Below are 132,356 nucleotides of genomic sequence, written 5' to 3'. Positions count from 1 at the left end.
GGTCTTCCAGTAACTATTCAGGATCTCTCCTAGGCCTCCCTGACTATAGAACTTTCCCACCTGCCGACTCTATCTCCTTCCCAGCTGGGCTTTATCACCACTTTAGCCTGGCTCTCTCTGGGGAAGTGCCTGGTTCCCCTCAGGTGGGGCTCATTCTGTACGCAGGGTGGCTGAGCCCTAGGCTCTCCGGCCCATGGGGGAAAGCCACTCTGTTACAGAGCCATACGGAGACATTACAATCTGCCCTCTACACAGGGCAAGGTGTGGGCATATTGCCCTAGGAGCGGAGCAGAGAATAAAATGTGACTCAGAGAGTCACAATTAATTTCCCTGGTTCCTCCTGGCTCCAGGTGAAAAGCAATGTGCTATTGGTCTATACCAGTAGTAGGTTACATTCCCCACCCCCCACTCAGCTCAGCTGTGCTGGCCAGTGCAGTGAATGGGGGGGGAGGAAGGGTTGAAGAGCCAATGCCCCACCCGTTACCCTCCCATTCTGTGCTCTTCTTCATAGGGAGGTGAACTGGCACAGTCTCAGGGGCTGCTTCCCACTCCGTAGTCTTGTGTTCACAGCAAAGTTAACTTGAGTTATTACTTGAGTGTTGTCCTTAACTAGAGTCCTGTCCAACAAAAACCTTTAACTCAAGTGTGGCAGTGCTTTTCGCTCACGTTGGCTAGCCCATTAGGGGGGTCAAGGCTACAGCTTGAGTTAGTACAACTCCTCAGCTGCTAACACGGTCACTCTGCAGCAGGGACACAGGCTAACTCCATTTTCATGCTACTAGACCTCCAGTGCCTTCCCGCCTTTCCCTCCACGTCCCCAGAAAGGACAGGCAAGGTCTCCCACAATTCACTGGGAGAGAATTCATACACTCGCCCCGCTCAGCGCAGTGCAAAGAGCCGCAGGCTTGGCCGCCAGACATCTAAGTGTCAGACAGGAATGAGTGCGGTGTGGACACCGCAGCTTGAGTTCATTTCACAGCGTGGCTGCTCTCACTCGAGATAACCTGAGCTAACTCTACAGTGAAGATATACCCTGTTCTGTGACTCAGTGTTGCTATCCCACACAATGGAGGAAGGGAGCACCTCCGCGGTGCAGCGTTGTATGGCCAGGTCACAATCCTGACCCTAATAATAATATTTATAGATACAGATAAAGTTGTGTTTGTATCATTTCCTTATAGGCACTTCTCTGGCACTTGTGCAATAGTATCTCAGCACCTCTCTAGACCTCATCTCTATCAAATTCTTTAGACATCTACCCAGCTACAAACACCGCAAGCACAGAGCTCTGCAAAATGAATATGACCATAATGTGTTAGGCTTTGCTGAGGTCTCAGAGAAAATGAGAAAAAAACATTTCAATGCTGCGTTAAAAAGGAAAAGGATGAGATCATAATTCTAAGAGTCTTGCCAAAGGTGAAGTCAGCAACAATTGCTGAAGCCTTTACAGGAATGGAAACCAGCTATCAGAAGTCAATACAAAAACTTGAGTTATGCAACCATGGCCTAGGCTACACTAGCAGGGGGGGGAGGCAGGGGGTTCAAATTAAGATTCACAAATTCAGCTAAACTATTTGCATAGCTGAAGTCGAAGTATCTTAGTTCGACTTATCCTGGCCAACCTCACGGTGGCGAGTTGACTGGCGTGGCTCCCCCGTTGACTCCGCTTACTCCTCCTGCCGAGATGGAGTACGGGCGTCGATTAGCAGATCGATTGATCACATCCAGATGAGATGCGATAAAGCAATCCCCGCTACATTGAACACTACCCGCCGATCCGACTAATACCTCAGATGAAGTTTAAGAATAAAGCTGGGGGGGGGAGGGGATTAGTAGGGGTTCATGGGCACAATCACACCCACAGCAGCTAATGTTCTGTGGGGCCCAGCTCTCTGCCCCAGGCCCTGAGATCTGGTGCAAAGGATTGCAGTGCCACTCAGGTTTGGCCCGGTCACCCCTCTGTCATGGTAGAGGAGTGGCCGGGCCAAACCTGGGAGGTGCTGTGACCCAGCACATCAGGTCACAAAGCCTGGAGCTGAGCCCACACCTGTGGGACAGGAGCCGCCACTTCGGGGTGAGTATGTGGCAAGCTCGCTCTCCAGTCCACCCGCCGCTCCCCACTGGGGTGGCCTCCCCCTCCACAGGCTGGGATTAGGGTTTTGGTACTGGGGCACTGGGCGCTGCTGCAGGTGGGGTGGCAGCAGCCAAGTGCACCCATTGGATCAGGAAGCTACATCTGTCACTGGGTTAAAGACATGGCCTGCAGAGCCAACTCCAGCTGCCTGTCCCTGTGAAGGGCCTTCAGTCAGGAAGAGATGTTCCTGTGCCTGGGAGTTAGTCTGTTTATTAACAGTGTAAGTACCAAGGCCCTAATCTTGTCTTTTGGAGGGCACAAGGAAAAGATTTTGCAGTATCTCTGACCGTTGTTAGGGCGGGGGAGATTTATATATTGTATCCTGGTCTTTTCAGGACACGTTTCTGAATGAGGTGGCTGGGGGACAGCACATGCTGTATGTGCAGCTGTGGGAGGATTTTTCTGCAATCCAACCAGCACGACTAGTGTTCTCACCTTCTTTTGCCCTTATACAATGCCCCTGCCTCCTGTCAACCCCTCTCGGCTTGCCTTTATGTTTTTGATACAATATGCCTTGTACTTCTCCAATGTATTGACCTGGATTCACTCTTTCATCTGCCTCGGGTGCCAACTCTGCCCATCTCTCTGCAAGCTGCAATTCTGTTGTCTGAAGCACAGTTATAACTGTGATGAAAAAACAGGGCCTCCCTGGGATAATTTGATATATTCTCTGATGGATCATTCCAGATGTGTGTGAAAATGTCTCACGTCACAATAAAGCCAGTCAAGTGGCTTCTGTGCTGCACTCTGTCGACTCACACTTACTATCACCATAAGGTTAAATTTCAAAACAAAGCCATGAGGGCTGCAGCATTTTGTGGCATGTACCAGTGGCACTCATGTCAGCAAAATGAAAGACACACCACAGAATTCTGACCATCACAATGCACATTTTGTATGTGCAGTTACCATTTTGTTGAGTTCTCTTAGACGGTGTTCTAAAACCATTAAATAAAATCAAGGCTATTTTTAGCTCATATTAGTAATTTGAAATGAATCAGAATTGGATTAAATCACAAATGAAGATTATCTATATTAGACACCTCAGAGATTGATAAGCTATAGATAAATATATATTGCTGCTGTGTACACCAAAAAAGTCTCCAGGGCTTTTTAGTGTATAAGATTTTTACGTCCCTGAGTATGATTTCTTTTCTTTAGGTCTCTGAATGTTTTTCTAACCTTTTAGGCAAGCTTCTCTAATATTTAGCCTGAAAATGCTCATTGCTCTTCAATATATGATTCCTAATTGTCTGTGAACTATTCAACTTGAACCACAAAAGTATTCAAAATCATTTTAGGATTGAGTTTGAACTGAAACCAGGAACCAGAAGAGGTTTGCCCGCATTTTTGTCCATGGCTGATGCTTGCATTTTCTTGTTTCAGGAGTCCAAGGTGCACTGTATTTTGCATGCACAAAAACTTGCACACAGAAGAGTGTTCCCAAAACTTTTGGGATTGATCCAGAGCCCACCAAGGTGAATGGGAGTTTTTGCATTGACTTCTAGGGGCTTTGGATCAGGACCTTAGAGACCACTCTTGAATAAGTGACCCTTTGGGCATTTTATCACTCAACTGTTGCTTTATTTAAAAAAAAAAACATTTTCACACATGTAATAACTGAAAGCTGTGGAACCAATCTATCTGACTATATGGAGATCTTGGAGTCCTATTGGCGAATTTAAAACCATTCAGTCATCCCAAATAAATCTGAAAATGCAAAAGCATCGTAGGAGCTTCCAAATGGTGACTGCATTTCAATTTTTGTAGTTTTCTCTTTCCTCAAGATCTAAATGGGAGACAGTGTCAGAGAGGTGAAAAAAATGCCTGAGGAAACTATTTCGGTGCATCCCTCTTCTTTTTCAGAGCAGCAAGGTTTATACCATATCCTGGGCTTTTCTTTTCACATTTCATTTGCTGTGGATTTGAATGTGTGACACGTGGTTCCTTGTGTGCCATTAATAACAATACATTACATCTTAGAAGGCCAAACTACAGTACAAACTATTGGCACAGCATCACTGAAATGCAGCTACCTCTGGAATGGAGGGTGAAAATGAACTCTTGCACCGCCTACTGTGCAGTAGGGAAATTTTGGGCAAGAATATTGAGGCAAACACTCTCTGTTTTAGCGGATGGATGTTCCCTCTCAGTTACTGGTGCTTTGGATCTTGGGCCATATGGTCCATATATTAACATGTCACTGCTTGTGTTACAATGCATGTCTGTGTTATTAAATTACACAGCACAGAGCCATACATTGATATACTCCAGTGCTTGAATGCCAAAACCAGTCAGATTTGCCTGACCATATCACTTATTCTAGGTACTCTATCCATCTAGTACTAACATAGAGGTGGGGAAACTATGGCCCACAGGCCACATCCGGCCCGTGGGACTATCCTGCCCGGCCCTTGAGCTCCTGGCCGGGGAGGCTACCCTCCACCCCCATAGCCTCAGTGTGTCACGCCACCAGCGCTCTGGCCCGCCGCTCCTGCCAGGCAGCACGGGGGGCGTGACTGGCTCCAGCTGGGCGGTGAGCTCCTGGTGCTCCAAACAACATGGTAAGGGGGTGGCAGTGGGGGTTTGGATAAGGGGCAGGAGGTTCCGGGGGGCAGTCAGGGGACAGGGGGCATTGGATAGGTGTGGGAATCCCGGGGGGAGGAGGGGCTGTCAGGGGATGGGGGTGTGGATAGGGGTTGGGGCAGTCAGGGGACAGGGAGCAGGGGGAGTTGGATAGGGGGCGTGGTCCAGGGGGGCATTTAGGGCGGGGGTCCTGGGAGGGGGCGGTCAGGGGACAAGGAGCAGGGGGATTAGATAGGGGGTGGGGTCCCGGGAAGCGGTTAGGGGCAGGGGTGTGGATAGGGGTTGGGGCAGTCAAGGAACAGGGGGGTTGGATAGGGGGTGAGGTCCCAGGGGGCGGTTAGGGGCGGGGGGGGTCCCAGGAGGGGGCAGTCAGGGGACAAGGAGCGGGGGGGTTGGATGGGTCAGGGGTTCTGAGGGGGACAGTCAGGGGGTGGGAAGTGGGAGGGAGCGGATAGGGGGCGGGGGCCAGGCTGTTTGTGGAGGCACAGCCCTCCCTACCCATCCCTCCATACAGTTTCACAATGCCGATGTGGCCCTCGGGCCACAAAGTTTACCCATCCCTGTACTAACATGTCTACTTGCAGCAAAACTTATGGAACATCTGCTAAAAAAACATACAATTCATGCACTTTGGATCAAATCATTTGGCAAGATTTGATTACTGACTGATACAACTTTGTAGATTAAAAATTAAACAGCCTTACATGGACTTTAAATCTACATTAGAAAACCTTTTGGCTGTAATTGTATAAAAGTCAAATTACAGTTCTAGGACCCTAATTTATCAATTTATTCCAGCTCCTCTGCCTTTCAAACCACATCTTTATTACATGAAAAGAGTAGGCATCTCCAACTGCCTCTGACCATTTTACCAGGAGAAACACGACTGAGAAACAGCTAATTCTTTTCACATAGGACACTGAACAGACAATATATAGTAATGGCTTCTGGTGACTACCAATCTGGGCTGGATTAGAATGCGGGGAGTAATGACAAAAGATCGTGTAACATCCTCCCAAACCCAGGAGCCATCCTGTCCTCCTCTGAACACTAATTTGATGCCAGATTGTGACTGGCCCCTGCCTGGGTGCAAGGTAGGATGGATACAAGAAGTCTTTCCCATCTTGTTACCTCACACTAGGATCAGCCATGGTTGCAGTCTCTGGATTTGAGAGCACAGGAAGTACTGCCATCAGGCCCCCCAAAGAGAATATGTAGGGCCAAAGCTCTGCCCACCTGTATATCAGCCCTCCAGAGCCGACTGGGAACACAGGGAAGATGGTGCTGCATGCAACCCTCCTTCAGACTGAAGTGGCATAATCCCTCCCCAAACTCCCTGATGGGGCAGTGCAGCTTTACAGCAGACATCACTCATGGCTGTGCTTACCCGGCAAGTGTAGGCCCCTGGGTGTAAAATCCTAACATCTCGCTCAGCCACCACACAAGGCTAATACAATTTCAGATTGTGACATATCAGGGTATAATCCAGACGAATGAGCAGCAGTGTCACCCCTGACCTGCAGCCTTGGGTGCCTTACAATACTTGCTGCAGTAGCTCCCACCTGGCCCACTCGCAAACTACCTTCCAGCATGCAAGTCACACCCTGAGTATGTGTGTGTAACGGCAACCTGCCAGCCACACTTGGCTTACACTCTGGTTCTCACCAGCCTTGGTTATACTGCAGGGTGACCCCAGCACTCCTCCAGTCCCAGATTTCCCCCCAGAAATGTATGTCCTGTACTGCACAAAATATTTTCAGTCTGTTATTTCTTTAAAGGAATAATATGCCAGCTAAACATTTCAAATAGTTATTCAGATACTTCAATTTAAACACACTGGATTAGATAAAATAACAAAACAAGTTAATTAACTACAAAGAGAGAGATGTAATGAGGCATAAAATTCAGAAATGGTTACAGGAAAAATAAAGATAAGACGTTTGATAGCACCTAATTTAACAAACTATATCAGATTCAAGCCAAGTTTCTTACCACATGTTTTCAGCAGTGTTACTGACCAACCTTGTAGGTCAGGACCCCCCGTCCCAGAGTCCAATGCATGCTTCCTTTGTCACTTCAGGTGCAGTGAATGCAATGGGCAGCGAGAGAGAGAGAGAGTGGGGTGTTTGTCCCTCCTTTTTTATAGTTTCAGTCCCTCTCTTGGAAAACATTTCCAGCTGGGCACTAGGAGACAAAGAGTCTGTGTGGAAGGATGTTCCCTGCCGGCTTTTCTCACCTGTTTGAGTTTCCTTTGTTTCCCTTCCTGCTTGATGACTCTGTTTATGGCTTAAATGCAAATTAAGCAGAGCACACATTCCTTTGTTTGTCAACCTCAGTTTGGGCATGGCTGTGGTAGGGAAATGTTATGATGTTGCCACATATTTTATCAGGACGATACTGACCAACAAATTATGAGTTTTCAAAGGATAATTTACAAGACGTGCCTTATACAAAAATTATTACAACAGCCTCTAGGGTGTAAACACAGGTACATTCTGTCACACATATAAGTTCTTAGATGACAACATTGGACACGGGCTCTACAGTGAAGGTCTACCAATATTTCATTAAAAGGCGGGTCCAAAACAATCTGGAATGTTGAAGGAATCTGGAATCTATTCACTCTTTCCCATAATATATCCCAGGCTAGAAGCAGCACCACTTGGCAAAGAAACCACTATGAAGTGCACTTGCTGGAAATGTTGATGCTTGCTTTCTGAAAAACGCACTGTATACATTGACAGCGTGGTGTGGTGTGCAATTTGTGGTGTCTAACCTGGTGTGTGGGGAGAGGAGATTTTGCAGGGGATTATGCATATTTATCCTTCCCCAGGAAAATACTTTGGGAGGACGTGATACTTGGTGCGATCCGGCGCTTCCCAGAGGTCAAGCCATTTGCTCATTAGAAGTCTGTGTATGAGCTTCAGTGATGAAAGCTTGTCTCAGGCTGGATAATTTATCAGTATCTAGAGAGGGGGTGACTCCCTCAAAGGCTGGGAACTCACCCTAACCCTCTCTTCAGTCTGGTGGGGCAATTCTATGGCCTCCAGGAGCCCTCTCAAGCTCAGCACTGTGGTTAGAGAAGCGGGCCTGAAAGTTAAATCACAGAGCCCCAGAAGACCTCAGTATCAATTAGCTGGTGGTAGTAGTAGCTTAAATCCACACCAGAGGCAGTACTAGTGGCTGTAACTATTAGTGGCAGTATCAGAAACAGCACAACTGGCCCCTTCTCTTACTTATATAATTAATTTTGTTACATTAAAAGACAAGTTGTTTCCATATATACACACATGACTAATCTGAATGTCATCCCACACATAAATATCACATGACCATCTGAAGGGAATGACATGTCTAAGAGATTTAGGAGCACAAGTCCCTTTGAACAATGGAACTCATGCTCCTAAATCTTTTAGGCACTTTTGAAAATCTGTCCCTTAAGTTATGTTAACTTTTTCATTGTAGAGTTATATTAAATGCCCATTAAATTCAAGGGAAGTTGTTCCAATGATTGGACCTGGCGATCAGTTGCTAGGTAATTTTAAGTGAATCCACCACCTAAGATCATTATCATGCAATAATTAATCACGCAAGTGCCTCCACTGAAATTAATGAGATGAATAACATGAGTAATGATCACTTGTGTGAATGAGGATTGCAGGAGTGTTGCCAACTCTTGTGATTTCATTGTAAGTCTTGTGATATTTGGTGTTTTGCTTAATGCCCCAGCTCCTGGAGCCATGTGATTAGGAGGGCATCTCAGCTTTACTTAAAATATAATTAAATAAGTTTAAATTAAATTAAATGGTTCTGGAGAAAAGCTTGAAAATGCGACCTTAAAGGCTCAAACACCAGAAGGAAAATAAAAAAGACCTCAACTTATTGTATTTTTTCCAAGGCCTGGCTTGCAATGTTTGAATATTTGGGGTTAGTAATACTGTGGCTAACCATATATTTTGACCAAGAATGCTGAAAAAATTATTTAGTTAGTTAAAAATTTATTTCAGTTTCTAGATTAGTTTTTTAGGACTGGTGCCATTGCTTAATTCAGGGATTTCTTCTCTAATGTTTCATACAGTGTCTTATTATATTCCCAAAACAACCACTCCTCCCCCCCCAAAAAAGCCTGAGTCACCCATCAGGCGAAGTTTCTTAATAAACACATTTCCTAAAGTGCTTTTTTGGTTTCAAAACATCACTCTTTCACAAGAAAACACATTGCTAGAAAGGTCAGTTTTAACTCGTTTTCCATGAAGTGTCCTTGGTTAGGTTGCAATACAGCGATTAGAGAAATAAGGTTTCCTTTCCCAGTGTCTGGGATCATAGGCACAACCATGGTGGAGGGAATGGGGGGAGGGGGAATGTGTCATTCCCTGCTTCCCCTCCTCACACACAATAAGTTGCTTGCCTCGTGTCTGGGAAGGAAAAAATGTCTCTCTGTAAGCATAATGTCCTCCTACTGGAGATCTCCATTCTATGGCCCCATGCAACAAACAATTCTGTCTCCCACATTCACCTTAACCTGGATGCTGCCATGTGGGGAGGGGACACGGTGCTGGAGGGGTCCACTGGGGGACACAGAACATGGGTGGGGGGAGGGAGAGGGAGACAACAATGGGACATAGAGCATGCGGGAGAGGGGGAAGTATCCTGGGGCCCTCAACGGACATAGGCTGGAGTAGCCCCAGGGCTGGGCCTAGGGTGGAGCTGTGAAGAGAATCAGGGAACTGAACCCAGTTGCCTAATAGTTCCCCTATCTCTGCTGGGTGTAGAATAGAATTTGACACTCATTTGATGGATAGAGTTTGTAATGAATGAGAAGACCAGCTCTGGGGGCTAGACATGCAGGAAAGGAGCATGATCACCTGTGACCTGTTGCATCCCACGGCTATTTGAAAAGCTCAGGTGCTATGTTGTTCTGGCCATAGTAGATCCCCCTTGTGATTTCAGTGGCACGTTATATTCTGCCTCTCATTCTGTCCTACATGACTAGGAACGGTTAAAACAGTTGTCACATTGCACCTTAGAGATGGTTGCATTTCGATGATTCCTGACTTCAGTGAGAGCTTCAAATACACAGCAAGGACAGAATTTGTCCCACAGTTTGTAGTCTGCTTATGGTGAGGCCAATATATACACTGAAGGTCCCCTGAAGGAGTACTTAGCCTCAGTGATATGAATCTCAAAAGTGAACAGTGATTTCATTTACAGCTTCCTTCACACATGTTTTTAATGTCAATCAGTTGTAGCTTTAACTGGATATACTGTAATAAGTTTTATAGTTTTGTTCCATTGCTCTTGATCCAGGATACGTCTAATATCTTGGTTTGAGGGCTTCTTAGCTGCTAGGTATTTGGAGGTACTGGCTGATTAAATTTCCATCCATCTGCATCTCTTTCCTTTTTCCCCATGAAACATATTCAAGGAGTTTGGAAGCAATATATTGCCATCATGATTTAGGGCTTGTCTACATGGGGAAATATCCTGGAACAGCTATCCAGTACTTTGGAAGTGGATTAAGCTAAGCCACGCCAGGGCACTCAGTGTTGAATAAGAGTGCCCATACAGGGAGTTAGTGCAGAATAGCTATTGCGCTTGGAAACTGACACCCTGGCTCATTTCACAATATCTTCCCCATGTAGATAAACCCTTAGAGAAATCACATCCCCCAGCTCATCTGTTCAGAGGAGACTCCTGTTGGAAGAACGGATATAGCAATAGTTACGTCTTCTGAGATACCCGCATCAAATTTTAATTTTTGCTCAAAGTGAATTTGGTCATCATCTACATCTTTGATCTTTAACACAGATCAACATTTTCAAATTTGGGTGCCTTAACTCTGGCAGCTAAATCCAGACTGAGTACCTAAATCAGATTACTAATTAGAAACTCTGAAAGAGACCTGCTCTCATTGTTCACAGCTTTTGGGTCTTTCTGGACTCCTGCATGTTAGTGGATATCCCAAAAGTCCCACTACTATCTTTGAATGGCCAAGAATTTCCCCTCTCCCCACCTTTTGGAAACCAGATCTAGCTATAGCAATTCATATACTCACAGCCTCCAGCCTCGATCATTACAGCTCATTAGATCTAGGACAGAGGCCACACCCCCTGAAAGGGCTCCATTTACTACAACTTGCAGCAGCCCCTCCAAGGTCATCGCACACCTATCACCCTAGTGCTCAGATATATGTGCCCTGTTGAATCCAGAGTACAGTTCAAGGTCTCAGCCTTTACATTCAAAGACCTCCACGGAGCATGAAATAAAACAAGATGTCCCTTACACCTTGTATGCTCCGGTTACCTGCATGTTTTCTTGAGCTGTCAGACATTACACGGGTGAAATCCTGGCCCCATTGAAGTCACTGAGAGTTTTGCCAGTGTCTTCGATGTGGCCAGGATTTCAACCCAGAAATTCATTTACAGATGGAGAGAAAGGGTGTCTTTTACTCAAGTGCACCCTTTTGTATAGCCTCGTCCATTGCATAAGAACAGAACCTTTTGCTACCCGTGAGACTTATTCTTGTCATGTTGTGATAGCTACTGTGCTGTTAAAGTGGCATCTGTGGTTCCTAAGACCTATATGAGTCATTCCTACATAGAATCATAGAAGATTAGTGTAACCCCCAAGGAGATTCCTGGAGCTCTGTCTGCTGGCAGCTCAGGGAGGAGGAGCCAAGGCAACCTCAGAGTCTGCCCAGCAACCAATAGGGAGTGGAGATGCCCCTCCCAGGGAGTTGAGGAGAGGGAGAAGCCATTTTGAGGGGAGGCTGGAGCCAGCCAGGGAAAGGCCAAACAGGCTTTGAGGGGAGCTGGTGAGTCCCAGGCCTGCAAGCAGGGTTCCCCCTGAGAACTGGCCTCTAGGGACCTGACACCAGATTCCCCAGCTGGGTTTTCCTTCCTCACGGATGATTCCCAATTGTTATGTTCGCTGAGAAATTTCCCCAGCCAGGCTGGGTTCGCCTCCAGCTCCCCTGGTGAGACCAGTCCCCACATGGTCAGCACTGCTAGTCCAAGGCTGATTCCTGCCTGAGGAGGATCCCTGCCAGCGGACAGCAGCCCCTGGAATCGTCCAGCGTCATCCTCAACCCTGAAAATCATTTGGGGAGCTCGTGAGTGCCTTGTCTTTAGTTAGTTAGTCAGGGAATTTGTTTTGGGGACCCTCTACTCCCTGAACTGTGTCCTCAAGCCAGGGAGTGAGGGTTTGAGGATTTTATAATCTACCGCTTATTACACCTGTGGAGGGATTCACCACCTCCTCCCACTTGTGGGTCTTTTGGGCTGTACTGAACCCAGTCAGCCACACTGCTACACCTCTGCAGAGAATTGTTTCAGTCATCAAGGGCCCCAGCAAAGTACGCGTACCAACAGGACACTAGTTTTGCATTTGTTACATCCTGACACGGGTATTTTAAGTGTGGGCACCGGTGACCCTAAAAATAGTGTTTCCCCTGTTATGTTGTATTGTTGCCTGTTTAATATAATTGTTGTGTTGAATATATTTTTATGTGTTGTGTTATTTCTTGGAAGTCTCCAACTATCTGGCAAATAAGTGGGGATTCCTCTGTAGTTAGAATTTTCCGCCCAAGCTGCCCTGGTGACTCTGCCAGGAAGGAGTGAGGGGGGTGGAGGCACCGCCAACTAATTTCATAACCAAAAAAGATTCACCCTACTGAGTGGGTGGCGGGATCCAAAAGAACCCAGACCTGTCCATCAGAACCTGTAAGTAGATTGCCAGTAAAGGAGGTAATCAGGTGGAGAGGGGCGCTACATTGCCATTCCTGCATCACCTGATTTAGTTGATGCCTCCAAGTGTCATAGTCATCTTCCCCTACAGGCACTGGTTTAATACCTGAAAAGAACTTCAGCTTTCGGTAAGGGCCCGATTCATATGCTGTCTTTATGGACTCCCCTATTGCTTGTCCCATAGCAAAAATTATTTGGTCCGTAGAACTGGGGTGAGGTACAGGACTACTTCCTAAAAGAGTCCTTAATTCACTCATGGTCTTCCCTTCCTGCCTAAGAAAGTCTCTCAATTTGGACTGAAAATTGATAGTTTCAGATGGTGAGGCAGGTGGGGAGGGAAAACGTGATTGTGCTTGTATGGTCACCTTCCATCCATCCTTCTCTCCATCTGGCAGAATTACATGGGGAGTCACCACAGTAGACAGTATAATCTTGCTCTCTACAAGAAGGGATAAAGTAGCTTCCCCTTTTCCTTGCATCTGACTCCGAACCACACAAGTTCCCCATTCTTTAACATTAGCAATCTCCTCTTCAATTTTTCTAATGTCCCATTCAGTGGGTACATTCGTGAGCAGGAAGTGGCGTTCAGGGTCAGCCCCCTCCAGCTCACACCAAGTCACAAGCCTCCTCTGGTAATCCATACTGGGAATTTACGTGATTTCCCAGGAAGACAGCAGGGGTGTATATAAGGTCTGAGTTTAAAAGACGGGATCCCAGCGGTGCCTCCAATGTAGCGCCCCTCTCCACCTGATTACCTCCTTTACTGGCAATCTACTTACAGGTTCTGATGGACAGGTCTGGGTTCTTTTGGATCCCGCCACCCACTCAGTAGGGTGAATCTTTTTTGGTTATGAAATTAGTTGGCGGTGCCTCCACCCCCCTCACTCCTTCCTGGCAGAGTCACCAGGGCAGCTTGGGCGGAAAATTCTAACTACAGAGGAATCCCCACTTATTTGCCAGATAGTTGGAGACTTCCAAGAAATAACACAACACATAAAAATATATTCAACACAACAATTATATTAAACAGGCAACAATACAACATAACAGGGGAAACACTATTTTTAGGGTCACCGGTGCCCACACTTAAAATACCCGTGTCAGGATGTAACAAATGCAAAACTAGTGTCCTGTTGGTACGCGTACTTTGCTGGGGCCCTTGATGACTGAAACAATTCTCTGCAGAGGTGTAGCAGTGTGGCTGACTGGGTTCAGTACAGCCCAAAAGACCCACAAGTGGGAGGAGGTGGTGAATCCCTCCACAGGTGTAATAAGCGGTAGATTATAAAATCCTCAAACCCTCACTCCCTGGCTTGAGGACACAGTTCAGGGAGTAGAGGGTCCCCAAAACAAATTCCCTGACTAACTAACTAAAGACAAGGCACTCACGAGCTCCCCAAATGATTTTCAGGGTTGAGGATGACGCTGGACGATTCCAGGGGCTGCTGTCCGCTGGCAGGGATCCTCCTCAGGCAGGAATCAGCCTTGGACTAGCAGTGCTGACCATGTGGGGACTGGTCTCACCAGGGGAGCTGGAGGCGAACCCAGCCTGGCTGGGGAAATTTCTCAGCGAACATAACAATTGGGAATCATCCGTGAGGAAGGAAAACCCAGCTGGGGAATCTGGTGTCAGGTCCCTAGAGGCCAGTTCTCAGGGGGAACCCTGCTTGCAGGCCTGGGACTCACCAGCTCCCCTCAAAGCCTGTTTGGCCTTTCCCTGGCTGGCTCCAGCCTCCCCTCAAAATGGCTTCTCCCTCTCCTCAACTCCCTGGGAGGGGCATCTCCACTCCCTATTGGTTGCTGGGCAGACTCTGAGGTTGCCTTGGCTCCTCCTCCCTGAGCTGCCAGCAGACAGAGCTCCAGGAATCTCCTTGGGGGTTACATTAGGGTTAGAAGGGACTTCAGGAGGTCATCCAGTCCAACCCCCTACTCAAAGCAGGACCAATCCCTAGACAGATTTTTACCCCAGTTCCCTAAATGGCCCCCTCAAGGATTGAACTCACAACCCTGGGTTTAGAAGGCCAATGCTCAAATCACTGAGCTATCCCTCCCCCCATCCCAGAGCTTGCACCCCTCAGCCCCTCCTTCACCCCAAGCCCCTGCCCCAGGATCAGCCTGGAGCCCCCTCCCACACTCCAAACCCCTTGGCCCCAGCCCAGAGCCCACACCACCCTCTCAAACCGAGTGAGGGTGAGGGAGAGCGAGCGACGGAGAGAGGGGAGGATGGAGTGGGGTGGGGCGGGGCTTCAGGGAACGGGCAGGGTTGTATTTAAATTCAAAAAGTGATCATTGATGACTATTACCAACTGGTAGGATTCCTCAATGCTCATGCAGAAAATCTCACTGATCCCATCACTGTTCACCAAAATGTCATCATAGCTGACTTGGTCCTCGGTTGCACAGTCCCTGGAAGGGCCTCTCTGAGAGGCTGGGCTGCATGCTCACAGATAACAGATGTCCAGCAAGGGACACATGAGATTTCAGTTTGACAGAAGTGGCTTATGCGCCAGAGGACATATAAATTATCAATCTGCTACTAGGAAATCCCCCTCCTGCTACATACACACATGCATGCACCACGCTCACCAGCTGGAGCATATTAAAAGCTGGAGGGGGAAAAACTCAACCCTGGTGTAATTCCATTGGAGTCAATGGAGTTACACCAGGGATGAATTTGGGCCAATGCTTTTTTATATGCCAAGACACAGCAAAGCTGTCACAGAAGAGGCAAATATTATGATAAATTCTCAGCCGAAGGCTTGCAGCAGGAGACTCACTTAGCAGCACCATTTACTACGAGTTCATATTAAACTATTTTGGGAAATGAAGCCCAGCATTACTCACTCATCATGTGGCTGCTGGGACCAGGTGCTGCTGCCCTTGTCATCACAAAGAATGTGGGTTACACGGCTCCTCAAGAAGGTTCATTTTGCTTAAAGGTATTGGTATGTTTGATGGATCTTGGGGTACCTAGGACTGTGAGTCACCTTGTTACCCCATGAGGGAGTTTTGCTGGTGGTAACTAGATGTTAGCTCCAGGGCCAGCTCCAGGCACCAGCGAAGGAAGCAGGTGCCGGGGGCGGCCAATAGAAAGAGGCAGCACGTCTGGGTCTGCGGCGGCAATTCGGCGGTGGGTCCTTCAGTCCCCCTCTTCCTCTTCGGTGGCACTTCGGCAGCACCTCAATCGGGTTTTTCTTTTTTCTCTCTCTTTTTTTTTTCTCGCCGCTTGGGGCGGCAAAAAGGCTGGAACTGGCCCTGGTTAGCTCCTTAACACCACCAGTCTGTTAGCTACAACCACTCTCCTCTGGATTAACAATACGTGCGCCTCAGTCCCTGATGTCCTTTGAAGTGTTGCTACAGAAGAGTTGCTACAGAAGCGAGAAACATCTGTTAGCCCTAGTGGGTGAGTCTAGAAGTCTGCCGACCCTTACCACATTGTTCAGAAAGGACTCCTACAAAGAGAACTCTCCTTTTCAAGTAACAGCAATGCTTTCATATTTGTACTTCACTTTCTGTTATTAAGAGTGTGGTATTACTTCTCCATCTCCAAGAATAAACATAATCGAGACAAGAAAAACCTCTTGGCTACACACTGAAAAATACCATTATACACACTAACAGCAGAGCTGTGCAGATCCTGTGGTTTCCCTTTACAGGGGTCTGTGTCCATTTTTTTCTCTGGTTTTGTTCCTTGAGGATTCACGTTTGAGTTTGGATTAACTCAAAATCTCAAAGTGAAACTTAGTCAAAATTAAAGCATTTCACCTCGAGAAACTTGCAAATTTCACCAGATTTTGATGCACCCCCATAAATCAGCCCATGTTCTCTCAAAAGTGTGCACAAACTTCCTCCAAAGGGCCAGATTTTTAAGATACTTGGCTCATAAATATGCAGATAGATGCCTAAGGGAGTTTACAAAAAAGTGCTTAGTTGCTTAACTCTCATTGTGGGAGGTTGGCACTTTAGAAAATCCCACTACACCTATCTGCATCCTTAGGCATCAAAATACATTAAAAAAAAACTAGTCATGTGTGCGTCAGGTAACTTTTTGAAAAACCTGGTCTGGATTTACAGGTTGTAGCAAACCCTGAAACCTGTGACTTATATGAACTTTCATGCTCAGCTGTGAATATTTTGCACAGTTCTGGTTGCTGTCATTCACACTATCAAGATATCAAACAGGACAAACCTACAGGGCAAAACTCAGCCCATTCAAGTCAGTTGCATTTTCCTGTGCTGGAGCTAAATTTTACATGCAAAACAGTACAGTAAATACAAAAGGAGCTATGTTTTGCTTTTATTATACAGTTGACTAGGGCTAGTTGAAAATTTGACATCAAAACTGTAATTTAAGTTAAACTAAAATGTTTGTGAAAAGTGTCTGCTTTCAACAGAAAATTTAGATTTTTTTTGTCAAACCTCCCCACCCTCACAAACATCTGAAAACAGAAATATTTCAATTTGGACATGCAGTTGCAGTGTCTCATGGGAGTTGTAGTTCAGTTGCCTTGTGTCTCCATTGTTTTCCATGGAAAATGTACAGAAAATAATTTATTTCATTGTCAAAACTTTCCAAGAAAAAGCCTATTTTCCAACCAGCTCTGTTGGATACGTCACTTAAACATTCACAATACTTTTAAGGTCACCATCCTAGTTCCTCTGCAGCACCCCCTGGACGTGTGACAGGCTATGTACTCACTTGGTTTCTGGTCACTCAAACTGGGGCAGTTGGTCACCCAGGAACTGAATATGAGCCCCCTGGCTGAGTTTCTCTGGAGTTTACCTCTTCCAGGGTACGAGGAAAGAAAGAAAAGAGCAAAGACACTGGAAAGAAGAAAAGGAAACAAATAGCCAGTCACAGACAGACAAGCCACGGGCCTCTCTTCCTTCTGAGGGGCCCTGGGCAAGCCACAGTCCAGCTCGATGGCCACAAAGAGCCTGCCTTCATTTCAGGGAACTTGGACCATCCATAGGAAAGGAAGCAGGCTCTGCTGCCTTTCACCAGGCCTGCCCCCTAGGCATCGGGAAGCTAAACACTCTGTCCTGCTCTCACAGCTGCCTCCTACTGACTGCTCCTCTTTTGAACTCTTCCTCCACTCTTGACATAATGTGCAGGGGTGGCAGTAATCCCCTTCCTGGCTACTGTGGGGTTTGTACACCCACCACACTTAAAGGTCCGAAGCATGACACTCTCACAGGAGACAATGGACCTTGTAGGACCAGATCCACCACTGATGTAAAGAGGCTTAGCTGCATTAAAGTGAAGTTAGTTTACAATAGCCAAGCTACAAAGGCCTTATGCAAAACCCACTGACATTAATAGAAAGGCTCCTATTGACTTCACTGGCATTTAGACCAGGTCCTACATGCTGTACAGGTGTGTAGGAAACCTAATTGACAGCTACATGGAATGAAACTGTTGAAAATGAAGTCTCTTACCTGAGAATGAGCACCTTAAGGGAAAAAAAACAAGTAATGAATGGAAAAGCCAGGACAAAGTTTACGAATAAGGGACAGGAGTGCATAATGTTTTATTCACAGTGCAAAATCATACATTTGGGTCACTGTATTTTCCTTTGCATGGTTATTGCTGAAAAGACATGACAAAGAGGATTCTATAAAGCCTTGATGCAGGATCAGAGACAGTAGGCTCCAAATACAGGATATCATTAAAAAAAGATCTAGCACACTGTGACGTTATTGATATAAATGGGGACCATATAGAACATGGGTTGCAACCAAGGTCCTGTAGTGGCACCAAATCCTAAGTAAAGGGGGTCATATAAGGTGTCTAAGACCAGGTTCTGGGTTGCTGATTATAATTATGCTGTCTATATGTCTGTATCATTTTTAGTTGAAGTTATGAATGTTGGCTCTAGGCTGTCTGTATTTCAAGTTTGTGCTGTGCTTCTGGGGGAAGCCTCCCAGACAAGCTGGTGTTAGCTCTGCCTAGCCTGTTTGATGGCCCATTAAGGACCATTAAGGACACAATGGACCCATGGAGAGAAGGCAGACACGCCTTGTGACTCAGCAAAGTATGCAGGGACTGGCCCATGTGACTCCAGGCTCCATTTTGCTGTAAATTTCCACAGTGAAGACAAAGAGATTCTTACACCTGGAAAAGCCTATATAAGGCTGATGCTTCATCTCCATCTTGTTTTCAATCCTGCTTCTGACCTCTGGAAGGACTTTGCTACAAACTGAAGCTCTGCACAAAGGACTGTTGACCCATCCCAGCGGGGGATGTTCCAGAGACTTAATCTGAACCTGCAGTTTACTCCAGCACTGCTGCAAGCCTGAACTAAGAACTTTGCCATTACTGTATGTAATTGATTCCATTTAACCAATTCTACCTCTCATCTCTACCTTTTTCCCTTTGTAAATAAACCTTTAGATTTTAGATTCTAAAGGATTGGCAACAGCGTGATTTGTGGGTAAGATCTGATGTGTATATTGACCTGGGTCTGGGGCTTGGTCCTTTGGGATCGAGGGAACCGTTTTCTTTTATTGGGGTGTTGGTTTTCATAACCATTCATCCCCAGGACGAGTGCACTGGTGGTGATGCTGGGAGACTGGAGTGTCTAAGGAAATTGCTTGTGTGACTTGTGGTTAGCCAGTGGGGTGAGACCAAAGTCCTTTTTGTCTGGCTGGTTTGGTTGGCCTTAGAGGTGGAAAAACCCCAGCCTAGGGCTGTGACTGCCCTGTTTGAGCAATTGGTCCTGATTTGGCACTCTCAGTTGGGTCCCGCCAGAATCGCTCCGTCACACACACCTCACCCTAACTCACTGTTTTCCTGTCCTTGGGTGCCGTTCTTCCTTCACTTATGCACAGACTATCTCCATTTTTCAATATGAAAAGTGTTATTATACCAGGCTTCTCCAGTTGCGTGCCATTGGTGTTCAGCTGCCAGTGCTTCTGCACTCATACTGCTGCTTCCGAGGGACTGAAATTCACCCAGGATGCAGACCCAGTCCAGGGTTCTCCTCCCCACTTACTGCTCACCAGGGACTGTGCAGACAGAGTGGCTACGCATAAGCCCTCCTGTGCACTCTCTCTGTGATACAGAACATGACTGCTGTAGAAATTAAAGATGGAGCTAAACCAAAACCCCAGAGCCAAGAACCCCTACACTCAAGTGAAGGTCAGAGCTGGTTCTAAACTTTACAGCACAAGCCCCTCTCTAGTGGAAATGACTGGGATGTCACAAAGCATTCTGGCTTCAAATGAGAAACAGATGAATTATTAAGGAATAAAGATCATATTCTGCTCTCCGTTACGCTTGCTCAAGACCATTGATCTGAAGGGGTTGCAAAGGGGTAACTTAGAGCATCTGTTTTAATTCAAGTCTCCTTAGCTCTGCTGACATTTTTAAAAAATGCTGCGCATAGCCCAGAAGGACTGCACCGTTGCTCCTGTGCTGGGCTGCCTCAAGGCGTGCTTACCGTCACTAGCAGAATGCATTACAGGGTGTAGCATTGTGTGGCAATTTACATCCATATTGGTGACATGAAAATGGGAGGGGATACCCCTGATTTGGGTTTGAGATAGGTCACCTGCAACCAGACAGACGTAACATGGCAAAGGTGACAGCATGATAGCACAGGGCAGTCACAGTTCAGGTGCACCATTTCTTGTTCCATTTCCATTACCCTTCACCTGCAGCCAGACAGAGCAGGAAACTGCCATATTGGTGATGGGACTTTTCAAGCTATAGAGTTTCCTCACATGATGATAAAATGTTGCAACAGCTCCCAGGTCCCGTTTGATTCCACAGTGATATTACAATATTTCAGTGATGACACAACTGTGTTTCTGGGTTCTTTCCTGCTGAAAGGCGAATATGTTTCTGAATACTGGCTAGCGAGGAAACTAATTACTATTATTTTCATGTTGCAATAGTGCCTAAGGGCCACTATCATAGGCCAGGACCCTCTATGCTACGTGCTCTTTAAGCACATATGAAACTGAGGCACTTAATTGTTCACATAGTGCCTAGCGCTGTGGGGTCCCCAGGCACTACCACAATACGAATAAGGTCTATTAAAAATAGTAACTGAAACAGAGCAACATTTTAAACTTAATGCCTAATGTTAGACACATTAGAATCCATATTGAGGCACCTATGTAAGAGTGGAGGGAATTATCAGAGGTGCTGAGAGTAATTAAACTGTGACTCAGGAGTTCTGGGAAGAGACAATGGAACTTTATTTCCTGGCTCCTGTCTGTTGGTGTGGTATTCACTCAATAACATCTACCGTCATCATCTGGTCAAGTTCAGGTTTACTTTATTTCTCAATGCTACATGCTGCATGTATTTTGGCACCACACCGGGATCTCTCTCAACATGATGTATATCCTTAATGCATCCCAGTCCATTAAACACCTCATCATAGTCTTTATTACATTTTGCATAGATCACCCCCAATGACCATTGAAGTCTATGGAAGCTGCAAGCACTCAGCACATCTGAAAAATCAGGTCCCCTGTTTAAATAGCTAAAACTAGATTTGGGTATCCAACCTGAAGCACCCAAATTTGAGAAGTCTGGCCTAAGTCACAGGGGAAGTCTGTAGTGGAGCTGGGAATGGAATCTAGATGGTCTATCTTCCCATATGATGCTTTAGACACAAGAGCATTCTGCTTTACAATGACAGATTTTATGTGAATTTTCAATCTTCAAGCTTTAATAAGTGATTTTCTTTCTATGCCTTGGAATCACATGCATCAGATTCCATCTTCTAGTCTAAGATTACGTATAATAAAATGCACTCTACATCACTTTGTAAGGGGCCACCTAACTGTGCATTTCTGTATAAGGGCCAATTTTGCCAAATGGGAATGTACTGGGAAGTTCTCTATTCCCACCAAAAGTGAAAGTGGTAAGAACATAAGAACATAAGAAAGGCCGTACCGGGTCAGACCAAAGGTCCATCTAGCCCAGTATCTGTCTACCGACAGTGGCCAATGCCAGGTGCCCCAGAGGGAATGAACCTAACAGGCAATGATCAAGTGATCTCTCTCCTGACATCCATCTCCATCCTCTGACGAACAGAGGCTAGGGACACCATTCTTACCCATCTTGGCTAATAGCCATTTATGGACTTTGCCACCATGAATTTATCCAGTCCCCTTTTAAACATTGTTATAGTCCTAGCCTTCACAACCTCCTCAGGTAAGGAGTTCCACAAGTTGACTGTGCGCTGCATGAAGAAGAACTTCCTTTTATTTGTTTTAAACCTGCTGCCTATTAATTTCATTTGGTGACCCCTAGTTCTTGTATTAAGTGATTCTCTTACAGCAGAATTGCATTGTCTGAGACCAAGACTCACCATATACGTGTAAAGCCTAAGTTATTGGACTTTTGTGTAGGGAACCTTCCCCCTTCCCGCTAGCCACATGCAGGTACTTACCTGATTTTCATGCAGGCTCTGCTTAATGGTTCTAAATGTGTCTCTGATTTCTCACTCATTGAGCTGTTGCACCACGTGACAGAGTGAGGGTTTCATAAATCAATGGGCATAGTGGCCCAGGAGTTTACAGTCCTTTACTACATTTAGAGTCAGAAGGGCTGAAACTAGAGAACAGTGAACACCAAGACTTTATGCACCTGCTTGGGGTGTCACTCTGTAGAGAAATCAAAACCACCACCAGCTGGCTCAGAAACACAGCAACAGCTTTCTTGTGGCACTGTTGCTGAGGATAACAAGGCTGTAAGATTTTCAGCAGGGTGAGGTTAAGCACTGGCAAGCTGGTACTTCACTGAGAAGAAATGTGAGGTCTCCCAGTCGAGGGACGCCCATGTATAGTAAAGGATTAATCTGTAGTGATCTCCTAGGGAACAAAGCTAGCCACATGACTATCTTAGCTGTATTCTTTGTAGGAAAAGGGCACTGCTAGCAAAACTCAAATGTAATGTGTGAATCTTCTTCCCTCAGCTATCACTATGCAAACTCAGTTACATCCCGTAACTCCAGTGACCTGTGTAACAGGACGCAGTGCATGGCTTGGTGTCAGCTTGCATGTCTGTGTTACTGTAGAGGATGGAGAAAGTGTGAAAGTAAATGAAAGATGGATCTCTCCCAAATTATACCAATTAAGTGGAAATGTTTCAGGGTAAGGGGCTCTGTAGGGACTGAACTAACTTTAGCTTGGAAGTGATTCTCTTACAGCAGAATTGCATTCTCTGAGACCAAGACTCACCATATACGTGTAAAGCCTAAGTTATTGGACTTTTGTGTAGGGAACCTTCCCCCTCCCCGCTAGCCACATGCAGGCCATAGGGCTGAAATAGCTGCTCCTTTCTCTGTACTGCCACAATAGGAGGAAAGAGATTGGGCAGTTGTAGTTTGGGTGACTGATACCCCTATTTTCCCATATGGGCCAGTCTCTCTGGCTGGACTACAACTCCCATGATACATCCCCAATTGTGACTCCAATGAGCCACCACGTGCCACAGTCAGAGGGGAGACTGCATTGTAGCATGGGAGATGTAGTCTGGCCAGAGAGCCCAGGCCACAAGAGAGACTGGGGGCTTGAGGCACCTGAACGACAGTACCACCAAATATAATGAAATAATTCAAAGTCTGACATAATCTCGTCTCAAAATGAGAAGATTAAGAAGGACTTGACAGAATTATTCAGCATTATGAATAGCTGCCGCGGGGGGGGGGGGGGGGGGGGGGGGGAGGGGAACCTCAGGGTGGGAGCTCGGGGACAGCGCAAGGTGGAAGTTTCGCCTAGGGCGCGAAACATCCTTGCACCGGCCCTGCTTACAAGGGGTTTGCATATTTCATTAACATCTCAGGTAATGACCACGGTCAAACATAGGACCCGGGATTAGATTGGTCAATGACCACATCCACTATGGCAGATCCTGTAACTTAAAAAGCCCAGCACAATATATAGCAAGAGAGTGTTACAAGAATAATGGAAGTCTTAGATTCTTCCTCTAGGCTCCCGACAAAGTTGGTATTTGTCTAGCGTTATAATGTAAAAAGAGTTGAAATACTATGTGGAAATAAGAGTTTGAGCCAGGCTGCTGAGTTCAGACGCAAAGCCAATAATGTCCAGATTTGAGACATTATTTTGGTTTGGGCCCATTTTTCATTAACATATTTTAAAATATATATGTTTTTCTTTATTGATATGTCAAGGGAAAAAAAGGCAAAATACAGACTAACACTACCCACCCCCCGACACTACAAGCAAGATGTTTAAATTAAGACAGCACTTGTTATTCCTGATAGCAGGAATAACACCTTGCAGGCAATATGCACAAAGGGCATAGGGTGAGATTTTAATTGACCGCTTTCTGCTCCCATTGAAGTCTGTGATGCATCTACCACTGACGCCAATGGGAGCAGAGTTAGACACTGGTTGCTTTTGAAAATCCATCCTCAACTTTTTGTTATACCTGCTGACTTTGGAGGTTAAACGGTAAGTGGGAAGCTGCATTACATAGCTCATTGGAAGAAGAAGACTGGGAAGCGTTATGACGGAGTGTTAGAAATACATCCAATTCATTATCACTACACTTTTTCAAAAACAAATTTTTAAATAGACTTTACCGGACATCACAGCATCTCCATAAAGCAGATTTAGCTAAGCATAATAACAGCAGAAGAGGCCGCCAACCATCAGCTACGTTTTAGGAACAATCCAGAGTTTTGGCTGAAATACTTTTAAAGACCCAACATATTTCATGTGGCACTAAATCATAATTCTGTTACTTGAAATAAGAACATAAGAACGTACATACCCGGTCAGACCAAAGGTCCATTTAGCCCAGTATCCTGTCTTCCAACAGTGGCCAATGCCAGGTGCCCTAGAGGGAATGAACAGAACAGGTAATCATCAAGTGATCCATCCCCTGTTGCCCATTCCCAGCTTCTAGTAAACAGAAGCTAGGGACACCATCCCTGCCCATCCTGGCTAATAGCCTATCCTTCATGAATTTATCTAGTTCTTTTTTTAACCTGTTATAGTCTTGGCCTTCACAACACCCTTTGGCAAGGAGTTCCATAGGTTCACTGTGCATTGTATGAAGAAATACTTCCTTTTGTTTGTTAGAAACCTGCTGTCTATTAATTTCATTTGGTGGCCCCTACTTCTTGTGTTATGAGAAGGTGTAAATAACATTTCCTTATTTACTTTCTCTGCATCAGTCATGATTTTATGGACCTCAATCATATCCCCCCTTAGTATTCTCTTTTCCAAGCTGAAAAGTCCCAGTCTTATTAATCTCTCCTCATATGGCAGCCGTTCCATACCCCTAATAATTTTTGTTGCCCTTTTCTGAATCTTTTCCAATTCCAATAGATCTTTTTTGAGATGAGGCGACCACATCTGCACGCAGTATTCAAGATGTGGGCGTACTATGGATTTAAATAGAGGCATTATGATATTTTCTGTCTGATTATCTATCCCTTTCTTAATGATTCCCAACATTCTGTTCACTTGTTTGACTGCTGCTGCACATTGAGTGGATGTTTCAGAGAACTATCCACTGTGACTCCAAGATCTCTTTCTTGAGTGGTAACAGCTAATTTAAACCCCACCATTTTTTATGTATAGTTGGGATTACGTTTTCCAATGTGTGTTACTTTGCATTTATCAACATTGAATTTCATCTGCCATTTTGTTGCCAGTCATCAAGTTTTGAGAGATCTTTTTGTAGCTCTTCGCAGTCTGCCTGGAACTTAACTATCTTGAGTAGTTTTGTATCATCTGCAAATTTTGCCACCTCACTGTTTACCCATTTTTCCAGATCATTTATGAATCTGTTAAATGGGACTGGGCCCAGAACAGACCCCTGAGGGGACATCATTATTTACTTCTCTCCATTCTGAAAACTGACCATTTATTCCTACCCTTCATTTCCTATCTTTTAACCAGTTACCAATCCATGAGAGGACCTTCCCTCTTATCCCATAACTGCTTACTTTGCTTAAGAGTCTTTGGTGAGGGACCTTGTCAAAGGCTTTCTAAAAATCTAAATCTTTGCAGACATGATCAAAGAGAGAGCCAGTGAGAGGTAGAGAGACTGACAGACCTTCCAAGTATGGAAAAAATTCAGTTGTATGAGATTTAATCATTAATTTAATCACACCTTTCAATATTTCTCTCGCTTTTACTAATTATCAGTTATTTGCGTTGGAGAAAAGTCATGGCTCATCTTCTTTGTGGACTTGATCCTGCACTGAAGTTTTGCATCATATCCTCAAAGGGTGTAAACTGGCCTTAGGTCTATGGACTTTGCTCTCCACCAGCTGAGGGTCTGGCTATGATGAAAAATAATGTTAAAAAATCAAAAGGTTATTGATTGCACTGCAGGAGAAGCAAAAGGAGAAGCTAAGTCCACAATGGAGGAAGCTCGTATTCAGACAGAAATATCTATACATCTGTTTGATGTTTGGTATGCACCTATCACCCAATGTGGAAACATGACCTAAAATAAAAGCAAACATCACCTCTCAGGATTTATTCCCATGAACAGATTGGTTGAAATGCTTTTAAAACCCAAGGTTTCACACGGTTCACAGTTTACAACAAATACTTTAATTAATGTAAGTAGAAGAAAAGTAATTATTTATCTGTTCAGTTATTTAATTGTTTACTTGTGCTCACCCCAGTCTATCTGTTTGGAGCAAACCTGTTGTCTTGTCATACAACTGAGATTGTAAACTGTTTGGGGCAGGGACCATCTCTTCATTATACATGTGGACAGTGCTTAGCACAATAGGACCATAATCCCTGATTGGGGTCTCCTGTTGCTAAGGTAATACAAATATTAAATCATCATAATCAATATGCCTTACCCTGTGCTCTGTAAGACAGCAAACCTATTCTAAATGAAGTCAATGACAAAACTCCCATTAACTTAAATGGTGCAAAATCAGGCCTCAAAGTCAGTAAGTTTGGGCTCTAAGGATATGTCTACACAAGGATAAAAAACCCATAGCTAGCCTGGGTCAGCTGACTTGGGCTCACGGGGCTTGGGCTATAGGGCTGAAAGATTACTGTGTTGACGTATCCTAATAAACCATCAGAGGGAGTCTGCTCCATAGCTAGGGACCTTCCACTGAAAACACTCTGTGCCTCCAATCCCCTAGAACATACATCTAGGGACTCTCAGGAGATCTTAGGAGATCTCAAATGGTAGTGCATAGGGATAGAAGCACTGTGTAAAACAGCCAAGAATCAAACAACATGGCTTTAGAAATTAAAATGATCAGTCCCCTCAACAGCACCAGAAAGAGCATAAGAGAAAAGATGTCTACTATAATCAATCAAAGCAGATTTAAAAAACAAAAACAAGAACGGCTGAAGTCTTAGATGACCAATAACATCCCACAGGCTAAAAATTGTTCATCTAAACTATTAAGCAAAAACTCAAGAATACTGAATTTCTTTACAGAAATCAAGATCAGTTTGTAAATGATTCATGAACAGAAAAAAGGGGAAAATTATTATTGCCAATGCCTAATTCAGCATGCTCCAGTACTGATGAAGTATCCTCACCAACTCTTTCCGAATCTTGTCTTTATAGGCACTGATTCTGCAAAAGATTCTGCATATGCTTAACTTAGTGCACTGTAAGTACTCCAACTGACCAGGGACGGCTCTAGGTATTTTGCCGCCCCAAGCACGGCAGGCAGGCTGCCTTCGGAGGCTTGCCTGCGGGAGGTCCCCGGTCCCGCGGATTCGGCGGCAGCCTGCAGGAGGTCCGCCGAAGCCGCAGGACCAGCAGACCTTCTGCAGGCATGCCACCGAAGGCAACCTGCCTGCCGCCCTTGCGGCGACCAGCAGAGCGCCCCCCGCAGCTTGCTGCCCCAAGCACGCGCTTGGCATGCTGGTGCCTGGAGCCGCCCCTGCAACTGACTTCCAGGAAGTCTTTACTGGAACTGTAGAAGCAGCAAAGAATCCTGTGGCACCTTATAGACTAACAGACGTTTTGCAGCATGAGCTTTCGTGGGTGAATACCCACTTCTTCGGATGCAAGCGGTGGAAATTTCCATGGGCAGGTGTATATATAAGCAAGCAAGAAGCAAGCTAGAGATAATGAGGTTAGATCAATCAGGGAGGATGAGGCCCTGTTCTAGCAGTTGAGGTGTGAAAACCAAGGGAGGAGAAACTGGTTCTGTAGTTGGCAAGCCATTCACAGTCTTTGTTTAATCCTGAGTGGATGGTGTCAAATTTGCAGATGAACTGGAGCTCAGCAGTTTCTCTTTGAAGTCTGGTCCTAAAGTTTTTTTGCTGCAGGATGGCCACCTTAAGATCTGCTATTGTGTGGCCAGGGAGGTTGAAGTGTTCTCCTACAGGTTTTCTCCATTAGGCCATTCCTAATGTCTGATTTGTGTCCATTTATCCTTTTCCGTAGAGACTGTCCAGTTTGGCCGATGTACATAGCAGTTCCTCAGAACAGGAACTGTCTACTATGTTTGTGTATAATATCGAGTACAATGGGACCCCAATCTTGGTTGAGAACTCTAGGTACCATTGTAAAAAAATAATAGTAATCTGATGTGTATGTCTGGAAAAATCTGTAAAACCAGTAGTCTTTGGTTCACATGTGCATTATTTTGTATTCAGATTTAACAAATGTATTATCTCCTTTCATTTTAAGGAAATGTTAAAAGTCTTAATTAAAAAAAGAAGGGTCACATGAGAGGCTAGGAGTAATTTGGTCACTCTAAAAATATAAAAGATTTACCAAACAACACATTTCTGCTGCCTATGCCAGTGGACTTCAAGCCCCTATAAAAATCTTGGCTACAAAACCAAACTCAACTGATTGAGCAGGTCCTGAGGGTGAAATCTAGCCCTGGGTTAACATGAAGGTGCAACACTGAAGTCCTCAAACTAGAGCTGGAGTAGGATGTCAGTGATGTATATAGTGATGCTGACTCTCTGGGCATTTGTGTTTCTTTTTTTGTACATTCTGCCTTAACTCTGAATTTCTTAGTTCCCCATGGTTTGTTTTAGTTTTTTAAATAACTTTAATATTCAGTTCACTGATATGTACTTTCAACTTTAACCCCGACTTAAAAAAGTGCTTTATCTGAAGAATTTTACTCCTAAGTAATGTTGCAATGCCATACAAGTGCCAAAAACATTGTTGTACTACCACACACCATCTTGTATCTCTTTCTGTCTCTCACAAATGCACATATGAAGTTCTGGCCACTTTAACTCCACTTCCCTGTCAGGGGAAATTCCACCGAATTCCATATGTTTATTGCAAGAACTACTGTCAATGCATAACTGAAGTTGAGAAACCAAGTATGCAAAAGCCTGGAAATTCCAAAGATTGCCGCACAACATTAACTTAGACCCAATATTATTGCACATCCCTTGATTGCTCCCCGGCCTCCTAGTGATCTGTGAGGAAAAACTAACCAAACATTGTGGTGCTGCTATGACAGTCTACAGCAGAATCCATGGTGACTGAAAACTCCTGGAGTAAAGGCAGCAGTAAGTGTGTGGTGCTGTTGCCCTGTTTTACTGACTACGGACCACAAAACTCACATACAGAACAAACCCTCCCCACCGCCCTTATTTTTTTTAAATAAGAAAACATAATTATTGTCTCTCCTAAGGAATGCATGCTGGCCTGGAAAAGGAAGATTCCTCTCTTCTTCCTTTACTCATTTATCTTCCGGGGGCATCTTCCCCTTCTGAATCTAATTCTTCTGTGTCTTTGTCTCCCCCCAACACCTTTCTTCTCCTCACCAAGTTCCTGAGCCTCCCAGTTGTGTCTTTTGCTTTTTTGCAACAAAAACAATATGAAGAAACGACACAGACACATAGGGTTGCCAGTTTTGGATGGATGTATTCCTGGAAGTTTCATCACATGACATATTCTTTAATTAGAGATTAATCTTTAATTCCTGGAGACTCCAGGACAATCTTGGAGTTGCCAACCCTACTTGAGGCACAGTGGCTCCTAAATAACCATGTTGTTTTTCACACACACACACACACACACACACACACACACACACACACACACACACACACACACACACACACACACACACACACACACCTCTGCTCTGACTGGCTTCTGCTAGCTCCAGAACTAAAAAACACCATGAGCACCACTAGATGTCCCACAAACTATTTAAAGGGATACTACTCTATTTGTATACATTGCAACCCTGACTCCTCATAAAGACCTTTCTTGTCCTTTCCTGAGATCCTGCATCCTCCCCCAAATGTCCCCTTGTTTCTCTCTTCCTCCCCTTTATCTCTGCTTTCTCCTGTGCCTTAGGTTTCACCCTTACCCCCTACTGTCTACCTTTATAGTAAAATGCTATAGAACTAACAAGAAAACAGTGACCATTCTATAGGTTTTCAAACCATACTTAGAGTTTAAAAATATTTAATAGGATGGCTAAAACACCTGTAAAAAGGACCACATTCATTATTGAAATCTCAGAGGGGTAGCTGTGTTAGTCTGGATCTGTAAAAAGTGACACAGATAGTCTTATGGCACCTTATAGACTAACAGACGTATTGGAGCATAAGCTTTCGTGGGTGAATACCCACTTTTGTCAGACTCATTGAAATCTATAATTCTTAGAGCAATTTGTCTGGAACCCTAGTGCTCTGTTTCCCTCCCTTTCAGATTTTCCCCACTCTTTATTCTATATTATTGTTATTATTGCCACAGTAGCACCAAAGGAGCCCCAGTCATGGACCAGACCCCATTGGGCTAGGGGCAGTACAATCACAACAAAAAGGCAGCCCCCTGCTTTTGCTCAGGTTTTTCCAATATCTGTGCTCTGAATCCAAACCTCACGTATCCCCCTACTCCTCCATCTAGCCCCTTTGAGCTCTTCACTCTATAAGATGTTTCAGGATTGCTACTGCCCCTGCTAGTTCTCCGTGGATAGGTAGGACTTTCCTTCCTTCCTTGACCAGCGCTTTAGCATGTTCACGACAAGTGACTCCTTGTCTACAGCAGGCACACAAGGTGGGGGATGTGGGAAGAGCCCAGATATTCGGTAGTTGCAATTCAAATAGTTCTTTAGGCCTATACTTTCAAAAGTTTTCACTAATCTTGGGGTCCTCAATTTTTCAGGGCTCATCTTCAGGAAGTGAAGATACAATGAAGTAAATTAAAAAAAACGAGGCACCTAAAATTAGCGGCCACTTTTGAAAATTTTGAGACTAACTTTCTAATCTGTACTGCTGGCATGGTTGGGACACATGCAAATGCTGGGCATCTGCACACACAAATAAATTTACAATAAATAAAAATTGGGTGCATATGTAGGGGTTGTATTGCGGTCTCTTGAAAATGTGCTTGTTTTTCAATATAGATTTGGCTAATAATAAGATATCACTGAGATAGTCATGCCTAGATTTAACATGTATATTTCATAAAATGAATACAGCAACTGTTGCCTGAATTGACCACGCTGTTGCTGAGATTATAATGAAATACACTTGGTCCTCCAGAGCACAAATTGAGAAACTTCCCCTGATAGCTATTAATCTTTCACTTTCCCAAAGCTTGTATGGGTTCAAGAGTCTATTTGCAGGATATGACACTGCTTTCTCAGTTTGCTGCAACCAATCTGGAGAACTGACAGTCTCCTTGATAAACAAGACCAGCTTTCAGTTCACAGGTTCAAACATCTCGTGCTCTAGCAGATGTACATACTAAGCAAAAGAAAAGTGCTCTCTGAACAGGTGGTATATTTCAGCTACTCACCAGGGATTATGACAAAAGAGAGAGAGGAGAAAAAGAGAGGACCAAGTTGAAAGAAAATCCAGTGTCAATGACAAACATATGTATTACTAGTGTATTTACCTTGGGCTGGGGTAAAGGCTGGCAATTTGTGCTGTACTGGGTCAGGTTATTGTTTTGGAAAGGCATTCGGCCATTGTATTCCACTCTCTTTGCTCAAAAGGAATTCTAAAGGGATTTGCTTTCTCTTGTTTCATGAGCCCCACATTTTCATACTGACCTAAGTGGACGCACACCAGCTGGCCATGTCCATCACTGCAGCCACGTCTGAGAATTCCTGATTATAGTTAGATCCCATACACTCCGCAGCAGAGACAGTCATTAACTGAGGCACTTTGTAACAAACTATGGTTTAAAATGAAACTGGCAGGGAACTCAGTGCACTTTGCCTAAAGGAGCCTTGTATGATTCTGGATTAACCATGAAAGACTTAATGAACATTCCACTCGTACATATCTTCATCCTGGCGGCCTTCAGCTTAGCTGAAAAACTTCCAAAAGGTTTGTTTAAACAGCCTTCATCTTCTCTTAGCTTTTGTGACTGGTTAAGGAGTTTTTATAAGGACGGGTGAGGCTTGTAAATCGGGACCCTGGTGTCATTACTGAAAACTCTATACATGCACTGCTTTCAGTTTCACTAGTCTGGTCATTTCTTTATTGTCTTTAGAGGATAATGATGAAATAATCCTGCATTTCTACCTAAAGCTGAAGGGTGTTTATTTACAGATAGCACTTAGTGTCACTGTAAATGGCAAGGATGTTCTTTGGGTTCAGTTTGCATAGGATGGGTGTTTGTCATGTCAAAGGAAGCTACTAAGACTTAGCTGCTGATGGGTATACTATGTGTTAGGATCGAAAGATATATGATATTCTGGTGCGTCTATGTATGTATATGTATACATCATATTTGTATATATGATGCATATACGTGTGTATATATAAAATGCCTACAGCATGCGTGTATATACACACACACACACCACAATAAGTAGCCAATATGAGATTCTAAAAATTGGTTCAGAAAATTCTGTGAGATGCGAATGCAACTTTATTGTAATGGGACCTGAAGATTTACCATATGGGAACCCAACTGTCAGCTAGGTGAATGTAACTTTTTTATTTTTTCATATTGATTATTTGGACTGGATCAAAATATACCATAAACTACACTGTCTCTGGAAAAAGAAATTTAACCCAAGAGGAAGCTGCTAGTCACCTATTATGCCAATAGCTCTGCCCAAGTCAAGATGAATGCCTATAGCCAGTGATGAGACTGTTTTGCTTGCTTTCAAAAAGTGTTGACATGGAAATTGGCACCAAGGTTTTGTATTAAGGCAGCAACACTAGATAAGGCTTGGGAAGAGGATGGTAGATAGTAGCAGGACTGTGGAGACAAGAAAACAAAACGAGATAGAAATGATTTTTCTGATACCATCATGCAATGAAGAGACATCTGCCCTTTCATGAAACATTTGCACTGGATTTTCTTTTTAAGAAAGCTAAACATCATGTTCATGTCAATTGTCATGTTTCATGAGCGAGTCTGAACATGTGAATGCAACCAAGTGTGCTGAAAAGACTACAAAATAATATCTTTGATAGGATTTGCAGCAAAGCTGGACCAGCAATGGTCAGAAATGCACACAAGAGCAGTTCATAGTTAGAGAAGTTTCACTATTTCCAAGAGTCTACAATGCTGGAATGGGGGTAAATTTTATTTTTCTGTTTCATTTGTTCACTTAAAAAAGTTTAATTTAAAAATAAACAACCCAGTACTCACTGATGGACTGAACCTAGAACACGGTCCACTATCTTCTCACTGTAAGTAATGAACACTAGAAACTTTTAATATTGACTGTGAATCCTTTTACTACTTCCTAAACTTACCTTGATGCCTAGGAAAATGGCACCTGAATGGCCTTAAGGATGGAGAAGTTATATGTCTTATGATGCTATTTAAAGTAATGTTATCTAAAAATGTCAGAAGCATAGTCCTGACTGACCTGTGTGCTGCAGCACACAAAAGTGTTGGCCAGTTTCTCAAACCTAGGCATGAGGTACTGTGCATTTTTCTCAATTAATTTAAACATTGACAATGTGGACACCATTTGATTTGATGTGATTTTCTGGCTGGGAAAGCACTGGTTCTCATCAACACCAGGAGTTTTTTTATGTCAATCTCTAAATAAGCACCAGTCACTACCATTTTGGGGATCTCTCTCTGGACAGAAACAAAATGGTGGCACGGCCCACAAATTACGGTGTCACACAAACACACCAAGTACTTCTTGGACCTGTGTCCTTCTTTTCTCTCATCCTAGGAAAATAAAGCTTTCTCAATCTTCTCTATTATCCCAACATTAAATTTTAATATGGGAAAATAAAAAGATAGGAAGGTAAGTGCAGGATACCCCCAGTTATTAACATTATTGTTATAAAGACTTAGAAAGCAACAGACGGCACTGTTAACAAGCTTTCTTTTAACTGTTTTTCTGATAGGTAAAATATTCGTTGTTTGGAGGCTATTCCCTATACATATAGAGGTTAATCCTGCCCTGAGAGTTATGCCAGTAATTTGAATGGGAGCTGGATTAGACCCATAAAGCAGAATAGTGCTAGTGCCAATGGTAACTTATCCACCAGTAAAAATGTAAAATAAAACTCTTTAATTGTGCCCACTGTATCTGTTTACTACCTAATTCTTAGGGGATCTTGTTTTGCCTGATGAGCAAAGTACTATCAATAAAACATCCAGTAGATCAGCTGTTACTCCATTCTCCCTTAACATAGCTACATTTATCTCATGAATACAATCCGTATGCAGTATACAGTATGCATTTTAGTTAATTCATTAATTAAAGTAGCTTGAGATCAAAATGCACCTTTCCACAGCTCTAGGCATGGCAATATCATTTAAAATATCGCATACAAGAAAGCCATTGCAACCAACCCATCCCATAATAGGACCCAGCCATAAAATCTGATTCACAAAATAACGAAGACCTCTTTAAAATGAACAGACTTAGGGCAGAAAACGGACTAGCAACAGTAAATGACTTCAAAAAGTGCCTCTGGTGTGTGTTTTCTAACATTTCAATACAATCATTTTCTTAACGTCTTTTTCAATAGGACCTGGAGTGAAATCCTGGCTTCACTGAAATCAGTGATAAAACTCCCATTGACCTCAACGGGGCCAGGATTTTACCCCAGCTGTAACACTTGCGAACAATGAGGAAGAGACTTCTTACGCAGTAATAAACAAACATCCTGCATCCTTTAAAGCAGTGATAACCTGATGCAACTATCTTGTTTCTTTTAGCTGCAGAATTATGATTTGTTTTTCACATATATGTAATTACTGATCACTATGAGCAGTTTGCAGTCATACTGAAAAGAAATTTTATTAGCGTAAACATGTTTTAGTAGCAATTTTCAAAAATACTGTACAATAACAGGTTTCAGAGTAGCAGCCGTGTTAGTCTGTATCCGTAAAAAGAACAGGAGTACTTGCGGCACCTTAAAGACTAACAAATTTGTTAGTCTTTAAGGTGCCACAAGTACTCCTGTTCTTTGTACAATAACATGAACTTGAAAGGTATAGTTAGCATGAAGGGCCTGATTCTCCTCAATTTTATTCCAGTTGGACTCCATAACACCAATGGAGTCCTAAGTTACACCCAGGTAAGTGAGAAAAGAATCAGGCACAAATTCAATACTATACCATCTAAATGTCTCATTTGTGCCTCACATTGCCATATGTTTTTGGTGCATTTTAGTGCTCAGGAATATTTCAGATTGATTGTATTGGCTAGAGAGGAAGCAGACATAGTGCAGGCAAGATTTTTTCCACCAAGAGACATCAAAATGTACCAGACATCTCTGCAGTAAACACAGTATGTCTATTTAGTAAGTTATGTATGGGCAAGGTAATTTTCTTTGTACTGTTTAAAGGTCACTGGGATTTCTCTTGTTGCTCCTTCATGTTCACTGCAGTATTTCACAGAGAAGCAGATGGCTAGTTCAAATATATGCACAGCTGTCAATGAAATCCAGTGTACCAAGTACTGGATGTGTGTCTCTACCAGTCATACATTAAGAGTTACTGGTTGTGTATCTTTGGTTGCTGGGATCCCCACGGGAATGGAAAATAATTATGAGAGGTGCCTTTTGAGCTCTACCAACTATGCTTCAGCTTTTACCAAGGGGCTGGGAAAATACCTTTCCAAAGATAAAGCAGCATTTCAGTTGATGATGGGTGCCCGATAATAAATGTAAGATATAGTTATTTATTATCTGCATCACACTGGGCGCCAGCTGATTCAGGAAAAAGAAACAAGAGGTTGTGTGTCGGTCAGGCTGTAGTATTGCCGTACCTCAGGTGCATTTATAAATTATCCCTATGCCAGTAATAGTATTACACATTTTTTTTTAAAATAAAGAAATGCAATAGAACGGAAACAGTCTGCATTAACGACAAGGATCATTTTTGGCATCAGTGGCGCATCGCCTTACACACTCACACAGGGGTCTCAAGGAGCCCCCTTATTGCCACGTAGATCCAGCATTGCTGGTCCATGCAAAGATGAGCAGCTGCTGCTGGGGCCACTAGGTCCCCTTGTGTAGGCCGGTAGTGGGCAAAGCCCAGGATCTGCCCCCCGCTCCCCAACATGCCAACCACTGCTGCTGACTGGGCATGGAAGGGGAATCAGGGACTGAACTGTGACTCTTTGAATCACACCAGATTTGGGGTAACTTCATGGTCGATCCCTTAGAGAGTTTAAGAAAAAAACATGACAAAGAAACCAGGAAATAAATGCCTATGGGAACCTCAGTTCAACTGTGCTAGTGCAGGAGGCCCGGTGTGTATTGGAAGAGTGTGCAGACTTGCGAGTGCTGGAGGCGCAGAGAATTGCCAGCCCCACTGGCCGGTTATGGGTGGCCTAGTTCCATGTCAGAGAATTACTGAATTCCAGGGAAGGGGTCAGGAAGTGACCCCACTTACATCGGCCCTACACAGAAGCAGAGTCCCATTGGTTTGTGCCTGTGAAGTCAACAGGCGTTTGATGAATTAGCAGTCATTGCTCAGAAGAAACCCAGGATTGAAATCGCATGTTTTCGCCCCTTCTTTCTGTAGCTCCCCTTATCAACACTCCTCTGGAAACCGTGGACGCACTAGTAGAAGAGGTCGCTAAATTCATGTGTGTAGTGGACTCCTACCCCGAGCCAGAGATTACCTGGACACGTAACAACATTCCCATCAGGTAAGTATGAAATACTATGACAGCTCAAGGGGATGCAGATTAGTCTAGAATCAAACCCATTTACAGAACAGGGATGACATTTCTGTGATGAAAGTGAGTGTTGCAAGGCTTTATTTATTTGCGTTTTGCAAAGTACTTTGTGAAACCTTGCATGGAAAATGTCCTGTAATAGCAAAGCATTATTATTCTTGCCTTGTGAACAAAGTAATAGATTAAAACAAGGTTTCTTTGTATTGTTCACCATCACACATTATTCACTACCTGCCAAAGCATCATCTAAAGAAGTACTGATGTGCTGTGCTTTGGAAACTGTTCATTTCAGGATGGTAGGGAATATTACTGTTGTTGCTAGGGTTACATTTTGCAGACAATCTCTTGCAAAGGTAAAAGATAGTTCATCCACTTTTAACCTTGGATCAGGCAAATTCCTTTACATTCTCTGTTTCACATTCTTGATCCTCCCTTGCTTCTCTTTCAGCGATGGGAAATTTCGTTTTGTTCTGTATAACAAGGGAGACTTGTTTTAATTGTGTGATTTGTACATTACTCAGGGTCTGCTCCAGGATGACTTCTGAGAAACACTCACAAGACTCCAGACAGGTCATTACTGCAGGCAGATTTGACTACTAGTGCGACCATTTTAGAATATTAAATAAAAGCCCTATCAATTTGTTTAAAACTTCATATGTATATCCACACACAAGATTTTAGAATTCATGCTTCAGTGACTGTCGGAGAACTGTCCTCTTTAGCCCAAATCTCAATCCTGCAAGAACTGTACTAAAGTCCCAGACTCTGTGCTAAGCAGCATGCAGAACAAGGGCCTAAACCCTCATGGATGGAATCTCCAGATCAAACCACCTGTCTTCTAGTTCCTTCTCCATCAGTAAAACTAGCATTGAAGGAAGAAACAGCTTGTGGGATGCCATTTATACATAAGGACTGGGGTCACATCACCCCCAACCCCCAATCCTTACAGGTTCATGTACCTTCTCTGAGAGCATGCAGAAAAGCAGACCCATTTCAAGCCCACTAAGTGGTACACTATCTCCTTCTCCAATAACCCAAATCACCTTCCCAAAAGATGTATCACTTTGATATTAAATATTAGCTCCCCGTTAGACAGAGCATGCCTGTTTTACACCACGGCCAAAAAAACCTCTAAAAGCCTATTTTTGTAGGACCAAGCACATCGGTTGCTTTGTTCTTCTCATGGTGTTTCTGCAGCATAAAAACAAAATAGCTTTCCCCAGAGCAGTCCTGACATTCATGGTCAGGGCTTGTGGATACAAAGTTTTGGCATGAAGACGGCATTATATAAACTGAAACTATTTCAACTAGATTCCAAACACAGGGAGGGAGAAATATTTGCTAAATGGAAAAGAACCAAATCAATGGATTTTAAAAAAAATCAAATGTCACAGAGTCTAATTGTTACAGGCAATAAATATTATTTTATTTTTGAAATCTTCTTCCCTTGCCAGGGTTCAAGGACACTAGGGAGACAGATAACTTCAAAACAAAACAATATATAAACAATTGAATTCAACAGGAACAATGCTGGAATAAGGACTGATGAGATTAGATTGCATGCAGCTCCTTATGTATCCCTTGTTTTCTAGGGTCACCGAATGTATGATATATATATATAGTGGAGTTTTCTACCTTTAATTAGCTGCTGGCTGATTAACTCAAGGTAGCTAATACATTTGTAAAGCACAATATAAAGCCACAAATGTTTGCTTTAGGACCTGCAGTATCAGCTTCAACTATGCAGACACTACTTGGGGTCTCATCTCCAACAGAAAACTCTACAGACTAGGTTGTAGGTTGGAATCCTGAATAACAGGAATAACCCTGTGTGGTTGTTTACACCTGTGTGAGTGCAGAACGCTCCCATTCTGATTTTGTAATATTTTCCCGCTCCCCTTGCTCATGTGTAAATGATGATACAAGGTGAAAAGCAGTGGAGAGCTATGCCCTGTGCTTCTAGAGCACTTTCACTCCAAGAATCAGGATGTGCTTTACAAACTGCACTGAATTAAGTCTCTCAGCAATCCTGTGAGGTAAGGAAGTGTCATTATTTCCTTTCTATATGTAAGGAAGGTGAAGCACTGAGCAGGTAAGGTTAAGTTTTTGAAAGACATTGCCTTAATTATCAGAGGCTAGCTCTGCAACAACTGGGACCTGATTATCAGAGGTACTGCTGAGTACCCAGTGGCATTGTGGCTACTCAGCACCTCTGAAAATCATGTCCTTGAAAATTAGGGCCTAACGCCCACATCCTCAAAGGCATTTAGGTGCCTTCAATTGATTTCAAATGGGAGTTAGGTGCCTAAATATCTTTGAGGATCTAGGCCTACGTGACAGAGGAAGTCAGTAACAGGCATACAGAACCAGATCTCCTGACTCTTATTCCCGTGCTTTAGCCATAAAACCATCCTTCCTGAGCACCATTTCGGGTTTGTATCTTTCACCCTACTTTGTAAACTCCTACATTTTCCTAGGGAGAGCTAGGAAAGGCAACTAATCGACATCCTGAGACCATGTACTGGCAGTTATGACATGTCAGTGTGTGCTAGATGGGTTTATTTAAAATGTGGTTACACAGAACAACTGAGCATAAAAACTTTCCATTTGCTCACCTTCTGTTTCATTGTCCAACCTAAGCAGTAGTGTGGAAGCTTTCCTAGTACTCAGACAGCCAAGATAGTTTTATAACGCTGCCAGGTCAGTTCTGGTAACATGTCTAATTCTCAGTAAACCCACTGAAGTGTAGCTACTCACGACATGTGTCTGGCCAGCATACAGATCATACTGCAAAGCTTAGTTTGATGAAATTGCTATCCTTGAAAAATACTGCTTTAGCCTAATAACATCTTCCACTATGGCTGGCACAGTCTCCAAAACATATACACTAAATCACACGCCTCTTCTACAATGCATCTGTATTGACTGCATCACTCTGTTCTTTTTCTGCTTTGTACTGTATCATCCCATACGGGGGCAGCTTGGACCCACTGATTTTAAGCCCTCACGATAAGGTTTTGATTTAATTGCTCAACACAGCTCTCCGGCTGTACTGCATCATGTGAACTAATGGCACTCTGTGAGTGATTAATAAAAATAAGTACAAAAATCTGTGATGTACCATTGTTCTGTGACAGCCATAAGAGATGCAGTAAAAGGAAAAATTATCAAAAATAAATGATTCATATATTATTTATTCATATGATTATATTATATTTAGGGCTGTTGATTAATTGCAGTTAACTCATGCAATTGACTCAAAAAAATTAACTGTGATTAAAAAAATTAATCGTGATTAATCGCACTGTTAAACAATAGAACACCAATTGACATTTAATAAATATTTTTGGATGTTTTTCTACATTTTCAAATATATTGATTTCCATTACAACACAGACTACAAAGTGTACAGTGCTCACTTTATATTATTATTTTTATTACAAATATTTGCACTGTAAAAATGATAAAAGAAAGAGTATTTTTCAATTCACCTCATACAAGTACTGTAGTGCCATCTCTTTATCGGAAGTGTAACTTACAAATGTAGATTTTTTTTGTTACATAACTGCACTCAAAAACAAAACCATGTAAAACTTTAGAGCCTACAAGTCCACTCAGGCCTACTTCTTGTTCAGCCAATTGCTAAGACAAACAAATTTGTTTACATTTATGGGAGATACTGCTGACTGCTTACTTACAATGTCACCTGAAAGTGAGAACAGGCATTTGCCTGGCACTTTTGTAGCCGGCGTTGCAAGGTATTTACGTGCCAGATAAGCTAAACATTCATTTACCCCTTCATGCTTCGGCCACCATCCCAGAGGACATGCTTCTATGTTGATGATGCTCATTAAAAAAATAATGTGTTAATTCAATTTGTGACTGAACTCCTTGGGGGAGGATTGTGTGCCTCCTGTTCAGTTTTACCCAAATTCTGCCATATATTTCATGTTATAGCAGTCTCAGATGATGACCCAGCACATTCGTTTTAAGAACACTTTCACTGCAGATTTGATAAAACACAAAGAAGGTACTGTGATGGGGCAAGGCCAGATGGCTACAGTAAAGGAGTGAGGAACAGGTTTGTTAGCCCCAGGCTAAACAAATCCCTGGTACCATGGTAACAAATGGCAGTTGCTCCAGGTTAATCAAGATACCTGGGGCCAATTAAGATCCTTCTAGAAGGCAGTGGAGATAGCTAGGTTGATTGGGACACCTGAAGCCAATCAAGGGCTGGCTTGAATTAGTTAAAAGCCTCTCAGTTAGTCAGTGAGGCATGGGTGTCAGGAGCTATAGGAGGGAGCTGTGCTGTTGGAGGAATGAAGCAGTATAAATCCATATCAGGTGCAAGGAAGGAGGCCCTAAGGTAAGGGTGAAGGAGATATTGAGTGGGGGCTGCTGTGGGGAAGTGGCCCAGGGAATTGTACATGTCCTATTTCCAAAAAGTCAGCTACCATAGCTGCTAATTTTAGTCCCTGGGCTGGAGCCTGGAGTAGAGGGTGGGCCCGGGCTCTCCCCCCCACCCCCGTGATTAATCACTGAGATTGGGAGACATCAGAGACTGTGCAAGGGAAGGTTGCTTCTCCTCATCTCCCTTGTTGGCTTATGATGAAAACGGCTCAGTAAGCTGTGACCCTTGCCTTTAGAGAGAGAAGGGCTACGTGGAGGGTCACAGTGAGCCGCTGAGGCTAGCAAAATCCGCCAGGAAACGCAGGACCCACGGAGTCAAGGACAGTACTTTGTCACAGTACCAATATAGCTAAAGATAGCTATAACACTCGACTCAAGGTTTAAGAATCTGAAGTGCCTTCCAGAATCTGAGAGGGACAAGGTGTGGAGAATGCTTTCAAATGTCTTAAAAAAGCAACACTCTGATGCAGAAACTGCAGAATATGAACCACCAAAAAAGAAAATCAACCTTCTGCTGGTGGCATCTGACTCAGATGATGAAAATGAATATGCGTTGGTCCGCTCTGCTTTGGATCATTATCGAGCAGAACCCATCATCAGCACGGACGCATATATTTTGGAATGGTGATTGAAGGATAAAGTGACATGAATCTTTAGCACATCTGGCACGTAAATATCTTCTGACTCCGGCTACAACAGTGCCATGCGAACGCCTGTTCTCACTTTCAGGTGACATTGTAAACAAGACGTGGGCAGCATTATCTCCTGCAAATTGTAACCAAACTTGTTTGTCTGAGCAATTGGCTGAAGTAGGACTGAATGGACTTGTAGGTTCTAAAGTTTTACATTCTTATTTTAAATGCAAGGTTTTTTGTACATAATTCTACATTTGTAAGTTCAACTTTCATGATAAAGAGATTGCATTACAGTACTTGTATTAGGTGAATTGAAATATTCCATTTCTTTTGTTTTTTACAGTGCAAATATTTGTAATAAAAATAAATATACTGATCACTGCACACTTTGTATTCTGTGTTGTAATTGAAATCAATATATTTGAAAATGTAGAAAACATTCAAAAATATTTAAATAAAGGGTATTCTATTCTTGTTTAACAGTGCGATTAATGACGATTAATTTTTTTAATCGCACGACTAATAGTTTAATTTTTTTAGTCGCTTGACAGCCCTAATTAATTATAATTATATTATATTTGCAGTGACAACCATCTCAATTGTGTCTCCTTCATGCTACTGGTAATCTTGGTTTATATTTTGCTCCCATTTAGATTCTTATCCTGAACCTATTGCAATAAATGGCAACGCTTACAGTGACATCAGTAAGATCAGGCTCTTACACAGCTACAAACCGAGGATCAAATCTTGATCCCTTTGAAATCTATCATAAAACTCCCACTGCCTTCAGTGGGGTGCAAAGTTCACTCCTGGGCTTCATTCACTTCAGCAGAGTTAGTCTGGATTTACACAGGTGTAATTGAGAGCAGATATGGCTCCTTATGCTTAAAGGTGGGTTTAGAGCAGGGGTGGGCAAACTTTTTGGGCCGAGGGCCACATCTGGGAGGGGAAATTGTATGCAGGGTCAGGGCAGGGGGTTGGGGTGTGGAGGAAGGGGTTCAGGGCAAGGGATTGGGGCAGAGGAGGGGTGCAGGGTGTGGTGGGCGCTCAGGGAAGGGGGTTGGTGTGCAGGAGGGGTGCGGGCTGTACGAGGGGGCTCAGGGCGCAGGAGCAGTGCAGGGTGTATGAGGGGGCTCAGGGCAGGGGGTCGGGGTGCAGGAGGGGTGCGGGAAATCCCGCAGGCCAGATCCAAAGCCCTGAGGGGCTGGATCTGGTCTGCGGGCCGTAGTTTGCCCCCCCCTGGTTTAGAGGTATCTAACTTCACTTTGGAAAGCTGAGTCTATAGAATCTTACATGGTGAATTTAGACATGATGCAAAATGTTTTACCACTAAAAGAAAACAGGGCAAATAAGGCTTTGGGGGATTGAACCTGCTTGGCAGAAGAATCCCTGATTTCAGTAACATTTGTCAGAAGCAAAAGGCTATTTTCATGAACGCAGTTGTAAAAGGTCACAGATGTAAAACTCAAACTGATGGAAATAGGATATTGGATGCAAGCCGGAGAAAACTTGCACCATTAAAATGATTGCAAAGTTTGTTATATTTTCCAGTTTTGCAAGGAAAACCACAAAACAGCCCCTTCCTCTCCCCTAGGAATTTTTCATTGCTACACAGTACTTAGTCTAGCAGGCCACTTCATCCTTCCAAAACATGGAAATCTTCACAGCTGTGTGGTGTCCTTAGGAATTTTCTTTCCTTCTCTTAGGTCGGTGGGCCAGATCTTGCTGTCATTTAAGTTATAACCACATTCAGGTATTATAGTCTTTATTAGAGATGGACGGTAAAAAAAATGTCCCATGAAAAATTACCATATTTTTTTTTTCTGGTTCAAAACAAAATAAAAACGGTTTTGGATGCCAGAAACCGTTTGGTTGCTTGGCTTTTTCTTGCTCAAAACCTGAACATTTTTGACAAAACAAACAAATTGTTTCACAAAAATTTCCATTTAGTTGAAAAGACATTGTTTGTCCAAAAAAAGTTGTGATGAAAATTTTTCAACCAGGTGTGGGTTTTATACAGACAAATCCTCATCGAAGTCAAATGCACCTCAAAATATGTCTCCGTCTGGTGAAGACTACTGGAGATTCAGGTGGATGCAAGGTTCTGTGCTTGTATATCCCTTTTCAGGATAATAGTCCTAGATACTCAACACCTATATTTCACAGTGATTGACATTATATAAATACTGCAGATTAGACAGAAGAGTGTTCAGAACGGCCACTAAATTGGTACTGTATCATTACATTCAGATGTTTCACCATTTTAGGAACCGTGAGACAAAGTTTAGCTTTGTCTCACGGTGTTAGACCGTCTAAAGTGGGTTAGATGACTTAGAATGAGTTCAGATTTATACTGTACACCTTGCACTCTTACCAGCACGTCACTGTATCCTGCAGGCTGTTTGATACACGATACAGCATACAAGAGAATGGGCAGCTTCTGACCATTCGCAGCGTAGAGGACAGCGATGATGGAGTATACTGCTGCTCAGCTGACAATGGAGTTGGAGTGCCTGCAAGAAGCTGTGGGGCTTTACAGGTGAAAATGAGTAAGTGGGAGGAGCCCTTTCAAAGCAATTAAACTGAGTGGATGATAAAAGCTGATCTCTCCATTAATTAATTAATCTAACAGACACTTAAGACTCCATTCTGCTGCTATTTGAAAAAAACCACTTTTCTTTGCACAATACAGACAATTTACACATGATGCCCTTTCTATTTTTGCATATCTGTACGCACACCTCTGGGTTTGCATGGGTTTTCTACATCTGGCAAATGTAGATAATGTTTCTTGCATACAAGTGACCATGTTTGGGTCTTTGCTTATGCATATGCGTTGACCATGTTCTTTGTTCTGACCATCCAATCCCTAATGAGTTCCCCAGCTATTTCTTGACAGAAAATAAAAGAAGTCCTTAGAGTACCTGGACAGGAAATGTGAGAGAAAAACAATTAGCTGATCAAGCTTCAAGCATCAAAGGAAATTTCCATGTTATGTTCCCTGTGACTCTCAGAACCGTGAGGTAGGGTAGGTTTATCTTTCCTGACTGACAACCATGGAAGACTGTTCTAATGTTTCACAGATCAAAAAGGCTATCCCTCCCCCCAGGCTGACATTTTCACTGTGGAGCTCGTCTAGGAACTTGCAGAGGACTATTAGTCTTAAGATCCATCCCCAGTGGAGGGAATGATGCCCCTACCACTGTGGTGCATCTCCCCAACACAACAGCAATGTGATGACAGTCTTTCCACGCACTGTATAGGGACTGGAGTGCCCCTATTCCCCACTGAATGGCATAACCCACCATTCCCCAGCCCCCACGGCGGCAGGTTAGATTTTTTTTTAAAACTGACTTCAAAGAAATCCAAGCAGCTGCCCCCATTTCACCAACTTTTGTGTTAACCAGTAGGCTGGGACTTGTTTATCATTTCCCTTCCTACCAGCATGTGCATTCACATTTTGCCACATCCCACTGACAAAAAAATCTGAAGCAGCTTATTACAGTAAATACCTGAAATATATTGTACTCATGGAACGATTGTGCCTGCAATGTTCTAGTCTGAAGGGACGATATCAGATAAAAAAAAGTCATGGACCAAATCTTTAGCTAGGCGAGAAACCTGCAGCCTAGAGGAGAAAAGAGATTGGAAGGAAGAGTCTGTATGCATGAGGCAGTGTTTGCTGTGAATCATAGAGTCTTGCTACAGTTAGTCATGTTCACCACCAGGAACTACTCCAGTCCCCAAGTTAGATGAATTTGGTGACTTTTCTAAGCAGAATACGGCCAAACCGACCCAACAAGATTTAGAGGCCTTGAAATATGTATCGAATAGTGCCCAAAGGAGTTTCAGTCCAAGTCACTATCTTTTATTTTTGAAAAAAATATGTTGGTTAGATGCAAACCAGGCACCACGAGGTGAAATCCCAACTGGTTAATCACCTCGTAGGAAACCCACCCACTGCTATTAAAAATAATTACGTAAATGTGAGAATGAGACCCAGACATGACACCTAGTGAAGCCTCAGGAGAGGCTATACGACATACAGTCATATTCTTCAATTTCCTGTTCTTGCTTTATGTATAGGATCAGACACACCCTCACACCTAATAGGCCAAGAGTCCTTCCACTAAGTGTCCGCTACCCGATGCTTTAGAAGAGGAAGGTATAAAACCTTCATAATAAACCTAACTGTGCAGTGCTGTGAAAATGTCTTCCTGACCCCATTGGGAGATCAGTGTATGCCCTGAAGCACAAAGATTGATAGCCCTTGCAACAGACAGTGTGTCTAACTATTGTAACTGCGATGCTATTCTTATTCATACAGGGCCGCATATTGGCTCTTGCAGTGAGAAGCACACTTTGGCTAAAGCATTTTGCCCAAGCACAGCAGTACACAGAGAGGGAGAACTGGGAAGGAGCCCACTGAGCGGTGGTACTCACGGAGAAAGGCACAGCATGCATTCTCCCTGTCACTGCCTCTGTGTGCCACGGGGGCCTCAGAGCCCTTTAAGATGACAAACCTTTACTAGCCAAACACTCCAGCACTCAAGGGCACGCTGGGGATATAGTTTGGCTACCTCCGGTGTCGGCATGCTTGGAGGGAAGACAAAGTACTCCCATCTTTGCTGTCCCTCACAAGGGCATCCATGCAGGGGCAGCCAGCCACACTTCCATAAGCACATCCTCCTTTCTGAATTTACTATGGTCTCATTTGTCTTATTATTTAATGTTAGCATTAGCTTATTAATGCCATTGGTATACATGGGGCTGAATATCCTTCAGCCCTGAGTTCCACAAGATAATTATATGGCACTCCCAAGTATGTTCCGTTTGAGTACTATATGCTGTCTGAGCACAGCATAGCCCAGAATCTCACAGGGACTTAACTTCACTTGATTTCAATGGAATTTCGGAGATTAACTAAATAACCTTAAGGATCTGGCCCTGATTTATTCAGTGCGGCCTTATTCTCCCACCCTTGTTCACCTTGAGTGGCACTATGCCCGTGCTGCAATCTAAGTGGCTATTTGTGTAGTGAGGTACTACTCCACATGAGTAAGAGGAGCAGAACCTGCCTTTATGTGAGGGATAAAAAAAACCCTTTGTAAAGCAATAAAGTAGCCCCTCTTAGCAATGCCGTGCATCGGTCCTTCAAGTGCTGATCCTTTAAACATAATCTTCCCTTGTATTTTAGTAACCAGATTTATTTCAGAGCATCGTACTACGTGAGGACAGACTTTCTTATCCACAATCTCAAAAAGTCTTGAGCATTGCTCTATATAGGCAGTTGTCCCTTCTTCATAACCAGGGCCTGGTTCCTGCGAATACTTATACACCTGAATAGCCGTGTTGAACGTAGTGGGAATACTCAGATGCTTACAGTGAGTTACGTGTTTGCAAAATCAGAAGCTAGATTCGTAACTGCTAGTACATACACAAGTATGAATGGGCATGTGAGAGTTAATGGGCTGGATCCTGAAGACTCTCTGCATGCAGACAACACATTAACATTAACAGGAGTTTTAGGTGTGGGATAGTTGCAAAACTGGGCTTCAGGTTTGCTAACTGTTGGTCTAATCCAGGGCCTATTGACATCAATGGGAGAGTTTCCTTTGACGTCCATTGGCAGTGGATTATAGCCAGTATGAGAAAATAAATATCTTTGAAACCATGTTATTGCTTATTTAGAATTAAATAACCCCCCCCCCAGAGAACATGGAAGACAAAACCTTAAATGTTTTAGAAAAACTGACACTAAGATTTTTTTTCAAAACTTAACGTTTCCAAGGTTGAATTTACCTTCCAGGAACACAAATCTAAATTTACCCAAGTTCATCTTTCAGTTGCTCTGGGTTTTATCAGGCCCGCCGACAGCAATTCCGGGCCCCAGGGGAGAACAGTCAATGGGCCCCCACGCACACACAAGCCACGGCCTCACAGACGCAGTCCGCCTGACATTTGGGCAGTGCTGCGCCTGTGCTGACTGGTGCCCAGCAAGCTGCCGGCTGCGCTGCTGGGTGCACTTCCGGCACAGCCAGGGCTTCCACATGCCTGCCCAGTAGGGTTGCTAACTGTCTAACTGCGAAAACCCTTGCCCCACCCCTGCCCCGCCCCATCCTGCCCCTTCTCTGAGGCCCCACACCCTGATCACTCCATCCCCCCTCCCTCTGTTGCTCGCTGTCCCCCACCCTCACTTACTTTCACCAGGCTGGGGCAGGGGGTTGGAGTGTGGGCTCTGGGAGGGAGTTTGGGTGTGTGTTGGGTGAGGGGTTGGGCTCTGAGAGGGAGTTTGAGTGTGGGAGGGGGTGCGGGTGCTTACCTCAGGCGGTTCCCGAAAGTGACCGGTACACCCCTCTGACAGCGGCTCCTAGGCGGGGGGCCCAGGAGGTCTCCACACACTGCCCCCGCAAGCACTGCCCCCGCAGCTCCCATTAGCCGCAGTTCCTGGCCAATGTGAGCAGCGGAGTTGGCGCTTGGGGCGGGGGCAGTGCAACGGAGACCCCCTGCCCACTCCAGGGGCTGTAGGGCCGTTCCGGCTGCTTCCAGGATCAGCGCGGAGTGAGGGCGGGCAATTGCCCCCTTTGCCCCCCCCTCATCAGCGGGCCTGCTCAGATTATCCCAATGTTAATACTCCTGTCATACACCCTTCTTCTTGGATTATAGACGGACCTGATCTAAAAACTGAGGAAGTCTGAATCTAGATCCAAACTTTCACAGTAAAATGCTCTCTTTACAATGGACAAAGCAAAAACCCTGAAGATAAATATTCTTGAGCTTGGGAGAGATTGCTATCTGGATCTCTGCCCAAGATCTGACTAATTCAGATCAGTGTCAAATGTCACTCTTACTGAAAATGAATAATTTATATTAGGGTATCTGATTTGGTGTCATTTACCTGAATTTAACATTTTAGGGTGTAGATATCATTTATAATTATTTCTTTCAATGGAATTACATGGCCTATCAAGAACTCTCTTGGTTCTTCTGTCATTTAGGCCCAGATCTTCTAAGATTTTAAGCACCTAAATACCTTTGAGGGCTGGGCTGTGGTGACAGCAATACAGACTTTGTACAGAGATGCAAACAGAGGATTTTTGATCATAAAGAATAGTATTGAGTGTATCTGAACCGTGTCTCGTCTGCTGTTCAGATTTAATTTTGGCCTTTTTTGTTTTAGAACCTAAAATAACTCGTCCTCCTGTAAATGTAAAAATAATAGAAGGATTAAAGGCTGTTCTTCCTTGCACTACCATGGGGAATCCCAAACCTTCTGTCTCTTGGATCAAGGGAGAAACTGTTCTAAAGGTGAGTAGGGAATGAAATTAAAATATCACTTGCATGCTAAAAATATGATGACATAATCAGTCCAAGTATTTGTAAATTCTATCAGAGAAGCATTTAAAGAGACACAGATGTCATGTAGAAAATGTCAAAACAAGATTTTTGTTTAGGGGTAATTCTACCTGTATAGAATTTTTTTTCTGAATTTCTCTCTCTCATTTTTTAATTGATAGTAGATCTGAACTAATATAGCCCCAAAAGAGTTTGTGAATATAATTGTGAATAAAACATACTGATCTGCTTTGCAGATATTCATTCACAAGGCTTTTGAAGTTATTATTCACTTATTTGTAAAAAATTGGGTGCGTGAATGGCTTGAACAGTACGAACTGAACTTACTGGACTGGAGGCTCCAGCTCTAAATTCCTTAATTCATAGGACTGTACAAATAAGTCTTGTTCAAAGGTGAACATTTACTTCTAGCACCGTTAAAAGGTGTTTTGGAATTCACTTAACAAATCCTGTAGGAGGCTCTAGGTTTGTAAATAAAAGTTTCTAAATTGTTTGACGCAACAAGTCAAAGTACATTCATTTTTCCATTTCCCAACTCCCACCTTCCCATCTCTGGCAGGAAAATGCTCGGATTGCTGTTCTGGAATCAGGGAGTCTAAGGATCCATAATGTTCAAAGAGAAGATGCAGGACATTATCGCTGTCTAGCAAAGAACAGCCTGGGCACAGCCTATTCGAAACCCGTCACAATGGATGTGGAAGGTGAGTGACCCTCAGACCCAGACTATCAGCATTTAAAGATCTTTCCAGATATACACGATCCAATTTCCAGTTAAATAAACGGGACCTACATTTTGTGATTCAAAAGCATATGTTAAAGGGGGTGCAAAAGCCTAGAGAAGGGCAAGCAAAGTAAAACGCGGGTTGAGAGCATTGGCTCTGTGCCCATGAGTGAAGGAAAAGCAAAGGAAACACAAACGAGCTGTCATAGGTCTCACCCCCACTTAGAGCTGTTGGGTTCCAATATGGGGACCTGCATGAATCCTTCTTCTAAACTAAAATCCTAGTTTAGATCTGGTAAAGCTGCCACCACCCAATAAGGTACGTGTATTGGGACACAGTCCTTCCCCAAAATCCTTGGGGATCCCAAGAGCCCCAAATCCATGGAGTTCTTACACCCAGGAGAAATAAACCATTCCCCCCTGCTTCCTCCCCCCTCCCTTTTCCTAGGAGAGATACCGGGATCCAACTACAGAGGGATACCTCCCTCCTCTCCTTTCCCTGAGAATCCACCCAAGGAAAGACCAACCAAGTCCTTAATAGAAAAGAATTTATTAAAGAATAAAAAAGAAAGTCACTGTCTCTGTAACCAAGATGGAACAATACACAGGGTCTAAACTTATCAATCTCTGGAGAGAATTCCCCCTCCCTTCTTTCTCAGTAAAAGCAATAACAGTACCGAATTAAAGGAATTCTCTAGCAAAACACAGAATTGCAAATACAGAAATAAAAGTATAAGAATACTAGTTCCTTGCTAATACTCACTAGCTTGAATAGAAGAATTTATTGCAGAAACCTGGGAGGACTTGATTAAGATGTCTGGACTCTCTTAATTCCCAAGAGAGACTCTCTAAAACAAAGAACAGAAAAAAAAACTTCCCTCCACAGGGATTTGAAATTATCTTGTCCCTGATTGGTCCTCTGGTCAGGTGTCCACAGGTACTGCTTGTTAACCCTTTACAGGTAGAAAAAAAACCTTAACCCTTAACTATCTGTTTATGACACGAGCAAGTATGTTTTTCCATTGCTTGCTGATGGTGAAAGTGATGGTTTATGAGGGCCACCTCCTGCAGACCTTTTGACTTCAGTGGGAATTTTGGCTATGTAAAGACTACAGGCTTTGCCTTACAGAGAAATAGGTAATTGATGTATCTCCCTTTTCTTTGCTTAGCCATTCCCATGTGTTGGTTTGTAAAGCCTCACTGTGGTTCTACCCTATATCTTTCGAGCTTGGCCATTGGTGGGGAATGTGGGAGCTCCAGATTGATTCCAGAAAGCAGGCTGCTGGAAAGTGCTCACTCAGAGCTGTCAGTTCAAAATGTTGCAGCATTGCTTCTGAACTTACTATAGAGGATTGCAGCATGATTATTATTACTGCCATTTCCATCCTTTCCCCCTGTTTTTTATTTGAATTGGTCGAGTCTTCAGGAATACAGAACAGTTCTCTTCAAGGAACAGTTCTTTGTATATTTTCCTCCTGCTCAATTGGACACCGGATTGATTTTGTTTGTGGTGTTTAGTTACTCATATACAGGGTGTTTTCCCTCTGGTATAAATTATCACCAATTTCAGCGTGCTGAGAGCAAACATTCTGATTTCTTGGATATTATAACGAAAGTTATGTCGAGCAGTGCTTTATGGTAGTCAGCGGTGGAGGAAGGATTAATTCAATGGATGAGCCAATCTGCATTTCCCATTCTGAATGGAACCCCCGTGCTGCAAAGGGGCCGTCCATTTTCCCAGTAACTCTAGTTTTGGTGCTGCATGGTTTTGATCAGTGCAGGCTATATCATGGTTTTCATCAGGGCAGGCTATATTTAGCCTTATCATGACATTTTCCCATATATAGGGTGCAATCCTACTCCCAAACTCCCACTGACTTTATTTGGAGCAGGATGTGGTCCATTGCACTGAATTACAAGTTAATATAGGTTTGTTGTTTGCTTAGCAAACACATTTGTAATATCGTGATTTTTCAGTCCCTTTAATATTTCACTGGACCAGTTGCTTGTATATCAGAAGATCTTGCAGAACACTGAATCAGAGATAAACTTGTTTTGTTATAACTAGAGATCCAGACTGCTGCAGGGTTCATATCTGGGGGTTTGGTCTGAAACCATTACAGACATGTGGCCACCCAACATGTTTGGATCTAGGTCTAAATTTCTCTAGTGTTTGGGTCTGTTTGGTTTGGGCCCATTGTAGAGATGAAGTCCGTGAGGTCCTATGAAGAGTTAATTGATTCCAGGAACACAGTGAACTTCCCCTACAGAGCAGGACCAGACTGTTTTAAATTTTAAAGCTCCAGGACCATAGGATCCGACTGCAGAGTCTGAATCCGGGCTGGAACTGCATCAAAATTTGGGGTGCTTGGATTAGTATTTTGTTTTGTGCCTGTTAATTCAACCAGTGGAGAATTAATCAACAAAATCACATTGCAAAGAACTCTGCATGCATCCATTCTCTAAAACAAGAAAAATGAATGCTTATTTAATTAATGAAAGCTCAGTGCACATGCACAAACTATTCCTTCGTATTCCATTAATGTATGTTATACTAAACAAAGTAATGCTGTTCACTATTCTTGCTTTGGTTCTTCTGACTAGGTACCCATATAATATACCTCATTTCAGGCTAGGGTTGCCAGCTTACTACTTGGACAAAACCAAACACCCGTGCCCCACCCCTCCTCTGAGGTCCAGCCCTTGCCCCACCCCTTCCCCTAGACCACGCCCCTGCTCATTCCACCCCCCCAGTCACTCCCTCTCCCCACCCTCATTCATGCTCTCATTTTCACCGGGCTGTGGCAGGGATTTGGGGTGTGTGTGTGTGGGGGGGGGTGAGGGCTCTGGTTGGGGGTGTGTGACCTCTGGAGTGGGGCTGGGAATGAGGGATTTGGGGCGCAGGAGGGGCTGGGGCTGAGGGGTTCAGAATGCAGGAGGGGGATCAGGGCTGGGGCAGGGGGTTGGGGTGCAGATGGAGTGGAGGCTCCGGCTGGGGGTGTGGGCTCTAGGGTAGAGCTGGGGATGAGAGCTTTGGAGTGCAGGAGAGTGCTCTGGGCTGGGACTGAGGGGTTCAGGGTGTGGGAGGGGGATCAGGGCTGGGGAAGGGGGTTGGGGCACGGGAGGTGTGAGGGCTCTGGCTGTGGGTGCGGGCTCTGGGATGGGGTGGGGGATGAGGGGTTTTGTGTGCAGGAGGGGGCTCCGGTCTAGGGCTGAGGGATTCAGAGGGCAGGAGGGGGAAGAGGGCTGGAGAAGGGGGTTGGGGCACAGGAGGGGCTCAGAGGTGTAGGCTTCGGGCAGCACTTACCTCAAGCAGCTCCCGGAAGCAGCAGCATGTCCCTACTCTGGCTCCTAGGCAGAGGTGTGGTCCAGGCAGCTCTGTGCGCTGCCCTGTCTGCAGGTGCCACCCCCAAAGCTCCCAGTGGCCGTGTTTCCCACCCAATGGGAGCTGCAGAGCTGGCGCTTGGGGCAGGGGCAGCGCGCATAGCCCCCTGACTGCCCCTACGCATAGGAGCCAGAGGGCGGACGTGCCGCTGCTTCCGGGAGCTGCGTGGAGCCAAGGTAGGCAGGGAGCCTGCCTTAGCCCTGCTGTGCTGCCGACCAGACTTTTACTGGCCCAGTCAGCATCGGCCGCCAGGGTCCCTTTTCGACTAGGCATTCCGGTTGAAAACCGAGCACCTGGCAACCCTATTTCAGGCAAAATCTGAAAGTAAAAATCCTGCAGTGTATAAGAGTCTGTTTCTCCTTCCAGTGTTTGGGTGTAACTCCAGCAAACTTTAACAAGAGTTTGCGTGTGCCTAGACCACACCCCCTCAAGGATTCAGTAGACTGATTTATGGCCTGGCACACACACTAGTTGTCACTATTTTTAGTATTTTCCTCAGATGTCACAATTTTAAAATAGCTCCAGGTGAATAATAATCTAAAATGGCATGGTGCAGGCAATCAGTCCTCAACTAGGTCATTTGGGTGCATTCACTGCAGTCCATTGGAGCTTATGTAAGAAAACTGATGAAAATACTTCTTCTATATTACCTTTCCTTAACAGAAATAAAATAGTTTTTCTTAGCTGATATCTTGATACAACCATTCACTGAAATTACTGGACTGTATATTATTCATTAATATTAAAATGTAGTTACTGAGAATGATTGGAATACTATCAACATTTAATCCCAGAGCAAATGCACATTCCGAAGGTAATACAAATATGTTTAATACCATGCTAAATATAGCTCATGTAGGTCCTGATTTTGAAAAGAGGCTCCTCTTGAGCGTCTAATGTTATGGGTTCAGTCTTGGGCTTGCAATTAGTTTCAGGCACAGCTCGCAAATTATACATTTCTAATTGCTTGAGGGATTAATCTCATGCCCACTGAATTCAATGGGAATATTCATTGCTTAAAGGTAGGCACATCCTTAAGTACCCCACTGAATCAGCACCAAGGAACAACATCAGGTTCTCAAAGTTGCAGAAAACTTTTAGTGTGCGATGGCTAAAGAATTAAAGCTTACTTAAAACACTATGTTCTTTGCACTTCGGAGGCATGAGCTGATGTGAATTTAGAGCCTGATTCTGCCCCCTTTGGAATGAATGACAATGACAAAGTCTCATTGACTGCAATAGTCCAGGACAGAATTGGTCAAAATCATTTTTTTGCAAGAAATGTAAAAATAAAACCCCCTCTTTTTTAAAATAACCTATGGAAATTTTTCTGTTTCTTGACAAAAACCTGAACCTCAACCCCCCACCCAATTTTGGTTTCTAGTTTTTTGTCAGCATCCCTCCCACAAAATAATGATTCCCCCCATGTTAATTTATTTGCCTATTTCCGTCTGTGCCTTACTGCGTAGCCTGTGCATGGTCAGTGCAACCAACTTTTATTTTGCAGGTGAAATACTCCCTTTTGAAGTCAATAGGAGTTTTGCCATTCATTTCAATGGGGCCAGCATTTCACCCATATTTTTTATAAAAAGGACTAAAAAACGCAGATCATTTGCACTGTGCTTGCAAGAACTCCCCACCCCAAAAGCAAAGGCAAGTCAAAACCAGTTTTCACTAGGTATTTTTACTTTCTAAGGACTAGCTTGCTGTCAAATCTCAGCTTTCTTCCCCCAGACATTTCTGCACTAGACAGATTCAAAAAATGTTTGAAGATTTTTTAACAAGATAAAAAGTCTGTGTTTTTTTAAATTTATTTTTCTTATTTTCAAAACTGGATGTATAGTTTTCACTCAAACTTTTGAAAAAAATTCACCTGCTTTCTGAATCCAACCCCCGCCCTCAGGATCAAGCTTCCATTAAGTTATTGAACCACTAAATACAGAGCCTTAGAATGGAAATGCTTATGGAACCTTAACAATAGCTTTTGATACTTCTCCAACTACAGTATAAATATATTTAGATATATAATGAATGCATTGCTTTCAGCAGCAGAATAAACTAATGTATATATAATAAACTATAACATGTTACATTTCCTGCACATAGCTTGAAAACCATGATTCAGGCACTGATTGCAATTTATTTCATTGGGCCAGATTCTGCAGTCATTTATACTAGCATAAATCCAAACTAGTTCCATTGAAATAAATGGAGATATTCCAGCTTTAAATTAATGCAAGTGAAAGCAGAATTGGGCTCACTGACTTGAGATTAAATTAATTGCGCTGATTTTATTTGAAGAATTTCACAAAATTTTAAATTAATCCTAGTTTATAGAACAGGGTGAATAAGACATGTTATTAAGAATGTTAACTGAATAGAACGCGGGGTTTTGGATCCATGCACGGTCCTGCATTAACATGGATTCCAATGAAGGTAATTAAATTTGGGATCCATGCGTGGTTCTCGGCTATAAGCGAATTCGCGCTACACAGGCATGCGTTCTAGCGAGTCCACTGTAATTTTTTTGAAAAATACCATGAAATTGGAGAAATAAGTAATTCCACAAACATTATTCTACTGGCTCTGATATTCCTGTGGATGTTGTGCCATCAATATTAGTGTACAGCCATACATCCGGTTCATCATAACACAATTCAGCAGCTTTCATAATAGTTGGAGATTGACTAATGATAAGCAATGATGGAATTCCCATGGAACTGCATGGTACATCCACAAGAACACGCAGGATTTTAATTGTGAATCATGCTGATACAATGAATGATCACATTCAGATCTAAAGGCTACAGCTGGAACGCTCAGTACAGGCATGCAAATCAGTTGACTAAAGTAGGGCTTGCAAATTCAAATGCCCCCCAACTTGAAGGAAAACATCTAAATGTGGCAAAACCTGCATGGATGGGTTTGAACAAAGGAGATACAGGAATTGATCTTCACCGGGGGGGGGGGGGGAAGGAACACAAGTGGCAAGCATTTGTTAGGAGAGTGTTGGAAGTAACAATGCTAGATAAGCTGAAATAGTAACTAGAAGGACACAAACTATTTTTACAATTCGAGCACGGCCAGTAGTAATAAAACAACACTGCAAGGGGACTGGAATGTGGTTGTCTCTCTCTTTAGAGACATCATGGCACACTGGAGCTTATTTTTATTGTTTCATTCCAGGAACAGTAGAGGTGGTCCCAAAGGGGAATCTCAGTTTCAAACAGCTCAAAACTTTGAGGGGCTCTACATGCGTACGCAGGCATTGTGTCCTTGCGTGCATGGCTTTCTCATTTATATCAGTGCAGATCAAGGGCAGGACATGGCCCTCGGTTGTGTCAAGAACGCAATCCTTCACCCTTTTCTGAGAATTACATAAATGTGGAGCTTGCATAGGCAAAAAATAAAGAAATAAAAAAAAATAATGCAACATTCATCTGCCCTTTCCTTTATTTGTTGTGCAGCCTGGATGTGACAAATGCAATAGAAGTATTTGCAGACTGTGTGTGCTGTATCCTCAATGACTGCACTGCTAATATTTGCAGTGATACTTTTCCAGGCATCAGTCCTACTTTGCTGATGCAGCTCATAGGGTTGGTCCAGAAAAAAACATGATGGTGGAGCACAGTGCTGGCCCATATTGTTGCAGACAGTTGAAAACATCTGCACACACCTTCTGTGTCCTAAAGGCTGATCTTGTGAGCATGCATTTTGTATTGTTTAACAGGATGCATGTTCTTAAGAAGGCGATTGTAACAATGATATTCACCACAGCTGGGATATACCAGATGTATTAGATAGGCAGGATCAGCTAAAAGTCACGGGCCAAATTCATGCCTGGTGCAAGTCCATTGAACTCAATGGAGATTCACCAAGGATGAATCTAACCCTTTCTATGAAAAGCATGCATTGAAGTTTGCCAGCAAAAATATTTTTATGAAAAATAAATCCCTCTAAAGACTTTCCACCTTATGTTCTGTTTATGTTTTAAAACGAGATACTGATAGTCGATATTCATAGGATACATGGCATCTGCGGTGAATAATAGCAGATGTGGCAACACCAAAATGGAGTAGTGCAGTTACTTTGGTGGATTCAGGCTAGGGCCTGACAGAGCCTCCTGCTCCTAAATCGTTGCCATCTTCTGCTTTCAGTAGACCACAGTATCTGCTGCCACTCAGCACCATGCTCCCTGCTCTTTCTGATCTGTGTGTGTCTCAGAGACTTTTCATCATTGGTTCTCAGCCCAAAAGACTCAGGGACAGACTGTGGCCTCTGATGAGATTGTTTTGCTCTGCCCTGGTGCCACAAAGAAACCTTAAAGCTCCCAACACACCGCAGCACAGAAGATCTCCGGCTGGTGCAGAGTGGCATTGTCATCCTACGTATGTCAGAGTATGCTACATTTCAACAATTCCCATCTGATCTAATGGTCCCCAGAGATTGCAGTAAGCCAGAATACAGTTGGGTAGCCCAAAGGCTGCTTTAATTTACACCAGAAACCAAACTAGCTCCATCTGCCCTGGGTATCAGGGGGCGCTATGGTGGTGAATATCCTCCTTTCCTTCCCTCACCCTGGGTCCCATGCCGCGTGGACCAAAGGATCAGGATCACAGAGTTGTAGGGGCTGTTGGACTCTTTTTCTTTCCCAGGCCATGGATGGAGAAGAAGGACTCTTTTGGTCCCACACAGTGTAGGGAGAGGTAGACAGAAAGAGCCACAGTAACCTTCTTTATATTTTTGCAAGGATGTTTTAGGCCAGGCTATTTGAGTTGATCCAGGCCTCATTTGGGTTTAATCCATTCCTGGCTGCAAAGCCATTTTAGTCCCATATTTCTGGAATTAACGGTGCAGTCACATGTTCAAATAAATTCAACAAATTAAAAAAACCAAACCTCGGTCATTTTAATCTTTAAAAATGATGAGTCATCCAGAGAGCTGCAGGATTTGAACCTAATGCATTACAGAAGTAAATCTAGAATGATAGATATAGCCATTTAGCTAGTGCGTCTGCTAAATACCTCTTTAGACACCCAGAGAAGGTATAAAGAGAAGACGGTTCAAGTACTCTGCCCTTGTGCTGTATCTCTCTCACGCTAAAAAAAATTTCCCAACACGAAAAAAACAAAAGCCTAAGGACTCAATACCGCATTGAAGTAGCTGTTTACAGAAGTATCTATCGATCTATCTATCAAACCTGCTGTTGTATTTTTATATTGGGTCAATTTATTTTTACAGTATATAATGAGCACTGCCTGTGAAGAGAGTATTTCCTTGAAAACAGATTAATGTGTAAAATCCCTGACATATCCGTGCTTATCCAAACTGCCTCCCATAGTTTCTCAGGTGCCAAAAGCCCTACCTGTCTCCCATCTATCTGCCAAAACCTCCCGCGTTCCGCCTTCACATACAGCGCAGCTGTGCGGTTTCAGTACAACACACTGAATATTAAAATTATAGTGAAAGTTCACGTAAACGGAATTTAATATCACATGAAATAGAACAAGGAACACTGTGCCAATTCTGTTATTCACATTTGTATTTAATTCAATAAAAGCCTCCATATTTTTCATTTATCAGACGGAATCTCCCACCTGTGGGACCACAGTGCTGCAGAATCCAGGGGCCTTGCCACCAAATTATTTCAGGGTTGCCATAGAGCACGTGGGGCTGTGGTTACAGTTCTAGAACCATTGTTCGTAGGGTGGCATGACATGCAGGGCTTGCCTGTGTTAATCAGGGTTTGTCTATGCTTATAAAATGCTGCAGTGGCACCATGGTAGTGCTTCAGTGAGGACGCTACCTACGCTGACGAGACGGCTTCTCCCATCGGTGTAGGTAATCCACCTCCCTGAAAGGCAGTAGCTGGGTCGACAGGAGAATTCTCCCATTGACCTACATCAAGGGTTAGGTTGGTTCAACTGAGTTGCTATGGGATGTGGATTTTTCACACCCCTGAGCAACGTAGTTATGCTGACCTAATTTCCTAGTATAGACCAGGCCTCAGTGATGAGCAGAACTCGCTAGGATCAGAGGTGTGGTTCAGCTGGAACAAGCACTCAAAGGTCCAGGGGCCAGACTGAAAACCCAGTGGAGACTTCAGGAGGACTTTGTGTCTTAGATTGTAAAGCTCTTCAGGGCAGGGGCTGTGATTGTACAGCATCTAGCACAATGGGGTCCTGAGTTCGTAGGTGCGATGATAATACAAATAATTAATACTATTAATAGGTATCAGGCTCTAGCTGTGTTCCTGAATTTCTTTGATCTCGAAGGATTGGGCTGAAAATCTCATGAGAACAGGCTATTTCCGGTCAGGCTGAAAATGTTTCATTTTGAAGGATGGGCAAAGTTCAGGTCCACTCAGACATGATCCAAGCAGATTCATTCATCCCTAATTCAGAATCGTCCAAATCCTGCTGCTATTTGATATGACAAAAGGTAAACCAATCAACGCACCAGGAGGAGCTGTAAGCCTCACATCCTGTTACTTGGAGGATATTTGTTTTAAAGTTCCATCCCTTGCAGACAGAAGCCCTTTGCTGCCTGCAATTTATTGCTTATTTATAGCTACTAAAATAGTGCTCTGCCACAGCCCACAGAAATGTTCCCCCACAAGCCACTTGTGAGACCTGCATTGCCCTTAAAAATAGGAAGGGCTTGCTATGCAAATCATTCCTTCAGGGAGGATGATCAGCAAGAAGCTGAAATGTAGATTTTAAAAAAATTACGCTGTTTCTATATCTGCAGAGAATTTTCCCCCTTCATTAACCAAGAGAGTTGAGAACTTGCAGATACAACAGAAAGTCACTTTTCAATTTGACAAACAGGTTGAGGACACATGTTGTAACAATGTTAGTTTGCATCCTTTACTTTCTGGTCTCAGAAAAGCTGAGAGTCTGGTGTATTTTACAAATTTGCATTATAGATAAGTTGGCTGACAAGAAATTACTGTCAAAAATAAGTGTGAAAAAGATGGATGTTGGGAGTGCAGATAATTGTGTGTGTACAGTATGGTTGCAGGAGCAGAATGCATGACAGGATTTTCAGATGGGAGTGGTTCAGAGGGCCACCTGCAAGTCTGTATTGAGGGCATAAAGTGTGGCCCATGACACTCTTCCTTTGCTCAATTTCTGTGTGATCACTGCACTCTGTTCTCTTCAGTGCCACACAGCAGTGGGGACCATAGTGACTAGGAAGAGGAATTTTCTACTAGAGGCAGTATGGATGGGGCTTCGATGGGGGGTTCTCATTCAGGGTTCTTAGCCTAGCGATCTGTCTTGCTTTACATATTTATACGGGCCCTATCGCTGTAGTATCTGAGCACCTCACAATCTTTAATGTGCTTATCCTCACAACACCCCTGTGAGGCAGGGAACTGCTATTATCCCTGTTTTACAGATGGGGAACTGAGGCACACAGAGAGGCTAAGTGACCCGCCCAAGGTCACACAGGAAACCAGTGGCAGAGCAAGGAAGTGAACATAGGTCTCCCACATCCCAGGCTAGTGCCCTAATCTCTAGGTCCATCCTTTTCTGGCTGCTTAGAAGCTTTGTCCCGATAATGTTGTCTGGGCCAAAAGGTACATTCTCCACCCAGTGCTCCTAACCCCTGCTGGCCTGAGACACAAAACTGTGAATCAAGCATCATTATAATGAATGACCAGTCGTCACCAGTCATTAAAAGGTAACAACTGAAATAAATTTCAGTTGAGAAAGCTGTCCGTCCCTCGAGGACGGCTACTCCCTAGGCCCCTCGGCAAGCCCTATGTCTGAAGTGTACACACGGCAATGAAAAGGATAGAAGCATCCCTTCACTCCTGGACCCACTCCAGGCCCTCCCTCAGAGTTGTACGACTGTGATATTTATTAAAATAGGAAACAAGCGAGTGTCAGGATGGGCCAGGTATGGCATGTTCAGCTGCACACATGGTGCACTTTTTATAAACATGCCACAGCCGTTAACTGGAGAAACCACCATCATTGTAGCCCAAGGCACTTTCTAAAGGATAATGACTAGCTTAGAAAGGTCCAGCTGCAGCCCTGGACCTTATTTCAGGCCATTAACACCAGCCTGTTATGAATCCCCCACACACTGCCGTGGGCCAAGCTAAGAATTGCTTTTATAGTTTCTTCAGAGAAATACTAAACTCACAGGGTTATACACTGGCTCTGAATGTGCACATATGGCTCCCACTAAAGCCAATACAGGGCTGCACGTTCACTTCCAAAGCTAGACTATGGATCTCAATGTGTTTCTCATGTTGCTGTTATTTTTTCAGTGTGCCACTGGGACTGCGCTTGAATGGTATTTCTGCTGATCTGGGCGTTTACAGCTCATTTAGTACCCAAGCAATGAATTAATAGCATCCCATCAACAGCACCCACTACAAGCATATGTTCATTTCTTTGTACCTTTTATTTTCCCATAGTCTGCAAAGTGCTTCCAGCCAGAAAAAAACGCAGCGTTCAGGAATTATCCACTTCTCAAAGGGGAGATGGTGGCAAGAGGAAGAACTAATTTTTAATCAGAAGGACAGATAAAGTTGATGGGAGTGTATTGTGCAAAATAAACTGATCATGTCAGCACAAATACCACCTGTATCTTGCACAAGTTCACTTTTTGTCTGTTGCCAAAAAGAAAAAGAACGACCTGTGTTCCAAAGGGACATTCAGTAAGAGATCAGACCCCAAAAGTAATGCAAGAAGTCCTTTCTCACAAAATAATGATCTTATTTTACTTCCTTTATCCTCTTTCTTTGGTCAAATGCACTGGAGATGATAGAAAAGACTTAAAGTGTTGGAAAAACATTTATCATCTTTGGAGGAGGGTTATAAAGGCCCAATTCACCTTCTCTTATGACATTTGATTATTATTATTATGTATTTGTATTGCATAGTGGCTATAGGCCCTGCCCTGTTGTACTAGAAATTGTATGTCTCAGTTTCAGGGTAATTGCACTTGTATTTCCCCTCTGTGGTCCCTGAAGGGCATCCACTTATGGTCTCTGGCTCCTCAGCCATCATCTCTCTTGTATGGAGACACACGTCTTTCTCCCTCCTGGCAGGTTTTAAGGCTGCCTAACACTGGGGCCTGGTCTACACTGGGGAAGAGGGGGGATCGATATAAGATACGCAACTTCAGCTATGAGAATAGTGTAGCTGAAGTCGACGTATCTTAGATTGACTAATACTGACTTACTTTGCATCCTCGCAGCGTGGGATCGACAGCCGCAGCTCCCCCATCGACTCCGCTTCCACCTCTCACCCTGGTGGAGTTCCGGAATCGACGGGGAGTGCGTTTGGGGATCAATGTATCGTGTCTAGATGAGAGGCGATACATCGATCCCCTATAGATTGATCACTACCCACTGATTCGGCGGGTAGTGTAGACATACCCTGTGATATCCCCAGCAAGCCAGTCCAACTGAAGGCCAACACTGTGCTTTGCTTTCTCTCTGAGGACTCTGACCAGTGTATTGCAACAGTTAAAAGTTCCCACACAGCTCGTTCCGTAGCAAGCACATTGATTCTTAAGGTAAAAGCATTACAGAGAAAACATATTAAAAACAATAAAAGAGCCTACATGCACGCTAGAAGCTTACCAGAGCCCACCTCAGCTTCAACTGAGGGGTGGTAGGTGTCACTCTTTCCAATTCCACAGCTGGGTTTGCCCACTTGGTTACAAGTTCATGTCAGTTTTTAGATCAGGAAACAGAACCCTGACTGGACAGTTCAGCTGTTTCTTAATATAGTTTGGGCCTTTAATCTCCAGTCTATAGGACCAGATAATCAATCCCTCCAGTTGATGGCGCTCTCCTCAGGCCCTAGATACAAAAGAGGCTGTGCTTTTGTATAATCAGAGTAATGGAATTTGGATTAACTGTTCCTCAGGGATTTCTCCCACTTAACACTTATTGTCCCAAAACTCCATGCCTCTCTGACACATTTCAATACAGGCTTCTGAACTCCTTACACTTCCCAGGACTCACATCTGTCACACTGTACAGACACATAGTAAGAAGCAATCTATGCCCTAAAGCCCTCACAATGTAAATAGACAAGATTCATAGATTTTAAGGCCAGAAGGAACCAGTAAGATCAAGTCTGACATCCTGTATGACACAGATCAGAGAACGACAGAGCCCTGGAGTACTTTACAAACTAACAGAAGTATTGGAGCATAACCTTTTGTGGGTGAATACCCACTTCGTCAGACACATGTATTCACCCACGAAAGCTCATGCTCCAATACTTCTGTTAGTCTATAAGGTGCCACAGGACTCTTTGTTGCTTTTTACAGATCCAGACTAACACGGCTACCCCTCTGATACTTTAGATCAAAGAACCTTACCCAATAATTTCTGCAGCAAACCCATACATTATTTTTGAGCAAGGGAATGTTTTTAAAAAAAGATATCCAAGACAGAGAAAGGAAAGGAGAAAGTATTATTATCTCCATTGTACAGATGAGGAACAGAGACAGGGAGAGAGTAAGTGATTTAAGATCATGTGTGAAGTCCATGGGAACTGAACCCAGATCTCCTGATTCCCACTCTATACCCTCACCAAAGCATTAGTTCTGCCAAAACTTCCACTGTCTTTAGTAACAGTTTTGACTGTATATGGAATGGCAGGGAAGCAGGCCCTTAAAGACAAGCTACCAAAATGGAGAGAGCTTTAAAAATATACCACAAATAAACACATTTCATAAACAGTTACATGTCTTTCATACTATCCTTATTACTGTTAGAACAAATCAGATATATTCCTGTGTAAAGAAGGACTTCCCCTCCCAATAGTTTCTCCTCTTTAGTGTTCCTTCAGCAAAGTTTTTTTTTCTGCCTCCAATTTTTGTGCGTGCAAAAACTTGCAAGTACATTTTCTAGCAACAAGGTAGTTATGGGCAAGTTTTCAAAAGAAGGTGCCTGAAGTTAGGCAACTAAATCCATACCTAGGCATCTAAATAAGCAGCCTGATCTCCAGAAGTGCTGTGCACCCAGCTCACACTAATTTCAAGGGCTGTACTGGGTGGGAGCTCAATACCTTTGAAAATTAGGCCACTTATTTTTCGACTGATGTGTGGATTTAGGTGCCAGGTTTGAAAATTTTGCCCTAGACGTCTCCAGGCCAAAGAATGCACCTGCAATTATTTATAACCATAAAACATTTCCTTTAATTATGTACAGACACAAAACTGGGAGCACGAAACCTGAGGTGTAGTTCAAAATAAGGCCCACAGTGGTGAGAGCAAAACTGTTTCTATGGCAATTAACTAGGGAGTTAGACTAGAATATCACCAGAAGACTATGACTCCATTCCAGGGCAAAGCAGGAGATGGATTGATGGAGAAAATCTTTATATTTCTTAACCTGTAAGCGCCTTGGGGCAGGGGCTGTGTCTATATTTCTTCAGCGCAGATTCGATCCTGACTGGGGTCTCTGAGCACGACTGAAATACACAGACTAGGACAGATTTTCCTAGGCTTCTATTTAGGCAGCCAAATGAAGAAGCCAGATTTTCAAGAAGAGCTCAGCACGGAGCAGCTTCACTTGGGTGCCTGTCGTGAAAAATCTAGCATAATAAATAATGAACACTCTTCGATATATCTCAGTCCAGATCACAGTGGACACATCACTGCTATTGGAAGTAACCGGCACCCCCGTTGGCAGCAGGGATGAATTTTTCCTATTGTATTGGTGGAGAATCTGGCACTGCCTGTCCCCATGCTGTACTAGGTCTGTAGTTAAATAGAGGGGAATTCAATCTCCAAGCCTGTTAATCCTCTCGCCCACACACACACACACACACCCTACCTCCCTCTACCAAAAAGGTCTTCATTAATAGGAAAGAAAATGTTTGCCCCCACCACTGAAGACATAACCTCCAGTTGGGACCCCATGTTCTAAAAAATGGGATCTACATTAAGAGATTTGCCAGGCTGGGGGTGCTAATTTGAGGACTTTTCATATTTATTTAAAAATGGAAAATACTGAATTCCTTCCTTGTATTAACTAGAAATGAAATCTGGCCAGTCATAAACCAGGCCAGCACACCAAGCTTCATCCCAAGCCCCCTAATAAATGTCCGCATTTATTCCACTGCTAAATGAAGTACTGTATCACTGCAGCCTTACTAGGAGACATCTGGTCTTAGGCCAGCTGCTCTCATTTCTGAGACTGAAGTAACATCATCCAGTCTGAACAGTAGGATTTTAATTCAGCCACAAAACTTTTTATATCATGAAAAAATTAAAACACATTCTTCCAAATCTGAATGACTAAACTCCTTGCGGGTGACTTTCCTTTTCCTTTTAATTAGTTCAGTTTGTTTTCAAGTGGGACACCTGATCCCTCAATCCTTTAAAACAGAACGCTCCTCCTGTCACAAATTGGAGTTTTGCGTGAGCAAGGGCTACCAGATCAGGCCCTTTGCTAATATAGGGCTTGATTGGTTTCAAGTTTCAGTCTGCAACCATGAGGGCTAAAAAATTACTTTTTTTTTTTAAACAAAAAATGAAAGCTGAGAGTTATGTAATCACTTGGCTCCAGCAGCTGGGGCTTTAAGAAAAACATCAACAATCATGAGACTCGGGATAAAATCACAAGAGATGGCAACATGGGGGCTTTTTATTTGGATGACTAACTAAAGATTTAGGAGCCTAACTTTAGGCACTGATTTTTTTTAAATCTTGGCCTACGTCCACATATTTTCCATCAGTCTTTTTGTACCCAAAGTGCAATAAATAGATTGAAATCACCTCCTTTCCACTGAGGACTTTTCCAGATTTTGGTTTTGTTTGTGCTTGCCACACAAGATGCTTCATAAAAGCATACAAATATTGTGCCAAGTCAGGCACTCTTCTTGACTATAAGAAGTACAGTCATCTAGATCCCGATCACATTCATTAATTCTTTCTGAGGAATTTAAACTGAGACGGGTCAGAGACAATGAGACCTGGGGTTAGATTTTTCTTGAAAGGTCAGCTATGTAAACTATGACATTTTTACCCTCTGACATTTCCAATTAATCTGCATGAAATCCCAATAATTCTCCAAATACCATGTCTGAATAAACATCATACATTATGCTGCATCGGCATGCATCACCACGCCTGCAAAACTGCATGTAGTCATTAATCTCATGCCAATCCCCAGAACTGGTCAAGTGAAGCACAATCTCTACTGCTGACACTAGGGGAGTAGATCCCACTCACAGTCCAAATGGATTTTTCATGATCCGTGACTCGCAGCAGCAGAGGTGGACTCTGATTTAACATGAATCATATGGATTCCATATGGAATTTGCTTGCTCTTTCTCTCTCTTACACACACCCCACCACCAATAATGTCATGCAGCCAGTCAGAGTATAGGGTTTCATTAATCAGTGTTGCCAGCTCTCACGATTTTATCATGCATCTTGTGATATTTGGTGTTTTTCCTACAGTCTCAGCTCCTGGAGGCAAGCGACTGTGTGAGAATATATGAGACTCTCAGCTTTATTTATTTAAAAAGTAAGTTTCTTACTTTTTAAAGTAAGCCTTCCCGGTTGCGAAACAAAGCTTGAAAAATGTGACACAAGCACACCTGAAAGGTTCAGAAATTAGACAGGAAATAAAAAGAATCCAAATGTATTATTTTTATTAAAAATTTCACACTTTTAAAGATTGATCTCATGATTTTGTGGCTCCTGACCTCATAGTTTATGAATATTTAGGGTTGGCGGTAGTGTTGACTGTACGGTCATTATGCAAATTGGACCCCCCTGAGTCAATCAGGATGTGTGGCGTTGTGTATGGATACAGTCAGGCGTCAGTAGTGGTACAACATCCCTCGGAGATGAATAGCAGACAATTCCATTTCTGTGCAGGAAGAAGCGATAAAACCACAGCATACTCATCCAGAGGAATAAGCCTTCAGCTTCTAAGCTAGTATCTAATATCAAAGCATGTTTTTTTCTTAGCAAGGTAATAGCTTTTCAAAATAACCGTATTCTAGGGAGAACGCCAAGATTTATGGATAGTAGGACAAACTGCATCACTGGAATGTCTGATTGCATGTTAAATGCTCCAGCGTGCAAAGGAATTTCTTCACTGTGAAGAGACTTTTGCATCTGATGAAGTGGGTATTCACCCACGAAAGCTGATGCTCCATTATGTTTGTTAGTCTATAAGGTGCCACAGAACTCTTTGCCGCTTTTACAGATCCCGACTAACACGGCTACCCCTCTGATATTTGTATCACATACAGATTGCCATGGAATCCTAAAAACACCTGATGATGTATAAAGCTGCAATTACCATAGCCTTGGGAGGATTTTTAATAGGTCAATATCGATAAATGCCAATTTCATACTATACACACACAAACTGACAAAAAATATTTCCATAGATGATAATCTACTCTTACAGATAGGCAAAGTAAGAAAAATGCTGCTTGAGAACTTATTCAAGTTTGATTTAAAGATATTTACACTGTATATTTTGACATGTGATGTTTTAACAATTATTAGGTCTATAAAGCGATTTAATTAATCAGGATTAATCACACAATTGTGTGTTAAACAATAATAGAATACCGTTTATTTAAGTATTTTGGATGTTTTCTACATTTTGAAATATATTGATTTCAATTTAATCACAGAATACACAGTGTACAGTGCTCACTTTGAATTCATTTTTAATTACAAATAATTGCACTGTAAAAAACAAAAATAGTATTTTTCAATTCACCAAATACAAATACTGTACTGCAATCTCTTTATCATGAAAGTTGAACTTACAAATGGAGAATTATGTGCAAAAATAACTGCATTCACAAATAAAACAATGTAAAACTTTAGACTCTACAAGTCCATTCAGTCCTACTTCTTGTTCAACCAATCAATCAGACAAACAAGTTTGGTTACATTTTCAGGAGATAATGCTACCTGCTTCTTGTTTACAATGTCACCTGAAAGTGAGAACAGATATTCACATGGCACTGTTGTAGCCAGAGTCACAAGATATTTATGTGCCAGACGCGCTAAAGATTCTTATGTCCCTTCATGCTTCAACCACCATTCCAAAGGACATGCGTCCATGCTGATGATGGGTTCTGCTCGATAACAATCCAAAGCAGTGTGGACCAGCACGTGTTCATTTTCATCATCTGAGTCAGATGCCACCAGCAGATTTTCTTTTTTGGTGGTTTGGGTTCTGTAGTTTCTGCATCAGAGTGTTGCTCTTTAAGACTCCTGAAAGCATGCTCCACGCCTCGTCCCTCTCAGATTTTGGATGGCACTTCATTTTCTTAAACCTTCGGTCGAGTGATGTAGCTATCTTTAGAAATCTTTATGTTTTGTCAAATCTGCAGTGAAAGTGTTCTTAAATCAAACAACATATGCGGGGTCATCATCCTAGACTACCATAACACAAAATATATGGTAGAATGCGGGTAAAACCATGGAGGAGGAGACATACAATTCTCCTCCAAGGAGTTTATCACAATTTATTCAATGCATTTTTTTAAACAAGCATCATCAGCATGGAAGCATGTCCTCTGGAATGGTGGTCAAAGCATGAAGAGGCATATACATGTTTAGCATATCTGGCACATAAATACCTTGCAATGCTGGCTACAAAAGAGCCATGCAAATGTCTTTTCTCACTTTCAGGTGACATTGTAAATAAGAAGTGGGCCGCATTATCTCCCGTAAACAAACTTGTTTGTCTTAGCAATTTACTGAACAAGAAGTAGGACTGAGTGGACTTGTAGGCTCTAAAGTTTTACATTGTTTTGGTTTTGAGTGCAGTCAGGTAACAAAACAAAAAAAAAATCTACATTTGTAAGTTACACTTTCATGATAAAAAAGATTGCTCTACAGTATCTGTATGAGGTGAATTGAAAGTACTATTTCTTTTGTTTGTCATTTTTAAAATGCAAATATTTGTAATCAAAGTAATATAAAGTGAGCACTATACACTCTGTATTGTGTGTTGTAACTGAAATCAATGTTTGAAAATGTAGAAAAACATCCACAAATATTTAATACATTTCAATTGGTATTCTATTGTTTAATAGTGCGATTAAAACTGCAATTAATTGCAATTAATTTTTTGAGTTAATCACGTGAGTTAACTGAAATTAATCAACAGCCCTAAAAATTATAAAGCTTTAACTTTTTTAATCTCTGTGGATACACTGTCATTAAATAATTGTCTGACACCCCCCTCATAATTTCCCACAACCTGTAAAAATTTAAATCAATAAAAATGTTAAAAAGTGCTTAAAAACTATTCTTTTGCATGACTGTGAAAATTTAAATCGACAGAAATCTTAACAAATACTTAAAAATAATCAATATTATCCATCAAATATATATATATATATAAACCTGAATTCTGCCAAGCCTGCATAACCAGAGCAAAATGTAAATAGCTAACTTAGGTCCTGTGAAACTAGATGAAACCCGTGTACTATAAGTGTTCATTTCTATATACAGCGCAAACACCAGGTTCAAGGCTGTAGGAAGATAATGTGTTAAAATTACCTTCCCAAGACAATGAATAAGGAAATTCTTTTCACGCCAATGCTAGTCTTGTAAGTATGTGGTCTTTCAGAAGAAAAGACCCCTACATCACTCACTGAAGAGAGTTTGTAGAAGATGGAGATACACCAGCGACTCTATAGTAAAGGCCCAGACTGTTGGGGTACGTCTACATGACAGCTGGGAGCAAGTCTCCTTGCCCAGGTAGTTAGACTTGTACAAGCCAGGCTTAAGCTAGTGCGCTAAAAATAGCAATCTGGCCGTGCAGCTCAGGAGGAAGCTCAGGCTCTCACCCCCACCCAGGTACCTAGGCTTGAGAGCCCAAGCTCCAGCCTGAGCCAGAATATCCACATTGCTATTTTTAGCACGCTAGCTTGAACCCAACTAGCTCTAGCTCAAGCCCCGCTAGCAAGAGTCTGTCTACCCGGGCTGGGAGATTTGCTCACCATTACAGTGTAGACATACCCTTGTTGGCCCATGACCACGTGCATGAGACTAGGGGAGTGTCCAAGTCTCCTGTGTATACTGACAACTTCTTGCTAGTGGAGGAGAAAGGGCAAGGAAGAGATGACGCCTTGGCCTCATCTTCCCACGTCCATGAAGATTAGCAGAACTGGCTCACAGTCCTCCTGTCTGACTACGCCATTGGGAGGGCTGGCTCCAAGCTTTCCTGAGCTCTGCCTAGGGCAGGGGGGTTTTCCTCCAGCCCCTAATGCAACCCAGAGCATAACTGCCATTATCAAGACCTTAGATCATTTTCAAACATTATGAATTCAGTGTTCTGTGTCCATCAACCCCATCTCAACAGTAGCAGAGTTTGCAAGGGCTGCAAGCACAGCCTGAATGCACTGGAATCCCCCCAAATTCCATGCCTGTCTCTTCCTCTGCAGAGCTCAGCGGGGTTCACATAAGGAGCAGACATTTCTGGGAATAACTGGAATATCCAGAGCTATTCTAGTAAATAATGTTTAAAAATAAACAAGAAACCTCATGCTTCAGGGCATAAGCCAGACTATTACTATGGGGGACTAGGAGAAAACTTTCCCTGAGGGCAAGTTATCCCATAATTGACTTCTGTGGGGATTCTGGCACCTTACTTCTGGCCACTGTCGGTGGCAGGATACTGAGCTAGATGGTCTGATCCAGTCTGGTAATCTTGTGTGCCAGTGCTCCCAGAGTCTGAAATATCTGCAGGCTCGATCCATGTGTGACATTCCTTCATGGTGAGAGTGTGTCACTGATTTCCCTCTCTGGGTCCTTCAGTCAGTGGCAGCAGCGCAGGGAGGAAGCAAGAACCTATTCCAGCTCACCTCAAAGCAAAGGGATCTGGGAGGAACTAGGGGCCTCATAACAACTCCCCCCATAACAAGCATTCAGGAAACCAGCAGGGACCAGGGTATTGGAAGGAGCCAGGAGCTGCTGGGATGGGTGTGTGGGCAGAGTCTGGAAGAGGGATTGTTGGGGAAGAGGGAGGAGAAAATTGGCGTTCTTAGGGGTAGAAGGAGGAAGGACTTGCAGAAGGTGGGAGTAGGGAGTCTGTACAGTTGGTGGGGAACAGTCTCTCATTTTGTCCTTTTCCCCCTTGGCCTCCCCCATTGCCCCTTCCCATTAGCTGTGTCCTACACAGTCTGTTTCTCTCTGCCTCAGGAATACCCAGGGTTGTGAGGCTACTCACCACCACCTGCCCTTATCCAACAAACACTCACAGAATTACCAGGCCTGCTGTTCCCAAAAGAACAGAACATACCAGCTTGTCAGATTCAATTCAGGACCAGCACTTTGCTTAACACCACAGCACTAGGATATGTTTATAGTGAATACACAAATGAGTTTATGGTCAAAGACTAGAGATTCAGGAGATGGTGAGTGAGGATAATGGAAACAAATGGTTAAATATAAAACAAAATCATAACACGCTTTCTAGAGACTAAACTTAACTAGCAGTTTAACCTTCTGTCTAAAGAAGTTTGTCTCGCCCAAAGTCCTTTGCAGCATTTTCAATCAAGGCAGGCTGAGACCCCACTTTCATGAATGCCAGCATACTGTCTGGTTACTAAAATGATTAGGGGTTTAGAGAGGGTCCCATATGAGGAAAGATTAAAGAGGCTAGGACTCTTCAGTTTGGAAAAGAGGAGACTAAGGGGGGACATGATAGAGGTATATAAAATCATGAGTGATGTTGAGAAAGTGGATAAGGAAAAGTTATTTACTTATTCCCATAATACAAGAACTAGGGGTCACCAAATGAAATTAATAGGCAGCAGGTTTAAAACAAATAAAAGGAAGTTCTTCTTCACGCAGCGCACAGTCAACTTATGGAACTCCTTACCTGAGGAGGTTGTGAAGGCTAGGACTATAACAATGTTTAAAAGGGGACTGGATAAATTCATGGTGGCTAAGTCCATAAATGGCTATTAGCCAGGATGGGTAAGAATGGTGTCCCTAGCCTCTGTTCGTCAGAGGATGGAGATGGATGGCAGGAGAGAGATCACTTGATCATTGCCTGTTAGGTTCACTCCCTCAGGGGCACCTGGCATTGGCCACTGTCGGTAGACAGATACTGGGCTAGATGGACCTTTGGTCTGACCCGGTACGGCCTTTCTTATGTTCTTATGTTCTTATGTTCTACTTCTATGGTGCTGGATGACAGAGTCTTCTTTGCCTTCTAGTAACACCGCCAAAGTTAATTGTCTGTACTATTAGATGGGATAACCCACATGGCTTGTTTTTTCCTGTGAGCTCCTCTCTCAGTGAGGTCACATCTCTCCGTTAACATTTGACTTTGTATGTAAATGTGCCTTTGCTGTGCTAGCTTTCAATTCTTCACTTACATCCTGATGGAGAGAGACATATTTCCTACCTCTTTTCTGGAGGAACCAGACTCAGGCATGTCACCTTTTGGTGACCTGTTCTTAACTTACATGCTTAAGAACATAATTTTCTGGTACAGATACGTAACTCCTTGAAGAGTGCATGTACATACATTTCACAATGAGACTGGTGACCAGTGTGACACTGGCTTTCATTGGAGACCTCATGTGGCATTCTTTGGTGAACTGGAATGTATGTACCAGAACCAGGAGATACCTGTACCCCTCTGCACCCCCTTGTCAGTTGACATTAAGAGTTTGTTGGATCATAATGGCAGGAGAGAACTTGGTGTTATTAGGGGTAGGAGGTGGACGTGGGGCAGGCTTCTGGGAAGGGGATGGGAGTCTGGGCTATGTTAGGGAAATTTGTCTCATACTGTAAATCCTACTCTACTAAAAGCACCCCAAGTTAATGATTTCATGCCATCAGTTTTTAAGCAGAAGTCCCTGATGATTTCAGTGGAGATTTCTTCTTGAAACCTGATAGTACGACATGGCCTCCTATGAGCAGTTCTTTACCCGTGGGTTCCTTGATTGGGGTGATCTTCAAAATGTTCTCAATTTTGGGCCCAAACCCAAAATATTTCAACTGGGAAACATCTCATGTTAGCCCATTCTCCTCTCTGGGCCGGGCTCCCCAGCCAAACTACCTCTCCCGTTATGCACCAGGCTCAGGGACCCCCATGATGCACTGCCTCCCCTCGCCAAGAGAGGTGCCCGTGGTGCATCAGGGGAGACTCGTCTGACGAGGGAGCCTAGCCAATCAAGGAGAATGGGATCATGAGGCAATGAGGTGGCATTTCAGAATCTAAATATTTCAATTTTGATTTTTTGCCAAAAAAGGTAAAAAATTGCTGCAGAAAAATTCCTATTTTGTGACCACTAGCTGACATGCTGCCAGCACTGGCTGTGGACGGGGTATGGAGCAGTGTTGGACCAGAGACACAGCTCATGGCTGCCCTTAGATCCATCTGGTTCGACCCTGCTTTCCCACAGAACCTTGACCTCTGCAAGTTCTGCCTCTCAGTGCAAAGCTAGCCACTCCTCCCTTGGAGTGGAGAGTTTCAGGAGCCGGGGATCTTCTGTGATAAAACCTTATCTCTGAGGTTCCCAGTACAATTCTGTCTGAACTTTAATGAAAGGCACCTCCCCCACGCCTTGTTAATGGTGTGCATGACTGATTTCTGCTGGTCCCTTGGGTGACAGCTTAAAATAGTTTTCACTCTTTGTAGATGAGCGATCAGGTTACGCTGGGCAGAAACATAGCTTGTTGTGCATTTATTGCAAATTGCCCCACATCAATGCGCTGTATCCCACTACACCAAACTCTGCCCTCCAAATTCTTGCACATGCACTTGCCTCTGCAGTTTGTTGGAGTTGCCCACAAAAACCTGAAAGCAAAATTTGGCTAGTATTGTGTAGTGTATATAAAGATGACAGTCTTGTGGGAAAAATGGTATCTCATTTACTAGTGAATCTATGCAATGTTTTTATTCACTGCTACCTCTTTCAAGATTTACTGAAGAGGAAGAGTATCTGAGCTTCATCTTTAAATAGTCACTTAACTAGTACCTTTGTCTTCTTAACAGTTTTTGCCAGAATCCTGAAGGCTCCTGAATCCCACAATGTCACCTTTGGGTCTGTGGTGACTCTGCGGTGCACGGCAACGGGCATTCCCATTCCCACTGTCACGTGGCTTGAAAATGGAAAAGCTGTAAGTGCCCCTTTTCTACCTCTGACTAATGAGGGCTGGCATCAGGAAGAAGCATGATCTAATGCAGGGGTCGGCAACCTTTCAGCAGTGGTGTGCCGAGGCTTCATGTATTCACCCTAATTTAAGGCTTCACGTGCCAGTAATACATTAACATTTTTTAGAAGTCTCTCTCTAAGTTTATAATATATAACCAAACTACTGTTATATGTAAAGTAAACAAGGTTTTCAAAATGTTTCAGAAGCTTTATTTAAAATTAAATTAAAATTCACATCTTATTAGTTTAGTGTGATCCTTGCCGAGTTTTCCAATGTCTGGTGGCATGTATTTAGATACTTTAAGCTGCACACAGGCTTCTGAGTGATCAGTTGATAACCGGCTGGCAGGAGGTCAGCGGCTGAAACCCCAGATCGGCAGCTGAGGTGAGTGGAGCTGGAGGCTGGTAGGGCTGAGCAGGGCTGGAAGCCTAGACCCTGTCTGGCAGGGGGCCTGCGCTGGAAGCGAGGTGAGTGGGGCCGCGGTGGGGACCCTCACTGGTAAGGGGCCAACCGCTGGAACCCCAGAGCAGCAGCGGGCTGAGCGGGTCAGCCCACCCAGCTCTGGGGCTTTCAGGGGTGGGCTGAGCGTCTCTGCCAGCCCCCCTCTGGGGTTTCAGCCGCCAGCTCCTGCCAGCCAGGATCTCAGCCCAGGCCAGCAGCGAGTGCTGAGTGGAACCCCGGCTGGCAAGGGGCCTGCAGCGGGAACCCCAGAGCGGTGGCAGGCTGAGCAGTTCAGCTCGCCACCGCTCTGGGGTTTCGGCTGCCAGCTCCTGCCAGCTGGGGTCTCAGCCCGCTGCGAGCCTGGGGGAAGGAACCCCAAGCCAGCAGCAGGCGCTGAGTGGGACTGGCGGTGGGAGTGGGTAAGGAACCATCTGCTCTCCATTACCCCACTGCTTAAGGATCCAAGAGCAGAATATTGCCTTAACTGCTTTTGTCAGTTGGCTACTTGTATATCATCTTACCAGTAGTCAAATGGCCTTTTCTATACATCCTCAATTCCTTTAATTCATCTTTAGTAGCCCTGGAGAAAGATCTTTAGGGACACTTTACTTTTCATCCTCATATTCTTTTCTGTGGATACCCTCTATCAATTGGTTTTGGTATGTGCAGATTTTGTCATCTGCAGGGTCACATGTTAGAGTACCCAAACTGGATGAGCATAGCACACAAGGAAGCTTGCTTGAGGTCCTAATGAAAATCAGACTCTTTCCGCATTCAGTTTTTGGACCATATAGCACAACTGTTTTTTATAGCTGGGTTTAACACCATTTTGCAGGGACAAATGTTACTGGAACCTATTTCCGACAGTATATCTTTCTGGTGGCGCAAGCTCTGTGTAATGACCTAGAGAGGTAGGCAGCATCTTCGCCCTTCTGTGGAATGCTAGCAGACATTGGGCCTTGCAGATCAGTTTTCCGTTGGAGGAGAAATCAATAAGTGGAGTCTGGGTATTTTTTAGTGCAACTTGTTAATTTTACACTGTATACAACAGCCCTTGAAAACAGGCCATCACAAACACCAGGCAAGGCAATCTCCTCTTTCAGGAATCGCAGCTCAAATGCCAAGCCCTAGTTCCTAGGAAGAAAATTTGTCCCAAGGATTAACAAGAGTTACAGAGATTAAGACAGAGTAAACTCTCCTGCTGCTTGCAACCGCTCCACCAAAAGGTACTAATATCACAAAACTAGCAACAATGCGTGCAAGACTGACAGGGACCACATGCTAAGAAAAAGATCTTGTAAGACCGTGTGTAAGAGCACTAACTGATGACTCCTACATTATCTTTCTAGTTGTGACATCTTTGGGGCATTATACTCCCATGTGCTTGCCTTGTGGTTCATGCATTCAGTATGAATCACATGCAGTCCCCATCATTCACATACACTCTGTGTTGTGTTCTCCTGGGTGATGGGCAATGTGTGTTCTTATATTCTTTCATAGCCACTCTCTGCTGCTCTTATGTCTGAGATCACGCTCCTAAGGAGGAGCAGCAGAACCGCTGAGAAAACAGAACCACAGAATTCTCTGTCTTCTTTGAAGGCGCCTTCTGAAAAGCAAGATCCGCCCTCCCCTTATCACTAAATAGGCCTCAATATATCAAAGGAGCTCCAGCACAGGATCCCAAATGCCTGTTGTTGGTAGTATCAGTATCTTCTCCCACCTCAACTTCCAGCTCCTTTGCTTGACCTGGTGATTTACTAGTGCCTTTGTTCTGTGTAGATCCAGTCACTACAAACTTATCCCAGAGAAAGGAGGGTCTGACCAACACACCTGGCCTCCAGCCAAGGACTGAACTTTGTATACTCAATCCATTTCTTAACTGAGCATTGTTTGGGCTGGGGTCAGATCCGCTCCAGCCTCTATGTCTCCAAGGCAAAATCAGTCCCAAGAGGAATGCCTTCCCGACCACATAGCTTTAAATATGGTAAGGAGACCTTTCTTTAATGAGTGCCTGCCTCTAGGAAAGTTAAACCAGGAAACAGGTGGAATCGAGCACATGTATTTAAAGACTGACTTGCAAGCAAGCAACAGCGAGTAATTTGAGGATGTGATCCCTGCAGTGTCTGTGTTGTTATAGTCTCTGAATGCTGACCTGTAATTGTCCTGAAGTTTAAAGAGGATGAAAGCACTGTACTGTAGTCATTAAACTGCCATGGAACAGAAAGATGAAAGTTTCTCTAAACAGCAGCTGTCTTGACTTCCCAACGAACAAACAAACAAAAATACTGTTCCAATTCTGTTTCCCCTCGTTAGTCATTGCAAGACATCACGGGACTGAACTTTAGCTCTCTGTTGTACTGCAAGGGAGAATTTAGCTAAACACAAAGATATGGTAAAAGCCTCTTCTTTCTTAAATTCCAAAATGGAATTTTAAAAAGTTAAAGAAAATCCTGCGGGGTGGGGGGAACATAAGCAATTTCTTTAACAAGTAAAGGGAATCAATACATTTAATGAAGACAATCTGAGGTTCCAAGTAGAAAAATTAACAGCCAATTTGTAAGGTCTAAAAATACAATTACCTGAAATTTTCAAGAGCTACATCAAAAAGACAAAGTGGGCGAGGAAATATATTTTTTGGACCAACTTTTGTTGGCAAGAGAGTCAAGTGTTCAAGCTTACTCAGAGCACTTCAGATCTGGGCCACAGACTTTGGTCCAGTAAAAGATATTACCTCACCCACCTGGTCTCTCTACTATCCTGGGACCAACATGGCTACAACAAACACAGCAAAAGCTACCTCAGGCTCTCTCAGGCTGTTTTACATAATGCAAATGACAGTTCGTTATGCTCTTGCTGTTTGCAAGCAAAGTCAAAGAGGGATCGTTTTCACACAAAGAGGCCTTGAGCTGAAATTGGCCATTGGATTATTTTCCCCTGTTCCTGAAAGTTCTATCCACTGACCTGGCCAGCAAAGCATTTTGCACTGTGTGATCCAGGTTGAGAAGGAACAGTCCTGACTCACTGTTCTCAGATTTCCTTTCTGAGGCCCATTATGCTGAGTAAAACTCCACAGAAGATCCCAGACTTGACTCAGACCCTTTAATGTTTTGGCACTCATTGGATACACAGGAAGAAGCGTGCAGAGGAAGGGAGGGAGGCTTATATCAAGACATATGAGACAGTGATGCATGGATCAGAAGTTTCGGTGAAAAATAAAATGACCGACAGGCTTGCAGAGAAGCTAACAGAACGGTCTAACGATGAAGTCTGAAATACAAGAGAAGCGTTTCAAGGAAGAAACTTATTAAAGCCCAGTCAGCCTGGTGTACTAGCTCGACTAGTATTGCACCTGGTTGAAATCCTGAAGAAATCCCTTTTCCAGTCCAGCAAGAATGATTGCAGTTTTGTATCCAAAGAAGTGGAGGCAGGACAAAAACTCTCTTTGCTCAATTATCTAATCATGAACAAAGGTAAATGTTTGAGAATGAATGCATTCCTTTCCTCCGAAGCTGACGTCATGGACGTAAGGGGCGGGGATGTCTTTGGGTTCTGTGTTTGTTCATCTCCTAGCACAATGGGGTCCTGGTCCAGAATTTGGGCCTCTAGCCGCTACCGCAGTAAAAATAGATAATAATAATGATAATGATAATAGTATGCATCTGTGTGATAGGGCTTAACCCCCATCATCTGCAAGGCTAGCAATGCACCTTATTAGTCATGCTTTGCTCCTGGGGAGGTGAGCAGCTAATTGGCTCATGGCCAAAGGGGACAGAGATAAGCCCTAATAAATAAACCGAAGGAGTCTGGTTCGGGGAGGAGGAAGAGATGGCAGATGAGACAGGTCTCTCGGACTGAGAGAAGCCATGGGCTAGGGTGCACAGACAGACAACAGGGCAGCACAGGTTCCTGCAAGGGGAGCCCTGAGATGGTGTCTGTAAGCAGAGAAGACTTGAGTAGCCCAAGAGGGCAGAAGGACTATTCAGTTTCATTTGGGCTTGTTTATAACACCCCAGAAGGGGTCGGAACTTAGGTGACTTGGACAAAGGGCTGAGACACACAAGACGGGGGCCAGAGGCAGGTGACCAGCAGGAGGCACTAGAACTGAAGATAGCAGAGATAGCACTCTGGGGGGTGGGGAAGCCCTGCCGCAGTCCTCCTCTCTGCCGATTTCAAACACTGGTACAACGCGCAACCAAACTGAATATGTGTGACCCAACTAAGTTTCAATAGTATTGTGCTATTTGGAAGACACACATTTAGTTAAAGCTGTTGCCAGGTATTTCCTACAGGCAAGACTTCTGACTGGGATGACAGGAATTCTTGAAGCAGAACTGATTCCTGTTAATAGAAATCTCACTCCTAACATCACACTGGATAACTGATACTAAAAATTATTCCTGCCGTGTGGCAGTAGCCATTCTAAATATGGCCCAACTCCTTCCCTGACCCTGTTGTCTCTCTCCAGTTTGATTCTGGCTCCAGAGACCTCCTCACTTGCTCCATCCTGCTTCTTGATTCCCTCCCCATAGCAGCTTTCAGTAACCTGTGCATATATGGGTATACACCAGAAACTGAGAGCCACTAGCCATTAGCCAATGGATCCTAAAAACATGGATGCCGCACACCCTGAATCAAAATGGATCCAAACTTGGTTTGAAGTTTGTCATTTTTCACTTGATTTAAAAATAATATGGTACAAAATCTGACAGACAAGCAATAAAAAGAAGCCAGAAGCCTGTCTTAACCACCCAGCTAAAGTGAGTTTATGGCTGCTTTTTGTCACTGGAGTATCCCAAAGTATCCGGAGCCTGATAGTGAATCTGCCTCAAAATGCCAGCTGTAAAGAAGGGATTTTCCTGATGATCCAGTGCTGATCTACGGACCTCAGAAACCAGCACAGATTAGGGAGGGTGGGCAGATTCTGATAAAATAAGCACCAACTCAAAATCCTAAGCCAAACACCTCAACCTTTAAAGAAGAATTTAATTCTTCAGGCCAACTCTAGAAGTGCAGGTGCTAACAAAGCACAAGGATGGGAGAAATCCTGGCGTCATTGATGTTGATGGCACATTTCCCAATGGTTTCAATGGGACCAGGATTTCACCCAGTGGTTCCATCCTGACTGCAGTCGGGAGGTATTAGGAATCTCCCAAGTAAGTCTCTTCTCATGGGCTATCCAGTTGAAGAGTAAAGTTCAATGGGAGTTGAGGGTAATGGATCATAATTTTGCAGATGGAAGTGTTCAGACAGTATAACTTAGCTTTGAATAAGCACTTACACTAGAATACACAACCTCTTGAGATTCAGGAATTATTAGCATATATTCCACTGTGTGGTACTTGTTACTCTAAGCATGGGCATTGTCCCATTGTCTTCAATAGGACTACTCCTGTCTTTCATGTTAGACGTGTGCCTAAGTACCTTGCTGAATTGGGGCCTGCAAAAAGATATTCCAGATCACTAGCCCTAATCCCCATTGTCAGGTAGCATGACTAGGATCCAGAAATGACCCTCACTTGAATTATTCCTGATGGTTTGACACTGTCTCTGGCTCTCAGTGGTGGAGCAGGCTAACTGCTCAGCATTAACTTTGTGATGGGTCTCTGCAGGAGCTATAATGGACCGTCATCTATAATTGCAGTGAGCGTCAGTGCTGTGCCAACAAGAAAAGACTGAGCATAAAATTATCCCCGCCTAAAATCACATAGCTCCCAGCTCACTCGTGGATTTCTGAAATGGGCAAAGAGAAGCACCAAATCTGAACTCTTTCACATTACTGGGCAGTGCAAAGAAAAAAGTCTATCAGACCTTTCATAACATTGGAGCCAGAGCACTTGTTCTGTTCAAACACTGCCTTAAAGCCTGGGTCTACCCTGAAAAGTGTAAAAATGGTTTGTGAAAATTTGAGATCTTGACTTTTTGTCCTAAATTGGGACAGGAAAATTTTCAAAATCTCTACAATTTGAACCATTTTCCATCCAGCCCTAATCCTTGGCTGTCATATTTAAAGAAATGCAGTGAATTCAAGGGGAAATTTGCTCAGTTTACAAGTAACAAGATTTTTTTTCCCAGTGAGCCCTGTAATCTGAAAGCCATGCAGTGTTCTTTGTGGCTCATGTATTGTTACCAATAAAGGTAGATCCTGGTCCAGATCCTCAACTCAATTACAAAACTCAACTAAACTACAACTTCACAGGGTAATATTAATAGTTATTGATGTAGCATGAAACAAAAAGGAATCAGACTCCCCACGGCATTGGCTTTGCACTGATAACAGGGATAAAACATGCTAGGCTCTGTTTTTAGAAAGTGTGGAACACCCACCTTCTGAATAAGAGACTCATTAAAGATGTCTCACATTGGGCATCCCAAAATTGAAGCACCCAAAATCGCCAGTGATTTGAAAATCCAGACTATTAAAACTTGCTTTTGTCCGTAAAGTCAGCTGTTATGAAGGTGCCATTTTTATTCAGTCCCTTTTCTGACCGTGCCATACTTCAACTCAATGCCACTTTAATCCACCTGGTTCAGCTTTGTTTGTTTATTTTAAAAATTGTCTTAAAAAAAACAAAAAACCCTCAACCAACCCCCAACCCATTGTTCTGTTCTTTGATCTTTTAGGTTTCTGCAGGATCTATAGTTGAAAGCGTGAAAGACAGAGTGATTGACTCCCGACTGCAAGCGTACGTCACCAGGCCAGGCTTGTTCACTTGCATTGCCACCAACAAACACAGCAAAACCTTTGGCACCGCAAAAGCTGCAGCGACTATCAGTGTGTCAGGTATGCTGAAAAGAAAAGGCTTTTACTAAGCATCTTGCCACCCAGCATTAACTTTCTCCTGTCAGGAGGAAAGAGTAGGGGAAGAAGCTTTGGAGGATGTGAGGGGTTCTACCTTAGTAATAATTTACAGTGGGTTAAATTTGACCACAAGTGCATCCCCCTGCTGGGTTATTTCCTTATTTTGCTTCAGCAATTGTCACAGCTGTCATTTCCTGCTTACTTGCCGTTGTCTTGCATGCTGGGTCCCAGAAGTGCTGTGTAAGCTCATCCTTGTGGAGGAAGTCACAGTATTAATATCACCTATTTCTGTTTGTCAACTGAACTGTGCTCTGGTAGGGAGACCTGTGCTGGGAACTGGTATGATAAAGCAGGGAGGAACTGTTGATTATTGCAGGATAAACGGAGAGCCCAGTTCATTCCTGCACTAGCACAGTTAGTGACCAAAAGAAGATAGTTTGCCCCTCCCCTAGTCAGGAGTTGGTTTGTTTTCCCATCACCCCCAAAAAACCTAGAGCTTCTTACAGGAGAACGCTTCAGGCTTGATGGCGGAATTACCGTAAGTCCTGAGTAAAGGGCAGTTTGTAGCTGTACTGCCCAAGGAAAAAGCCAGTTCCAATTCACTCCACGGTTCCCCCTGGCTCCAGGAGGGAAGTGATCTGTGTCAGTCCCTTATTGGGAGCAAATTACGTCTTTCTCTGCCAACTCAGCTGCGCTTGCTGGCATATTGAGGGGGGTAAAGATAGTGCTGCAGTCATTCCTGACCCCCGCCCGTTAACTCTCTGCCCAGCTGTGGATGCTCTGCCCCACGTGCTGTGCTGGTATCCTGCACGGGCACGTAGAGTGAGACACAATTTAATCTTCAAGGCCATAGGTGCTGACTCCGTGGGTGCTCCAGGGCTGCAGCACCCATGGGAAAAAATAGTGGGTGCTTAGCACCCACTGGCAGCTGTGCCAATCAGTTCCTCCCCCTCCCTCCCAGTACCTGCCGCAGATGCTGTTCAGTGATGTGCAGGAGGAGCTGGGGGGAAGGGGTGGAGTGAGGGTATGGCGCACTTGGGGGATGGGGAAGAACGGGGTGGGAGGATGTGGGGCGAGGATGCAGTGGGGAGCAGGAAGGGGGTGGGAAGACGTGGGGCAGGGCCTTGGGGGAAGGGGTGGAGTGGGGGTGAGACCTGGGACGGAGCGGAGGTCAAGCATCCCCCAGGAAATTAGAAAGTTGGTACCTCTGTTCAAGGCGCTACATTATATGGCCACCAACTGTTGATCTGCCGCCTTTCTAGAACAAGCGTCGTTGGCACTTGGATCACCACGATCCATTTCAGCAAGAGTTTCACAGAAAACGCCTTCCTGTTCCTAATTCATTCGCCTTCCTCTCTTTCCAAAACACACCCAGGAAGGAAAGTCTTGGCCTCCCTCTCCCTTAGAAAATACAAATCAATGACAAAAGAGAACATTTCCTGTATGAACCTTTAAGTTTTGCGTTCAAGAAGAATGGGTAAAAGGTCACTGACAAACTTTTCCCTTTCTCTCCCAAACCTGGCTCCTGTTGCGGCTGGCTCATGTGCCTTTCCAATAGAATGGAGGTAAGTATGTTTTCTTGTCTGTTGAGGCGTTTGTTTGGGCCAGGGAGGCTGAAAGAGGAGATGAATTATGAACAAAGAGTTTTGTTATATATTATCTAAACTAATGGATAAAGTGTATGACAGCAAGTAAGAACAGCATCTTGAGGTTCTCGTATGTGTAACACTGTTTTTACTATACAGATAGTTACTGGGAATTGGCTTCTAAACAAATTAAACTGTTTCTAATAGAGCAAATATACTCTGAACCAAATTCTGTTCTTAGTTACACACTGTGGCTCATGAAATTTGGATGCTGGTACTGGCTTGCCACTGTCTTACTTATAGGGTGACCAGACAGCAAGTGTGAAAAATCTGGACAGGGAGTGGAGGGGTAATAGGAACCTATAAGAAAAAGACCCCAAAATTAGGACTGTCCCTATAAAATCAGGACATCTGGTCACCCTACTTACTTAGGGTTTGTTTACACTGCACACTCCTTATGGCAGCATGTAGAGTACATACATTTCATGCCTCCTCTAGCATGGGTATAACTAGTAGTGTGGATGGTGAGGCATGCATAAGTGAATAGAGTAAAGACACACCTGATGACTCTCTAGACGCCCAAGCAGCGCCTCCTCTGTCTACACTGGTATTTTAGTGTCCTGACACAGGGAAAGGCTCCAGCAGGGAAGAACAGTGGGGAAGGCTCCAGTAGCTTCCCCACTGCAGGGAAAGACTCTAGCAGTGGGGAAAGGCCTTGGCAGGGGGAGGCCTTGGGAAAAAGACTCTGGCAGCTCTCTCACTGCTGGAGCCTTTCCCCGCTGCTTACCCGCCTGCCACTGTCTTTCACTGCACTGTGGATGCAGCTTGCTTTACACGGCGACTGCAGCTACATCCATCCTCCATCTTGCTGCCACCAGTGGTGTGAAGTGTAGGCATAGCCTTAGTGATCTTGAGCAAGACGCTTATCATGTCTATGCTGTCTCAGTCGCCCCATCTGTAAAATGGGGATGACAAGCTATAGTTATGAGCAAACTATTGACCTCTTGGACTCTATCACAATTAATTTACCGTTTATTAAACCATCTATTAAACCATTCAGTAAACCTTTATAAGCTATTCATAAATGGAACCTTAATATAAAGTGGCTGAAATTGCTGTGGTATACTCATCCCAGTTAAAACCAAGGAGTATAGAAAGCAACAGGAGAACCTCATTTGAGATTTCCCCTCTGATTTCCAGAATGAACATTTTTTGAATATATTGGGTTAAGCCTTTTTAAATTCCTTCGCCGCATTTCACTGAAACCTATTTAGGTTCCTCTGTCACTGATCACAGAATTGGGCAAGTTATTCATAGCGGATCATTTACTCTGTGAATTCAGCCCTCGTATTCTCTTCGCTAGTAATCTATGAGCGGAGTTCAGTTTTTAGCATTTGTCAGTCAGTGCCATTTGACGCAGATTTTAGGCGTGCATCTTTTAGTCCGCGTCGCCACACAAATTCTTTGCAGCAACTACTCCTTTCAGCATTTGCTGTTCAGAATTCGCTTTAGTTTTAAGATGACTGCACAGACACATTCTTCTGAGGTGTCTGAACACAAGGAAAACAGGACAGTAGCACTGATTGTTGCTATCAAGCTATTCCTGTGGGCTGCCTGCCATAACAGTAGCTGGTTTCACAGCTGACCAGTGCAATCCTATGCATGCGCTTATTGCTTCCAACTTTCTCTGGCTAAGGGTGTGGAGGACATCCCTCACCCACTGAACAGTAAAATAATAACATTTTATGAAAATTAATACAAGTGCTCCAAGAAGGAGCTGACTCTGCCATGTTTCTCATTATGACAAGCCTTGCTTCAGTGTAGCTGCTGACATCACAGCGCTGGTTAGGAAACCTACCCTCCATAACATCTTTCTTGGAGGGGCAGCAGCTTACCAGCAGGTGGCGTATTCATGGGCTGAGGCTGACTGACACAAACAGAAGTCTCCTGGTCAGTCCTTGAAGCGTGCATAGGAATGTAGTGGTGGCAATGGTCAGTGCTTCCATCATGTCACGGTCAGAATTCGTTACTTACTTTTCTTTTAAAAAAAGCTTGATATTGACCCCAAAGCCATTCAGTTAGAATTGTAACACAGCCAGAAAATGTCATTATATTGCTATGAAAATATCATCTGAAAATCATTGAAATTAGGGTTGGAAAAGGCTTATGCATTTGTCTTGTTTATTCCCTTGTCAGTATGCTTTTTTTTCCCCCTTGAGGAAAGTCAAGCTGTACTGACAATGGGTAATTTGTGGAGTGGAAAGAAATAAAAGGAAAATATACAAATAGTTCCACTGGCTTTTCCAAATGGTTAGCATGTTGCGAATTGAACCACACTGACCTCTGTTAAACTGACTGAATGAGCAACCGGGACAGCTGCAGCCAGGCCCCGTCCCTCTGCACTTTGAACGCTCTCTGGTTAAAGTCAAGGCAGACGCTCCCAGGTGCGTGCTCATACACTCCTCCTGTGGTGTAACCATTCTTCACTGGATGACTCATGGGGGGTGTGGATGTCTTCACGTGAAAACAAAACTCCACATGTTTGCAGTCCCTGACAGCAATCCCAGCCTAGCTGGCAGCTGCTCAATTAGTTCCCTTTCAATAAAGCTGTTTGTAATAATAATTATAAACCCCATAAATTGTCATGCTTTCTTACTATACTTATTCTGTACTAGGCCAGCTCCTTCTGCTTGTAGTCCACACTGGAACCCAGAACTGCATCAGAGAGAGAAAACAAATTTTCCCTGACCTGAGAAAATATTGGACCAGGGTTCGGTTTGAATGTTGGGCTATGGTTGAGATTGGTTCTTACTATACCCAAACCACTTTGCCCAGGCCTAATTGGAACTTCCGTACTAGGGCTTCCATGTGTAACCCATGTGCCTAATAGAGAGATATCTCTTTAAGAGACCCATTGGGGGTTGGTAGGAGTGAGTTGTGTCTGGGTCATTGTTGCTAGGCAGATTAAGCACTCCACATCCAGAAGCTTCTGGAACTGAGTGTGGTAGTTTGGGTCTGCTCCAATAGGTCCCTAGCAACAATGATCCAGACACAACTCACTCCTACCTCCCCCCAGGGGGTCTCTTAAAGAGATATCTCCCTATTAGGCACATGGGTTACACATGCACAGATGTCTCCTGCAGTACACTGCACTCATGCTCCAGACAGAGTGGAAATCTTGTGTAAGTTGCACCTGGTTCCATGTTTGGATAGCACCTGATTGTTTTAATGGTTATATTTGTGCTACATGAAATTGCAAGCCCATTAGCAAGAATTTGTAATGAATCAGTAAACTCAGGGGTTGTACCATACGACTGGAGAATTGCTAACATAGTTCCTATTTTTAAGAAAGGAAAAAAAGTGATCCAAGAAACTATAGGCCTGTTAGTTTGACATCTGTAGTATGTAAGGTCTTGGAAAAATTTGTGAAGGAGAAAGTAGTTAAGGACATTGAGGTCAATGGTAATTGGGACAAAATATAACATGGTTTTACAAAAGGTAGATCGTGCCAAGCCAACCTGATCTCCTTCTTTGAGAAGGTAACAGATTTTGTAGACAAAGGAAACGCAGTGGATCTAATTTACCTCAATTTCAGTAAGGCATTTGATCCGGTTCCACATGGGGAATTATTAGCTAAATTGGAAAAGATGGGGATCAATATGAAAATTGAAAGGTGGATAAGGAACTGGTTAAAGGGGAGACTACAACGGGTCATACTGAAAGGTGAACTGTCAGGCTGGAAGAAGGTTACTACTGGAGTTCCTCAGGGATCGGTTTTGGGACCAATCTTTTTATTACTGACCTTGGCACAAAAAGTGGGAATGTGCGAATAAAGTTTGTGGATGACACAAAGCTAGGAGGTATTGCTAATACAGAGAAGGACCAGGATATCATACAGGAAGATCTGGATGACCTTATAAACTGGAGTAATAGTAATAGGATGAAATTTAATAGTTAAAAGTGCAAGGTCATGCATTTAGGGATTAACAACAAGAATTTTAGTTATAAATTGGGGACACATCAGTTGGAAGTAACAGAGGAGGAGAAGGACCTCGGAGTATTGGTTGATCACAGGATGACTATGAGCCGCCAATGTGATATGGCCGTTAAAAAAGCTAATGCAGTTTCGGGATGCATCAGGCGAGGTATTTCCAGTAAAGATAAGGAGGTGTTAGTACCATTATACAAGGCACTGGTGAGACCTCATCTGGAATATTGTATGCAGTCCTGGTCTCCCATGTTTAAGAAGGATGAATTCAAACTGGAACAGGTTCAGAGACGGGCTACTAGGATGATCCAAGGAATGGAAAACCTGTCTTATGAAAGGAGACTGAAAGAGCTTGGCTTGTTTAGCCTAACCAAAAGAAGACTGAGAGGAGATATAATTGCTCTTTATAAATATATCAGAGGGATAAATATCAGGGAGGGAGAAGAATTATTTAAGCTTAGTACCAATGAGGACACAAAAACAAATGGATATAAACTGGACACTAGGACGTTTAGACTTGAAACTAGATGAAGGTTTCTAACCATCAGAGGAGTGAAGTTCTGGAACAGCCTTCCAAGGGGTAGAAGTGGGGGCAAAAGACATATCTGGCTTCAAGACTAAGCTTGATAAGTTTATGGAGGGGATGGTATGATGGGGTAGCCTAATTTTGGCAATTAATTGATCTTTGATTATTAGCAGGTAAATATGCCCAATAGTCTGTGATTGGATGTTAGATGGGTTGGGATCTGAGTTACTACAGATAATTCTTTCCTGGGTGCTCGCTGGTGAATCTTGCCCACATGCTCAGGGTTTAGCTGATTGCCATATTTGGGGTTGGGAAGGAATTTTCCTGCAGGGCAGATTGGCAGAGGCCCTGGAGGTTTTTTGCCTTCCTCTGCAGCGTGGGGCCTGGGTCACTTGCTGGAGGATTCTCTGCACCTTGAGGTCTTTAAACCACGATTTGAGGACTTCATTAACTCAGACATAGGTTAGGGGTTTGTTACAGGAGTGGGTGGGTGAGATTCTGTGGCCTGCGTTGTGCAGGAGGTCAGACTAGATGATCATAATGGTCCCATCTGACCTTAAAGTCTATGAGTCTATGCTGCTTCTTCACTGTCTAATTAGCCTTATAAATACTGTCTTACTGATGAAACTATGCACTTCAGCACAGATTACCGCTGTACACTTACTCCTGTGTACATTCCCCCCACCAGCAAACTCTACAAGGGTGATACAGGCTACTGCAGCACGTACAGAGGTGAGGTGTGTAGTGCTATCTTGGTGAAGGATGCTCTTGTTTTCTTCAACTCCTCCTATGCTGACCCAGAGGAGACCCAAGAGCTGCTTGTTCACACTGCCTGGACTGAACTGAAAACGGTGAGTTCATTCTGCCACCCGGCTGCTGAGTCTCTGCTGTGTAACTACATCTTCCAGGAGTGCAATCCCTCAGGAGTTGGACCGGCTCCAAAGCCCGTGTGCAGGTAAAAAACATTGACCGGCTGGGTGGATTTCAGAGGGGGCAGAGGGAGTTTATCCAGACAAGAAGTGGGGATTGTAAGGAAGAACAAGAAAATTACCTTTTTAATGTTTAAAGCAGTAAACGTGTATGGCATTTTTCTTTGCCCCAGTTTCAGCTTTGTTCATCTGCTCATGGAGGTTCTGAACCCACCCCACTGAACACAATCACAAAGCTTACTTAGACTGCAGTGAGGATAGGTGCATAAGAGGTTTAATGAATGGATGAGTTAATGTCTGTAAAGTGATCTGAAGAGGAATTGTGCTATAGTATGTAAATGCTAAGTATTTTAGTAGTATTGGGTCACATCATGAAGTCATTATTCAAAGTAAGGACAGAGTATGGGCTGCGGGATTTGGCCAGCCCAGTAACATAAATGCAATAATTAATTATTTTAACCATGTAAAAGAAAAACTTCAAAACAAAGTACAACAGGTATGACGGCACAAATGCCAACATACGTATTTGCATGCTCTGATGGATAACCATGCATAAGTACCCATTGGTGCATCCATGATAATGCAGGTGTTTGTTCATATAGCACATAGGTTGTTCGGGACATCTAGTCACCCTATTATCACTTTACCCCAATTTTATAGGGACAGTCCCGATTTTTGGGTCTTTCTTATATAGGCTCCTATTACTCTCCCCCGCCTCCGTCCCGATCTGTCACATTTGCTGACTGGTCACCCTAAGAGATAATGACTCCCACTTCAAATGAACATTTATCAGAGCAGTGTGCCAATCCTGAAGACTTGCCTCAATGAAATCTCTAAGTGGCAGAAATGGCAAATAAAGAAGTCAGGACTGGATCTACTGAACTCAAACCAAACAGAGTCAAGTGGTCTCTCTAATCACTATTACCTCTATTGTTATATAGGGGTCCACTATCCCAGTCAATGAGACATCCTACCAAAATCATTCACCTCTTTCAGTGCAACTCCCTCAGCATCTCTAAAAACAAGTCGTTTAGGGGGAGTCCCTGTATGAATGATGATGATGTAGTGTGCATTAAATTTGGTGAATATACTGTATACTAGATTTGCCAATCCACACAGCAGTCTCAGCCTATTTTCAGTTTCTGTGACAGTATTTATATCCAAGCCAGTCACAATGTATTTGTCAAGCAAGGCTTTCCAAGGTGCTGTATTAAATATTACACCTACTGCGTTCCCTTCCCCCACCATCCACAAGTGGCCCTCTATGGACGGAGCTCCTAGTGACTCAATGGAAGTTCTATGCCTAGAGGGCTTGAAAAATTATGGGCCACAGCCTAAGCTGCATAAACCAACCTAGTTCCTGCAACAACTGAGGCTCTGGCCCCGTGGGCCTAAGGATTTGCAAGAGAATTCGAGATGAATAGATTTGTCTGGAATGATCTATTTAAAAATCCCAGCTGCTTATTGCCAATGGTTTCATTATCACTCTGTAGATACATGCACAATTTATATATATGTTCCATTATTTTAATATGGATTGAAGGCAGACAATGACAACTCCCTCTTCCTCTTTTAAAGATCAAAGAGCAGTACCACAATGATTTTCTCCAGAACTGCAATACCAGTACTACTTCTGCGGTCTTTGATTTCTGAAATGTAATTGTCAATGGTTCCGAGCCCTTGGATGCATTTCAGATGGTCTTGTTGATTTGTATATATTAATTTTTCCAGTTATATTGTCTGCTCTTTATCAGCAGCTTTTTATCTTTCTATAGCAATTGGCCAGACCTCACCACTTTTCAAATCTCGTTAAATTCCATTTTTAAATAAGAAATTCAGTAGCTCAGACATTTTAAAACAAATTTCACCAGCCTACTCTTCTATTAAGAGACCACTTTCTCTCTAGTATTTTTTTACCGTATTTTTTAAAAATACCTTTCTTATTCCCTTTACTCTTTTTGGTGAGCATTAGCTGACTCGTTTAGACTGCTTGGAAAATCTCACCCTTACTGTTCTGGTCATCCTCTTTGTCATGAATGTTAGCAGTTGTCATGCTTCTGTGCTGACTCATAGGTCATTCTAAAACCATAAACCCCAAATCCATTATACAGTATATTTTCATAGGATTAGGTTCCCTTGGGACTATATGATCATCACTGACACCCATTCAGAACAAGTAGGTAGTCTTGGCTTAATGTTTGTTTACCAGGTACCGGTATTTATCTTATAGTTTACAAAAGGGATGACTTGTTGCAAGAAAAAACAGTGAACACCATGAATCACAGGGAATCTCACATTCTTTCCAATTGACTCTGGAGTCCCTGGATAAGAAGCACTGGGAGAAATGGTGAATTGCCATATTTTGAGGGAAAGTAACTTCTCATCTTATGTAGTTATTGATTGGCTCCATCCTTCTCCTTGTATTGCTGGCTGGGTATGACAATAGCTCAGGCAGGAGAAGAATGAGTTAATTCCTTTTGAGATACTGCTGCTCTTAGTACTTAGTGGATGAGGCAGCAAGTAACATTTGTGTGTTAAAAAATAATCTGGAATGACCAGGTGGCATCTCTGCTTCTTCTCTTAAATAAGGTTCTGTTTTTCCTAGTCCGAATGGTCATTAAAAGGTTACTGGCCCACCTGTCCTCCTGCTGATCTTGTGTATCTCCCATTTACATTACACAAGGATTCTAACAATGGTCTGAAGTCATCTCTCTTTATATATGACCTCATCAAGCTCATACTCAGAATTAGATTTTGTACATAGGACTGCTTACATGGCCCCATCACCATAGCATCAGAGAACTTCAGAAACATGAATGATTTTAGCCTCACAATACCCCTCAACAGGGATGTTCATCCCCATTTCACAGGCACAAATAGCTTAATCAACTTGCTCAGGGACACGTGAGATGTTTGTGGTAGAGGCAGGTCTTGAACCTGCATCTCCCAAATCCCTGCCCAGTTCCCCAAGATCATCAATCTTCCCTAGTTTAGGGTGCGTATCTCACTCCTGTGGAATGTGCTGTTCAGTTAAAATTGATATGTCTGGCTGAACTTGGTGCTTATGGGAGTTAGCAAGGAGAGAGCACTGGCTAAAGGCAAGCACAATGCAGGCAGGCTCGGTGCATTCTTCTTACACAGCTCTGCTCCTAAATAGAGCCTTGACAGCACACTCATTGCAGCTGCAGAAGAACAGCTGCCTCATCCCTTGGTAAAATATACTCCACCTCAGCTGTGCTATCACTGAACAGTTGTGACTCCACAGGGGCAGAACATTTTATAAAGATTCGCAATGACCCCAGCTATTATTAACATTAATCCTCACCGAGTAGTAGGGAAACTGGTAGCAACAAAATTGATAAAATTGCGTCAAATTGCAATGTGGTGCTTTAGGTTACACATTTCCGGGGGTGACTGATTCAGTTACTATCATCATGTGCCAACTGCTCAACTCCTAGTGATGCCAAAGCCTGTGCTGGTTTTGAAAAGTAGGCAAGCCTGTCCCACAGACTTGGCCGCGTCTGCCAAAATCATCTCCACTTGTAACCGCAAAGCTAGTATTCCAGCCCAGGTTTAAAAAAAAAAAAAAAAAAAAAAAAGAATGGCTGATAATTAACTAATTACCACCCCCAAAATCTTTCCCAATATTCTGGGTATGACAGGAAAAACAGTCTGCTTTATAAGAAAACCAAAACTGACAGCACGCTATTCCTGAAACAACTGAAAATGTCAATGAATTTCAATAATTTATTTATCAATCACTTTCAAAGAATCACCTGGGATGAAAAACAGACAGTTCCCTTTTTAATCTATTATTTAACATTTCTATGGACTTAGCGCCTAGAGATCTCATCCATGTTGGTGTTTCATTGGACTAGGTGCTATAGAAAGGTCTCCGCCCCCAAGAGATTACAGTGAAAAAGACAAGACATAGCAGGTGGAGGAGACAATCAAGGAGACCAGAGCGGGGAGATACGATGTAAAAAAAAGAAATAGGATGTGCACAATTCTCAGCCAATCAGGAGTAGTAATGGCAGGTGAACACCTGGTATCAGACTGCAGCTTTCTGTCTGCATTACGGCAGAGAGGTGAGTTTTAAGGAGGGGCAGGAGGAGGTTGACCCACAGGCATGACATGTTGTCATTAGTTGGTGTGAACCTATGATACAGAACGACGTGCTTTGAACAGAGTGCTGCTTCACAAAAAAAATGCAGCTTCAAGGATTTCCCTCGAGCAAATTGTTATATTTCATGCAATGTTTCCGTTACAGTTTATGAGCTGGATTCACAGCTCCTATAAATCAGCGTGGCCCCATGGAAATCAGTGGAGCCACGCCGATTTCCACCAGCTAAGGATCTGTCTGCATAACTTTTGCACACCAATGTTAATGCAGTGTTTGTCAGCAAGCCATTGACTGTGTATTTCACTGTTCTTTGTAAAATAATGTAGAGAGCATTGCCTTGCGGTAAAGGATCTCTACTGCTTTAAGGAATGGCTCTCACTGGAGGAGAACTCCCAGAAAGGGATTTACAAACCAGGATTAATGCTGCTCGCTCTACCTGAATGCAACAGACTTCCCAGCCTGCACCAGAACCCCAAGGCCTGCACCAGGATTCCATATTTCGGTAACTGAGAATTCTGCTTGCTGCTGTGCTAAATGGAGTCAAGGCTTAGCGAGAGTTTGGGGAAGAGGGGAAGGCCTGAGGCCAGTGAGTGATCAGGACCAATGTGTGGGCCAGATTATGCCCTAAGGATGTAGTTCTCTTCTTCGCCAGGGAAAGGGGGATTGTCAGACAACATGTCAATCCTGCCCCCTTTCCTTGGGCTCCATGGTGGATTCGCCAGAGTTTGGGGGATCTGTGGATTGGATGAGGGAGAATGCATCCCCCTTGCACCAGCAGTCAACCCAAATACACCCAGGGGCTGTAATAGCTTTCCTAAGAAAACCCTCTCTGCAGGGGAGCCCCTTTAAAGAAGGATACCAGGGGCAAGAGGCAGTTGAGGAGTCCTTTGCAGTGTGACTCCAAGGGAGAGGGGCCAGCTAAAAGAACCCCACTCAAAACACTGGAGACACATAGGATACACTGGATTTGGCCCGTGGTACCTTTAAGTATTTATTAGACTGTGGCATGTCAAATGCCCTCTGACAAGGAAGAAGACAATTGTAAAATATAAAATTGACAAATAAAATAAGAACCGGTAGGAAATCAGCTTCCTAGGTATCAGTCTATGTAGTTGGAAGAGGCTCTTGAAGTAAATTGCAGCCTTGTAACATCTTTAGTTCTATTTTAGCCTGTGTTTGAAATGCCAAATTCTGTGCATTAAAGAACGAAAGGAACAACAGTTTATTTGGTCTGATTCCAACGTACAACCCACCCAAAAAACAACCACCCTGTTTTAGAACCACCAGTCTCAAAACCAATCCAGTTGCTAAAACCAGTTTCGTTAATGATAGTGTTGCCACTTTGATGAACTGGTGTATTCACAGAAAAACTCCCCGGAGCGCTTCTGGGAAAGAATGTTTTCCCACAGCATGTGAGAGAACTGATAGGAGCTGCACCATTGAACAAAGATTTCAGTTAGAACGTCTGTTGCTTACTTGTTGTTTGTCTTTTTTCCCTCCAGATTTTGAGACAGAAAATACAACCAGTAAGTAGATTCCCTTGGAGTTTAGAACTAGAGTCCTTGACTTGGGCTAGCTGTTTAAGATGCCATGTTGCCAACTCTCATGGTATTTGGGAGCAGAGGGGGGTTCTTTCAGCCCCAATTACCTTCTGGAATCAGGTTATTACCTGAAAATCTGAGTTTTCATTAAAAAAAAAATATAGCTCTCAGGCTTGGGGAGAAAATGTGATCCCCAAAACTTTTCAACATCAAGAGGCAAATAAAAAGAACCAACAAAATTCATTTTTTAAATCTTGTGATTTTTTTAAGGCCAATCTCGTGATTTTGGGGAGCCTTGACTCATGCTTTTTTAACACTTGGTGGGGGTTGGTAAATCCAAAGATGTTTCATGTTTAAAATATGTGCAATATACTTTTTCTTTATGATGAGGCAAGATTTTTGCAGCATGACGACTCTGACTGTTCATCCCTTCTGTGGAGCTTTTGATTTGATCAATTGTGAGGATCTATGGCCTTTGCATAGGTTGAAATGTGTGTATGCGACTCCTCAGTGTGATGATGCCAAAAGCTCTTCAAAAAGACTGCGAGTTAAACTCACGGCTTTGACTGTTTAGCATTCCCACAGACAACTAAACAGAGCCAGGAGGAAGAATGAATGTGGAAGGGCAAAGGAGAGGAAGAGAGAAGAAAGGAGCTGTAGAAGGGTGGGAGGAGAGAGAGAATAAAAGAAAACAAAACCAAACCCAGAGGCATAATCTCTTGTACTTTTGCTTCCACCCTTGGGAGGTGCTCAGATACTATAGTGCTGGGCACCCAATGCAAACAGAAGAAAAACGTGGGAGGCAAAAATAGGCTTTTCCAGATAATATTCTCTCTCCCCACCCTTCTTTTGGCTTCCAAAAGCAGCTATCCAAATCCCCAGAGCACTTCTCTATCATAGTGTGCTGTGAGACATAGCTTAATTCATTACAGCTGCTCCAGTTGTGCTGCCTTGACACAAATCTTGCATTTAAGGCATACAGCTGTAGTCCTTCCCCTGCTCAGAGAAGAAGGGGTGCATTCTCTGTGTGTGTGTGTGTGTGTGTGTGTGTGTGTGTGTGTGTGTGTGTGTGTGTATATATATATAAAATGAGAGCATTAACCCTTTCTTAATCATTTTTGGGTGAGAGGTTTTAAATGCTGTGGCAGGTCAGAAGAGAGACTGTAAAAATGCTACCTGTCTAGTATCAATGGCATTTTACCAAAGGACACCTTATTCAGCTGATATCCCCCCGCCCCATGCCCATTCAGTCATATCTGCTGGCTTTAGGGACAAAAGGAAGATTTTAGTACATTTTTATTACAATATCATTGCCAATCCATACAGCTATGGGAGAGTGAGCTGGAGTGTGTTCCAACTCATGCATAATCAACAGAGCTACTATTAACTAAATCCCAAATACAGAATCTCTGTTACTCCTTGCTCCTTCCTATGGGAGGCCTGCCATGTGAGTGGCATCTTTGTTTCCCAGTTTCTTATCACCTTTAGACAGAAAGCAGGGGCTACTCTTTTGGTAATTGTTTCCAACTCCAAAAGGTCACTAGAAAGTGTCTCACAGCCATTCTATGGCTGTTTATTTCAGACATGTGGTGTGAGTACCAAATCAGAGAGCATGAGTCACTGTGCACGGCTTTTATTTTTGTCAAGAAACAGGCTAATGCTTTAGTGGCATCTGGATGCCAGATCTGTCATTAAACAAGTTTCAGATATTATTTACCTTGCCTTTGAAAGGAAAGCTCCTAAAATATTCATTCTGTGCTGCCAGGACATTGTCGTTGTAGGGTCTGGTGTGTGTTCTCTTTCCTCTGCCAAGTGTGTAATGCAGGGAGCCCTGTATGAAGTGTTCAGGGACTATAGAAAAGAAATTATAGTAATTGAGGCGTGGAATGCAAGCAATTAAGGGGCACGTGATCATCTACAATGTGTTTGATTTACTCTAGTAGCACTACTTCCATTGGTTCTTTTGAACTTGTACTGTAAATGTCCACTCTAAATATTTACACCTGCAACCTAGGTCTTCATGAACTACATTTACCCTACAGACAAGGAATGGGTAAAATCTGTTCAGACAAACTAAGAGGCCAAACCTTTTGCCTCGAACTCAAACTGAACCCCAAACAAATCTTTCCTGCAGTTCAAAACTGTTAGTGTAACTTGTCACCCTGTTTCCTAATGTTGTCCCTTCTTGGCACTTCTGGTGTCTGGCCGGCAATGGAAGAAATGGTGCTGAAATTATGCGAGAGGTAATCCTTGTGGCACTTCCAGCCATCCCAGAAGCAGCCAGTTTAGGAAACCTTGCACTTAAACCTATTCTCACAAGATTTCTGGCTCAGTTTTTCTCCAGCGTGAATAAGCTGTGGATAGCTATCTGAACTGTATTCATTCCTTATTCTTATTGTCACTGTGTGCAGGTACCACCTACAGTGTCTAGGCACTGCACACACACTATGCCCTGAAGAGCTTACACTCTCATAAGACAAGCACCACATGTTGGTTGGAGAAGAGGGACACAGTCATAGAGCCCGATTCTCCCCTCTGAAGCCAGTGGACACTCTGCTGCCACCCTGCCTCTCCAGGGGCTCGTGGGGACCTCTGTTGCTAGTCCCGAGGGGGAAGACTGCCCTTGGTCACTGCCAGTCTAACAGGGTGTGAGGGTGATCACAGGGGTCCTGTGTTATGGTCTCCGATTGGCATGATCTGGCCCTGGAATTCAGAATAGTCCCAGCGACTATTAGGGGGGCTTGTCCACCTTAATCCCTTACATATTTTTGAAATTTTCCCCCTTCGTTCCTTAGAACCAACTCATTCTAATTAGATTGACAAACCTTTTGATGTACAGGATGGGATTTAATTGTACAGTTCTAAAAGCTGTCCCTCTTTTTATTCTTAATTTTACAGGAATAAAGGAATAGAACTAATTTTATATTCCGTGCAGCTTTGCCTACTAGATCTGCATAAGAAACAACTAGAAAGATACTCCTAGGGTGTTTAGAGGGGTTCTGTGCTGCATTTTCTGTAACAGGAGGAGTGAATTGGATGGATGAGATGGACAGAATGCCTAGACTGGAATCTGAACTCACGTCACAATGGTGTAAACCTGGAGTAACTCCACTAGCTCCTTTGGAGTTACATCAGATTTACCTTTGTGGAGCTGAGTTCAAAATCTATTCAATGGTGTGAACAGAAGTCTAGATAGTCTCTTGATGTCAGACTAGCTGTCTGGACACCTTAATGTTCTCAAGGGTGTTTTTTTGCTTCTGATCTGCTGGTGTGGTCATTTATTCCTATTTTATGAAAGTTTTTCCATTTTTGATTCACTGTGCCGCAGTCCATTGTCTCACTTCACTTGTTTAAATGGCCTTTTCCCACAGCAACTTGCTACAAAGGCAATGGCAGGTTCTACCAGGGTTCTGTCAATGTCACAACCTCAGGCATTCCTTGCCAGAAGTGGAGTGAACAGGTGAGCATCAGTTTATTCAGATCTACAGACGGGGTTGGATTTATAGTCTAATGCTGGGATATCCAGAGGAGTCTAACAGAAACTCAGTGGAAGATGAGCCGCTGCTCTAGAAAATCCTCTAAAAATCCCAGCCTAAGTATACTACCTTGGGTGTACAAGTCCACAGAGGAGTGGGGGCAAAGATGGTATCTGAGGAGCCAGCTGTGTGCTAGGCATCCCCCCTGCATTAGAGCAACCTAAAACTGGCTTAAATAGTGCCAAATGCCAATGACCCCAAACGGGTATTATGGCAGTTGCAGATCAACTGGGCAGATCTTCCTCGGTCCCTCGACCAGCATCAAGAAAGGGAGGATGGTGGCACAGAAGCCGCAAGCTAGCTGCACGCTGCTGAAGAATTTGCCTTCACTGGGGCAATCATTCCCTGCCTGGCACCTCAGGCCTACTGGAGGAATTCCCCAGAAGCACAATAGACACATGATACAGGAGCCCATCTATTTAAGCAATTGTATTTTCCTGTAATATGTACTAGTAAATGGAATAAAATCCCACCTATTGAAAATGATACCGAGATGGCCAGTAAATCCCTCAGACCCTGTTTAGATGCTTAATTCTCATTGAAATCGATGGGAGCTAAGTGCCTAAATATCTTGGAGGATTGGGGCCTCAGAGACAGAAAGCCAGGGAAAGTGTGGTTAAAAGGTCAGGTGTGTTAGCATTTCACCCTCATGGCCGCCCCCTCGCAAGATGCAGATGTCACATGTTTCTTGGGAAGCTGTTGCAGACTTGCAGCCATCAGCTGTTTCTAAAAACATCAGGAAGAAGTGCACTCTAAAAACACTAAAGCTAACTTATTCCTTCCCACAAGGTACCCCATTTGCACAGAAGGACCCCTCAGGTTTTCCCAGAGCTGTCAAATGCAGAAAACTCTTGCCGTAATCCAGGAGGGGAAAACGAACGTCCCTGGTGTTACACAAAGGACCATTCTGTAAACTGGGAATACTGCAGTGTGCCTCTTTGTGGAGAGGGTAAGGGACAGCAGCTGACAACCTCTCACAGTAGCTGTTAGTTTTAGAACATTAAACATTGATCCACAAAACTGTTCAGGACCGTCATATCCCCATAGTTACGCTGATAGTTCTGACAGTCGTGCCAGTTTCTTTGGACTTCAGCGGAAACAGGGTTTGGCCTTAATGTTCAGAGTGCTTTACAAGCTAGCACGTTCTCATAACGTCCTGATTGGTAGAGAAGGGGAGATGAAGATAGAAAAGAAGCAAAGTGACTTCTTGCCCAAGGCCATGGGAAGTCCAGGTCAGAGGCAGGATTCGAATTTAGGAGTTCCTGCCTCCCAGCTTGGCGCCCAGGCATGCATTTCTCTTATTCACGGATGTCTGGATTTTAAGTGACCATCACAGAAATAAGTGCTGAGGTATATTTTGATCAATACAAAGGCCCTTTTCACTACTTCCGCTTTCACTAAGCAGACATCAGAAGCATTGTAAGGCTCTAGTGAACCAAAGCTATGTCACTATCGCTGCACTGGAAAAGGAATGAAGGGAACAGCCTGACTTAACTTTACTTTTAGTCTCGGCCATTACACGTACAAACCAACAGATTGCTAGCATAGCCCTGAAAGAGCTAAGCCAATGCTTATATTTCTATTCATGATGCTTTTTGAAAGAGATACTTAAACTAAAAAGAAGTTTAAATACATTTGTACCTCTCAGATTTTTTCTACCACTTTTATTACTTTGATTCTTACCAAAGTTATTGGCATAAAAAGGGGGTTTCTTCCTTCTAAACGGCCTTCTCCTGTATGATCCAGCTGTGAAGTCATACTGCTGAATTTGTAGACATCACAATAATTACCATGACAACTGGGTGACATCAGAAGTATCCTTTAACAAAAAGTTCTGTAGAATTTAAGAGGGATGGAATCATTGTTTTTGTTTTCATTACAGTATCCATATCACCAGGAACCAAAAAACCAAGTGTAGAGACTCCCAATCTCCCTTCCTCTTTCTCCCCCACCTACTCCATGACTGTCATCATTTCCATCATCTCCAGCTTTGCATTGATAGTGATTCTCATTATCATTGCTCTTGTTTGCTGCCGAAGGCGAAAACAATGGAAAAACAAAAAGAGGTAAGCCCTAGAGATCTATAAATAAAGCCACGTAGGATTTGTTCCAGCAAATACAGCGATGACATGGGGCTTGGAATGGACATTCCACTACTCGCTAAATTCAAGTGTCTGTTTCAACTCTTAAGGCCAATAGGGCAAAGGGAAATAATAGATTGGAAACTCTTTGGGACAGGGATGTGTCTTTATATGTCTGTTCATTATTTAGCATCCTAGGGATCCAATCCTAACTGGACCCTCTGGGCACTATTAATACATTAACAACAACAAATAATGCAGGCCAAAAATTCTCGTGTTCTTCCTTGAGACCTAGAAATCGGGACAAAATGTTAGTGCTTGTCTAGTGCTTCAGCTTTCCATCACAGTTCCAGTTGAGGATAGCAATGTTTCATTTTGAATTCTCATCACACTAAACCAAGGAACTGGTGACTTATATCCCATCCGATTAAGAAAATCACATGAACAGTAGCAAAGTTCACAATTACATAGGACCTCCTGTAACCTGAGGGATCACTTGACAAAGACATCTGGAAACGTGTGTGAGATTAACATTCTGAACAACAAATGATTGTTCTGGTTTCTCAGGCAATTAACAGATTCGAGAATGAGTTCAAGTTTAGCTTAGAATGTAAGGACCTACTATGCTAGGCCATTACTAGACAATCTAGATGTAGGAAACTTTCCTCCTTGGGGAGATATTTAGACATTGTTAAGAATTGAATGGTCAAAGGGAATTAAAAAGGAGCAACTCCAGCCCCATCCACTTCCAATAAAACAAAAACAAAACAAAAGGAGACTCTTAATGAAATTTCTTCTGTTCCCCAGACATTATGCTACAAATTCTTAATGGTGAGAAATTAGTCAATATATAAGAAGTTATCTGGACATGAATGTGGTTGAAAATAATATTTGTGGGTTTTCTCCCTCCCCAAACTCCTCATGCCCTTAAAGCAAATTCCTTAGCCCCAACCCGACTGTTTGTGGTTAACAGCCTGCACTGTTTGTGGAACAGGCCAGAAAGGAATTTTTCCAGCCACTAGATTCCTTCAATTGTCAAAAACTGAAAGGACGCTGGCTTTTGAAAAGTGTAACTTTGCAGAGTGCTCTGCTGAGGGGTGAGACTAATGGCTGCAGGGTATCCTTACTTTTTGCTTTAGGTTGTCCTGTGGTAGATCTCCTCTCTCTATATTGTTGCCCCAGATTACTGACTGAGGCCCTGCAAACTCTTAATCACGTGACTAATCCTGGTTCACATGCGTAGTTCCATTGCAACTGCTCACGGAAGGACTACTCCTGTACCCAATGGCCTGCTGGATTGGTTCCTGACCTGGCAGACCAACCTACTTAGCCTAGATCCCTGGAAATAACAGGCAAAATGGAAATGTCCCAGAAACAACAATACAATGTCATGAGACACACAGTAGTGCACAACTGATAAGAAGGGGGCAGGCAGCAAAATGCCCAGGCAGGCACATTGTACACTTGGCAGGCACATATCCCTGTGTTAAGGGGCATCACACTCACCCATCTGAGACACTTCCCACACGGTGGGAGCAAAGAGGCAGAACATGTATTCAGGGCCTGCTACGGCCTGGCAGCCATTTTCGTAGAGAATCACGACTCCAGCAGCAGGGCAGGTGGGCTGTCTGCGCAAGGCTGGCAAGCCACTGTGTATGGTGTGAAGAGGCCCTGTGGACAGTCTTTCTGCACCTCCGTTTTCCAGCCTTGCAGAGTCAAACCTCAAAATGTTCACTCCTGACATAGTACCCTACATGCGCTAATCCACTGATTATTTCCTTATCCATCATTTCAGGGAGTCACAAGCACCAGCGCTAACCACTCTTCCATCAGAGCTCCTATTGGACAGACTTCATCCTAACCCCATGTATCAGCGCATACCCCTCCTCCTGAATCCTAAACTACTCAGCCTGGAATACCCAAGAAACAATATTGAATACGTGAGAGATATTGGAGAAGGAGCGTTTGGAAGGGTCTTTCAAGCAAGGTAAGTGTCCTGCTAGCAAGTGCTCCTTAATACTGATACCCGGAAGACATTAACATCTGGCTAGAGTTCTGGTAGCAGGAAAATGTTTGTTCGTTTATTCCAGCTGACACGGAGAAATTAATTGTTCTAACCAGAATGAAATGTGTGTGAAAGCGACAAAACTAATTATAAAAACTAGGCTAACTTACTCCTGTTTCCCACTTTCAATTGTTATTTGGTAAAACATTGTCACAAACGTTCATAGGAGTCTCACTTACTCCTGTTAATCCAGCTGAATGTGGCAGCTAAATTTATGATGCATTCAGGAAAATAAGAATTTTGCTTGTTTTTACTGCGACTAGTCCATTGTGAATTTCTCAGATTTTCCCAGGATTTCATGTTTGTTTAAGATGTTGGTACATAGCAGCCAGCATTTAAAAATAAACAACTAAATAATAATTAAAAAAAAAAGCCAACATTTGCTGGTGGTTACCCCCCTACTGCTATTTGTGATCCTGCTGTTAGGCCCTGATCCTGCAAAAAATACCATTACTTGCTTCGAGGGTCCTTATTCCTGAAATTGACAACAGTTTTCCCTATTTGCCAGGAGACCGGGTCATAGGCAGTCCGGCCTAGTGGGTCAGAGCAGGAGTCAGGCCTAGTCGTCAGAGTCCACATGCCCAAGAGAGTCAGAGTCAGGAATCAGAGCTGAGGGTCAGAACCTGAATCAGAGTCTGAATGCCAGAGCCAAAAGATCAAGACAGAACTGGAGTCAGGAACCAGAGCCAAGGCTCAGAAATGGGTTACCAGGAATCAGGGAAAGCAGGAGCAGGGCTGGTTCTGAGGCAGGGACAGGATGGAAACAAGGCTGGGTGCAGGGCAGGATCTGGACTGGAGCCGTGGAAGAGTAGAGCAAGAGCAGGGCTTGGTGAGACACAAGCAGAGGGAGGCAGAGAGTCCCTGAGCATGTGCATTGAGCAGCCAGCAAGCTACTGCTGGTGCTGGGTTTAAGAACTGGCCTGCTGGCTTCCTTAGCCAGTCAGGCAGGGCGGTCTGTCAGGGTGTCAGGAACACGAGCAGGCACAGTTGCGGGGAACTTACTCCTGACACTATTCTGAATTCAAGGAATTAAGAACCAATCCTGTTCCTATTGACTGCTGTGGGAGCAGAGGGGAGTCACTACTTCGCAGGTGAAAGACCATAAATTATGAGCAGAGAGGTAAAGGCTCATGTAAATTATGAGTGAAGCAGGGAAGATAAAAGGACAGAAATAGTATCCTGGTGCTAGTTCTCATGGATATTAATTACTCGGAAGTGTTTTCCAGTATTGGTTTCTCTAAATGTTTTCAACAATTTACAGGCAGGATTTGCAAAAGAATTCCAAATTTGCTCAATTAAACCTCCATTGGCTGCAGCGGAGCTTGTGGTACACCCGCTTTGCCGTCAGTGGAGTAGGATTAGGCCAGTGGGAAATCCCACCCCAGAATTGCTGAAAGGAAGTGGAAAAGCTGCAGTGTGTATTTATTTTGGCTCCCTTTCCTCTTTTCACGGTTAATTTCAGTGATGTGCTTGTGACTTGGGACGCCTCTGCAGGATGGAACACGACTGGTTAATGAGGTTATATGTGGAATTGTATGAGAGAGAGAAACTAAATGAACATAAACAATGTACATGCTCCTCCGCATGGACATGCGCCCCCAAACCTTACTTGTGGGACTAGTCTCATTGATTGCTAAATCAAAGGACTCCTCTTGCAAGTCGTGGTTGCAAGAGCGGACATTTAAAAGGTAATAGTAGGATAATACTTTGCACTGATAGTCGGTGATACCATTGACAACTTTATTCGGAAATGAATTATGTAGGAGGTTAAATTTGTTAGAGCGAGGAAATACTTCTACTGGATGCGAGACATTTGTTGTCCCCCCCGAAGGGATGTGGAGGAAGTGCACATTTATTTATACAGACAGTGTTAAAAATAACAAACAGTTTAAAGGGCACACAGCAGCAAAATCACAGATGCTTAGCTTATGATTGACTGTTAGCTTTGATGGCTAAACTAGATGAGTTGAGTTTGAAACAACAATAAAGCACGTGGGACCAGATTAAAAACTGTGCGCCGGATGCCAAGTGCCACTCTGCTGAGGCAAAGCAGCCCTACCCGCAGCATATCTGCCTAGCTAAACCAAGCATCTGGAACACACTGGTGAATACAGCCCATCATTTTAGTTCATACTGGGTAAAATTCACATCTATGCAGACAGGCAGCACAAGGTCTATGCCCCACTTAAGACCACTTGAGCTCTATTTTGAGGGTATAGGCCAGGGATCGGCAACCTTTGGCCTGCGGCCCGCCAGGGTAAGGCCGGGCCGGTTTCTTTACCTGCTGCATCTGCAGGTTCAGCCGATCGCGGCTCCCACTGGCCGCCGTTCTCCGCTCCAGGCCAATGGGGGCGGTGGGAAGTGGCGGCCAGTACATCCCTTGGCCTGTGCCGCTTCCCGGAGCCCCCATTGGCCTGGGATGGCGAACCGCGGCCAGTGGGAGCCACGATCAGCCAAATTTGCGGACGCAGCTGGTAAACAAACCGGCCCAGCCTGCCAGGTGCTTACCCTGGCGGGCGGCATGCCAAAGGTTGCTGATCCCTGGTATAGGCTATCCCTCTGCACAGGGGTGAAGTTGGCCCAAACAGAATGGCACCTATACAAGGCAATTCAAACCCTACTTAAACTGTGTGTTAAATGAGCCTTAAATGGTACATAGATCTTTACAAAGGCCCTATTGACTTGGGTGAATTCTATCCATGGTGAATTTCCTCAGAATAATCTTCATCCCGCCAGATTCCCACATGTAATTTTCACTGCATTTTGCAATTCCTTTTAACAGAAAGTTTTTAAGCGATACTTAAAGAGAACCAGAAAAGAGCGTGAAAGGTACTGTGCTTTGGGAACTACTTTTGGCCTTGGCTTGATGGAGAAGCTCCAGCCATCCTGATTTCTGAATGGGTTTCCTCCATATTGTTGGTGTTATCTGCTCACCTCACAGCTTCATGAAGAATGCCTCAGAAGTCAAGCATTTCCTGGGCAAATGTTCACAGTTGGCATTGCTGCACAGGGTTGGTGGATAAAAAATGATAGTTCTGTTAGCTTCCAGTACTGCCAGGATAGAGCACTCAAGCTACCACATGAGAAATAATCTTTCCGTTCTCAGAAAGAAAATTAGATTCACTGGCCTATGTATGTTAATGGATGCCTCAGAGTAAATTTAGTAAGCCTCTTATTTCTCCTTGTATAATATTTCATCCCTGTAAACATAATTCTACCCACCGTGCCAATAATCTCTTTGCCAGTTGGCTTCCTTAAAATTCTGATTCACTGTTTACTTATTCTTGGGTGAAGCAGCATGTCAGGACAGGAAGTGACTGGCTGTTATTTACTGGCTCCCTCTGAAAGTTCTTAATACAAATGGCAGCCTGTCTCCTGCAGTGGGAATGGAGGATGTAACAAGTTACCGTCACATCTGTCTTAAGAACAAGATCAGTAGCCAGGCTCACATAAGCAAAGCTGGGGCCAGCTCAAGACCTCCTAATAAAAGTAGTTTTGAGTATTATCTTATGCATCTCTGATACTCCTCTTATAGCTCTCAAACCACATGATTCTACGTAGATCAGCATGCAGCTGCCTTCTTCAGTTTGAGCTCAGTGGCCACGGCCCAGCATATCTAACAAATCACCTAAAACTCTGGGATTAAGACCATGGTCAACAACTGCACTCCTCAGGCACAAAAGAACTTTCTGCCATAAGGGCAGACATAGCTCCTGAGTCCCGTCTATGTGGGTAACTGTTTCCACTACTGGTTAGTTGTGTGCTGCTTACCAGCTATGAGCCAAATTCTTCAGCTAAGAACCATATCCTATCCTGTGCTGCTCAGATGCATAGTGGGCAGAAGGCATAGACAGCTTCCTCCATCCCATACACTGTTGTGCACTGGCAGCATAACATTTAATCTGAGCACTGGAGAGACATGTACTAGCAAAAACATCAGATGATGCAACCTGGTCCCAGGAGAAAATAATCTATTGGTTAAGAGCCCCCAATTTTCAGCCCTGGAAACTGAACTCCTCTGTTTAATATCAAAATAAAGTCATTTCCGAACACTGCCCTGGAAAGAGCACTATGTGGATTAAAGGGCTCTGTCGCTATACCTCTCTGCTAAAACTGTTAAAGACACCAATTAGTTCCAAATCATGGTGATTTTTGCAATATAGATACTTGTCGGCTAAGAACTCGCTCAGCATGAAATTCATCCTCGTACAAAGCTCATGCACTGCTTAGGTCCCTAATTTATACTTTCAGGATTAAGAGGTACCTTATTGCCAGCCTCTGCTCAGGGATGAATTTCTCACTCAAAAGAACACCATGTGAAACCTGTGTTGCCTCTTACTTCCGTTCCGTGTCAACCCTTCTAGGCTTTTGATCAGGTGTAATGAACTCTTGATGCTAATCAGAAGAGGTGAGCCCCCTGATCTTTCTTACACTCGCATTATCTATCAATAACTACAGATCACTTTCTCAAGCACCAAAACATGTGCCACTGACTGGTACATGAAAAGAGCATTGGCCCTAATAGCATAGTAAAAGTTCCAATGCCCACCAGAAGGCACAAATGGCATTTTGCTTTAAAGAAGGCAAGTGTAGAGAAAAAGAGGAATCAGTTTTATTGCTCCTAGGTTCTGGATCTCAAACAAACAAACTTTTCAGCTGTAATACTGGTTTGCCTTGGGAGATTTCTTTTTAGATGGGCATTTTGCCATTCTCTGACAGTTGACAATGATGTGACATTTACAGTAGCCAAGTGCATCTGCTGCAATGCCATCAGTCTGCAGTAGGTGACAAGGAAACTGGAAGTTTGCTTTGGAAACTAGAACCTCTCATGACTACTGAATGGTAAAATAACCTGACACTTAAGCAATGGAGGATCAGCAGGTCAGGCGTAGTAACAGAATTCACAAATGGATGCTACCTTTTATAGGCATTAGATGGCTACATCCAGGAACTATGTTATAATGCTGAAGGCATGGCTTCCATATCTCCATGGGTAGGAATTACCTATAGTAACAAAATGTACACCATTCCCATAGGTTTGACATCTCTAAGTCTTTGGCAAGCTCAGGACCCAGCATCTGTAATTAAAAGTGTTAAGGGAAGAGTGCCCCATGGATAACAACAACATTTATATCATAGTGGTGGCTAGAGGCTCTGACTCAGAAAAAGGCCTCCATGAGAGGCACTGTAGCCTAGTGGATTGGGCATTGGACTGGGACTCAGGGATCCCAGATTCTGCCATTAGTCTGCCAGGCAAGTTACAGACCACCACATGCCTCAGTTTCCTCTATCTGTGAAATGGGGATAATGATACTGGCCTCCTTTGTAAGGTGCTATGAGATCTGAAGATGAAAAGGGCTATGTAACAATATTGTTATGGACGCTGCACTAAGTCAACAACACAGAGATTTTCCCTAAGTGCCAAAGCAGATCAGTGACAGAACTGGAAATGGAGCCCAACTCTCCTGACTCCCAGCCTCATGATCTTTCTCCTAGGCCACACAGCCTCCCAAGCTGTAGAAATCTTCCGTTTATAGCATGTTACTACAGCTGTTCCTGGGCAGGCTTGTAAGCAAGCAAAGCTCAGCAAATGTTACTGACTTCTCAAAAATATTCAAAAGGTAGAGCTGACAAAATGTGCAGGACTGACTAAAGGGGGTTTAAAGTCCTCAGACACCCACAGAACAGACACAACAAAGGCAGCAGTAGTGCCACCTTTCCCACACACTGACCATAGGTCTTACACTCCTGCCAAGTTTGATTTCCATGCTCCTTCAGTCCTTGCCCTCTCCTGAGATTGCCCAACAAGGCTGCAAAATAATTCCACTTGCAGGTCACTGCTTTGTCACACCTTCGCCAATCCCGGCTTTTTTTTGTCTGGGATTTTTAGCCGGAAATGGGGCTAACATTGTGTGTGTGTGTGTGTGTGTGTGTGTGTGTGTGTGTGTGTGTGTGCGCGCGAGTGCAAGTGCAATACCTCTAGTCCTATTTAGAAATTTTCTCTTTCTCCTAGGGCTCCTGGATTGCTTCCTTCTGAGCCATTCACAATGGTGGCAGTGAAAATGCTAAAGGAAGAAGCTTCGGCAGACATGCAGGCTGATTTCCAGAGGGAGGCGGCTCTCATGGCAGAATTTGATAACCCAAATATCGTCAAACTGTTAGGTACAAAAACAAAATGATAAGCTCTTGGGGTATGATTTTTCCAAGTATCCATTTGTCATCATTTTGGGTCTAAATTTTCAAAAATGTAATGCACTAAAGGTTGCAGACACAGGATTTGCAGTTATATGGAGATTGCAAATTAAGCAGTGGACAACGGAAGTTTGCTTTTGGCGAGGCCCTAGATTTTTTTTTTTTTTTGGTACATGCCATTCCATGTTTTTTGCATTCTCTATTGGCACACATTTGAATATTTAGCTCTAATGCCATTTTCGTTACACTGAGGCAGACTAGTTATATGGCCATCTAAATAAGATCCAAATCCTGCAGTGGGGTTCAAGCATCATCACTTACGTTAGTCTCTGTATCTCTATGCTAATACTCTTAACACAGACACCAGTTATTTCTAAATTATGGTGATTTTTGCAATATGGATATGATACTAAGAACTGGACTCAAACCACTGAGTCAATTCACTCAGGGTGAAACTCACTGTTGAGCACAGGGCGACTAGAAGGCAGTACATACACATTTTTCTGCCTGCAGTTGAAAGATATGGGTGAAAATCTGATTGCTTACACCTTGGCTGTATGTACAAATGAACTGGCTAGAGATGCATTACTCAGAATTGCTATTCATTTTGCGAGCGCAAAACGGTGGGTGCAAATTTTGAGTGCACAGATTGTCTGTTACTCATATGGCTCCCATGATTGTGTTGCCTGAATAGCTCATGGAGTCTTTAAAAATAGAAACAAGAATAGTGTCTCTCTCCTCCTCCCCCTTGGCAGACGGTCTGAAAATAGCTTGATAAATGTAGTAGGTTTCTTAGAGGGAACCACCTCCATGGTGGGCTAATGGGGGCTCCCGTGTCATTCTTCCATGAAGAAATCTGACCACAAGAATTTTATCCCTGCAAACATCATCTTTCAGCAGTGGTAGAGGTCATTAACCAATGCCATCAGATGGTTCTTCTGTAAACTCCCTGTAGGTAGATTTGGCCTTTGTCATCTAGTAATCAAATCTCCATTCATATCAATAGGAACATTTTCAGGGAAAGTTATCCATAGTGCAGGAATTCTGTAGGCAATCTGGTTTCATGAAAGCTGACCTGGCATATGTACTTGAGCAACAGAAAAGAGAAACAGGAAGTGCCCTAAATTAGAATCAACTTTTTGTTTATTGTTAACACATTGGATAAATTTGGAAAGGCCAAAGATACAAGAATTAACCGGTTTTATATTGCAAGGGTGTGAGGAAATGAACACTATTTGACCTATAAACCTTTCACATTGCTTGTTCTCGCTAGAACCAGATGTTATCACATTGGGAAATGTCTGTTCTTTCTCTGAGAGACAAGTGTTAGGTCATTGGCAAGAATTTCATATTTCACAATAAGCCATATCATTGACTGTGCTGAATGGCAGTCATAGAAAAGCAAATTGTGTATGATCTGAACGCTGGCTGGTTGCACTGATTTTCAGTGGCTGGCAAGCAGTAGAATACTGGTAATGGTCTTGTCTTTTTGGCCAGCTCTAAAATTGGTTTAATATTGCTATTTATTTAGCAAAGTGGTGTGAATAATTTGGAAATCTATTAATTGAATAATTTGTTCATTCATTGAATGTTGGAAAAAAACCAAAGACACAGAATAAAGAATCTAGAGACAGATCTTCCAAAATGTCCAGCATCCGGTAGTTCCCATTGAGAATAATAGCTGTTTAGGAAACCTTGCGCTCCATAAATAATAATTCACTTTCAAATTCAAAGGAATATTTGCTGCTCATTTCTTGCAGCTGACACCTAGCTCTTCTCATAATCACAATGCTTTTTTCTTTAAGACACAAAAGATACCCAGTACATTTTGGTAGTATACTTGTCTCCATTTCACTCGGCTGGTTATGAATTTGTTTGAAAGAATAGTTCTAACTCCCAAGGGAAAAGACAAAATTAAGATATTAAATGTTTCACAGATATTTGTCTTAACGTGGGAAACTTGCTTTTATTCCAGGATACACATCATAAGATATTTGGGGAAACAGTGGAAATTGGTTGTGTGTACCTGAGTTGGGCAAAAATATAGTCTTTTATAAAGAAATGTCAAGGAAAACTTAGAATTTTTGGAAGGAGCACAGAAGCTTGGTTTAGGAGACTTCCACTATATTAGATTGTAAGCTCTTGGGGTGGGATGGGGGAGGACTGTGTTTATTTTTGCCTTTGTACAGTGCCTATAGCACAATGGGGTCCATGGTGAAACTCCTATTAACATGACTTTGACCAAGATTTGGTCAAATGAAGGCATCCAATTTTTTTATTTTGGGGTATCAGCCAAGCACACTACATTTTTCCCCCTCCCCTTGGAGTTCAACGTTAGAAGATTAACAAAGGCACGAAGAAAGTCAATCAAAGCCAGGGGGATTTGAGGGCCTAATTTGTATCTGTGCTTTTTAGAAATTTCCCTCTTCAGTTTTATTTCTGTTTGGTCATACCAAAAAAAGGGACAGGACTGACTTGGTGCATTTGCTTGCTTTCAGGGGTGTGTGCTGTTGGGAAACCCATGTGTCTCCTGTTTGAATACATGGCTTATGGGGATCTCAATGAGTACCTACGCACTCGCTCGCCACACAACCTCTGCAGCCTGAGCCACGGTAACCTTGACGCCAGGATCAGGCTCTCCAATCCCAACCCCCTCGCTCTGTGCTGCACCGATCAGCTTGGTATTGCCAAGCAGGTGGCTGCGGGCATGGCGTACCTCTCAGAGCGCAAGTTTGTGCATCGGGATTTGGCCACCAGGAATTGTTTGGTGGGCGAGAACAGGGTGGTAAAAATCGCCGACTTTGGCCTCTCGAGGAATATCTATTCAGCAGATTATTACAAAGCCAATGAAAACGATGCCATTCCCATACGCTGGATGCCCCCCGAATCCATATTCTACAACCGCTACACCACTGAGTCCGATGTGTGGGCCTACGGCGTGGTCCTGTGGGAGATCTTCTCCTATGGCATGCAACCCTATTATGGGATGGCTCACGAGGAGGTGATTTACTACGTGAGAGATGGCAACGTCCTCTCTTGCCCCGACGACTGCCCTTTGGAGCTCTACAACCTGATGCGCCTTTGCTGGAGCAAGCTGCCTTCTGACAGGCCCAGTTTCGCCAGCATCCATCGCATCCTGGAGCGTATATACGAGAGGGCAGTGGCTGCTATCCATGTCTGAGGCGCGTACCGCAGCATGACATTTCATCCTCATCCCATGCCGCTGGCCCACTCCTCAGTCACAACTTCCAAGCTGAACCCAAGGGGAGTTTTCTGAGTGAGGGCTGCAGGGTCGAGACCAGTATGTTTAATCTGCTAAACCGAAAAGGTAAAGGGGAGAGACTGTATGGGCCAGATGGGACTTTGGGAGTGGTGGCTACATTAGAGGACGACAGTTTTGCTGAGAGCAGAAGCATCTTGTTCATCAATCACAGGGGAAGTTCTCATTTTGTCTTTAAAAACAGGATTTAGCTTCTGAACTTAGTGAACTAATTTGCAGTAGAGTCAAGGCCTAGACTCCCTCGAAAACCAGTGAGTCCAGTCCTTATTACTACAAATGAGTTCAATAGTTACCATTTATGATTTCTAAGGAACAAAACAAAAACACTCCCCTCAAAGCAAAACTTTCTGTTGACTTTAATTTCCCTGCCTTCCCATTCTCTCGTGTTTAGCTTTTCCCTCTTTTCCTCATCCCTTTCTGCTTTCAAATCTGATTTTTTTAAATCTTATTTTTTTGGTTTCCTTTAAATTTTTTTGTACATATTCACCTCCTTTAAAAAAAAATCATATTCTTTATCTCATTTGTTTTTTCTCTTTAATTTCCTTCTTCCCTCTCACACACTCTAGGATTTGCCACACAAGATCAGACCATTAGCCTGTCGCCTCCTGCACCGAGCAATGGCCAATGCATGATGCTACAGAGGAAGGGAAACTCCCATAATGGGCACTGATAGCTGCCACTGAAGTCAATGAGAGTTTGCCTGAGTAAAGCTGACCATAAAAAGTGAGGGCCAGATTGGGCCTGCTGCTCGATAGGTGTGTGGGGATTTGAGAGGCAGGGTGAGGAAGGGTATAAATCTCTGCCCCTGCACAGCACAACACCACTGCAATTCCTGGAGCACAGGGACTGCTTCCCCCGCTGTACCTCCTAGATAAGAACCCCCTCAAGACAAGGTAGGGTCCCTTCCCTACCACTATGCACTGGCTGTGGGAGCAGGCCAGACACACAGGCGAGAGTAGGCTGCCTCCCCTGAAGGGATCCAACAGTGGGAGCCCTCCTCCTGCATGTGGGTTGCCTTGGAAGGAGTGCTGCGTCTCCAAGGTGGAGTTCCTCTTTGTGCTCCAGGTAGGGAAAAATGGGTCCATGTAGCCTCCAACAAAGGACTCACAGGCTCAAGTGAGCCCTCAGTAAGGACGTTGGCCCTTCAAAATTTTGCCTAACATAAAATTTATCCAATGATGAACCCTTGAAGGGAGGAACAAAATGAACACTTGAGCAGGCTGGGCTATCTCAGCAAAGGAAAGAGTTTAAAAATGAACTTGCAAGTTGTTTCATCATATTGTCTGCCAAGGGCAATTTGAATGATGGCTCAGACAGAACAATAGTTAGACTCAGGAGTGGAGGATGGAAATTTTCTATTCACTCTTTGTCCCAGTGAGCCCTGTTAAGCCCTTATGAAATACTCTGTTTAGCTGAGAAGTCACAAGAAATTGAATACTTTTTTAAAAACCCTGCTCCGTTACTTTCACAACACGTCAGTTTTGTTATGTGCACAAGTAATGCTGAAATATTATTCTGATGATGTTACAATCTTTGTCAATGCATACTGGATGGTTGTATAATTTGTGTTAACCTTTGAGTTATAAACTCATCCTGAGTCACACTTTTATACACCTCAATAGGAGCTCATGAGTTCTACATGCAGAAAAAGGGCAGGATTAGGTTCTAAACCTGTTCCCAGTAAGATATTTCCTAGTAATACACTCCAAATAAAAACTGTACTTATACACTAGCGGTGCTCACCATACGTTTTTAAATGCCGTGGATTAAAAATGATGGTGTTCAAATCTAATCTCCAAGAACAGGGGATGCGGAGGGGAGAGGAGGATTTTTACAAGCACTCAGTTTTTTGCCTGATTCTGCTCCTGTTGACGTCAATAGTGCAATTCTCAGATCACAATGACAGCAGTTAGGCAAATGCTGAGCGCTTGTGGAAAAAAAGTAACACCCCAGATTGATAGGCCTTGTGCATAGAGGTGAATTTCACTCTTAATGGAAGCAGCTATAGAGCAAGAGCGTCGTCCTGTGGAGAGGGATAAATTCAATTTTAAATTATGGTTCAAGGGCTGGGGTGTAAGTTTAGGCCTAAATACTCCCCTCAATCTGCAGCACAACTCCCACCGACTTCTTAGATTGCACCAAGGTCAAGGGTAATATGTGGCAATGTAGTAACTAAACTCTTACTTATTATCATTCATTACTGGTTCAGAGTCTTCTCATCACATCCAATATCACTCTAAAAAAATACCCTCTCCTTTAGCAATGCCATTGTTTCCTCTTGTTTTCTCATCCCCACGTGTTTTCTCTCCCTCTTCCCAGTCTATGTGTCGTCTCTATTTTTCCTTCTCTGCTGCAGATCCCAGTTCCCATATGTAGGCTTTACTCCCAACCCTTTTTATGTTCCTTGTGCTAAAATTATCAGCAAGGAAACAGTTGGTGCTGATATGTAGAGTGTCACTAGGAGACAACAGATGAATTGGGGTGCCAGGGAGTTCATACCTTTGGCAGCTATTGTTTCAGGCTGTCTGCACACTCAGGAAGACAACACTGCATCAGTTTTTTGTGGTTCAGATCCAGCCTGCAGACATCTCTGACCTAGGCTAGAGAGTTTACAGCAGCGGAGCTGCACCGATGCGGAGCTGCCTGTAAGCTCTCCAACGTAACCGCCCTAAGTCAGCGGGAGAGCTGTCTCCCGTCAGCTTAACGACTCCAGCCCCGCGAGCAGTGGTAGCTATGTTGGCAGGAGAAGCTCTCCCACAGACATAAGTGCCAGTGTGGACAGCGTTTAGTCAGGGTAACTTACACCGCTCATGGGGGTGGCTTTTTCACACCCCTGAGCGACATAAATGGTAGCACAGCAAGTGCTACGATAGACATAGCCCTAAAGTTTCTTCTCTGGTAAAGCTACTCAGGATCCCTGCAGGTGTTGTTTTTTCTGAGGAAAATTTTAATATTTTCTGAACCAATTTTTATCTCTTGGTTCCCAGAGAAGAGAGAGAGGGAAAATTATTCAGCTTAGACTCTGGGATCCCATAGTTATATCTAATATGTGACACATTGTTCATCCCAGCAAAATGGATGCTCTAGAGTAGTAATTAATGGGCCAGCGTGACTTCTGTGTTTTGTCAAGCTGTTTGCTTTCGTCTAGGAGTCACCACAGAAGTGAGGCCATTTAGGGGTCTCAAAAGTGGGATTTATTAGTTGGAAAATAACCAGAAATAAAGCCAGCCATAAGGAAAGCAATGCTGAAAAGCAATGCAGTGCCCTAAGTTTTTATAAACTGCGGTTTCAGCTCTGCTCCATGATGTAGTCATATGTTTTTTTACATAACCATCACTCAGAACATTTTGGTGACAGCCACAAGAGCGTGGCTTAGTGTTTATAAACCACTAAGGCCACCCAGAGGATTCAGGGGGCCTGGGGCAAAGCAATTCCAGGGGCCCCTTCCATAAAAAGTTGCAATACTATAGAATACTATATTCTTGTGGGGGCACCTGCAGGACCCAGGGCTTGGGGCAAATCCCTCCCCTCCCCCCCCGGGCAGTCCTGTAAACCACTGCTGCTTATTTCACCTAGGAGCTCGCCATTACCAGAAACAGTGCAAAGAAATAAGCTGCTTCCTCTGGCCATAGTAGGGAGCAGCAGTCCCTGCTATGGGATGTTGTGATAAGAGCGCGAGGGCACATGTAAATTGTACAGTTACCAACACTGCAGTGTGTAGGCCCAGTAGTCTCCCAGCCACTCTGTTGACTGAGAACTGCTTACATAGGTCGGGACTCTGATATAATATCAAGAACCACTGCTCCAGTAGAAGAATGATCTCTGCTACTTACATGGTCTTCATTACCACAGTATTTGAGGCTAGAGAAGTGCTATAATCCTATTTTACACTAGAGTAACTGAGGCACAGACTCCACAAAGAGACTAAGTGACTTGCTCCAAGTGACACAGGATGTCTGCTGCAGAGCAGGCACTAGTGCCGAGGTCTGCTGAGTCCCAGGCTGGTACCCCCCCGCTGGCCTATCCTTCCTGCTCTAAAAAGGAAGGACAGTCTTGTGATGAAGGCACTCAGGTAATCTAATTTCAGGCCCTGGCTCTGTCATACACTTCCTGCATGACAGTCAGTATCCTCTCTTCTAAGTAAACACTTCTGTGACACAAGCACCTCTATCTATCCCAGGTACCACTCCTCCCTAAAGGTAGCAAGAGTGGATTTAGATGTACAGAGCGGCTGTACTCTAAACAAATAAATACATTTAAAGCTTGAGAGATTGAACCTGCATTTTCTCTTTCTATGATTCCAGTGCTGGCTTCAGCTGATCACCCCTCCTCCTTTCCCTTCACCTGGCGTAGGAAGTCCTGAAACCCTGACTGCTGTCTCCATGCTGCTTTAATGATGTTTGCAGCCCGCCCAGTTAAAAGCTCATAATCTCACATGCTATAATCTTTCCTCACCCCGCACCTGAAAAAGCGGATTCTCACTGGAATAATACCCCTTTTTGTTGCACTTTCCTGACCAAGTCCTTCACTCAGTGACACCGTTTCAGCCCCATTAAGGTCAATAGGGATGGACCGGTGCAAACAAGAGGAGAATTTGGTTGTCCTTGTCCAGCATTCCAGCCTTTGCAATATAAGAGTAAACCTGAAATCTATGGTAGTTAGCCATTGTTCTTTTAAATGCAACAAAGAATGTTTCCACCCTTTTGCTAGGAAAAGATCTTTTTTCCCCCCCTCCCATGCAAAAACTTCCCATGATATGGGTAGAACTCACCCTTATGTAGAGGACCACCAGCACATTAGGGAACCATTTAAATGATTCCCTATTTTGGGGGTGTAAGAGGTGCACAGACCTAGTGCTGTGTACATGGGTGAATTTTATCCTGAGGATTCCCACCTGCTGTATATTTTTCAGCTTGCTGTACAGAAATTGCATTATTTCCATTTTTCCCTTTGTTTGAGATTTCAGCTTTGTTACTGTATGTTTGCTACTAAGAGGGATATACAGTGTTCTGTTAACAACTTACTTATTAAACACCAATTGTTTTTAATGTTGGTTGAAGGGGGAGTGGTCTCTGATTAAAACAAATTGAAGGCAAATTTTTTTGTTTTGTTTTGCTGTCTCTTGTTCAGATTTAAGTGTTCATGAAGAGGATAGTACAATTTCAAAGTAGATGTGATTTCACATCATGTTTGACAAAAACATTCATAGCATATATGAAGCTTTACCACTGAGGACATATAGTGTGAAGTGACAAACCAGAAAATCCAAGGGTTACAGAAATCCACCTATTCATATTTTTATAGATTAAAAAAAAATACGTTTTGCATGCTTGGTTCGTTCTTTTTAATGGTCTTTTGTCAGCAATATGATACAATCTTGGCCAAGAAGAAGTTCCTCATACATATCATGGACTAAACCTGATTCGTTAATCTTAATCAGATTCTTTCTAATAGGCTGTCTACACATGTTCTGGTTTTAGAATCTCCTGTAATTATCTGATGTGCATTTCATGAATGATGCTTCTGAATGACATCCCAAGCAGCTATGTATATTTCACAGCAAATTTTGCACACTGGCACAGCCTGTGTAATTCTGGTGTGTAGCATTTTATAAAATAAAGCTATATCATGGGGAAAAAAAAGCAAATGGGGTCCACCCCACCTCTTAAATTCATGGCTTTGGAGTTTTGATACTGGGTAAGTTATTGAAACAGGATCTATTTAATGTCAGAACAGAGGGTTTATTACAGTTTTATTTTCATTATATTAAACTATAGTTCAATGTTAATGGAGGGCACTAATGATGGAGTTAACGACCTGTATCCAGAGCACATAGGTACTACTTGAAATAAAGGTAGGGGGAGGGAATAGCTCAGTGGTTTGAACATTGGCCTGCTAAACCCAGGGTTGTGAGTTCAATCTTTGAGGGGCCATTTAGGGAACCGGGGTAAAAATCTGTGTGGGGATTGGTCCTGCTTTGAGCAGGGGGTTGGACTAGATGACCTCCTGAGGTCCCTTCCAACCCTGAGATTCTATGATAAAGGTCACGCTTCATATTGAGGGTACATTTGTGTTTCTAATACCTTATTTTGTAACCCTTTCCAAAATGTAGGACTAAGCAAGCAAACATTATATCAGCATCCGACAGCCAGAATAAATTCTAAAAACCACCAGAGAGCCATTTGTTTAAAAAAATTTTTACAAACATTTGAAAACCATATGTCTTTTCACTGATGTGTTGTAAATCAAATACTGTTTATAGACCAATAAATTTATCCTGCAGCATGAGTGCAAGCACTGAATGCGTGTAAGTGAGCGTGCATGCAACTTTGTATGTTTATCTGCTGTCCCCCAGGACTCATGTAAATGTGATGCGATAGCGCATGAATTTATCTAGGGGAGAAAAAACTTTTACGTAAACAAACAACTCCATGGAAAAGTGGGACTGCATTGAACTGAGACTCGCTGGATGAATGAAAGAGGGTTATTCACTCTCTGGGATAGTGAGCTCACTCAGGGCTAAATTTATCTTCTTATGTAAAGGCATATTAACTTCACAGCAATGATACTAGAGAACAGGCAGGCTTTAGTTACAGCAAGGACTGGGGAGCTTCTAGGGTCCTGCTGAAAAGCAAGAGGATGACAGTATCCCTGTGAGAAAGGAACATCAGGGAACTGGAAGTTCTGCACGTGAGGTACATGACATTTTCTTCATGGATGAAATGCCAAACATACTCACCCCCGGCCTAAAAGCAGCCAGAACTCTAAGTTTATTTGGATTCTAGTAACTTCTGCTTATAGTTCCTCATTGTTTGTTATTGTTCTGATGAATTATTTGTATTGCAGTTGAGACGAGAGACCCCAGTCCCATTGTGCAAGGTCAATATGCACACACAACAAAAAGATAGTCCCTCCCCGGAATGAGTTTACATTCTAAATGACAGGTTTCTGCTCAGTTCTTATTCAGTTATGGGTTGTGAAGCAGGAATTCTTATCTCACTGTGGTGTCGGACTATGCATCTCGCATAACAGAGTTACAGCTCTCAGTGGGTTTGCATGGCTCCTCCTCATTTGGAAAAGACTCCTGGCTAGAACCGTACAAAATGTTCGGAACAAAACCTGAAATCACACCAAGTCGCCTGCTTGTGGGTGTCATTACTAGCTCAGAGCAGGTTCATGAAAAGGTTTGTGGGAGCCTTTCAGCTGAACCTAGGCGCCACTTCAAGTGAAACTGGGCTGATTTGCAAATCAATGAGCAAACACCTAGAAGATAAAGGGATAAGTAACAATCAGCATGGATTTGTCAAGAACAAATCATATCAAACCAACCTGATAGCTTTCTTTGACAGGGTAACAAGCCTTGTGGATGGGGGCGGGGAAGCGGTAGATGTGGTATATCTTGACTTTAATAAGGCTTTTGATACTATCTTGCATGACCTTCTCATAAACAAACTAGGGAAATACAACCTAGATGGAGCTACTATAAAGTGGGTACATAACTGGTTGGAAAATCGTTCCCAGAGAATAGTTATCACAATCATGCTGGAAGAGCATAACGAGTGGAGTCCTGGAGGGATCAGTTCTGGGGTCTGGTTCTGTTCAATATCTTCATCAAAGATTTAGATAATGGCATAGAGAGTACACTTAAAGTTTGCAGATGATACCAAGCTAGGAGAGGTTGCAAGTGCTTTGGAGGATAGGATTAAAATTCAAAATGATCTGGACAAACTGGAGAAATGGGCTGAAGTAAATAGGATGAAATCCAATAAGGACAAATGCAAAGTACTTCACTTAGGAGGGAACAATCAGTTGCACACATACAAAATGGAAAATGACTGCCTACGAAGGAGTACTATGGAAAAGGATCTGGGGGTCACAGTGGATCACAAGCTAAATATGAGTCAACAGTGGAACAGTGTTGCCAAAAAAAAAAAAGGGCAACATTATTCTGGGATGTATTAGCAGGAGTATTGTAAGCAAGACACGAGAAGTAATTCTTCCCCTCTACTTCGTGCTGATTAGGCCTCAGCTGGAGTGTTGTGTCCAGTTCTGGGTGCCACATTTCAGGAAAGATTTGGAAAAATTGGAGAAAGTCCAGAGAACAACAACAAAAATGATTAAAGGTCTAGAAAACATGACCTATGAGGGAAGATTGAAAAAATTGGGTTTGTTTAGTCTGGAAAAGAGAAGACGGAGAGGGGATAACAGTTTTCAAGTACATAAAAGATTGTTACAAGGAGGAAGGAGAAAATTTGTTTTTCTTAATCTCGGAGGATAGTACAAGAAGCAATGGGCTTAAATTGCAGCAAGGCAGTTCAGGTTGGACATTAGGAAAAACTTCCTAACTGTCGGGTGGTTAAGCACTGGAATAAATTGCCTAGGGAGGTTGTGGAATCTCCATCATTGGAGAGACTTTTAAGAGCAGGTTGGACAAACACCTGTCAGGGATGGTCTAGATAATACTTAGTCCTGCCTTGAATGCAGAGGCCTGGACTAGATAACCTCTCAAGGTCTCTTCCAGTTCTCTGATTCATGGATTTGCCACAGTAACACACCAGGCAACAAACAGTCCAGGATAGGCAGGGAACAGATTAGATCAGTGTTCCCCAAGTGGTGGGTTGGGACCCACCAGTGTATTGCAGAAAGGGCCCAGATGTGTCCCAATGTCCCCGATGGATTAAACCATCAGTGGGCTCTGGCCTAGGCAGACATGCACTCCTGGCCTGGTGCAGAGGGAGGGATTTTAAGAGAGCAAGCCTACCCCATCATCACCCTGCAGCCACAGCTCCTGTCCTGCGGGGCTTGGCCTGGGCTCCTCGCTCTGGGCATCGTGACATGGCGTAATGCCCTCACTCCAATTGGGCCCATCATGACAGAGGAGTGGCTGGGCCAAACCTGAGCGGGGCTGCGACCTTGTGTGCCAGGTCACAAAGCCCAGAGTCGGGAGTCATCACTGTGGGGTGAGTGTGGGGTGGACTCACTTTGCAACATCTCCCCTCCCCTCTGCATCAGGGCTGAGGTGCTGGGGCTTAGAGTACAATTTATGAAATGGTGGGTGGCAAAAAAAGGCAACAAAATGCAGTTGGTGGACTGCCGTAGCGAGCAGTTTGGGAACCACTGGACTAGATGACCTAATATCCATAGGTTTTCCTGGTGAAATGCTGGCCCCAGTGAAGTCAATGGCAAATTTCTAATGATTAGGTGTCTCAGGTTTCGAGGGAAGGTAAAATCTGCTGTTTAATGTGTGGTCACTAGGTGGCATCATTCTAGATACAACAGTAACTTTTCTTCCCATTTATTTTCACAGTATAAAGCCCCCTATGCGTACACGGCACTCTCAAACTGGTAAATTGTGCTAAACAACCGACAGGATCCCTGTCCATTTTGCAAGCCTGCTGCTGGAAACTCTCCCCAAGTCTGCAGGGCAACAGCGTCTTGGATTTGATCACAAGCGTTTTTTCCCCCTCCGTGACTTGCATGACATAAATCACGTCAACGAAAAGAGCACGCTCTTTATTCTGAAACATACATTGACTCACATGACTTTGCACAAATATTTTTTTTGGACTGCCACCAAACAATTAAGTAGTTGCTACTAAACAATTTGCCTTTTTATGCCTTCCTAGACTTTAAATGAGCACAAAAGCTTTATCTGTTTGACAGGTTTAAAAATATTTTTTGATAACACATTAGGGATAAGATAACTATATGTTGACTATGAGAAAAATTTACACATAGTTCATTCTCAGGTAGGTTAATGTAGTTCTCTAGACCTGAGTCACCACAACGTTACTCTGATTTTACTCAACTGACTTTGGGGAATAGGTCCTCAGATGTTCACTGGCTTGTGCTATTGGGAGACACATACAGGGAAGGTGCTATTTAAGTCCAAGTTGGCCTAACGTACAAAATTTGGATCTGGATCGGAACTCCCCCATTGTTGGATTATTCGAATAACCTTTGTCTACTATGGAAGGTTATGGTATTCTATTAACATTACAGTGAATACAGACATACATTTTGTAAGGTGAGGGAATGAGGAGTCTATTGTGCTGTGTTGGTCTGGAGGGTTAATTGAATGGTTTGGTGAAGGACCTAAATTCAACTGATGGGGCAACTGGATCTTATCTGCCTGGTTCTCTGATTTTGTTCCTTTCTTGGATTATGAAAAGATAGAGCCGGGATTTTCCTAGCGGGAAATCAATACTATTGAGTTGGTGTGAACACAGCACCATTCACTAGTGACTCAAAGTTGTTAGCATCTAATGGAGTGGCTCTCAAACTTTTTTACTGGTGACCCCTTTCATATCGCAAGCCTCTGAATGCGACCCCTCTTATAAATTAAAAACACTTAAAATATATTTAACACCATTACCAATGCTGGAGGCAAAGTGGGGTTTGGGGTGGAGGTAGGCAGCTCGCAAACCCCCATATAATACCTCACAACCCCCTGAGGGGTCCCGACTCTCAGTTTGAGAACCCCTGATCTAATGACTGTAGTGGCTTATGTGAAATGAGTTTTGCTGGCTCAATCCAGTGCGAGGCAGACAAATTTCCACCTCACACCCAGCAACAGCACTGCCGGAACGCTGGCTGGTGGTCTCAGAAGGGAAATCAAGGACAAAAGGAGCATGGAGGGTGTGCTGCTTGCTCATCCCTAGAAGTATGTCCTCTAAGCCAGTTGCCTTTACTGCATCTGTTCTGTGGATGCAGGACACAGATCTTCAGGGCTGTCAATCCAGCACTGTCCACCAGCAGTAATTGCACATAGGACAAACATTTACATTCCTAGCCTTTGACCCAGAAAAAGTTACATACTCGTGGGTGTTTAAGTAGCCCCACTGACTTCAATGAGTCTGCTCATTTGCTTAAAGTTAAGCTTGGCTGTTACTGCTTTGCTGGATCAGGGCTTTAGGGTGAAACATTTTGTTTTCTCTTCCTGAATCTTGACAAATACCACCAAAACATCCAGATAGAAGCAAAAGAAAAGGGAACAATATAGCATTTATCCAAAGTTTTTTTCCATTTGGTCACTGGATGTTAGCTCTCAGTCCTGTGGAGAAGGAGGCTAGTTTCAAATGCTCATGGCCTGGTATGATTCCTATAGTTCCCAGCACTGAAGCTGTCAATCTAAATAGCTGGCTTTCTAACCTCCCTCAGGCTAGTATTTCTGCAGAACTTCATGATTCATCCACAGATGGTTGTTTGGATAGGAACACAGCTCAGTTTCCAACCCCCAAAAGTAGGTAATCCCTATGCTCTCAGTAGAACCAGGACCAGAATGAATGCACACTCCAACACTTACATTAACATAGTGCTGACACGATCTCATGATCTGTGCAGAACTTTCCCAGTTACTACTTTTTCTAAACACTTCTCCAATTTATTCTAAACTCAACATTTCAATTATTATTTTTAGTAGTAAAGTGTGTGTCTAGTAGTTACAGTGAGAAACTAGGAATCAGGACTCCTGGGTTTTGTTCCTGACTGCTACGGACTCATCAGGGTACTTTATGGTTACAAAGGGCTTGACCATGAACCGCTGAAGTTTTACAATAACAGGAATGGGAGCAGGACTGAACCCTTAAGCCTCCTCCTGCATTCAATTTCTCCAGCTGTGAAACTGTTATAATAATAACCCACTTCACAAGGATGTGTTGGAAAATTGCAATTGTTACAATTTTGCAATTACAATTTTCCATTTTTGGATGAGAGGAAGGCGATCAGGAACAATCAACATGGATTCACCATGGGCAAGTCATGCCTGACCAACCTGATTGCCTTCTATGATGAGCTAACTGGCTCTGTGGATATGGAGAAAGCTGTAGACTTGATATACCTCGAGTTTAACAAAGCTTTTGATACGATCTGCCTCAGTATTCTTGCCAGCAAGTTAAAAAACTATGGATTGAATGAATGGACTATAAGGTGGATAGAAAGCTGGCTAGATCATTGGGCTCAACAGGATAGCGATCAATGGCTCGATGTCTAGTTGGCAGCCGGTATCAAGTGGAGTACCCCAGGAGTCGGTCCTGGGGCCGGTTTTGTTCAACATCTTCATTAATGATCTGCAACGCCCAAATCGTCAATCAGGAAGTTGATAATCAGTTGATCTTCACACACCAAACTGACTGATACGCAGTTACATACCGCTATGCGTATCAACTCCGGCACCCTGTGTCCGACTCCACTCCCATGGGTTCCAGTTCTGAGCAATATTGCTCCCCCTCCTATCAGACGAGAGGTTGCCACTGGCAAGTTACTGGAGAAAGTATGTGCTAACTCAAGCCTGCCGCTGCACAATGACCTTTTTAAGCCACCAGCTGCATGTTTGCCATCACGTCGCCCATTATGGTCTCATCTGCCACGCCAGGATGTTAGGGCAGAAACACTCTAGTGAGTGGAATGGGTATCTGTTATAATCCCCAACCAGTCCCTCATCGCTAACTTCACAATCTGCTCACCTGGGTTTGACCTGCCCCATCACCAGTGGTCCCTGTTGAACAGGTTCCGGACCAGGCAAGGTCTCTGTGCAGCCAGCCAGTATCGCTGTGGCCTTCGTGACAGCCCTTTGTGCAGCTTTGGCACAACACAGACAATGATGCACATTATCGAGGAATGCCTGCTGACTAGGTTCAGCAGTGGCCTAGAAGAACTGCATCACGCTACTGAAGATGCCATTGCTTGGCTAGATGACAATGTACACGCTAAATAATAAATTAATGATCTGGATGATGGGATGGATTGCACCCTAAGCAAGTTCGTGGATGACACTAAGCTGTGGGGAGACGTAGATATACTGGAGGGTAGGGATAGGGTCCAGAGTGACCTAGACAAACTGGAGGATTGGGCCAAAAGAAATCTGACGAGGTTCAACAAGGACAAGTGCAGAGTCCTGCACTCAGGATGGAAGAATCCTATGCACTGCTACAGGCTGGGGACCGACTAGCTAAGCACCGACTGGCTAAACGGCAGTTCTGCAGAAGAGGACCTGGTGATTACAGTGGATGAGAAGCTGGATATGAGCCAACAGCGTGCCCTTGTTGCCAAGAAGGCTAACGGCATATTGGGCTGCATTAGTAGGATCATTGCCAACAGATCGAGGGAAGTGATTATTCCCCTCCATTTGGTACTGCTGAGGCCACATCTGGAGTATGGCGTCCAGTTTTGGGCCCCCCACTACAGAAGGGATGTGGACAAATTGGAGAGAATCCAGCAGAGGGCAATGAAAATGATCAGGGGGCTGGGGCACATGACTTATGTGGAGAGGCTGAGGGAACTGGGCTTGTTTAGTCTGCAGAAAAGATGAGTGAGGGGGGAATTCAACTACCTGAATGGGGTTCCAAAGAGTATGGAGCTAGGCTGTTCATAGTGGTGGCAGATGATAGAGCAAGAAGCAATGGTCTCAAGTTGCAGTGGGGAAGGTCTAGGTTGGATATTAGGAAACGCTATTTCACTAGGAGGGTGGTGAAGCACTGGAATGGGTTCCCTAAGGAGATGGTGGAATCTCCATTCTTAGAGGTTTTTAAGGCCTGGCTTGACAAAGCCCTGGCTGGGATGATTTAGTTGGGGTTGGGCCTGCTTTGAGCAGGGGGTTGGACTAGATGACCTCTTGAGGTCACTTCCAACCCTAATCATCTATGATTCCCCACCAGAAATTTTTAAATATATTTGGACAGTGAATTCACCTTTCTGGGGACCCAGGAAGATTGTGTTACTTAGTCAGGAACAAGTGAGAATATGAGTACATCATTCATCTCTGCCGTGTGCTACATTTCCCAGGGAGGGAGAAGGAAGGCAGTATTTTGTGGTTATCTTCCCCCCCCCATCACCTTCTCTCCCTATATATGGGATAGAGTAAGGATGGATTTAAAAAAAAAACAACAGTGCTCAGATTTGGCCTAACTCTGCTGCCATTGCAGCCAATGATAAAACTTCCATTGACTTCAGTGGGAGCAGAATGAATTACCACTGACTGCACTGGGAACAGAGGAGTTAGGCCAACACTGAGTGCTTTAGAAAATCCCATCCTAAATCTCAGTTTTAGAACGTCTGTGGTTATGCAAGATAAAGCTTTACAGCTAAGGTGAGAGGAGGCAGGAAGGTTTTAATCAGTGAATGCAAGTTTATGAATTGCTGCATGTTATTAGTAAAGTTATATAAACGTGACCTGTGACTGACCTTCCTTGGCAGCTTCTTGACTTGCCATTAGAGATCTGCTGGCTACATGTTTGTTCAGGGGCCCAGACAGTTCGGCTAATTCCAGATACAGTACTCATTTTTGGCAAGCTGGATATCCAAACACCCTGAAACTGTCTCCTGGAACGGCTTCCCTTGAGAGTCATATACTTTCGTTGGCAGATGAATGGAAAGTTTTTCAGTTCTTTTCCCCCGCCATAGTACATTTGTAAGGAACAACACTGGCATCCAGTGACTGGCTAGGATAACAACAGGTGATCTCAGTGGATGCCTCCAGCACAAACACAACATGCCCCCACGTATCCTCTTTAAAACACATCTCTGAAATATGGTCAAGTGGGACCCGGTTTCCTGGAGTCTTCCACACGTATCTGTATAAAAGCACTCATATGCTACAGAGTCAAAGCAACACAGTTACATTGTACTGTCCTCTCCCTGCTGTCTATGGTACAGAGTTTATCACTGTCTTGGAATGGGCTGGTGTGCGTGGGATGGGAAAGAATGAACACTGTTCACAGGCTGAACACTTCCTTCCTGGCTAGGCTGTTGTCAGCCCAGCCTATGCTGGTAGAAACTGAAAGCTGCCGCCATCTGGTAGCTCTGGGGATGGCTTTCATGAAATGAGCCGGTGGTCTCAATCCAGTCCTAGAGAACAGGTCTATACCATCAATGGCATTATGTGGTAGCCTGTTGGAGGGCTCCACAGAGAGGCCAAGGCTTGAAGAGGCACCTTCTTCCTAGCTCTAGCAGTGCCCTGCCGAGAGTATGGGTAAAGCACATTGGCAGGGTGGTATGGAAAAGCTGTACCTGTTCTGTTGGCTTCAGCCTCTAATGCTGTCAAGCAGGCAACTTTCATCATCAGTCATTTCACCTCCACCCAGCTGTTAAACTCCAGGGTCATTCATTTGGGTGACGGGAAGGCCTCTCCTGGATTGAGCCAGCCAAGAGGAGCCAAATGGGCCCAGTGGTGCAGAGTCTCTGATACCTATCTACAGTAGGTTAGCAAAGTGTTGAAATGTGACTGGGATGGTTTTTGGAAGAATCAAGAGTGACGGACTCTCAGTCTGCAGCTGAGAATTTACCCATACGACTACTCTGGCATATTGATGGAGTTGGGGTTCAGCTAAATTACCCAGCAGCATTTTCCCAGCACAGCTTTATTTAAAAGCCATTTACCCAACTGTCTGTCCAAATGAGGCATAAAAAAAACACACAGTAGCATAATGGAAATTTCACTAGACCTACCACAGTCAATTGGTTGTTTGGCATTCTTCATGGAATAAGGCATACCCCTGTAAATGCTGGATAGCTTTGAGAAATGTTGTTGTACCCTCATTATTGATGGATCAAGTTCTGACTAGTAATTAATCCCATTTGAGTAGTTTATATGAGATGTTGAATATCAGTCACAGATGTCAGTGCTTAAATGAGCACTGAAATGAAAGCATCTGGAGCTTAACCCATCTCAAGAACAAAAGGTTAGTATTTGACCGGGGAACCATTCGAACCTGACATCCACAGATGCCTGGAAACGACACACCTACAAAATAAATGTTCAAACAAATGGGATGTATCTTAGAAATGTTCAGCCATGTTCTTCATTCCCTCCCAACACCGTGGCCTAACCCGGACTAAAATGAAAACAGAAATGTGGTAATCATCAGAATTATCTGTACAGTCAGAGAATTAGTGCCTGATCCAACACCCTTTCATGTCAGTGAAAAGATTCCCATTGGCCTCAATGGGAGATGATACAGTCCACAGTGAACAGAAACATCTTATGGTCACTAAAGTTATGTAAACACAAAATAAAACAATATTAAGGAAACAAGATTAACATAACTCTCTTAAATGTGATGGGTGTGGCTGCTTGGTAAAGTCTGCTGCCATCTTCTTCCCACCCCCGATGATCTGTGCTTTTTACTTTTGTCTTTGGGTGAACAACTTCACTTCTATCAGTAGTGAATCTTCTCCATTTCTCTCAGATACTCCACTGCGGGGTGTAGCATAAATGGTCACTAGAGAAACCTTTTGAAAACCCTAAAAGAGTCCGAGGGCTGGGGTACACTTAGTGGAAGACATCACTGCTCGAAGACTAACAACATTTTGACTACAGCAGCTCCATGGATCACCTGGAAATGCTCTGGATCACACAGTTTGGAGGGCCACTTGCTAGCTACTGTTCCTTTCATGAATCTGGCCCTCTGTCTGACCTTCATGTTCTGTCTGATGTGGCTCTGTTTCCACAAAGGAAACTGGAGAAATATGAAATGATTCATTGGCTTTCATGCTGAATGCCTGCAATTTTCACAATCCTGTCAGATTTGAGATCTTTTCTCCTCTTGATGGGCCTGATCCTGAGAGGTGCTAAAAACACCCATTTACTCTAGTGGCTATAGGATCAGGCCATATGTGCATACCCCCTCCCAGTCATATTGCAAGGAGCTCCCTGTTTAGATTCAGAGGAGAATGAGTGGACACCTTTGGACTTTGAGGATACGGGGAGGTGAAGAAAAACTATCACATTCAGTAGTGGCAAGATCCACTGCAGAAAATCCTTTTTGCATCATCATTGTCCCACCATTCATTAGCTCCCAGTTGTCTATAGCACCATCAGTCACATCTCCAAGTGGCAAATGTAAGGGACAAAAGAGGCAAAATATTGTATGTTGGGAGGTACTCTCTTTCCCTCCAAAAAAGAACCAAGAAATGATGTGGGGGGGAGGTAATGTTCTCTGGAGAACAATTAAAAAACAAACAAACAAAAAACCCCAAAACACAGAATTTGTAGCTGCTGAAACCAAAACCAGTTAAATGGAAAGCGCTGAGGTCCAGTGAAAAAAAAGATGCAGGTGCACCAAGCAAAGGACTGATTAAGTGCTAACATCTTTATGGAAGTCTTGGCATGAGTGTGCATTTATTCTCTTGCGTTCAACACCGTGGAGCTTTGGATTGGAAAAACACTGATGCCAAAATACAATGCATACTCCAATCATAGCAGTATACTGTACTGTTACAAAGACAGCATAGTATATTTTTGGGGAGGAGAATGAAACAAGAATGGCAGGAAAGCAGCAGTCATGAGGTGGGACAGACTCATAGACTTTAAGGTCAGAAGGGACCATTATGATCATCTAGTCTGACCTCCTGCACAATGCAGGCCACAGAATCTCACCCACCCACTCCTGTAACAAACCCCTAACCTATGTCTGAGTTACTGAAGACCTGAAATCGTGGTTTAAAGACTTCAAGGTGCAGAGAATCCTCCAGCAAGTGACCCGTGCCCCATGCTGCAGAGGAAGGCGAAAAACCTCCAGGGCCTCTGCCAATCTGCCCTGGAGGAAAATTCCTTCCCAGGGATCTCAATGACCATTGTTTATCGGTCCTCCAGTACCATTCTGTCAGAACATTTTGTGAAAAAGAGGGGAATTGCCACCCAGCAATCAACTAGCTCCCACTGCTTTAACTCAAGGAGCAGTTGAGATGGAGGGCTTTCATTTCCTGCTATGTTCTTGGATCAGAGCGATTTTGGCCAATGACAATATTTGCCAGGTTGGGAAGACTTAGGCACCTCCAAGCACCTGTGGGCTCATATACATCACATAGGATTATTCTTTTGGAGAGAGCATATTAGCTCATCAAAATGTGTGATATTGCAAGTTACCGGGATGCAGAATTACTGGCAACACCATTTCGGTTGGGAAGTGGAAGGAAAGAGCCACAGGAACAAGGCATTCAATATTCCTTGTCAAATTGTCGGCTCATTGACTCAGGCGCCTTGCCTAAGTGCTTAGCGTTTCCGGAGAAGGCAGCCCCCAGGCTAAAGAAAGCACATAGATAACTGTGTGGTTTGGAGGGGAATTAATACACCCCAGTTTGGCCACATTTTTCAAACCGTGGTCCCTAAAATTAGGTTCCTAAATCCATATTTAGGCATCTAAATAAATAGTCTAGTTTTCAGAGAGGCTGATCACCCACAGCTAGTTTTAGACACCTACATTAGAAAATGGTGGCCTACGCACCTAGCCAGAAGAGCCCAGCATGGAACTCTGATCACCTGACTCACAGCCCTGTGCCTCAACTACAGGTCCATCCTGCCTCCCTCATTATTACACCCTAAATACATAAAAGGTGTCAGATAGTGACCCTTGCCGAGATTACAGCCCTGCCTAGTCAGGCTCAAATTCCTGGTGAGTGGGATGATCCAGGACCAGAGGCTGTAATACCATGGTGGCGCTTGTGCCGGAGAATGAGGGATTGCTTTTAATCTCATTTTGGAACACTCCGGCTGGGACATGTCTGTATGCATTACATTAAATCTCTAAAGGCTCCCCTGGCTTTCGCAGAATCAGAGATTTGTTCCTGGAAGTTGGACGCAGGCCTCGTCTGAAGGAGCTGACTTTTGAGCCTGCACAATAAATCCTTGGCAAGAGCCTCCAACTTTAAAATAGGTTCATTCTCTAAAAACAAAGCCAGAAGGTCCTTTTTCACATAACATTTTTATAAACCACTTCAGGCAGAGAAGCTTTTTAAAAAAAAATATTGTAAACAATGCACGGTAAAAACATGAAGGACCGAGACGAAGTTTTAACTATGGGATGCTCACTGTGGCAGTTGAAGGAATGAACAGAGGGCAAGAGACAGTTTGCAGTGATTGAGCTGAGGGATTCCAGAACCCTAAAAAGATAAGGACAAGCACAATGGGGCTCTGATCCTGTTTGAGGCCCCAGAGCGTTAGAATAATACAAATACCAATAATAATAGATTAGAGGTCTCCTGGTATTTTATCCATCCACTTTGAACAGTAACTACACAATGTTAAAGTAATAGTTTGCATTCAATAAATGCCTCAATTTAAGCATTTCCCCCCCACATTTTTTGGCCAATCTAGAAATATGCTGAAATGACATTCCTTTTTCCAGCTGTTTTGACTCTCAGCTGGTGGTTATGTTTGAAAGTGGGGAAGAGGAAAAGCTTTCTGAATGGTTTCTGGAGATTGTGGTAAGTGACTGAAATTTTAGATGCTGGAGGACTCATAAGATGGTCTAGGAATTAAGGGGTCCTTGCCAGTGGACAGGGGAAAAACCAAGTTCTGCTTAATTTAATATACTGTACTCTTCTCAACTGTTGTATACATGACAGGGAAGCCAACTCTGCAAAAAAATGTGCCATTTCAACTGTTTCATAATGCTCAGGTCAGGACTTTGCTTAAGCAATTCCTCTACAACAGAGCAGTTAGTCCCTGTGAAATAGGTTAGGTTAAAACTACATTAGAGAGATGCCTTGTAGGAAAATAAGTTAACTTAATAGGTCAAATGCATCTTTGGTGTGATTCCAACTGAATGAGTTTATCACTGATGACTTTGGCCTTAGCTGGTCATGGGGAAGGATGGTCCAATGGTTAGGGCAGTAGCCTGGGACTTGGAAAACTAGAGTCCAAGTCCCTGCTCTACCACATGCTTCCTCTGTGACCATGGGTATGTCATGCCATTTCGTTGTGCCTCAGTTTACCATCTGTCAAATGGGGATAACAGCACTTCTCTATGGCACTGGGGTGTTGGGAGGTTAAAGGTGCTCAGACACAGCAGTCACGAGGGTCACGAGTATCTTAGATAGATAGAATTTAAAGCATAAACAAAGCAGGGTTTAACACAGGAGCTCCCCAGGAATACCGATCCTGCAAACACTTACTGCCGGGCATAGTGATCATAATCACGATTGCTTCTATTGAGAACAGGACTGCTCATGGCAGTAAGCACTATGCCTGGTGAGTGTTTGCAGGAGTGAGTCAATACATCTAGTATGAAGAGCAGGGCCATCCTTACCCATACGCAAAGTACACAGCTGCGTAGGGCACCAGAAAATTTGGGGCTGCGTGCTGCTCCAGCCCCTGCTCCAGCTCTTCGCCAGGGCCCCCGCCCAGGGCCGGCTTTAGGGCGATTCCCCCCGATTCCCAGGAATTGGGCCCCGCGCCTAAGAGGGCCCCGCAACATCCAGAAGAGGGGCCCTGCACCCTCCCCCGAAGTGCCGCCGGAAACAGCGGCAACCGATTGAGCTGTCGCTGAATTGCCGTCGCTATCTTCGGCGGCGGTTCTTTCAAATCAGGCCCCGCCCGTCCTAAAGCCAGCCCTGCCCCCGCCCCTGCTCTGCCCCGCCTCTTCCTTGCCCCCGCCCCAGCCCCACCCCCAATCCCCTGAGCTCTGCAGCAGGGCCTGGGCTGCACTCACCGACAGCGGGAGTGCAGTGACCTGGCCCCAGCCGTGCCACTGGGGGGTGGTTTCCCTCATCCCCAAAGCCAGCCCCCTTCTCCCCCGCAGAGACCTGGGGCCAGCCCACCCGCTCCCCCCGCAGGGGGGGGCTGCGTAGGGCCCCAGAATAGCTAGGGACGGCCCTGACAAAGAGCATGAAGTCACCTATGTTCATACAAGAAGTGCCTTTAACCGCTGAAGTGGATTCTAACATCAAATAACCACTCCCTCCATCAACAAATCTTTCCCTCCAACACTACACATGTTCTAATAAGTCCTTATGAAAAGATGTCAAGTGATACAGCCTTCACATACAGCATACAGAAGAACCACCTTCATTTGTATTTATAGGACTGTGAATTACTGAATTTTGTGATTTAGTGAATGAATAAACACAATAAAGAAAACCAAGGATGCTGCATAACAGCAGACTTAGTTAAATTATTTTGACAACTATTTTTCTGATACTATTGAAAAATTAGTCACAAGTATATAAATGAACTATAAAGCTGTAGGAAACAAACCACAGACTATTTTACAAAAACAATGACATTTTGGTAATACAAGGCCCAGCTGGAATGCTGTTTTATTCAATCTTTGTTGGGATATGGGGAGAAGCCACCATTTCTGATGTGAATTGTATATGCAAATTAACA

General features: G+C 43.7%; 1 protein-coding gene across 3 annotated transcripts; it reads left to right on the top strand.

Annotated features, from left to right (window-relative positions):
• Positions 1-31,628: 31,628 nt before the first annotated feature.
• Positions 31,629-116,143, top strand: MUSK (muscle associated receptor tyrosine kinase). Of its 3 annotated transcripts, XM_045021632.1 has the most exons (17): positions 31,629-31,722; positions 36,356-36,482; positions 43,955-44,106; positions 48,738-48,865; positions 49,473-49,614; positions 74,006-74,130; positions 81,229-81,388; positions 82,965-82,971; positions 88,195-88,461; positions 92,885-93,060; positions 94,061-94,084; positions 97,471-97,559; positions 98,425-98,584; positions 99,518-99,701; positions 101,512-101,703; positions 107,795-107,943; positions 110,472-116,143. In XM_045021632.1, the coding sequence occupies exons 1-17, from the start codon at positions 31,644-31,646 to the stop codon at positions 111,152-111,154; spliced, it is 2,844 nt and encodes a 947-aa protein (XP_044877567.1). In that variant the 5' UTR covers positions 31,629-31,643; the 3' UTR covers positions 111,155-116,143. The 3 variants fall into 3 exon arrangements, with proteins under 3 accessions (XP_044877567.1, XP_044877569.1, XP_044877568.1); XM_045021634.1 differs by lacking the exons at positions 31,629-31,722; positions 36,356-36,482; positions 43,955-44,106; ... (3 more) ...; positions 81,229-81,388; positions 82,965-82,971 and adding an exon at positions 84,937-85,007 and having other exon boundaries at positions 88,195-88,357; positions 92,925-93,060; XM_045021633.1 differs by lacking the exons at positions 31,629-31,722; positions 36,356-36,482; positions 43,955-44,106; ... (3 more) ...; positions 81,229-81,388; positions 82,965-82,971 and adding an exon at positions 84,937-85,007.
• Positions 116,144-132,356: the final 16,213 nt, after the last annotated feature.

The sequence above is a fragment of the Mauremys mutica genome, chromosome 6 (genome assembly GCF_020497125.1).
Source record: "Mauremys mutica isolate MM-2020 ecotype Southern chromosome 6, ASM2049712v1, whole genome shotgun sequence".
In the NCBI taxonomy this organism is placed as follows: Eukaryota; Metazoa; Chordata; order Testudines; family Geoemydidae; genus Mauremys; species Mauremys mutica.
This window is presented reverse-complemented; position numbering and strand designations above follow the sequence as displayed.

Bases quoted from the DNA above. Each gene is read 5' to 3' on its own strand.
- MUSK (XM_045021632.1), top strand. From the start codon at position 31,644: ATGAAAGACTTAATGAACATTCCACTCGTACATATCTTCATCCTGGCG. The intron at 98,585-99,517 runs GTAAGGGACAGC...TTTTCATTACAG, and splicing joins TGTGCCTCTTTGTGGAGAGG to TATCCATATCACCAGGAACC. The intron at 99,702-101,511 runs GTAAGCCCTAGA...CCATCATTTCAG, and splicing joins CAATGGAAAAACAAAAAGAG to GGAGTCACAAGCACCAGCGC.